At 50.4% G+C, this 142,107-nt stretch overlaps 1 protein-coding gene across 2 annotated transcripts; it reads left to right on the top strand.

Annotated features, from left to right (window-relative positions):
* The first annotated feature begins 27,304 nt into the window (after nt 1–27,304).
* On the top strand, nt 27,305–140,664 carry PPARGC1B (PPARG coactivator 1 beta). Of its 2 annotated transcripts, XM_046666681.1 has the most exons (12): nt 27,307–30,387; nt 107,342–107,515; nt 113,457–113,666; nt 116,919–117,035; nt 118,577–119,744; nt 120,644–120,680; nt 121,308–121,372; nt 122,538–123,327; nt 126,443–126,518; nt 128,624–128,745; nt 132,084–132,238; nt 133,135–140,664. In XM_046666681.1, exons 1-12 carry the CDS (start codon nt 29,677–29,679, stop codon nt 133,233–133,235), a joined length of 3,726 nt encoding a protein of 1,241 aa, XP_046522637.1. In that variant the 5' UTR covers nt 27,307–29,676; the 3' UTR covers nt 133,236–140,664. The 2 variants fall into 2 exon arrangements, with proteins under 2 accessions (XP_046522638.1, XP_046522637.1); XM_046666682.1 differs by lacking the exons at nt 126,443–126,518; nt 128,624–128,745; nt 132,084–132,238; nt 133,135–140,664 and adding an exon at nt 128,492–128,592 and having other exon boundaries at nt 27,305–30,387.
* Nucleotides 140,665–142,107: the final 1,443 nt, after the last annotated feature.

The following is a 142,107-nucleotide window of genomic DNA, read 5'->3' as shown; positions in this document are numbered from 1 at the left end:
GCCCCGTGCCCGAGTGGCTAGGTTTGCGCGCTCTGCTTTGGCGGCCCAGGGTTTTGCCAGTTCGAATCCTAGGCATGGACATGGCCACCACTCGTCAGGTCACGCTGAGGCAGCGTCCCATGTACCACAACTAGAAGGACCCACAACTAAAATATATACAATGGGGGGCTTTGGGGAGGAAAAAAAGGGAAAATGAAATCCTTAAAAAAAAAAAGTTGTGTGCACAGAAATTAGAACCCATGTGCACTGTTAGTGGGAACGTAAAATAGTACAGCCACGGTGGAAAACAGTATGACAGTTCCTTCAAAAATGAACTACCATACGATCCAGCAATCTCATTTCTGGGTATATACCCACCCCCCAGAATTAAAAACAGGGTCTCCAAGAGATATCTGTACACCTGTGTTCATAGAAGCATTATTCACAGTAGATATAACATGGGAGAAACCCAAGTGTCCATTGATGGATGAATGGATAAACAAAATGTGCTACATACATACAATGGAATATTATTTAGCCTTAAGAAGGAGAGAAATTCTGACATACACTGTAACATGGATGGACCTTGGGGACGTTGTTCTAAATGAAATGAGCCAATCACAAAAAGACAAATACCGTATGATTCCACTTATATGAGTCACTTAGAATAGTCAAAATCATAAAGACAGAAGGTAGAATGGTGGTTGCCAGGGGCTGGGGGAGTGGAGAATGGGGAGTTATCGTTTGATGGTTATAGAGTTTCAGTTTTACAAGATGAAAAGAGTTCTAGAGTTGGATGGTGGTGATGGGAGCACAACACTACGAGTGCATCCAATACCACTGAACCGTGTACTTAAGATAGTAAATTTTATGTTATGTATATTTTACCACAATAAAAAAAATTGTGGGGGCTTGCCCCATGGTGCAGTGGTTAAGTTTGGTGCACTCTACTTTGGCAGCCCGGGTTCGCGGGTTCAGATCCCTGGCGCAGACCTACACCACTCCTCAGCTACGCTGTCGCAATGACCCACATATAAAGTGGAGGAAGACTGGCACAGATGTTAGCTCAGGGCTAATCTTCCTCAAGCAAAAGAAAAAAGAGGAAAGTTGACAATAGGTGTTAGCTCAGGGCTAATCTTCCTCAGAAAGATAAAGGGTGGGGGGATTGTGTGCCATAGTATCAAAAAAGAATAAAATATTTAGAAATAAATTTAACCACAAAGATGTAAGACTTTCAGGCTGAAACTAAAAAACATTGCTGAAAGAAATTAAAGAAGAGCTAAATAAATGGACATCCACGTTTATGGGTTCAAGACTTAATGTTGTTAAGATGACAATACTCCCCAAAGCGATCTACAGATTCAATGCACTCCCTATCAAAACCCCACAAATTTCCTTTTTTCAAAAGTGGAAAAGCTGACTCTCAAATTCATATGGAATTGCAAGGAAGCTTAAATAGCCAAAACAATCTTGGAAAAGAAAAACAAAGTGTGAAGACTCATACTTCCCGATTTCAAAACTTACTACAAAGCTACAATAATCAAAATAGTGTGGGTACTTGCATAAAGATAGTCTTGTATATAGATCAATGAAATAGAATTGAAAGCCAAGAAATAAACCTATGTGTCTTTGGTCAGTTGGTTTTCAACCAGTGTGCTAAGACCATTCAACGGGAGAAAGAATGGTTTCTTCAGCAAATGGTGCCAGGACAACTGGGTATCCACTGAGGAAGAATGAAGCTGGACCCTTACCCCACACCATATAAAAAAGTTAACTCAGGGGCCGGCCCTGTGGCTGAGTGGTTAAGTTCACGCCTTCTGCTTTGGGGGCCCAGGGTTTCACCAGATTGGATCCTGGGTGTGGATGTACACAACGCTCATCAAGCCATGCTGTGGTGGCATCCCACATAGAAGAACTAGAATCACTTACAACTGGGATATACAACTATGTGCTGGGGCTTTGGGGAGAAAAAAAAAAAAATAACTCAAAATGTATAAAAGGCCTAAATATAAGAACTAAAACTATAAAACTCTTAGGAGAAAATAAAAGGGTAAGTCTTCATGACTTTGAGCACAAGCAACAAAAGAAAAAATAGGTAAATTGAACTTAATCAAAATTTAAAACTTTTATCCATCAAAGGACACTCTCCAAAAAGTGAAAAGAAGCCCGTGGAATGGAAGAAAATATTTGCAAATCATATATCTGATAAGGGTCTTGTATTCAGAATATCTAAAGAAATTGTACAACTAAACAACAAAAAGACAAACAACCCAATTTTTAAAATAGGCAAAGGACTTGAACAGATGTTTCTCCAAAGAATATATACGAAGGGTTAAGAAGCACATGAAAAGATGCTCAGTGTCCTTAGTCATTAGTTATTAAGGAAATGTAAATCAAAACCACAACGAGATACCACTTCATACCCACTATAACATCTATAATGAAAAAAAAAGGGGGGGGGAATAATAAGTGTTGGCAAGGATGTGGAGGAATTGGAACTTTCCCACATTGCTGGTGGGAATGTAAAATGGTGTAGCCACTGTAGAAAAACAGTTTGGTGTTTCCTCTATAAGTTAAACATAGAATGACCATTTGACCCAGCAATTCCGCTCTCAAGTATATACCCAAAAGAACTGAAAATAGGAGTTCTAACAAAAACTTATACACCTATGTTTGTAGCAGCACTATTCACAACAGCCAAAAGGTGGAAACAACTCAAACGTTCCTCAACTAATGAATGGATAAACAAAATATGGTGTATCCATACAATGGAATATTATGCGGCTATAAAAAGGGATGAAGTTCTGATAAATGCTACAACATGGATGAACCTTGAAAACATCATGCTAAATGAAAGAAGTGGAACACAAAAGGCCACATACTGTATAATTCCATTTATATGAAATACCCAGACTAGGCAAATCTGTAGAGACAGAAAGCAGAATAGTGGTTACCAGCGACTGGGAGAGGGGAACAGGGAGTGACTCCTTAATGTGTATGCAGTTTCCTTTTGGTGTGATGAAAATTTTCTAGAACTAGATAGTGGTGATGGTTATACAACATTGTGAATGTACTAAATGCCGCTGAATTGTGCACTTTAAAACGGTGAAAAAAATTGTACAAATTCCGGAAAAATAACTGGAAAGACAGATGCTAAAATGTTAATAGAGATTATTTTTGGGTAAGGGTAGGAGTGACTTTTCCCTCTGTCCTTTTTTTCTTTTTGTATGATATGATCATTTTACAATAAGCATGTTTTGTATTAATAATTAGAGTGAATAAAAGTCAAAATGAGCTGTTTTCGTTTTAGAAAGCAAGATGGAAAGGAAGAAAGGAAGGAGGGGGAGGGAGGGAGGAAGGACGGAGAGAGGGAGGGAGAGAAAGGAGAGATGGAAGGAGGAAGGGAGGACGGAAAAAAGGGAATCCTTGAACTATTCCTCTCCCTGTCTCTCCCATTTACTAAGGGCTGCAGGCTTTGCTGGAGGGGCTGAGAGCTGTAACGGTTTCTGGTTAGACACCAAGAAGGACCCTTTAGGTCATTAGGGGGGAGGTCACAGCGGACAGAATTCTTTACATGTCCTCTGGAAAGATCCGCAAGACACACTGTGTAAAAAGCCAGGTTCAGAACATAGTGCCTTGATAATTGTGAACACACACACACACACATTGCTAAAGAAAGTATATACTTACATTTGCAAATTCAAAGATCCTTTCTGCCAAAATGAATAAAAAACAGCAAAAATGATTTTCCCTGAGGAAAGGAGCTGGGCAGCTGGGGACATGAGAGGGAGGGAGGGGACTGGCTTGTCCCTGGATGTGCTCACCTCTGCATCTTTTGAATCTGGTAACACGTACTTTCAAAGATATATACTTTTTTCCTGAGTACCTGCTTTAGGTCATAAAAACAAAGTTTCTGAAACGTAAGATAAATGATGCTTAGGTAAAATATAACACTTTTTTTTGTTTCTGTCCTAATTTGCATTCATCAAATTAACAACAGCCACTGCTTAACATAAATAAGGCAGGTATTCCTTAAAATGTTCAAACAACACAGTAACGTTTAAGGGAAACACAGAATATTCCTCCTAGCTTACTTTCAAAGGGAAAATACATTTATAGTAAAATGTATTTGTAAATAAAATAAAGTTATCAGGGAAATGGTCTTTTGTTTGTTTACTTTTTTTCCTAAATTTTCTGTAATGACATCTATTATTTTATGTTCGAAAGGTCTGTAATTAACTGAGGTTTTCAGCATAAAGCCTGCCGATTTTAGGCAGCTGGTGAAGCAGTGCTGGCCTGACCTTGACCTCCAAGCGGCCCTGGACCCTTCCCTCTGGCCCTGTTCTCTGCAGCCTCCTTGGCCCAGACCCTGGGCCCTGCCTGTCCCGCTGCCCTCAGATGGCCTGCCCCGCCTGCCAAGCCGTTCAACCAGGCCCCATCTTAGGCCTCCTTAGCCCTCAGGACTCGCTGGTGGAACTAGGGCATGGCAGAGGGCAGGGAGCTTCCGGGTTCCTCTCTAGGAGGGGTGCGGGGACTGTTTTGAAGGTATGTTTGTCTAACAAGCACACTGTTTTTGCTTTAATAGTATGTAATAGACAAATTTTAAAAAGTTTCTAAAGAATGTTTAATTCATGTTAGGTTGAGCAAACATGAATTGTCCATCTTAAAGAAGGGGACACGCAGCTGTTGGGGGAGACTGATGGAGATGGAGAAGTGAGCCAGCCCCGGGCCCCTCCTCCCTGGTCCCCCTGGTGTGGCCACCATGGGGTGACTTTGATGCTTGGCTGCCAGTCCCCACCTTGCAGAGGGAAGAGAGAAACAAAGATGCCTCCAGCCTCCCTGTCCACATATGTCGTTGGAAAACCTCCCTGGGCTGCCCGCATGGTCTGGGACTGAAAGTTCTGGGGAGTTCTCTCCTGGGACTTGTTTTCTGAGCCCTTCTCCTTCTTGGCTTCTCTGCTGTTCCCTGCACACTTCTGAGGTGATGCTAGGTCAGCCCAAAGTGGGCCAGTCAGAAAATTCCAAGATCTGCTGGTGGCTGCTCCAGCAAGGTCCTTACCACCCCTGGCTGACTCTTCCATTGCCTAACATTCCTCCATTTGGGAACTATCCTTTTGCATTATCAATTCTAAATTCCTATTTAAAAACAAACCAAAAGTTCATTTGCTCCTCTGAATTATAAAAATATATAATTGTGTTAAGTAGCAAAAAGTAGAACCTTGTCCACCCCACCCCACCCCCAAGTCACAAAACATCTGTATATGCAGTACCTAAAGAGAACCACTGCAATATTCTGGAGTATTTCTTTTAAGTCTTTAAAAATAAATCTCTGAGTCATTATTATTATTATTATTATTATTATTATTACTTTATATGGTTGTGATCATTCCATATATCAATTTTGATGCTTTTTTTTTTTTGAGGAAGATTAGCCCTGAGCTAACTTCTGCCAATCCTCCTCTTTTGTTGCTGAGGAAGACTGGCCCTGAGCTAACATCCATGCCCATCTTCCTCTACTTTACATGTGGGATGCCTACCACAGCACGGCTTGCCGAGCGGTGCCATGTCCACACCGGGATCCCAGCAGGTGAACCCCAGGCCGCCAACGCAGAATGGGCAAACTTAACTACTGCACCACTGGGCCGGCCCCAATTTTGATCTTTTTTAATAGAAACCATTTCAGCAGAAGCACTTTTTCATGTTGCTGTAAATTCTGGCTCTTCTGTGCTATTAGCTATGTAACCTGGGGCATGTTACTTGACCTTTCTGTGCCTCAGTTTCCTTACCTGCAAAATGGGGATAATACCAGTATTTACCTTACAGGGCTCCCGAAAGGATTCAGTGAGATAATGCAGGTAAAATGCAACAGCCCGATGCCATAAATGTTAGTAATTCATCTACTGTTAGCATAGACATGGTTGATTTTGCTTTTCAGCTAACGTGAACAGTGTTACAATGAACACTTCTGCGTCTGGAACTTTGTCCATATTGAGGATTAATTCTTTAGGAGAAATTTCTGGAAATGGAATTACTGGACCAAAGGGTCTAAACCTTTTTAAAGTTCTTAATACAGATTGTTATTGACACTCCTGCCAGGAGAGGAAGAAGCCTGGTTTGGTTTACTGTTTATTTCTGGCATCATTGAGATATAACGTCATGTAAGTTTCAGGTGTACAATGTGATGATTTGATACACGTATATATTGCAAAATGTTTGCTTCAATAAGGTGAGTTAACACATCCTTTACCTCGCATAATTACCATTTCGTTGTTTTATGGTTTTGAGTGTAAATCTGTCCTCTGCAGGACAGGATGTTGAGGCCATCCTCCCCTACCCCAGCACACACGCCTTTAGTGGGCGTATGTTTAGAAGCCTTCAATCTCTGATCAAGCCTGCCTAGGAGTCTGATAAGACATCTTGGCATCCTACAGGGAACCTATTAGAATAACTGTAAGACCTCAGTTTCATTCTTTGTAAACCTGGGGCAAGGATTTCACCCAAGGTGTGGTGAGGCTTATCAATGACTAATGGCTGGAGCTGACTTTTGTCCTTATGTTCATAAAAGACCTTTGAATTGCCTGGCCACTTTTGAGTTTCTCAGGAAAAGTGATAACACTAGACCAAAGTTCGTGCCAGTTGGCCAGGCTGCCTTCCTCTAGCACCCACGAGGCTCGGGGGACAGAGGGGATGATCACAGTCCCATGAGCGTTGGGCCTGGTTCACCGGGGTTGGGGTCACTGGGGTAGGAGACGTTTCCCCATTGATCCTCCCACACAGCACACCACAGGAAACATCCCCACACTTTGTTAATCTACCACCCTACCCCTGACACAACCGAAAGATGTAGGTTTTGACACACAGTAGACAGAGGACTTACAATGAGGTGAGGTGAGGCTCTGAGACGACGGACTGATCAAGACCATACTTGTCCCTCCCCACATCACCACCCAGCCACCCACCAACACTTCCCAGAAAGACTGAATCAAAATCCCCTGTACCTGGCTCTGGGAATCTGCATTTTTCTCAAGCTCTCCAGAGGATTTTTATCATCTAGGAAGTATATGAAGGAAATATAGGGACCCATATATCCCAAGGATGTCTGCTCAGATCTTGCTGTGCTCAAAAACCTTCAAAGGCTGCCATCCTTCAGACCAAAGCCTCAGTTCTTGAGTGTGGCGTGCTAGACTTCACTTCACCTGCCCAGATCCTTCTACCACCTCTCCCCTCACTCACCACCCACTGTAGCTACTCAGGGCGGTTCCTGGTGCCTGAATTGCTGTGGGCCTTTCGGAGCATGCAACCTTGCTCTTGCTATGCTGTTAACTTGGTGAAGTCCTTCCCAACATTTAAGGCTCAGCTCCAATGCTCCTCCTCCAGGAGCCTCCCGTCATCCAGCCCCAGCCAGAGATGACTCCCTTTTTTCTGAGCTCCCGTAGATCCTTCTCATTTGCACCCTCATAAGGCTCTGGGCACATTCCACCTTACTTTATAGATGTTTGTTGGCCTCATCTCCCCCAAATAGTCTAGAAGCCTCTTAAGGGCAGTCCCCACATCTGGTTCATCTCTCTGTCCCCAGGGCCTGTGCAGGACTTCATGTCTCTTCAGGCAATTAGTTAAGTATGGCTGAAATGAATTAATGCCTGCCAACCAAGCCAAAGAGATATTGGTAGAAAAAATGAATTAAATAGAGATCGCTTTACTTCTTTCTTTCCAATCTGAGTGCCTTTTATTTCATTTTCTTGCTTAATTGTCCGGGCAAGAACCTCAACACAATGTTGAATAGAAACGGTGAGAGAAGACATACTTACGTTCTTCCTGTTTTGCGGGAAATCATTTGGTCTTACGTTATTAAGTATGATTCAGCTGTGGGTCTTTTGTACATGTGCATTATCAGCTGGAAGACATTCTCTTCTATTCCTGGTTTGTTGAGTATTTTTATCATGAAAGGATTTTTAATTTTGTCAAATTCTTTTTCCATATCCATCAAGATGATCATGTGGGTTTTGTCCATTATTCTATCAATATGGCATTTTACATTACTTGTTAATCCAACATTGCATTCCTAGGATAAATCCCATATGGTCATGGTATCTAATTCTTTTCATGTATTACTGGATTCTGTTTGCTACTATTTTGTTGAGGATTTTTACATCTGTATTAGTGAGAGATACTGGTCTGTAGTTTTCCTGTGATGCTTTGGTTTGGTTTGGAGATCAGAGTAAGACCAGATGAGATGAGAAGTATTCCTTCCTCTTCTATTTTTTGGAAGAAGTTTGTGAAGAAATGGTATTAATTCTTTGTTAAATGTTTGGTAAAATTCATCGGTGAAGCCATCTGGGTCTGGGCTTTTCTTAGTAGTTTTTTTTAGTCAATAATTCAATTTCTTTATTTGTTATAGATTTATTCAGATGTTCTATTTCTTCTTGAATCAGTTTTGATAGTTTGTGTCTTTCTAGGAATCTGTCCATTTCATGTATAGTATTATTCCCTTATAATCCTTTTTATTTCTGTAAGGATTATATTTATCTCTATAAAATTTACTATTATTATATTTATTTCTGTAAAATCATTATATTTCTGTAAGATCTGTAGTAATGTCCTCTTTTTCATTCCTGATTTTCATAGTTGGAGTCCTCTCTCTTTTTTTCTTGCTCAATCTAGCTAAAAGTTTGTTAATTTTGTTGATCTTTTCAAAGAACCAATTTTTTATTTTCTTGATTTTCTCTATTGTTTTCTGTTCTCTATTTCATGAATTTTAGCTCCAATATTTATTATTTCCTCTCTTTCACTTGCTTTAGGTTTAGTATGCTCTTCTTTTTCCAGCATATTAAGGTAGAAGTTTAGGTTATTGATCAGAGTTCTTTCTTCTTTTTTAATGTAGGTGTTTATAGCTATAAATTATCCTCTAAGCACTGCTTTAGCTGTAGCTCATAAATTTGGGTATGTTGTGTCTCATTTTCATTCATCTTAAAATGTTTCCTAATTTCCAGTGGAATTTTTCTTAGCTCATTGGCTATATAGGAGTATTAATTTCCACATATTTGTGAGTTCCCCAAATTTCCTACTGTCATTGATTCCTAATTTCACTCCATTGTGATCAGAGAACACACTTCGTATGATTTCAATACTTTTAAATTTACTGAAGTTTGTGTTATGTCCTAGCAAATGGTCCGGGTGCCCTAGAATAGAACGTGTATTCTACTTTTGTTGAGTGGAGTGTTCCACAGATACTTATTGGGTCTAGTGCTTCACTGCATTGTTCAAGACTTCTGTTACCTTGGTGATCGTCTGGGCTTTGTATAACTTTGTCTCTTCGATGGATTGGAAAACAAATGCTTCTGTAAAGATTGATTTCATTATCCTTTAGAGATTAGCTTTGGAATCCCAAATATCCAGTTTGACTGTCTACATGAACCTAATTCCTTATCATAAAACAAACTACACTTCTCTGAGCCCTTGGCTAATCTAGCATAGGAAATATTGGTTAAGGCCTGGAATGCAATTCTCAGTGAAGAAGGCCTCCCATACCTGATCCTCCTAGAAGCATGTGATTTCCAGAATAAGGTTCTAGACAAATCGTCCCTGGATCTCCTTTTCAACCAAGTTAATGTTTCCTTTCTTCCCTTTCTCCCTCCCTCCCTCCATTCCTCTTTCCCTCCCTTCCTTCCTTCTTCTTTCTTTTCCTTTCTTCTTTCTTCCTCCTTCTCATACTTCCACATACTTCCAACCATATATTTATATTTCTTTCTCCCCTTCATTCCATTTATCCATTTATCCTTTCTTCCTTCCTTTCTGCTTTCATTCAACTATTCATTCTACTTTCCATCCAAACATCCATCTATCCATCCTTCTTTATCTCTACCTATCTACTCACCTTTCCTTACCTTCTTCCTTCTCTCACTGCCTCTCTTCACTTCTTCCTCCCTCCCATATATCTACTCATCCATTCACTTTTAGCATCTTAGCACCAGACGGGGCTCAAACTACCTGAAATGGCTGAGCTCAAAGCAAGTCTTGTAGGAAAAATTTTGTGGTGAGGAATTGGAGTGAAGAACCCTGATTTCTAATGCTCATTTCTCTTCTAGGAACCTAGTGTGAGCAATGGTGCTCGCAAACTTTTATAGAGTGCCTGTTGTGAGCCAGGCATAGTGCCTGCAACAGGGGGTGAAATAGATTAGGTCACCACTCTCAAGGATAGAGAATAACAATACAGCCTGAAAGAATCACAGTATAGTGGACCATAAGGCCGAGGAGGGGGACTTTCCCAGTTGGAGGCGGTTGGAGAGGGTTTCCTGGAAAAGTAGATACTTGGTTGGGCCTTGAAGGATGAGTACTTCTTGTGAGGATCAAATGAGATAGTAGCATGTGAGATTGTTTGTAAAATGTAAAAATGTTACAGAGAGAGAGAGTGATCTTTATTATTAAGATATTATGATGCCAAAAACCATTTAGACTGATAACAACTAGCCAGCCTAGGAAAGGTGTTTGTCAGAAACGCTAGCAAATTCCCATGCAGGTTTTTCTTTTTTTAAAGATTTTATTTTTCCTTTTTCTCCCCAAAGCTCCCTGGTACATAGTTGTGTATTTTTAGTTGTGAGTCCTTCTAGTTGTGGCATGCAGGACGCCACCTCAGCATGGCTTGATGAGCGGTGCCATGTCCGTCCCCAGGATCTGAACTGGCAAAAGCCTGGGCCGCCAAAGCAGAGTGCGGGAACTTAACCACTCGGCCACAGGGCCGGCCCCTCCCGTGCAGTTTTTAAGACTTTAAGACAAGTTTGCTAGGGTTGGACTCAGTCATTCACGGAGTAGTGAGGCAGGTACAGGAGTATTTCAGAGCTTGGGCTTTGGTATCAGACCCACCTGGGGCCAAGCCCTGCCACTTGCTATCCATGTGCCCATCTGTGGAACAGGGATGATAAGATAAGAAGACTAAGTGAAATGTTTGTGTTGGGGTTGGTGGCTCATGTTGAGTGCTCTATAAATGCCAGCTACCCATGCTTAAGGGGAAAGGACTCAAAGGTCCTCTGGCTCAAGCTGTTGTGAATTCATGTTTTCCTCCTGAAAAGGTGTTTTTCATTTTTGTTCTTATGGCTGTTGTTTTTTATCTGTCACCAAATAACCAAATATGTAACCTGGGAGAATTTAGCTGGTTTTTCTTGGCCCTTACCTTCCTTTTCAGCAAAATCTCTTCAGGTTGTCGTGACAAAAGCAAGATCTATCAAGGGAAAGATCTTTGAAAATTGTGACATCCAAGCCTAAACCACAAGGATGTTTGCTTCAGTATTGTTTACCACGGGGAGGTGGAGAACTGGAAATAGCAGAGATGTCCCAGAAGAGTGACTGTTGAAATAAATCATGAGACTTCCTTCAGTAGGATTGTAAACAATGAAGAACATAGGTCCATGAGAACCAAGATCTTTTCCTCCTGTTGAATGATAAATCCCTCAGCACCCAAAACAATGTCCGTCATATAAAAGCGTTTGGTATTTATTGAAGTTATGAATGAATAAATGTTGTAAATTAATTTCCAAGGAGCATCCTTGAGGAAGGCCATCGGACTATGGGTTTGCTACATGGTCTATACCCGTGGAGAAGAAGAGCTAGTGGTGGTTTTTGAGAGGTTGTGTAGGGGGAGCTGGAAAGTCAGAGTATAGAGAGAATAAAGCCATCAAGAGGGACGTTTGAGGATGTTTGCTGGATGGTGAGCAAGATAACTCTCTCCTCCATGGCCCACAAAGTCTTCAGTAAAATATACAGTGCGTGGCAGTGCTTTGGGCATTGGACGTGTTTTTGAAGGGTGGAATGAAATAGAGAGTGGCCTCAATCAGAGAATACCAGTGGGTCTCCAGTCACATCTGAGTATCATAATATAGAAGAAAATGTAATGACGTGGAAGGATGTTCACCATATATTGTTAAAGAAAGCATTTGGGTGCAGGAGGGAATGTGCAATTGCAATCCCATTTTGGTTACAATAGTGAAACGTCTGCTCGTGTCAGAATGGTGAGATTAGAAATATATTTTTTCTTTTTGATTATTCACACTTTATATTTTCTTGAACGAACATGTCCTGCTTGTGAAATTGAAAATAACGTGATATGTTCAGTGAGCTTGAGCTGTCTTGACTGTGTTTCAGGTTGTCGTGACAAAAGCAAGATCTATCAAGGGAAAGATCTTTGAAAATTGTGACATCCAAGCCTAAACCACAAGGATGTTTGCTTCCTGGCTGGTAAATAAACTGAGCTGGAGGTGAAGTGACACTGTCAAGGTCAAGCAAGACTGAGTGGCCCCTCGATTCCTGGCCAGTTCAGTGACCTTTCCACTTGACTGGAAGGAACTGCCTCCCTCGTAGTGTTTTGAGTGCTTTGATACACAGCGCCTGAAAGATCTGATAGACCAGATCACGCCCTTTCCCATTCACGCCCTTTTGCTAGATACCAGGAAAAATCATTGTCCAGAAGACTGTCAGAGCTATAAGTGCATTCCTTCTTCTCCCATTTCAAAGCACACTCACCAGGGGGTTTTTTGCACTTCAGGTCAGTAACATGACCCTCGAGTTCCTCTGGGCAGAGAATCACGTCAGCAGGATGGGCTGTGAAGCCTCCCGCAGATTAAGCCGCTTATAATCTGTGACTCATATCTGCAGATAACCATTTTCTATAAAGGTGTTTGTTGAGTGAGAGGGACACACAGAGACGGAGACATACGGGCAACCAGGAAACGTACCTGGAAGCATAAACTTACAACCCTGGAAATGAAAGGGCCCTTCGAGGTCACCTGGTCATCGCTGGATGATCGGGAAACTGAGGCTTGAGTTGCATAGGCTGACAGTACAGCCAGGGCCAGAAGCCAGAAGGTTTTTGCTTCCTAAACATCTCTCCATGCCATCCTTTCCTGCTCCTCCTCCCTCCCCAGTCCACAGGGATACCTCAGCTCCTCCCCAGCTGAACTTCCTCTGACCCAGGCTCTGTCACAGAGGGCCCTGTGAACCATGCTGAGGAATTTGGACTTTAATCTGAGGCAATAGGATACATGGAAGAATTTGAGTCAGGAGAGCAATGAGGTCAGATCTGGATCTCAGGAGGCCGCTGAAACCCTCTGACTGCTATGTATAGAATGGACCCAAGCAGGTTAGAGTGGACGCACAGAGACCAGTGAGGAGGCTGCTGCAGCTCCAGGTGAGAGGCGATGGCAGCCTGGACCAAAGCCGGGCCCATGGAGGTGGAGAAAAGTGGGTGGTCTCCCTGACTCCTTCAAGCCCTCACTGATCGCCTCCTTTGGCATTCATAGTCAGTATCACCCAATTTCATACCTGGTGATGGGCTTATATCTGTTAGGATTCTTTTAGGTGTGATTGCACAGAAACCTGGCTCAAACTAGCTCAAGCTCAACCCTGTTGAGCAGTGTCAGGCTCGTGGTAGGTGTTCAGTAAACGATGAATGAATAAATGAAGACGTGAATTGCTCCCGACTCCTGGACCATTGTTCCTTCTACTGCACATTAGGCAATACTGACTTAAGCCTCAATTCCATAACCCGAAATACTGGAAAGGCCGTCTATTCTGGACTTGGACCCAACTCGGGAATCCCTTCCACAGCATGCCTGACAGATATCCATTTGGCCTGGCTTTGGAATTCTTCTGGGACAGGATTCTCACCACTTCAAAAACCAATCAATATTTTTTTAAAAACCAACCAAATAGGTAATGCATTTTTAAAATCAGCTTTATTGAAGTATAATTTACATACAATAAATGCACCAACTTCAGTATAAAATTCAGTGACTTTGAGAAGCATGTACAGTTATGCAACCACCGCCACAATACAGTTTAGAACATTCCCATCATGCCAGAAAAGTGTGTTTGTCCGCCCTTGTACTCAACCTGCCCTCCCCACCCCTGGTCTCCACTTCCTGTCACTATAATTTTGTCTTTTCTAGAATTTTGTTTCAATGGAATTTAAACACTGTTCAGTCTTTTGAGTCTGGCGTATTTCTCTTAGCATGATGCATTTGAGATTCATCTATGTTGTTTCCTCTGTCACTAGTCTGTTCCTTTTTATTGCTGAATAGTATTCCATTGAATGGATATTACCACAGTTTGTTTATTCATTCACCATTTGTTTATTTGTTCAATTTGTTTATTAAACCCAACATTTGGGGGTTTTTTTTTTCCAGTTTTCGGCTATTGTTAACAAAGCTACTATGATAAATCAAAAATGCATCGTTGTATGGACATATTTTTAAAATTTCTTTTGTATATATTCCTAGAATGGAATTTCTGGATCATATGGAAAGTGTATGTTTAACTTTTTAAAAAACTGCCAAACTCTTTTCCAAAGTGTTATCATTTTGTATTTGTATCATCCTGCATTCCTGTCAATATCGTATGAGAGTTCCGGGTGCTCCACATTGCCACGAACACTTGGTATGGTCAGTTTTTAAATTTTAGACACATAGGAAATGTGTAGTGGCATTACATTGTGACTGTCATTTCTGTTTCCCTAATGACTAATGATACAGAGCATGTTCCATGTGCATATTCACTATTTATATAAAATAGATATCATTTTAAAGCAATACTTTCTGCTGTTAGAAATCTCCAAGCTCTATTGGTTCAAATGAATTTAACAAATATTTATTGATCATTTCTTCTGTGTCATTTACTGTGAAGTCTGATGTACCTAAGATTAAGACCCAGTCCCTGGCCTTGATTTGCTTAGTTTCATGGTGAGACAAGGATACTTAGAAGAGAAAAATTTCTCACGCAAGGTGTCAGTGCATTAATAGAGGTAAGCCCAGGATACAGAGAAGACATTCTCTCCAGCCAGGGGTGATGGTGGGGTGGGGGAGTGAGGGTGTGGAGCGGGGGGGTCAAAGGAACTTCCACCCTAGCTCTGAACTCTATCATCACAGAGATACAGGCATATTGTCATTCATTCATCACACACTCCTTGAGCACCTCTGTGGACCAGACACTGTGCTGGCTCAGGGGATGGCCATGAACCAGACAGACATGGTCCCTGTCTCAAGGATCTTACAGAGTGAGGGAGTAAGTTTACTTCCTTTCCTCATGGCAACTTATATCAAAAATATATATCTACCTATCAAAGAATTGCTAAGTGATTAGAAAACATCAAAACAGATAGATTTACTCTAGTTGTATATGTTATATAACTTTACATTGATGCTTCATTAAGAGGTCTTTCATTTAAGGTACATATATCTATTGAGCATTTGGTTCTTTCACATGGGTTACCTCCCTGGGTCCACATGATCAACGAGAGAGATTAGGATTGCTACTATCTTTGAAACTAAGAGACAGAGAGCTGGAAAACTGGCCCAAAGTCACTCAAAAAGTAGAACAAGTCTTTGAACCCAAATCTTGGGACTTTAAATCCAAATACTGTTTTGAATAGTATCTGAGAACTTGGCACATTTTTAGAAGAATTTCAGGACTAGTGTACTAACTATAATGAGTTGAAATTAAGGTCCAAGGGATTATGGTTTGGGTTATTTTCCAGAATTTTCCAAATATCTATCCAAATCCCACATTTAGCCCGGGAGGTCACTGAGATGCAGAGGGAATGGCCACATAGTGAGTCAGAACCCAGGTCCACGCTGTTGTTTTGTGAGAGTGCTGCCTCTCGCTGCTCCCTAACGCGCATGGTCCGTCTCCATTTATTTAGTCCACAAACATCTGGTGCAGTCTGCACCGCTGTGGGCAAAGGAGTGAGCGATGATGGGGAGAGAGACTCCAGAGACCTGGGTTCAAATCACAGCTCTGCCACTTCCAAGCTGAATGACTCTGGAAAGTAACAGCCTCTCCAGTCTCGGTTTTCTCATCTGGGAAACGGGGATCACGACAGCACTGACATCGCAGAGTTGCTGAGAAGTGTCAAAGAGCAAAAGCACGGAAAGCCCCCATCTTGAGTTCTGGATTTTGCTATTTGTTGAATAAATGGAGGAATGTAAATAGCTCCCGGCTGGGCTCATAATAGCACTGGATAAATTACACCATGGCCAGTTTTTCTACTTACTAATTGCACTAAAGCTATTTTTTATGAAAATCGAATTAAAGGAAATTTTAGTAGAGAACATCATCACTAAAATCAAAACACAAATACACTGTTTCATTTCTCCATGTTTTCTTCAAAACTTCATCCCCATTTTTATTGCATTAAAGTGATATATTATTAAGAAGCTGACAACACTAAAGAAATCCTAAAAGTATATTTTTATATAAAACCTGCCACCCAAATACACTAACAGTTTTCATTTTTTCACATTGCTTTTCAACTTTTATTCAGAAATTTTTACTTCATTGGAATCAGAATGGCTCTTTTTGTGTCACTGTTTTTTTTTTAACATTGCATTATTTAATTTTTACTTTGTGGTTTTTTTCTTTTTTTTGAGGAAGATTGGCCCTGAGTTAACATTTGTGCCCATCTTCCTCTATTTTATATGTGGGGTGCTGCCACAGCATGGCTTGACAAGGAGTGTGTTAGGTCCACACCGGGGATCTGAACCAGGGAACCCCCGGCCAAAACAGAGCCCAGGAACTTAACCACTAGGCACCAGGCCCACCCCTCAAATTTTTTAATAAATAAAGTTGTTCATGAATTTATGCTTGTGATTGGTAATGGTTCCATGCTATTCTACCCAGTAGAGTCCTTCCAGTAACTTACAGAAACTCCATCCCTGCAGGAAATTATATCATATTATCATATTGTATCTTCTTATATTCCACAAAATCACTAAATGTTTAATGTGTAATATGTGAGCATCACCACAATTCTATAGGGTAAGTATTAAAGTTATCCCACTTTACAGATGAGGAAACTGAGGTTCAGATTATTTTAAAAATTTGCCAAAATTCATACAGCTAGTGTTTCAGTTATCTCTTGCTGTGTAACAAATTGCCCCCAAATGTAAAGGCTTAAGGCAACCAGCACCACTTATTTGTTCATGATTCTGCAATATGGTCGGGGCCTGGTGCATTTGGCTCATCTCTGCTCCACATGGTGCTGACCAAGGCAGCTTCAAGGGGGCTGGAAGTTCCAAGATGGGTTTATTCAGACACGTGGTGCCTCAGCAGGGGAGGCTGAAATAGCTGGAGCCAGCTGGTTACTCTCTTTGCAGTCTTGCATCCTCCAGGGCCTCCTTCTTTCCACGTGGTCTATGTAGCAGGTTAGCTGGTCTTCACGTGGTGGCTGGCTTCCTAGAGAGCGAAAGCAGAAGCTCCCAGCTGTCCCAAGCCCTAGCCCAGAACAGGCACGGCGTCCTTCCGGTTGCATTCTCTTGGTCAAAGCAAGTCACAAGGCCAGTCTGGAGTCAAGGGGAGGCAAACAGATCCCACCCTTGATGCTCGGGGGAGCAGCACACACGAGGCTGGGCGGGACTGCCGCCGCCATCTTGATAGTGACAGCGCTGAGCTTCGAGCCTGGCTCCAGGCTCCAGCCCCATTCCACCGCAATCAATGTTCTGCCTGGCTAGCTTTTTCTCTTCCTTTCACTCATTTTTAGGTTGAATTCCCAGGAACAGGGAGACCCAGTCAAAGGGCAGGCACATTGCTGGGCTCTATGCTGAGACTAGGCGCGCCTGCAGAGCAAACGGATCTCGTGAGTTTCTTAAGCACATTGCTTCAGCCTCCTCCTTCTCTTCACAAAGGAGACCCAGGTTTAATTTTGTTCATGCTATTGTTGCACCCACTTTAACGGAGGAAATCTTGGCTCCTGCTATGGAGAACCTCCTCGGGACTCCTGGGCCACAGTAAAGTCAGCAGAGTCGTGATCAGCTGCTCCCAAGCTCTGCAGGATAGTGTTCCCCTGGGGCAGGGGCATGTGGGGAAAGTAATTTGCTGACCTTGACTCTTTAAAGAACTTGGGGTGTAGCGGAAAGAACATGGCTTATCCTTGTCAGAGTTTACTCCCCCTTCTGAAGGGTGACCAGGTGTCCTTGTTTGCTGTGTCCCATGTTCTGTCCAGTTTAGAATTTGTCTGGGGAAAAACCCTCCCAATTTGGATAGTAAGTTATATGCTTACCCTACCTGCCACAGAAACTTGGCTAAGTCCTTTCTCCTCCCTGAGCCTCTGCTTCATCTGTACAACAGGCCTGTCTACCACGTCACAGAGATGTGGATCACTGTTCATTTAATAGCATCCTTCCTTGTGGCAGGAACCATCCTAGATTCTGGGGGACACTGTGAGTAATAGGACAGTTCCTGCTCTCCTGCCTTGCTTGTCTTACAAGTAAACAAGGAAGATAATTACAGAGATTTAATTTAGATCAGATAGTCAGGGAGGGCCTCTCTGAGAAGGTGAGATTTGGGCTAAGGCATGAAGAAGGAGAGTAGGGCACAGGGGGAGCTGAGGGAAGAACATTCCTGGTCAAGGGAACAGCAAATGCAAAGGCCCTGAGGCAGGAGCTAACTCATTACAAGGAATAGAAGGGAGCTTATGAGTTGGGCCATGCTCTGTAAACTGTGAATAGTCCCAACAGTAATTATTCTACTAGAGCATTTTAAAATACTGTCACATCCTTTATCTTAAATGATCCTCATAATATTTAAGAGGTTGGAGAGGTGGGGCAGAGGAATATTAATCATGCTTTATGGAACAAAATATTCTTATGAATTGTCTTTGCATATTTTTCCGAAATGATCCCACTATACTTCTATGTTCAAATTTAATTTCATGTATTACCGTTATCTTTTTTTTTTTTTTTTAGAGATTGGCACCTGAGCTAACAACTGTTGCCAATCTTCTTCTTTTTTTTTTTTTTTAATTGCTTTTTCTCTCTACTTCCCCCCAGTACGTAGCTGTATATTTTAGTTGTGGGTCCTTCTAGTTGTGGCATGTGGGATGCTGCCTCAGCATGGCCTGATGAGCCGTGCCATGTCCGCGCCCAGGATCCGAACCAGCAAAACCCTGGGCCGCCAAGGCAGAGTGCGTGAACTTAACCACTCAGCCATGGGGCTGGCCCCATCACTGTTATCTTTTATTGCTTTTGATGATGGGAATCTTTTGGGAACCAGAGACATCTTTATACATCTCTTTCCTTTATGATACTTAATTCTATGTTGAGTCCTCAGTGCGCAGCTTTGGCAACTATATGCGTAAGAAGTATTGGTCTGTAGCTTTCTTTTCTTGTGTTGTCTTTGTTCGGTTTTGGTATCAGAGTAACACAGCCCTCACAGAATTAGTTGAGAAGTGCTCCTTCCTGTCCTATATTTTGGAAGACTTTGTGAAGAGTTGGTATGGATTCCTCTTTGGTAGAATCACCAAGGGAACCATCTGGGCCAAGGCTTTTCTGTGTGGGTAACTTTCTGCTTACTAATTCAATTTCTTTACTTGCTTCGGGTCTACTCAGATGTTCTATTTCTTGAATTGATTTGGTTTGAATAGTTTGTGTCTTTCCAGGAAATGGGCTGTTTCACCAGAGTTGTCTCATCTGTTGGCATGCAGTTCATAGTCTGCCCTTATAATCCTTTTTGTTTCTGTAAGTTTGGAAGTAATGTCCCCTCTTTCATTTCTTATCTTAGTAATTTGAATCTTCTCTCTTTCTTTCTTGGTCAGTCTAGCTAAAGGTTTGTCCATTTTGTTGATCTTTTCAGAGAACCAACTGTTGGTTTTGTTGATTTTCTCTATTGTTCTTCTATTTTGTTAATTTTGGCTCTGATCTTTGGTATTTCCTTTCTGCTGCTTGCTTTAGGCTGAGTTTGCTCTTTTTCCAGTGCCTTAAGGTGGAGGGTTAGATTATTGATTTGAGATCTTCTTTTTTATTATAGGCATTTAGCGCTATAAATTTCCCTCTCCCATGTGTACTGTTGTTTAACTGCGGGAGTCTGGGGTGCCATCGCACCCTCCCCACCCACCCTGAAGAGGCTGGAGTGAAATAACCAGGCCTGGAGTCATGGAGCCTTCACTTGCTGGGTGAGCTTGGCTAAGTCCCTGCCCCTCTTGGGTCTTAGTTGTTTCTTATATTTAAAATGAAGGGACTTGGGGCCAGCCCAGTGGCGCAGCAGTTAAATGCGCACGTTCCGCTTCGGTGGCTGAGGGTTCACTGGTTTGGATCCTGGGTGCTGACATGGCACCACTTGGCAAGCCATGCTGTGGTAGGCGTCCCACATATAAGGTGGAGGAAGATGGGCACAGATGTTAGCTCAGGGCCAGTCTTCCTCAGCAAAAAGAGGAGGAAGAGGAGGATTGACAGATATTAGCTCAGGGCTAATCTTCCTAAAAGAAAAATTAATAAAATAAAATGAAGGGGCTGGACCACAGCACAGGCTCACATCTGACTCGTCTCTGTATCCCTTTGGACTGGATGTAGTTTGTTTCTGCTGCTCAGCATCTCTTCCTCTCCCTCTGGCAAACTTACCTGATTTCCATTTGTGGAGAGACCTCTCCCTCATATTATATCTAGACCGTTTTTTTGTGCCGTGGACCCCTCTGGCAGTCTGTAGAAGCCTATGGACCCCTCTCAGATCAATGTATTTTAAATGCATAATATCAAATATATATGACTTAAGAGAAGTCAGTTATATTTAAATAGTCATCAAATGATTAGACAAATTTATGCTATAGTAATGTATATATACTTCTTTATTAACATATTAAATAACAAGATCCAGTTGGTCAAATAACTACCATAATTTCAAAATAGTGATGAACATAAATGATATTTTAAGATATCTGTGACAACTGTGATGTGATATTGAAATATCTGTGATTTCTGTTGGTGACAAAGTTCTGGGTTTTTTTTAATACTACTATGCCTTGTTTGCTACATTCACCATAGAAGGAAATGCTAAATGTCAGTTGGAAGTTAGTGAAAAGAGAGATATAATTGTTTCCCATTCAAATTAATGATCTCTTGTTGAGAAACCTTGGTTTTGGGGGTTTCTATGAAACAGCTTGACTCCTGGATTCAGAGGTGGGCGTGTAACCCAGTACTGGCCATCAGAGCAGGCACTGGCCCAGGGATGGGCACGTGAGCCAAACTGATCCGATCAGCGAATCCTGGACTTTTATTGGACACGCGGCACCATTCTCCCTGCTGGACTTGCTGAGTGGATCGGGTTTAGACGCTGTGTATACTACCTTGCCATCACCAGGAGAGAACCTGCCTCAGAATGGAGCTGACACAGAGGAAAGCAGAGCTGAGAAATGAACATCCGCACCTTCCTCGCAACATTCCTCCTTTTAGTGTGTCAATTATGGAAGCCAATACATTATCTGTTTAAGCCAGTTTGAGTAGGGTTTTCTGTTCATTGCAACCAAAGCAGTCACAACTAATATAGTCCCACACAGCTTAGCAGAATGCCTGACACAAAATAGTTTGCTCCTGAAGGAATGATGAATGAATTTCAAACAATGGGGAACATGATTAATATTATTTACTAAACTCACATATGCAGATGTGGCTTGATTGGGTATTAAAAGATGAAGGGTATACCTAAAGTAAGCATTCCATAGGCTTTTGTTGGTTGAATGAATAAAGGAGCTCATCCACTGTCATGATTTTCTATCCCCAGCTTTGCACACTCTTCAGTGATAAAACCAGGACCATATAACCACCTGGAGAGCACATGTCTAGAATCATGATGTACCAACAGTTACAAATCAAGTCCATGGCACACTTACACCAGGAAGATGGTGCAGCAATTTAAAGGAATAAGGTAGAGCCATATGCACTGGTATGGAAAGACCTCCAAGACACGTTAAGTAGGAAACTACAAAACAGCAATTACAGGAAGATTCCATTTTCATTAAAAACAAAGTCTCCAAAATAAAACTTTGAGTTTCTCTATGAACATAATGAGTATGTAGATCAAAGAAAAAAGTCTGGAAGGCCACTCATGCAACACTGACAGTGGGCACCTCTGGGGAGGGAGTGGTATTGCATAGTGGTGGGCACAGAAACTTGTCCTTTCTCTATATTGTTTACTTTTTTTTTTTTGGTGAGGAAGATTTGCCCTGAGGTAACATCCATTGCTAATCTTCCTCTTTTTTTTCTTTTTTCTTGAGGAAGATTAGCCCTGAGCTAACATCTGTGTTAATCCTCCTCTATTTCGTATGTGGGATGCCTCCACAGCATGGCTGATGAGTGGAGTAAGTCCACACCTGGGATCTGAACCCACAAACCCGGGCTGCTGAAGTGGAGCATGTGGAACTTTAACCACTCAGCCATTTTTTATACAAGGATAAAATAATTATGTGTCACTTGTGTAATTTAAAATAATTTATAATGAGGGCCTGGCCCTGTGGCCAAGTGGTTAAAGTTCTGCACGCTCCACTTTGGTGGCCTGGGTTTGTGGGTTCGGATCCTGGGTGCGGACCTACTCGACTCACCAACCACACTGTGGAGGTGTCTCACATACAAAAAACAGAGGCAGATTGGCACAGATGTTAGCTCAGAGCTAATCTTCCTCAAGCAGAGAAAGAAATAAAAAGAAGAGGCTTGGCAATGGATGTTAGCTCAGGGCGAATCTTCCTCAGCACACACACACAAATTTATAATGAAAAAATAATAAAACAACTCCGACAGAAGGGCAAGCATTCCTTTCAACCTGTATTTTCTTCCCCTGAGGTGCCTGTCAATATTCTCAGGGAAGCTGAAGAGGGCTACGTCCATGATGCTGTGCCCATGATGCCATGCTGTGCCCCTGATGCTGTGCCTGTGATGCTGTGCCTGTGACACTGTGTTGCGCCCATGATGCTGTGCCCATGATGCCGTGTTGTGCCCATGATGCTGTGCTCATGATGCCATGCTGCGCCTGTGATGCTGTGCCCATGATGCTGTGTTGCGTCCATGATGCTGTGCCTGTGATGCTGTGCCCATGATGCCATGCTGCGCCCATGATGCCATGCTGTGCCCTCTATACCTTGCCGTGCCTGAGAGGCCATGCCCTTTCCCTGAGATTCTGCAGTTCTGGCTGCTCCAGGAGCCAAGGAGATTCCACCCCATATAAAATGCTCCTGGGGTGGCCTACTGACCTGGATTCTCGTCTCCGTATCCTGACTCCAACTGCCTCTGCTGCCAAACTACACATGGCCCAGATGATTTCTCCCGCAAATGGAAGAGGGAATCAGAGCATCTCACAGTCAGGGCAGAGGCCCCGGGGGAGACGCCCATCCGAGGCATGTTTGGGATGACTGATCCCGTCCAAGCCCATGGTTGCGCAGACTGGAAATCTGACTCTCAGAGTGGAGAAGAGATTTGTCCGAATGTGAGTTCAGTGCCAGAGTGAGACTCCAACTTGATTCCCAGTTTAGAGCTCACTTTAGGAGGGAGTTCCCAAAAGTTCCTTCATCTTAGCTACCCCTTTATGTTGAGATCCTGGGTCTCCAAAATGTCCCGATTACAACGCATATCTATTACTTAAATAACACCCAGCAACGTAGTTTAGCGCCCAGTAACACAGTTTATCAGAGGAGCTGGTTTTTAGTATAGAAAGCAGATAGCAAGTTACACTTTATTTTATTTATTACAAAAACAGAATTTTAGGGCCTGGCTCCTTGGCCAAGTGGTTAAAGTTCTGCGCACTCCGCATCGGTGGCCCAGGTTCGCTGGTTGGGATCCCGGGTGTGAAACCTACTCCACTCATTAGCCAGGTTTGGAGGTGTCCCACATACAAAATAGAGGAAGATTGGCACAGATGTTAGCTCAGGGCTGGTCTTCCTCAAGCAAAAAAAGAGAGGAGGATTGGCAATGGAGGATAGCTCAGGGCAAAACTTCCTCAGCAAAAAAAAAAAATTGTAACAACTCCGATGAAAATATTAAAACAAATTATTTCTGCCATCCTAATTGTGTTTCTTTTGTTCACATTTCTTATGTCGCTCTAACATACATACTTTACATGTACATTTGTGCATAAGCTATAATCATTTTGTAAACATTTTTATAACCTTGTTTCATTTAATATCATACATGTTTCCCTGGACATTTTCCATGTAGCCTTCTACTTTCTGCAGAGTATTTCATCAAGAAAGTAAACCATTATTTACATAACTACATCTTCATTGTTCTTAAATTATAAAATGTTTCAAACATACAGAAAAGCTCAGGGAAAAATACACTACACAGATTTAACAAATCCTGATAATTTAAAAATATTTTTGAGATTAAGAAATAAATAAAACATTACAGGTACAGTGGGAGCTCTCTTCTCTACAATGTGCTCTAACCTCCGCAGGACAAGCTGCATAACTTGCAAGCCCCAGTGCAAAATGAAAATGCAGGCACCCTTATTCAAAAATCATTATGAATTTCAAGATGGCGACAGCAGAGCATTCAACCAAGTGTGGGGCCCAGTGTAGCTGCACAGGTCACACACCCATGAAGCCAGCCCTGGATCCCCCTCCCCTCTCATTCACCTAAAATTGATCTGTGTCTTTGCCATCCCATGTTTATGCTTTTACTTCACATACATGTAATAACCACCATTATGGAGTGTTATTGTAGATATTTTTAAATAATACATAAATGGCATGATACTGTATGTATCCTCGAGGTGCTTGCTTGTCTTGCTTCTTGTTTTTATGATTCATCTGTGTGGATTCATGTCGATGTTTATTGATTTTCACTGTTGGCTAATATTCCATTGTGTGATCTCACCATAGTTTGTTTTTCCAGTACCGTCTATTTTTTACCACCAACAATGCCACAGTGAACGTCTTTGGACACTGCTCTGTGCATATGTGTGAGCTTTTGTCTACTCTCTGTAACTGGGTGTGGAGTTGAACTGTTCCGTCTTACTAGACGTTGAGGTTATTTCCAGTTTTTGGCTTGGCGTTGATGTGCTCTCCTTGCATGCCTCCACTCGGATATCCCACAGGCATGTGAAACCCCACTGTAGTTGCCTCCCCTCTGAGACCCATCATCCACTGAAGCCAGAACCTGAGTGTTCTAACCCTTCCCACCACTTCTTACCTCTGACCAAGCCCATTGATTCTCACTCTAAAATATGGTTTTAACCCATTCCTTCTCCATATTCCTCCTGCTACTTTCATTGTCTTGGCTCAGGACCCCACCCCTACCCTGGACTCTTTTCCCAGCTCCTAACTGGTCCTTCATTCCTTCTAGTCTCCAGCCCCCCAGCTTCCTCCACAGAAGAACTATTATACCCTAGCAACCTGCATGTTGACTGGTCTCTCCCCAGCATGTGGTGATCAGAGCTGTGAGTTGCACAAGAGGAAAGATGGTATCATGGTTACCACTTGTGGGCCTGTAGCTCAGTGACTGGCACCCAGGAGAGTCTAAAAATATTTGTCGAATCAAAGTATATATAAACATCTTGTGGTAATTTTCCTATCTTTCAGATCAGACCCTTAGGATAAATTCCCAGAAGGAGCATTATTGACGACTTAGGATAATGAATGTAAACTTCAAAGTCTTTTGTAGGTGAACTTGATCCACACAAGACTCTAGGTCAGGCAGGCAGATAGAATGATCCTCACTGAGGAGTCACCTTCCCAAGGTCCCAAAGCCAGTAAGGGACAGAGTGTAAGGAACAACAGATACTCGGGTATTCTTGCCATCTGCTGGCCTTATTTGATAGGGACACTAAATTTAGATGTTGTCTTTAATGTCAACTGTCTCTTTAAATGTTGCTGTCCTGGTATACATAGACAGATCTAGCTTGATCTATCTATCTATCTGTCTGTCTATCTCTCTCTCTCCTGGTAGTATTTACATCTCTCAACAAAAACACAATTCACAACCCTGGGCCTTTATTTCTCCATCTATCAAATGGGCATAAGGAGGACTCTGTCTAGAATCTCTTTGTTCTGTGGGCAGATGTTTCTATCCCTACTCTGCTTCATCATTCCCATGCTTTATGCACAGTCATTTATGAGGCTGAGGAGGTTGAATTAGAAAAACTGCGCTTGCAAAACTGAGAGACAGTAATATCTGAATTAATAGCGATTGAATGCCCCTCACCTGCTGATTTGGAAGCCCTTTAATCATTTGTAGCATACGAAAGAGAAAGGGAACTGCTAAATGTACCCCCAAAATGTACTGGTGAGTTCACAGGTTAGCCCTAGAGGAAGAAGAGGGCATTGGTTAAATGCAAAGAAGTGTCTTGCTTATGGTTGACTCTCAAGTGCCAAAGGGCCCCATCCCCATCTCTGAGATCCTCGAATGACACCACCTAGGTAATGTCCTCCTAGGTTTGTCTTTCCAAAGGCTCAGTGCCGATGAGGAGGTGATCCTGTGGAGGCCGCCTGAGCACTACACACACAGTCTGGAGCTCTGGCTTCTAGTCCCGGCTCTGCCACTGAAGGGCCGTGTGGCCTCAGCCATGTTCTTCTACCTGCACAGGGAAGCGGGTGAATAACACAACCTCCACTGCCTTCCACGGTTCTGAAGTTTCCAAAGCTCTGTCACTCAGTGTAAGGTGGAAATGGCTCTCAGAATTAACAATGCAAAGCAGGTGACTTTTCAGTTCCTCTTGGCTTGAGTCCCTGCCTCTGGGATGGAAGCTGGGAAATAGGTATGTGTCTGGCTCCCTGGCCTGGACCATAGAATCACAGAGTTGTGGGTGGCTGGCAGGAAACCTCAGTGATTATCAGGACCCGTGTCCCATTTCCCTCACTCATTCAACAAAAATTTACTAAGCAGTTGTGTTGAATAGAATGTGGGCAGGGATGGCAGCTGTTGTGGTCGCTGATTGATCCAAGGCATTTAGCACGATGACGGGCACAGAGTAGGTGCTCATTAAACATCTGTTGCATGATGGGCGGTTTCCTGTAGCAGAGTCATCTAGGGGAGCCCATTAAATGTAGGTTCCCGGGCCCATGGCAGACCAACTGAAACGTAATCTCTGGTGATATGGCTCAGGTGACCTCACACCCTCTAGAGTTTGAGAACCACGTCTTTAGTGTCTGAATAAAGCATTCTCCTATTATCAGAAGGGAGCAAATGCTGATGGTTTTACTTTTGAGCATTTGTTGATAGTGACTAAAATATTCAAGTTAAATAGGTTCATTGCGCTGGAGCCATTTCCGTGGAGACTGGAGGAGTCTGGGCTTTGCCCAGGGCATGCGCAGAACAAACTTTCACTAATCTCGGGAGAGGCAAGGCCAATAAAAGGGCCAAGAAGATAGAAGTCAACACACGGAGTCCAAGTTTGGCGTTATTATTGCCTTCCACTTGAAAGTCATAAAATAAGAAAGGTGCCACCATTCCAGCTTCCTGGTTGCTGGTGTGAGGTCTTTTCAATCCCTTTCAAGGGTCTGTGGCTTGGTCTGTCACAGACCTGGTTTGAATCTCAGCTGTGTCTTTTAACAGCTTGGTCTTTAGCTAATCACCGTTTTAAGCTTTGCTTTCCTCAGTCATAAAATGGACATCACAATGCCGATGACTCAGGTTGTTGCAACCTGAGATGCTATAAACTCAGGTGTTTGGCACATGCTCAGTACAGAAAAGCTGCTACGTTTTGCTGATAGTTATAAAGTGCCATCATATCTCTGGCGGGTTCCGGAGAGGTTCATTGAGCCCAGCCCTTTCGCTTTACAGGTGCGGAAACAGCCTCAGAGACGGAAGCAAACCACATGATTGCACAAGATCATCTAGCACCTTACGTTTCTTGAGGGCTTCTAATTTCAGGGGAGAAGTTCCAATTCCTGCAGGGACTAGAGAAGGTGAGGAGGCTGACTCTACAGGTGTCTGTGACGAAGGAATTCCTGGGATAAGATGCTTTTGAAAAGGAAGCTAGATATCTCAGGGGAGGTGCCTTCTCACCTGGGTTTATTGCCAGCCAGAAGCCCATCCTGAGGACACAATGATCAGTGAGACAGTCCCTGAAGCTGGGCAATTTGAGACTTTTCTATCAACGCTGGAGTTTTAAAGACAAAAGCCTTTGGTGAGCATTGTTGAGGCCTTTCCTGGGAGGCCCTGTCCGGTCCTGCAGCTCTGCAGGAGATGACTGTTCTTGGGGACCCTCCCTCTGAGACTGGCCTCTAGGCTCTAAGGGGCATAACACCAGTCAGAGGCCAGGCTGGATCTGGTAGCGACACCTCTGGAAGCTGTCCCACAGGCCTCTGCCTCTGGTGTCCAAGGGAAGCAGCTGAAAAGTGGGGCCTTAGGGGAGCTCAAGTCTTTAGTGCTGGTGGTGATGACAAGAGTGAGGATCAGCACTTCCTCTCTGCCAGGTGCAGGGCCATGCCATTCATTTTACATGCATTGCTTCATTCAGTCTTTACCAGATCCCTGTGTGGAGGAAACTGAGGCTCGGAGGTTAAATAAATGACCAAGGGCACATGGCTAGTGAGTACCACAATTCACAACCAGATCTCCTGGAGTATAAGATAGCCAGCAGCCTGCAAGTGCCAGAAGAAAGGAAAGTAACATTGGCTTTCAAGGGGTATGTATTTTATCCTCATTTTTACAGATGTGGAAAGAGAGGACCAGAGTTTAGCATTTTCCCTATGAGGCCAGGCACTGTGCCAAACACTTTGCATATATTATCTCCTCAATCATCCTATCAATCATAACATCCTTATGAAGTAAGTCATTCTGTGATCTCAATTTGTGGAGATGAGGAAATCGAGGCCCGAGACTAAATGACTTGCTGGGGTTCCAAAACCAGGCAGTCTGACCAGAGGGCCCAGGCTCTCAACTTCTCCAGTTGCCCAGCACTGGAACAAGATGTGGCAGGGCTGGACCAGAAGCCAGGACTGCTGACTCCCAGCCTCGAGCTCCAAGGCTAGATGTAGGCTCTCTGTTAGAATACCTCGCTCCTTAAAAGCGCACCTGTAGCCCAAAGGGTGAATTCACGCCCTGCAGTTCCGGGAAACTCAGACTGGAGAAGAAGGAAGCTTTTGCTCAGGTGTTCAAGTCTGAGCAGTTGTACTGTCCTGGGGACTCTCTTTGTTTCCTCCACCGGCTGGGAGGGAGCCCTGGGCAGGGCAGGCAGGGTGGGGCAGCCCTTGTGAGTACAGGGTGGGAGGAGGGCAGGAGGCAGGCATGCCCAATCAATGGGCCTAAATCTTCCCGCCTTCATCCAGGTGGTGCCCTCATCTCCTGGCGGGCAAATAGCAGGGCACGATGAGGGCAGTTCAAGATTGGAGTTGGGATGCCTGAGTTCTGGTTCTGGCTCAGGCACTCACTCCCTGTGGGCAGTTTCCTTGTCCATAGGATGTGTGATGGTGGTGGTCGGGATCGAAACCTTCTAGGTTTTTCAGTTAACGCATTATTTATTAAACACCTACTATGTGCCAGGCACTGGAGACACAGCAGGTGCAAAAGCAGATTCAGGCCCTGCATTCAGGTGTCTTAGAGTCTAGTAAGGAGAGACACGAAGATCAAATCTTCACTGAAACAAAGGTAAAATGGCAACTGTGACCAGCGTTTTAAAAGAAAGGTCTGCAGGGCTAAGGATGCCCATGACGGTGGGGGTGGGCAGAGAGAACGGGTTGACAGTCTGAGTGGCAATGGGGAAGGAGGCCCTGAAGATGTGGTTACCACGTGAATGGCCACTGGGCAGGAGACAGCATTCTGTGTGTAGAGGCCCTTTGTGAAATGGTTCATCAGAGGAAGTGGGAGAAGGCCAGTGGGCCTGGGGAAGCCGGCAGGAGCTTGGCCACTTCAAGGCATTGTGGGCCAGAGTAAGAGAAGTCATTGAAGTTTTCTTGGCGGGGGCGGGGCGTGAGGGGAGACATGAGAGCGAGAGAGAGGTGGTCAAACTCAACAGAAGATGGGTCAATGCATCTTTCAAGGAAAAGATAATGTTACCCCCTCCAAGGAGCCTTCCCTGATTTCCCCACCTTTGACCTACGGCAGCCAAGGCAGAGCAACTCGAGCCTCCAGCCCGGGTAGGGAAATTCAAACCTCCTGGCCAGTCAGGCCTGGGCTTTGTCTTCCTGCTATTGAAGCGCCTTGCGGCTTCAAAAGAGGCCTTCCCGGGCCTCAGTTTCCCCGGCTGTGCAGAAGCAGGTTGTCTCGAAGGACCCGCCCAGCGCTAACGCAACGTGATTCGCTCTGGCAGGAGCGGGGGGCTGCCCGCATTGCTGCGCAGGCATCGGGCTGGGGCTGGGGCACCAGCACCCAGCTGGGGGCGCTTTCCTCCCGGCTCGGGGCTGCGGGAGAGGATCGCGGCGCCAGGCGTTGGGCAGGAAAGTGGGGGCGCGACCCCCGGCTCCGGCTCGCGCGGGCCCGCTCGGCCCCGCCCCCGCAGCCAGCGGCCCTGCGGCAGCCCGGGCCTGAGCTCCGCCCTCCGCCTCCCGCCGGCCTCGCTGCCTCCTCCCGCCTCCCTCGCTCGCTTGTTGGCTCCCTCCCCCGCGGCCGGCTCGGCGCTGACTCCGCCGCACGCTGCAGCCGCGGCTGGAAGATGGCGGGGAACGACTGCGGCGCGCTGCTGGACGAAGAGCTCTCCTCCTTCTTCCTCAACTATCTTGCCGACACCCAGGTACGGCCAGCAGGGGCCGCGGGCCCGGGGCCAGAGGTGCTGAGCTGCGGGGGCTGCCATCGCAGCCGCGGAGGCCGGGAGGCAGCGGTGGGCGCACTGGGGGGACCCGGGGTTCCAGGCTGCAGAACCCCCATTCCATGCGCCCCGCGATGCGCCCCGTTACGGGGGCAGGGAGCTGGAGGTCCCCCCGCGCATGCCAGAACGCTGGCGCCGCGGCAGCTGGGGAGGGTCTAGCCTCAGTCCCTTGGAGTCCGCCCCCCGCCGACAGGGCTGGGGGGGTACCGCACTTCCTTGGGGAGGTGGAGCCACGCCAAGATGTGGGGGACCCTCAGCCTGGCTCTGGGTGCTGAAGGCGCGCCCTCAGGCTCCCAGCACTTGCTGCCGTACTTTCACGTGGACTTGTGGCCCCGACACAGGCGCCTGCTCCGGTCCCCGGAGTCCCCTGGTTCTCCGGTCTCCAGCCCCCCGCGTGCTGCTGCTGGCCCCCCGCGGTTCCCTTTGGGCGCCCGCAGCGCGGAGTTTCCTGCCAGTTGCCTGCTAAGGGCATAGGGGTCTGCGGGGCACGTGGACATGCGAACGGGCAGAGCACCTTCCTGGTTTCGCTACCCAGCGGAGCCCCCCGGGGGAAAAGCACGGCAGGATGGGGGCGGAAGGACTGTCTGGGGGCGCCTGGGTCCCCTTGTGGCGCGCGGCCCCGTGTGCGCTCGGAGATGCTGGGGGAAGGGAAGGCGAGGCGGCGTCCCGGGCTGACTGCTCCTGGGAGCCCCACCGGCGACACGCGCGTGACAGGAGAGGGTGCTCTGGTGTGCAGGGGGGGTTGGCGAGGAAGCTGGTGACTTGGAGACGGATGGGGGTGGGTGCTGCTGGGACTAGCAGCCACCGAAAATGCCTGCACAGGCGTGCGCGCCCCCAACCCCTTCCCCGGTTTCCCCCACCCCATGCCTGTTGCAAGCATAAAGTTTGGCCCCATAGTTAGGGTTTTTTTTTCTCTGGGCGCCCGGCTGCGGGTAGCCAGGAGGTTGGGGATGCGGTGGAGCCGAGAATGAGACCCCGGATGCGGGCGCACGCCCGGGAGCGGAGAGGGGCCGCCGGGCGGAACCGGGCGCGGCTCGCTAGGGCTGGTTTGGTACCTGGAGTCGGAGCGCCGGTGCCGGCTCGTTTTGCATAACACTGGAAGGGAGGGGGAAGGCGGCGCCCGGGGGGGGGGCGAGGAGGGAGGGCAGAGAGGGAAACTTTGCTTCTTGTTATAATCTGCCTGTCTTTGGGCGGCAGCAGCTGTCATGGGACCGGGTGGGCGGGGAGAGGCTTGCAAGCTGACTCCTTGCCGTGAGACGCGACTTGGAGCGGACGCAGCAGCCGAGACGTGCAGCTCCTGGCGGACTCCGGGTGGCGGCTCCCGGCTGGCGGCTCCCGGCTGGCGGCTGGGACGGCGCGGCGTGGCGGGGTGTCGCCGAGAGGAAGCCCGCCACGCGCGGGGGAAGGCCGGCCCTCGCTCGCTGCGGACGGCCATGCGCCAGGGAGCCGCGGGGCCGCGTGGTCGGTGGCGGGCGCGCTCGGGTGGGCTCGGGGCAGGGGCCGATGGGGCTGGTGGCGTGTGATCGCGCTTCTCCAGGCCGAGGGAGAGTGTGATGAGCGGTCTGCGCGCGCGGGGGTGTGTGTTTGTGTGCACACGCCGCGCGCGCCCGGCGCGTACCTTTACCTCTGACGAAACTGCAGTGTAGCTCCCGCGGCGGTCACCGGAGCCGTCACAAGTCCCGCGCCCCTGTCTGCGCGGAAGGTCGACCCCCTCCCCCGTCCCGGCCAACAGCCTGGGGCTCGGGGGACTGGGTGCGGGCGGGGCAGAGTTGCCACTGGGAAAGTTACGTCCTCAGCCCTCGCAGCGTCTCCAAACCTCTGGACTGAGATGCGGGTGAAGGAGGCCTGAAATAGCCGCAGCGACCGGTAGCAAGAACTGTCTGTTCTGGACCCGACTCCAGGTTTTAACTCCATCTTCAGTGTTCTTTGGCTCCCCAATAATTAATTATTTTCCCTTTTAGCCGCCTAGGGGGCCTACCCAGCAGGCATATTTCACCCAACGAAACTAGAAAATTGGGTAATCAAGTGTCAGCACAAGCAGTGCAGTGAAAGTTAATCTGGGACGTTTGCTCTTTTTATTGAACCACGTGACGGGCTGGAGATCTTCTGGTGATCCTTGCCGGCCCAACTTGGGAAATGTAATTGATAGGGGGAGCTTTGCAGCCACCCCTAGAAGGCTCACAGAGCCCAGCGGGGAGAGGACCTGGGCGGACCATCGGGTGCCTCCTCATTTTGCAGTTGGGGATAGAGGCTGTGAGGGGTGAGCGGCTTGTACAGGACCACGCAGCCAGTGAGTGACAGAGCCACCCAGGGCTCCTGACTCCAGGTCCTGTGTGTTACCTCGAAATAGCACTGGACTTGGAGTCAGAAGGCCTGAGTGGAGTCGCCTTCCCCACTCTCTGGCTGGGTGACCCCGGAGCAAGCCATTTTAACTCTCTGAGCCTCCTTTCCTCCATCTGTCAAATGGGGCTGGTAGTGCCGGCAAGAGAAGCCAGTGGCCAGGTGGTGGGGGTGAGCACTGTTTGCATGTGAGATGTCTGGTTGTTCCTGCAACTCCCTCTCCATCTCCCTTTGGAAGGGGTAGGGAAAGTGAATAAAAAGGTATTGGTTGTCTTTATCCAAAAACTTGTGTTGTCTTTCCTGGCTAGTCCAGGATCAGACAGAGGGAGGATGCCTGTGTAGGACACTTAACTTTGACTTATTTGGGCCAAAGTTCAGAAATTCAGCAGCCCGGGGATTATGCAAGTTCCTTGGAAAGGTTTGGGACATGGATCCCAAAGGACTTGGGGTTGGCCTCACCTTCGCTTAGCCTGTGCCCCTTGCCTGCGGTGCCCTCACCCGCCCATTCTGCATGGCCTTCTCCTCTAGCAGCCCTTCCCAGCCCCGCTTGCCCAGCTTTCCCTCTCCTCTGGTTTTCTTAGTCAACCATTTTGTGTGTGAGTCCCGTGTCCCAGGAGGTTTCTAGAACTAGAGTGGTACCTTTCATATCTTTGTGCCCCCGTGGCACCTGTCCCCATGCTGAGTTCCTTTGCTCAGCTCTTGGCTAGGCACATGAAGTACAGACATGGGCCTGGGCTGTACCCGGGCCCTGCCCTGCCGAAGCTCCCAGGCTGGCCAGGGAGACAGCTGGGCAGCGAGTAGCAGGAGAGAGGAATGCAGAGGGCTGCAGCTGTGGGCAATGACTTAGGCTCCAAAGGCCACACAGTAAGCCCACGCTAAATATGGGTTGTTTGAAGTCACTTGGGACATCAATCATAGATGCCCAAAATGTCAGAGTTGGCAGGAACTTTATAAATCATCTGGTCCACCCCCTTATTTAAAAATATTTAGTTATAGAATTGTTAGAAAATACTGACAAGCCTGAAGAAGAAAATTGAAACATGGAATCTTACCCAAAGATAGCCACTATTAATTTTTATATATCTTTCCAGACTTTTTTCTTTCCTGTTGATTCCTATCAATTATATCTTTTGTACAGAAATGGAATCATCCTCTAAATACTAATTGTAACTTGGAATCACACTGTTGTAACTTGCTTTTATCCCCCCTCCAAACAATTTGCTGTGACTGTCTTTACACATCAGTAAACATTCTACTTAATATCTTAATATCCTAATGGTTATAAAGTATTTCATGGAGATTGAACTAAAATGTATTTAATCCGTTCTTTATTGTTAGTCATTTAAGTTGTTTATAATTCTTTTTTTTTTTTTTTGCTCTTGTAAGCCATGCTGAAATGAATATCTTTGCATATGTCTTCTTTCCTTCATTTAAATTCCTAGAAGTGAAATTACTGTGTCAAAGGAACTATGCAGGCGTTCAGTAAACACATTTCTGGATTGCCTTCTAGAAAGATTGTGCTGCTTACACACTTACCAGCTTTGTGTGGGATCGCCTTGTTCCTCATCCCCAGATAACACTTGGTATTTTCATTGTTTTTCTTTTTTACCAGCCTGTTCGTCAATAAAGTCTGTCACCTTGTTGTTTTAATGTGCATTTCTTTGATTACTTGTGATGCTGGACCTTCTCCCCATGTGATTATGGGCCATTTGTGGTTTTGTTCTGTGAACTGTCCTATTTGTGAACTTGGCCCATTTTTCAGTTGGTACCCTATCCCCTCATTGTTGTGAAACTGGATCTGAGCACCAGGAAGGGGTCTCTCCCACGTGAAGAATTGGGAAAATGGCTTGAGGTCCTAGTCTTCCCTTGCTGGGTCTGGAATACTGCTGTCCCACAGTCCCCAAAGACAGGGCTAACTCCTTTTCCAGGTCAAAGTTCTGGCCATGTGTAGGGGCAGATGGAAGTGCAGTCTTTGCCCCCGATTCACCTGTGTGAGACCAGGAGGAGTAACTTCTTCACCTGAGCCCAGAAGGGCCATGTTTGCTGGCTTCGTTTACCAGAGGCCCAGGCTCCACTTTCACTGGGGCCGCCTGGCTGGTGCTAATGATCAGGATGCCTGTGAAACCCAGGAAAGGCAGTGGCCCAGCAACTGGGCCCCGGGGGCTCATATTTCCCCTTCACCTTGGGGCCCTCCTCTCCCTAGCTGGTGAAGGCCAGCCAGAAGCTCCATCATTGCCAAGATGTGAATCACTCCTTTCCTCTTCTCCCTGGAATAATAGAAGGAAGACTGGTTTGAGTCAGAGCAGCCTTGCAAATAGGGGCTTGGGCTTGGAAGTGAGGTCATAACACGAGCATTGCAGTGTTAATCGCTGTTTCCTCCTTTGTCATTGTCATCATCACCACCACATTATGAGCATCCTCTAGATGCCATGCACTCTGCGTTTTTACGTTTCATTCTCATAAAGATTCTGCAAAGTCTAGTGCTATTATGATTCCCATTTTACAGATGAGGACTTTCCAATTTCAGAGAACTCACTGATTTGCTGAAGACAACCTAATTATACTACCTTCGAGTAGGTGGAAGAGCCAGGATCAGCGGGCACGGTTCCCAGACCCCAAGCTCCATGAAGACAGGGACCATTCTCTGTTTCCGTTCCTTATATTTCCAGCAGCTTGAGCAAATGAAGGCATGTTGTATAGAGAGAAGACAGAACTCATAAGTCGTCTACTTCTCTAGGCCTCAGTTTCTCAGTCTGTGAAATGGGGATAGCAGGCCTTAACTCTCAGGGTTGGGAATTAAATAATATAATGTGTATAAAATGAGCGTCAGCTTGCTACTCACAAAACTTGGAATTCTCTCTGAAGCGCTTTAGAAGCGCAGGATCAAGTATAGTGTGAACTCCCGTCCCTGCAACCTTTTTCATGCAGAAGAGAGAAGCATAATTCTTGCTATGTGAGGGTAAAGGGAACACCACTAGTCATTTGGAGGAGATTGAGCGGGCTCATTTCCTGTTTGTCCTGTCCTCAGAGAGGTGAGGTGACCCACCAAAGGTCTCAGCCATCCTGTGGACTCAGCTGATTGGATTGCCCATTCTGTTCCTCCTCCCTCTTCTGGTCTCGGTCCTTGTCCATTCACAACTGGATTCCTGCAGTCACTAGAGAGCGTGTCTAATGTCACTCCCTTGCTTGCACATCACCCATGGCTCCCCAGTACTTTTAAATTAAAGCCTGAAGTATAACCAATGTTCAAGGACCTTCAAGTATTTGAAGTTGGAGACTTGGGCCCCAGACGGTCCTGGGTGGTCTGCTTCCCCTTTGGGATCCTGGCCCACCCTGCAGTGTGTCATGAGTCCTCTTCCTGAAAGTGCGGGCTTGTGCTGCTGTTTTCTGTCTCCGCTGTCTCCATTTCCATCACTCATCCTACAAAACCCAGCTCCCGCGTTTGAGTGACGCCTTCCTTCTCACCTTCAGGCACAGCTGCTCCAGCCCATGCGTGGCAGCGTGCACCCATTTCAAAGTCAGCCTGTCTAGTTTGAGTCCCGGTTCTGCTGTTTGCCGGCTGTGCGACCTTTGGTGGGTCACCTCACCTCTCTCAGCTTCCATTTCCTCATGTGTAAAGATAATGATGAATAGTACTTCCCTTAAAAGTTGTTTTGAGGAGTCAGTAAAAATCAAATGACAAGATGGATTTAGAGCATCTAACGCAACGTGTGGCGTATAATAAGCACCAAATAGTAGGTAGATCTCTTCTAGGATAGCTCACGTGAAGTGTTAACATGTAGGAAATCGCTCCAGATTGTTAAGCTCCCTGAGGGCAAGGATTTTTGTTTGATTTGTTCAGCCCTTTTTCCCCACAGCGAAGAGACAAGTGTCTGGAACACAGTCCCCATCCGGAACCCTCACCGAGAGAACGAATATGCTAGACTGTGAGCCTCTTCAGGGCACACACTGCTTCCTGTTGTGTCTCTTCGGTCCGTGTATTCCTGAGAAGGGACAGACTAATAAATGCTCCTGGAATGCCCTGAGCCGCCCTCCCCACACCTTCACCCCCACCCTTTTACCGTCGGCATCGCCCACCTGCACATTGGGACCCGCTCACACCTGTCCCCTCTGGGAAACCTTTTTGGTCACCTGTTCTTCTGCCTCTGCCCGCCGTGAGGAGGGGGCAGCTGACTCTTAGCCCTACAACTAGGTTGGCAGCTCTGGGAGGGCAAGAAATAATATTTTTATCCTGGACGGGCATTGTGGTTACCCATGAAGTAGACGAGTTTTTGAGCAAAAGAATGTTTTATATGATTAGGTGTCAGGTTCTCTGAAAAGAACTTTGTATTTTAAACATTTCACTGTGGAAAATGTCAGACACAAGGAGCCAGTGGTGGGAACGGAATAGTGAATGCCCGTGCCCCCGTGACCCGGCTTCGACTCGTGGCCACTCTTCGTTCCTCCACCCACACACTGCCTCGTGTCATCCGTGCCTGTTTTCAGTGTGTATCTGTGAAGGGACCTTTGAGGACTATTGCCTGGGTATCTTACAATCATTGTGAGGTTGGTTCTGTCTCCCCCATTTTGTAAGTGATGACACTGAAGCACAGAGGGTTATGTGAGTCATTCAGGGTCTTGGCAGCTAGTGAGTGCCAAGGGTTTAAATCAGAGGTCTACCACTTACTAGCTGTGTGACCTTGAGCAAGTGTCTTAACTTCTCTGATCCCAGTTACCTCATAGGCAAAACTGGAGATAATAGTAGTATGTTCTTCTTAGGATAACTGCAGAGGATAAACAATGCTTGCAGCGTTGCCTGACATATAGTAAGTGCTCAATAAATGGTAGCCACTATGATAATGACGATGTAAATACACTAATGTAAATTTGAGCTTTCGGGAAGTTGGGAGTGCATTAGAGACCGTCTTGCTCAATGCCCTTACCTTGAAGTGAGGAAACAGACTGGGAACAGACAGGGGATGCCTTCAGATCACCCAGGAGAAGCAGGACAGGACCCCTGGCTGCTGTCTGCTTGGGCAGGGCGGCTCTGCATGGCAGGGACTCAGCTGTCTGGGACCCACTGTCTGGGGACTCAGCCGGGCGAGCCCTGCTTGGCTGAGATGAGATGGATGCTCCCCGGCTGCGCTGCAGCCGTGTTTTTGCCTTGTGCTTGCCTGGCAGAACACAGTCATTTAGCAGAGGGAGAGCGAGGAGACGGTAGGAACCAGGCCCTGAGCAGTTGCAGCAGCCGGCCCACGAGTGGCTCCCTGATGTTGCCATGGCAAACAGCCTTGGCAACGTGGCTGCTTGAGCCTTTATTTCTGCTCAGGCTCCTCAAGGGGAAGTGTGGTACCCAGGACACTGGGGAGGGCCCTGCCCTGGCTCCTTGGCACCGAGGAGGACCCGGCTTCCGTGCTGCTAACCATTCTAGGCCACAGCAGCCCCTGCTCAGAACATCTGCAGGCCCACCCTGCACAACCTGCAGAGCAGACTCCTGGGTATGACATTCGAGGCCTCAAATGCTTATCCATCCACCTATTCATCAAATACTGTGTGACCATGCGACCTTGCACCACTGCTGTGAGAGCAGAACATCGTATTCTTAACATGGACCCTGGTGTTAGGTGTTCCCAGTCTGGCTTCATCTTCAGCCGTATCTTTCAAGAATCACAGTGATGAGAACAGTCAACAGCTGCTAACCCTTTCAAGCAATCACTCTGCTGAGCCCTGTGCTAAATTATTCACATGTGCAATCACGTTTAATCTCAGAGGAGCCCCATGAAGTAGTCCCCACTGTTAGCCCATTTTACAGTCGAGCAGACTGAGGCTGACCCAGAGTTGGTGGTACTGGTGTTGTTCTGCAGTCCCTTCCCTGTACCAGGCAGCCCCAAGACCCCTGCCACGGTATCTGTCTCCCCCACCTCCAACTGCATCCTGGAGGCCCAGCTCGAGTGCCACCTCCCTAATTCCCCCTTTCTGAAGTGGCCTCTTTTGCTCTGTGATCCCACAGTCTCTTACAGACACCTCGTGTGTCCTGCCTGCATTACCCTGTTCCCCGGAGAGTTTATATCCGTCCTCCAGCTGCCCCCAAACAAAGCAGATGGAGAGACTGACTGAAGGAGAGCTCTGAGTGTCCTGGTGAGGAGTTCGGACCTGGCAGGCAGCGATGAGTCAGCCGAGGGTGCATTAGGGTTGTTATTAACAGCAGCAATCATAGAAAATAGCTAATACTTAGTGACCACTTGGTATGTGCCAAGTACGAAGCTAGGACCTCTAGGAGCATTATCTTGTTTCATCCTCAGCCTCCTGGTGAGGTCGGTACCGTGGTGCTCTGACGCTGCAGGAAGTTCAATGACTTGCCCAGAGGACCCAGGCAGGAAGTGGAAATGCTGGGATTTGAACCCGGGGCTGCCCCAGTTCAGAGCAATCACTAGAGTGTGGCTAATCTGGCTGAGCAGCAGGTAGAAAGAGCCGGAATGGGGGTCACGGGCGGCAGGAAGGGAGCATCTGCAGTCGGCCTCAGCAGGGGTGCCCGGTGGAAGCGAGAGGGATGTGGGAGAGAAGGCCCAGAGTGCAGGGGCTTAGTGGCATCTCTCCGGCCGAGATGGGGTGCAGAAGAGGGTTGGCTTTGAGGAGGATTGGTATGGGGAGGGACTATCCGTTTGCTCAGGGCCCGCTTTGTGCCAGGTTCGTCCCCATCCCTGGCTTTCCCTGGAGCCTTGTTAAATGCAGAACTCCGGGCCCAGCCTGTGATAGCTCTTGTTTATGAGTTTATTCTTCACTCCTCTCTCTTCTCTCCCCAGTCAGGACTGGAGCTCCCTAAGGAAAGGGATCTTGTCAGTCCCCCAGTGCCTTAAGAGTTCCTGGCACTCTGTAGGCCCCCAGTAACTATTTTTTGAGTGACTGAATGAGTGAGCAAATGCTGTTAGATCTTTCAGAAAATTCATCATGCCTTTGCCTGGCCCCAGAGGCCCCTTCTCTGTGCTTGGAGCTGTGCTAGGATGTGTGGTGAGGGGATTGTCCCCGTCCCCACAAGGAGCCTGCTGCCCTTATCTCCAAGATGGCCTGGCACCCAAAGGAATCAAAGGCAAGCACTTTCTGAAGCTTCTGGAACCCCCTATGAGAACACCCCTCCAGTGGGCAGGTCTTCGTGGACTGTTAACCCGCTGTCAGGAGTCCAGCCTGTCACAGGGCATTGCTCTGGCCCAACTAGGGCAGGGCTCCAGCTTCAGGAGTCTCTGTATCTGCGGGTAGGTGTCTGGTCGAATGTGCCGGCACCTTCCAGGGAGGGTGAACCCAGTGCCTTACACTGGGCTTCATGTCTGTTGCCTGGCTGCCTATTCCAGAGGGCCTGGGCAGGCCGGCCTCCGCTCTGCAGGAAGAAAGGGAGTTCCAGGGAGGGAAAGGGGCGAGGGAGCGCTCGGGGACCAGTGGCCGCATCCTCCAGCCCGAGAGGGTTAACTCCACGCCATATCGATCTTTCTTTCCTTCCTCGGAATCCTCTCAAGACTCAGTCTGTCCCACGTCTGATCACCCGTCACCTTAGGGCTACTTAGGGCCAATCTGCCTTTAGTTTACGCACACTTCTCAAAGATCCACAGTCCTGTCCAGCCTCATCCCATCAGAAGCAGCAAGTCGGCTCTGTTAGTGTGTGTCTGTGTAGGCATGGGGCAGGGGTGTGGTTCCGCCAGAGGCAGAAACATGTGGACTGTGGCCCTGCAGGCAACTTGGGGCCTTTTTATTTTTATTTCTTAAAGAGAAGACAGGGTCAAGGCTGACTTCTTTTTCTTTTAAAGACTGGCACCTGAGCTAACATCTGTTGCCAATCTTCTTTTTTTTTTCTTCTTCTTCTCCCCAAAGCCCCCTAGTACATAGCTGTACATTCTAATTGTTGGTCCCTCTAGTTCTGCTATGTGGGATGCCGCCTCAGCATGGCCTGATGAGCGGTGCCATGTCCGCGCCCAGGATCCAAGCTGGAGAAACCCTGGGCTGCCGAAGCAGACACCAACTTAACCACTCGGCCTTGGGGCCGGCCAACTTGGGGCCTTTCAGTGAAGGGACAAGAAGGTGCCTTGTTCCTGAAGTACAAAGCTGGTGCGTCATAGAGACAGTGGGTCATCCCCGAGGAAAGGCATCTTCTGTTCCGTGTTGCCTGTTCGAGGAAGCAAGGAAGAGGGAAATGCACTTGGACCTTACCATCTAAAATAGGAAGTCTGACGAAAGCAGGAAAAGTTTCACAGCCACCTGTAAACTTAGCTTCTTGTGAGCACCCTTCTTCCTCCATGATGTCGGGGGAATAAGGAGTCAGTCTAGCTGTAAAAGCTGTGAAAGCTAAGGCAGCCTCCTAACGTGAGATGTTGTCTTTGTATTTCCAGGGCTGCACGGGATGTAGAGAGTGTGTGGCAAATGCTGATTGGCCTCAAGAAACCGTATGGCTTAGTGACCGACGAGAGCAAACTGTCTGGTTCAAATCTTAGCTTTAGAACTTATTAGCTGTGTGATCCAAGGAGTGAGACAGCTACTCTGTGCTCTAGATAGCCAGCGCCCACATGGGAATAATAATAGGCCTTACTTCCCGGGGTTGGTAGGACTAATCAGTGGCTCTCAGTCATGAGTGCATGTCCGAATCAACTGTGTAGTTAAAAAAATAATAATTATACGTCTGGGGCCATCCCAGTCTTATTGAATGAGAATCTTTGAGAGAGAGCCGGCCCTTAAGCTTCCATGTTTTTAAAAAGCTTCCTCTCATGGCACCCCTGCTCTGGTTCTAAACAATCAGATACTGTTTGTAGAGTGTCTGGCATTAAGTGGGTGTCTCCTGCCCTCTCTGTCCTTCCTGCCTTAGTCTGGAGCACAAGGTGGCACTGAGGATACAGGTGACCGAGGAGGGGATGGAGGGCCACTTTTTGATGCCCGTGTAGAGCAGGGCGGCCTCCTCATCTGGTGTTTCCATTTGATCTTCACGTCAATTCTGCGTCGCAGGCAAGAGGAGAGGAGTGTTCCCACTTTACAGCTGGGAAAATGGAGGCCCAGAGAGGGATGTGATAGGATCCTGCAGCAAATCAGTTTTCAAGTATTTGTCTTCATCGCTGTATCTGACCTCCTTGAGCCTCAGCCGCAAACCAGCTTATTGGACAATTCAGGAGGGGGCATCACAGTTACTGTAAGAGGTGGGTAGGTTGGCAGCAGGGGAAGGGAGGGAGCCTGAGGGAATGCAAGCCATCTACGGACCCTCAGACCAGTGATCATTTGATTTATCAGGACCCTTAATGATCAGAGAGTGCTGGTCATGGTCCCAGGCCACACTGCAGTTTAGGAGAAGCAACAGGACTAGAACCCACTTCTCCTGATGCCCAGTTCACTGTCCTCCCAGGTATGTGTGCTGCTTCTACAGAGTGGGCAGGGCATAGCTCAAATGATAATGGAAGTAGTCTTCGAGCTAATGTAGTGAGGCCTTTGCACATGCTGTTCCCTCTGCCTAGCATGCTCTTCCCAGGCATTGCCATAGCCTGCTGCTCCCTCACCTCCTCCAGATCTGAGACATCACCTCCTCAGAGAAGCCTGTCCTGATCATCTTCTCTCCGCTTTCTTTTCCAGTACTGTGTTCTCTTTTCCTTAAGGCGTGTACCACTCCTAGGTACTTTCTTGTTTATTAATTTGTACCTCATTGATTGCCTGTTGGCATTGTGGAAATGGAAGCTCCACAAAGACTGGACATTGCCTCTCTGGCTCCCACTGTATCCCCAGTACCTAGCCTAGGGCCTGGCACATGGCTGGCACTCACCAAATGTTTCTTGAATGAATGAATGAATTAATTAATTAATTCAGTGTGTGCTGAGCCCTTAATCTGTACTGGCCACGGTGTTGAGCTCACTTAACTCTCCCAACAACCCAGGAGATAAATACTCCTAGCCCCATTCTTTAGATGAAGGACCTGAGGCTCAGAGGGTGAGTGGTGGGGCTGGGGGATATAGATCCTTTGCTGACTGAGCCACTCAGAGGCCCCCAGGGGCCCAGCAGGCAGGTGTGACCAGAGCCCTGCCCCCAGGGAGTCATGCCCCAGTGCCCCAGTGACCTCACACCACTTTCTCCCTAGGTTGGGCAAGAGCTCTTCCCTGTCCTGTGGGTGCAGCCACAGGACCTGCTCAGCAGCACCCTGGGCCTCCAGCCTTTTCCAGCACTTGCCCTTTGTCCTGGTGACTGAGGGAGTGGCTGCCTGGCTTGCACTTTGTGGACCGGCCTCCAGCAGGAATGTGGCAATCTCCCACCTCTGGGGGTGGGTGGGAGTGGGTGGGGGTGGGTGGGGGTGGGTGGGCCGGGCACAGCATAGTAGCAGGCCAACCTGGAGGACAATGGTGGTATCTTGCCAGAGGCCCTTCTCCCTAGAGCCAAAGTAGGCCCAGATTAATGGATCGAGTCTTCGGGGAGAGCAGACTAGGCTCGAGGATGATGGGAAAAGCCTGCGAGGCAGGAGGGAAATCTGGAATCTACCCCAGAATGAGAAGAAAGACCTCCTTTGCTCAGATGACCTCACAGTAAATTTTCAATAATCCAGTTGCGGGACAGCCAGACGAAGCGGTGTCAGCTGGTTCCAGTTGTGGACTCAGCCTGGGGTCTGGATTTTGAGGGTCAGCGGAGGGCAGACTAGAACGGTGGTCAAGACCCGAGCTCTGAGGCAGGGTCTGAGTCCAGAGTCCGTCATTTAGCAGCTGAGTGACTTAAGGCGTGTTTCTTAATCTGCATGGGTTCAGTTTCCTCCCCTGTGAAATGGGATAATAGTAAGTCTCTCAGCGGGTGGTTGAATCGATGAGAAGATAAAACATCTGAAGAACCTGGTGCAGTGCCTTCTTGTTACCGTGATAACGGTAGCCAGTGACTGGTTGCTTTGATGACAGATTGGTGGAGGAAACTGGTGGACCCCGTGAGTTATACAACATGGATTATCATTCGATACCCCTTCCTTTTTCTGTCCATGCAGCCATCCCTCCCTCTGTGCGGGAAGCCGGGACTGCAGATCTGACAAGCCCTGCTCCTTGTCCTGGGAAGCACAGATCCGCAGATGGCCGTGGAAGGTGGCCAGTGCAGAGGGAGTGTCCAGACAGCATGTGTAGCAGAAAGAGTATTGAGGGATGAGCGGGAGCTGGCTGATACGGTGGAGAGGGGCGTCCTAGGGACAGACCAGCCTGTCCTAAGGCCCTGCACAGCCCTGCAGTGAGTGACTTGGGGAGACGTGAGCTCCCTCCCCATTCGTGGAGGATTTGAGCTGGCTGGAGGACTCCCGGGAGGGTGAAGAACATGAGGATGACCTCAGTGTCTGGAAGAATCACAAGTAGGAGCACCAAGATTTCCAGCCCGAGAAACCAGCTGGAGGCTGCTCTGGGGCGTGGGGAGGTCTTGGGGGGGGTGACTCGGTTTTCCCCGGGCCTCACAGGCAGGACGGAATGAATGATATGACCCTGTGGTCTGGAGTGGAGGCATAAGCCTGGGGCACAGTCTCTCCCCTGCAGTTTTGGCCAAAGTCCTTTGCCCAGTAAAGCAACACTCTCCAGCGTGGTGGGGCCGGGCCCCCACAACCACGAGGTACTTGATGGGCAGGGATAAGGTTTGTAGCTTTACAGGATAAGCCTTCAATAAATTTAATGATGATAATGATAATTATTGCCATAATAATCATAATTATGACTCCTGTTCCCACCGCTGTTACCCCTTTTAGCATATTACTGTGAAATCCACATGGCGTTTTCACATCCATGATTCACATCCTCATGAGGATTTTCATTTCCATTTTACAGATGAAGCACCTAAGGCCCAGGGATGTTGAAACGACTTGCCCAATAAGGTCACTCTGTAGGAACTCAACAGAAATAGAGGACTTGTGGCCCCTGAGGCTGCCTGGTCGAGAAGGAATGGTTTTGTAAGGGGCCCCTCAGCTGTTCATGTCAGAGCCTTGTCTAGGTTGAGTTCCTAGGATTGTCTGGTTTTTTTGCTTGAGTAAGATTGTGGCTGAGCTAACATCTGTGCCAGTCTTCCTCTATTTTCTGTGTGGGATGCCGCCACAGCATGGCTTGATGAGTGGTGTATAGATCTGTGCCCGGGATCTGAACCCATAAACCCTGGGCTGCTGAAGCAGAGCTTGTGAACTTAACCACTACACCACCAGACCACCTCCCCAGGGTTGTCTTGAATCCTCCTTGGAGCAATGATCCCCAGTCTTTTTGGAGTTCCATTGTGTGATTTTTGCAATAGTTGCAAATCCCCCCAAAAAAGAGGGGATTTCCATTGATTGCTCTTTGACTTCCATTGATTCCTCTTTAAATTAGAGTTAGGAAAGAGAAAATCTTGTTAAGAGAATTTCTTAGCTGCCCTGGAGATTAGAGTGCTATGGTGAGACCATTGTCTCTGGGAGTCTTGAAGAAGGCCTGGGTTCAGGTCCTGCCTGTCCCTCATTGCTGTGTGACCTTGGACAAATCTGGCTCCCTCTCTGGGCCTGAGTTACCCCACTTCTCCCATCTCTGCCACGCTGTAACTCATTCTTTTTCTATCATGGGGTTGTGTTGATTTTGTAAATTCTGCTTGGGGTGGAACTGCCAGGTACTGGATAGAGAAGGGAGAATGTTAGAGTCTGGAGACAGATGGAGCTGGGAACTGTCGCATCTCAGACCAGCAGTGTGATTTCTGGGCACAGCCAGTTGCAGGTTCTTAATTCCCCAGTTATGTCCCTTTTCCTGGCGACAGGTGCTGACTTCTCTTTGAACTGCAAGTTGGAAGAAATTTGTCATGGGATCATGTGCCTTAAACGAGTGGGTTTGGAAGGAGGAGAAGGCGGAGGAGGTCCTCCAGGCAAGAGAATCCCCGACTTCCAGCCCTCTCAGTGAATCACGGAACATTTGGATAAGTCACTCACGGGGGTGGAAAGATTGGGTGAAAATCAGGAACTTCGGGCCAGATTTTTTTAAAGGAGCAAATTATTCAAAATCTTCTACTGATAGATTATATCTAAAAATTGATTTCTTCCCTTTTTTCACAGTACTGTTTTATCCATCTTGAGTCATTTTTTTATCTTTAAAACTGCCTTTTAGTTCTCTCTGTTTCAGTTATAAAATATTTTAATGAGGGAGGGAAGGTGTCAGCGAATTCTCAGAGGCCCCGGGGGTCGGCAGACTTGGCTGTGGGCGCTCCTTGAGGCTCAGGATGGCTGCTCTTGGCCCCGGGCCCCCAGTGTCTTTCAGGCAGAGCTGCTACCAGCTCAACCATGAGGTCTGCATTATTTAAAGAAAGCTCGCATCCACTGGAAAAAGAGCGACCGCACTTACTGTACCGTGTGGCCAATAGGCAATTCAACACCAGAGCTCCCCAGCTCCCTCCCGCCCTCTCCAGCTGCCAGACTTTGCAACCAGCCGCCAGGATTAGGTGACAGCGGGACTGATGGGCAGGTCCATGTGCACACAGTGGGTGCCCGTGTGGGCGGCCCGGCCCCACTTCAGCCTTGACAACGGGATCTGCCTTGGTCTAGGGCAAGCTCTGCTCTGAGCCTTACAGAACAAGTTAAAACCACTTTTTTATTTTTTTAATTTTTAATTTTTTTTTTTTTTTGAGGAAGATTGGCTCTGAGCTAACTACCGCCAATCCTCCTCTTTTTGCTGAGGAAGACTGGCCCTGAGCTAACATCCGTGCCCACCTTCCTCTACTTTATATGTGGGACACCTACCACAGCATGGCTTTCCAAGCGGTGCCATATCCACACTCGGGATCTGAACTGGCAAGCCCCGGGCCGCCGAGAAGCGGAATGTGCCAACTTAACCAGTGCACCACCAGGCCGGCCCCTAAAAGCACTTTTGTTCAGTAGTAAAAGAAGCTAAAAATTATGTAATTTAAAGCAAAAAATTTATATTGCTGTAACTCAGACATTTGTTTAATTGCTCCTTAATTCACCATCATCCCCAAAGTGTTTTGGAGAAATAACTTATTGCCTTAAATTCCTTTTTTCATTTTATATTTTGGTTGTTTGTTCAACAAATGTAATATATATATATTTAAAATTAATATTCATTTTTAAAAAATTTTTTAATAAAATTAAAAAAAAATTTCAAGAGTTAGGAACTAACTTGTCAGAGAAAGTGAGACCGCCCATGTCCTGTAATCTCTTCCCCTCAAGAAACAACCACTCTGGTGTGTTTAAAGGCCTTTCAACTGAATATATGATTACCTGTTTTCTTTAATTTCTGTATAAATTGTATTTTCTTGTTACAAAAGTGGCAGGTGTTCATTTATTGAAATTTGAGAGAGTACAAATAGGCAAGAGGAAAGAAAAAATCCTAGCGCCCAGAAATAACCAGTCAAAAGCAGTGCTTTTTTTTTTTTTTTTTTTTTTTTAAAGTACTGTTGTAGGTTCCACCTCCAGCCGAGCTTCCCTCCTTGGGCGCACTTCTCCTGCCTCCCAGCTGTCATTTATGGGCTGGTGTCTGCCTGTGACCTTGAGAGGGAGAGAACCTAGACAGGCTTCATGTTTAACTGTGGCTCCTGGTGTGGCCTCGTTCAGCCTCTCTCCTTTGTAAAATGGGAGCAGTCCCTGCATTGCTGCGACAACGCATGTATCGTGGAGTCCAAGCTAATTGCACGTTGTAGAGTCATAAATAGATGTAAGGCAGTGTTGTTACTCCACCAGCCTGCGCGTACCACAGCGGCGGCTGTTGTTTTAACACAGACAATATCTGATCACCTCCAAGAATTTCACATGACCTGAGGCCATTCTACCCCAGGATTAAATCACCCCGGGGGGTTGGGCTTTTATTCCACGCACTGTGTATCTCATCTGTCTATACATAAGTTTGTTAATGTGTACAGAGCAAGATAAACACCCTTGCTGGTAGAGAAAGCATTCAAACCCAGGTTTCCTGATTTAGAATCGATTACTCAGCCGGGCCCTTTGAAGTGTTAGCTGATCCACCTTGTGATTCAGCTGCATTTGGAGCCAGCCCAGGGGGAAGAGATTGGTGGGGGTCACGCGGAGCAGGCCCTGGAAGATCCAGCTACCAAACATTAATTTTCATACTGGTTTTGACATACAGCCTTGTTGAATGGGAAGAGGACAATAGACTGGCTTTTGTATTTGTTTTGAAAACGTAACATGTGATCCTGCTTGAAAAAATTGTAAAAGTTACAAATGGAAGTCCTTTCTCCCATTCTTGTGCTCCTATCCCCAGGGGCACCCTGCTACCAATTTCTAACATGTTCTTCCAGAGATAGCATGCAGACACCAGCATATGGAGGGTCTGACCTCCTGCCTCCATTTTTTGCACAAATGGTAGCAAGCTGAGAGCATGGCCGTACAACTTGCTTTCTTCCACTTCATAATATATCTTAAAGATCTGCTTCATTTTCTAGCTTGACTGTCGTTTGTTTAACGGTTTTCCATTAGGCATTTAGGTTATTCCTAATTTAGTGCTGCTATGAGTCTGTAGGGACTGTCTTTGTCTAAGTGTCATTTTGCTTGGGAGTGGATGTGTAGGATAGATCCTCCGAGGGGAATGGCCCAGTTAAAGAGCGTGTGCATTTCAAATTTTGGTAAATATCGCCACATTTCCCCTTCGTGAAATTATATTAGTTTTACATTCCCACAGAAATGAATAAGAAATGATCGCTTCCTCACGCCTTCACCCATACAGCATGGTGTTAAACCTTTTTGATCGTTGTCAGTCCCGCCTCTCTGGAGTTTAAATTTGCAGTCTTCCCCTCATGGTGAAGTGTCACTTGTGATTCCTCTCCAGTGAGCGGCCCGTTGTGCTGTTGATTCTTTCTCATTGGTTTATAGGGATGTACTTATTTTCCCCACAGTTTCCCTCACAAAACCCTGGGACCTTTTTGGGCTCCCTCCTCCCCTCTGGCAGTGCCGGTTGGAGGAGAAAGCCCGCTGGACTAGGGTGGGGATCCAGCTCCTGGTCCTGCCACCTGCCGGCTGTGGGACCTGGATGAAGTCTCTTAAACTCTGAGCCACTGTTTCTTTCCCACTCTGTGAGGCGAGGATGTTAGCCCAACAGCAGGGTTTTGGGGTAGGTGAGATAATCAATGTGAAAGTGTTTTATAAACTGTAGAAAGCTGTAAAAACTGAATATCACATTCATATTTACATAGTTTCAAGTGAGTGAGAGAGTTTAGATGTCTAAAACTTGAGAGTCGGGTCAGCTCGTTAAACAGGTGGGCCAGGTGAGGCCTCGAGACAGTGGACCTGCCGGAGTCCTGTGTCAGAGGCTGGCCTGACCGGGAACGGGGGCCCGAGTCGTCCTGCTGTAGTGGGAGCCATGGGTGACATGCAGTTTCTTTCAGAGCATCCTGATTTTTATAGTAAATTTTCCCAGCTGCCATGACAGCCTTTCCCTTTCAAGGGGAGTGCTCTGTGGCTGAACCCCAAGAGCCTGTCCTTTAGAGCTGGAGAATACATCAGTTGGAATCTCAGTTCTGCCAGCTGTTGGCGGCAGAGCCTACACCAGGTGACTTCACCTTTTGGGGCCACGGTAGCCTTCTTTGTGGAGCCCAGAGGGCTGTTGAAAGGATTACTGAGACCACGGTGGTGGAGCCCAGCCCGTCTGGCACATGATGCGGCTTGGTTGATGGTGTCATTATTACTGGTTGGCATTGCAGGAGGCGTGGTGGCTGCATAGTCACGGGGCCAGGCTGCGGCCGATGACACCCTGGGTTCAAGGCCTCACTCTGCCTTCCCTTGCTGGTTGGGCATCTTACATCACCTCTCTGAGGTAATGGTGGGAGCCCTGGCTGGACAGGCTTGATTTGAAGAATCGGTAGACTTTATATTTATATACAAAGTGCTTACCATGTAGGTGGTACTTCATAAATAAGTTATTTAAAAAGTACTTACTGGTGTGCCTGTTAGGTGCCAGCACTTATCCAGATGTTGGGGATTTTGAGCAGAAAAGTAGCAGCATCCCTGGCCTTGGGGAGCTTACATGGCCCTAGTTCATTGTTCATTATTGTTTTACTTTTATTGCTGTTCTCGGTCGCGTGGTCTGGCCAGTGTCAGTAGGTTCCGCTTGGCCCCTGCTGAGCAGCTCTAGGACACACACTCAGGGGATTTGGGATTTTTCCTGCCCTTGTAGACTGCAGGTCACTTCCTGTGAGGTGCTCTTTTCCCATAACCTCAGGAACTTGACTCAGCCTGCCTCCCTCCTCCCCCGACAGGGGTGGGGGCCTCACCTGTGACCTGTGAGCAGAGGGGATCAGAGCCTCCTTGACCGGGGGCCACAGCCTTATGGTCCAGTGCCTTGTCTGACATCCCACTGAGACTAGACCTGGCTTCCTGACCTCTTGACCTGGGTCATTCATTGTTCTGCCAAGGGGCGCTTCTCTCACCTAACCCATGTTTAATGCCCATTTCCTGGATGCCACCATTGTACTCGGACCTGGGGAAACAGGTATGAGCTAGACCCAGTCATGCCCATGGGGAGCTGGCCTAGGGAGGCAGAAAATAAACAAGATGATAACAGCTAGTGATAGGCCCTGCGAAGAGAATCAATACAACAAGGACATGTGATGGCGGCCAGTAAGCTACATTACAAAGGGTGGTCTGGAAGCCCCTCTGAGATGCTATTTGTGCTGAGGCCTGAGAAATCAAAAAGGAAGTAACGTTTTGGGGGAAAAGTGTTCTTGGCAGTGGGGACAGCAAGAGGAGAGGCCTTGAGCAGCTGGGCTTGTCATTCTTCACGAAATACTCCAACTACCCATGAAAACAGGACCCAGGGGGGGCTGTGAAGAGACCAGGTGTGTTTGAGCATCTTTTCAGAGCAGGTGAGGAGCTAGTTATAAATCAGAGCAGGGCCCCGCCCGAGGGGATCGCTGAGTCAGCCTCGGGGAGGTGAGTGAATAAATGCAGTTTAGGCCATTGCTTGAGCTACAGTATTTATTTGAAATGAGTAAAACCCACAAGGCCTTTATAAGTTGCCGAGTCGAGGCCTTCCTAATTCAGAGTGGCTGTGGCAGGCTGTCCTAACAGATGAGGGCTTCCTCGCTGCCTCTCCATCTAATGATATCAGCGTGCACAGCCACCGTCGACACAAAGTCAATTTCCACTCTTGGATCTGCGATTTAACGCCCGGCTGCTCAGAGGGCTGCAGAGAGTTGGGGTCACTGGGGCTAATTGGGTTGCTTAATAAGAGGGAGGTTCTTAGAATTGGAATAGCTGGGCCTGGGGGCAGGGTCATGATGTGGAGAAATCAGCAGGGCTGGACCAGGGGGCCAGGCTGGAGGAGGAAGGGAGGCCCGGCCAGAGGGAGCCGCTGGTCACAGAGCTGGAATGACTCGGATTAATGTGGAGGCGTGGACTCCCGTGGACACTGCTGCCTTGGGAGGGAGTCCTGTTGCCCTAGGAGTCTGTGTTCTAGAAAAAGGACAGGTGGGCAGCTTGGGGCATTTTCTGGCCTTGATTAATCTTTCCTAGCAACAGTCTGGGTGGTGGGGACCTTTTCTCCCTCACTCTCCTTCTACCACGACCCTCGCCCCTATCCCACACAAAGCACGTCTCTGGTCAGCGCTAGCTGGTGCTGGGGACAGGTCTACTGCATGATGGCCGTGTGAGGGTGCTGCTCAAAGCAGTAAGGCTAAAGGTCATTTGGCCAACTCACATCCCACCATGGGGTGTACTCTGGCTGGCTAACTTGTGCCCTTGGGGAAGTCTGGCCTCTCACCTTGTTCTAGGTCACAATTTACTTACTCATCCATTCACTCATTTACCTAGTCAATCATACATTCTTTTGTTTATTCATTTATTCAACAAATACTTGTTGAGCCATAGTCCATGCCAGGCTCTGTGTTGGGTGCTAGGAGCACAGTCTTCACAGGATGGACTGAGCCCGCTCTCTTAGGGTCTGTGGGCGAGGGAAGAAGAGGACCTGTGCATTGCACACATCGTCATGATTCTACTTGTCATTGACGCTGTACGTCACTTCCTGTTGTGAGACCTACCTCGAAAGACAAGTCCTGGGACCTGGCTGCGGGGCCGAATCCACGTGGGATCTCCTGTGTGGACCTGTGCTGGGGCAGGTGCCACCTTTTGGGAGTAGGGGTCCTATCTGGGAGCTCCTTACCATGGGGACTCACAGACGTCTGCAGGCCAGTGCTGCCCAGGCACTTGAGCCTCCCTCCCAGGCTCCACGGCGTCTTGTGTCTCAACTGGAGTCATAGCCTGCTTTTTTTTTAAAAATTCAACAAATATTTAATAAATATAAATTTTTTGCATTTTCCTTCCAGCTTTAAAGCAGATTTAATTAATTAAAGAATTGGCCATTAATTTTATACATTCATAATGCCTCTGGTTCACGTAAGAGTAACTTCCGCTTTGTTTTTAAATGTAAAATAAAAATTTATTTTAAAGTTTTTATTATTAAAGAATTAAATGTTTATTGAAGAAAATTAAAGAAAGAGATAGACCCTCCAAAAGAAAATAAAAGCCACCCGTAATTTTGTTATCTAGAGGTGACCACCGTGAACATTTCTTTCGTCTTTCTTCCCATATACATTTTTCCTTTTAAAAAAAGTAGATCATATTGACTTTGTGACTTTTTCACTTGGCATTATACTGGATAATGCATCTTTATTAAGGTCTCATTTATCTTTATTAAGGTTTATGGAAGGTCTTTAATTTTTGGCTTTAAATTTTTAACTCACTGTTTTGATGACAGCAGGCCCATGTTCCTCATGGATGTAGCTCGAGATTCTGTTTTGCGGTTTGATGTCTCTCCTTGAGAGCCAATTATGTTTTACTCATGACCTCAGGCAAGTAATTGACTCCTGTTTGCCTCTTTATTTATTTGTAAAAGGGGGAAATTACTGTCCCTCCCTCTTGGAGTGGATTTGTGGGGTGAACGAGTACATGGGCCTGGTGCCATAACAAGAGCTGCCACTGAGGAGCAGGAGGGGTGGGTGGGGTGCCCCCATTCCTGATTTGGTGGCCAGGAGCCGGAGCCCCTGAGGTTAAGTCACCTGCCTCAGTGGCTGTTGACCAGAGTCAAACTGGAGCAGCATATAAATGAAAGTTGGGCTGCGCCCGGGGCAGGGGCGGGCCGCTTCAGTGGGAAGATGGACCTCCTGCTCCTCGCCTCATCCTCACAAACCAGAGGAAGTGCATTTGGTTAAGAATGACCCACATCCGGCCCCAGGCATGCTTCCAGCAGCAGAGTGGGGCAGCTGCACGGCTGCTCCTGGAGGGTTGGTGAGTGGCTTGGCTGCCAAGAGCCCCTCCCAGACCGGAGGCCACTCACACCTGCCCTGGATATTGAGGCTCAGAGAGACTGAACTCTGGGCCCAAGTCAGGCAGTGTGTTCGTGGGCAGAGCTAGGATTTAAACCCAGGGCTTTCCTACCACCTCTTAAATGTTAGACTCCTTTGCCTGGTGGGATGGAGCACGTATTGTGTGCGAGAGGAGCCGCTAGGGGGACAGACAAAAAAGGAGGGTGGTCCTTGCTGAAATGGTGCGTACACATAATAAAAGAGATGCTGCAAGGGCCAAGGATGCAGCAGTGACTGCCACTGATGCATTCCTTCAGCCTGCGCCAGGCCGGGCCCTGTGCTCAGCTCCGTGAGCAAGCAGACTGCATCAACCAGCAAAGAGCAAACTGTGTCAGCGGCAGAGGGCTCTGGGTGGCAGTTCCTGGGAAGGATTGCTGGGGTGGGACCTGAGGTTGAGCTACCCCAGCTGCAGTGACCCCAAAGCCGGGGACAGGGCCTTGGCATTGAATGGTAGCTAAGGGCAGGGCTTTTGACTCAGACCAGCCTTAGTGCTGAGTCTGAGGATCCTGCCATTTAACATGCAGTGTGATCTTGGTCAAGTTCCTTGGCTTTTCTGAGCCTCCTGCTCTGTTTAAAAGGGTGCAAGAATGAAATGAGAATAAATGAACATAATGTATCTACAGCAGCCAGGTGGTTATCATGTCAACTTCTCCATGTCATTGTCCCTCACGGTGGCGGCAGCAGGTGTGCAGCAGTCCAGGACGTGCTTGGGATTGGCATTGCTTGTACATTGTGGAGTGAAATATAAGTGGAACCCAAATGCTATGCAAATATGACAGACACTGTCCTGCTAACGATCTTCTGCACCTGCCACACAAATAAGAGGGACCGAGGCCTGCTGGGCCTGGCTGGGCCTTGAGTTGGGGAGGAGCGGAGTCATTTCTGGAATTTGCCCCAGGGTGTAGCAGTCTCCCCTTTGGCCTGGTCCCACAGTGCGCACCCAGGCCCACTGAGCATTCAGGAAGAGCCTCCCATCCCTGAAGTAAAGGTAAAAGAAAAAGCCTGTGCCTCAAACCAGGGGACAGGGTGGGAGGCGCAGGCAGGTGTCTGGAATTGGAGCATATCCCCCACCGCTCTGATTATTAAAGCAGCACGGGGTGTCCGCGGGAACTTGCTCAGTGGCTGGTGCTGGCTCAGCCTCCGGCCCCTTCTCACACTCCACAGGACTGTTTTGGTTTTGGTTTTGAGGGCCCTGGAGGCACTGCTCGGGTCTGATCCTGCCTCTGTGGCTTATTAACTTGACAGGCTGCGGGTCCCTGCTGTCCTTGGTCCCCTCATCCATAACAAGGGAGCATGAGTTATCCTGGGGACGCATGCCAGCAGCACCTGCCTCCTCGTGGTCCTGGGTGAAACGAGATGGTGCCTGCCTGAAGAGCTTGGGACGGTGCCCGTCACCGCGAGCCCTCACATTTGTGTTCTCGACTGGGATAAACTCCCTCCATAGTTTAGTTGTACTCCCTGCTCCTGTTTTCTGGCCAGATCCTTGTCCTCCCTGGGTCCCTGCGAGGACTTCTGGGAGGTGATGGGCGTAAAATGCAAGGGCGTAAAATGCAAGGGCAGTGATAAGCAGAGGGGCATCTGTGGTGACTGAGGTCAGGAGTCCCCTGCGGTGGTGGCCACATGCCTCCCTGCAGATCCTGGCCTGACTCACCGGCTCAGGCCTCTTTCTAGCCGGCATTCCGGCCTTCCCAGGCCCCAGCCTTCTCTTTTATCCTGAGGGAGGATTCCAGGGCTATCAAGAGTAGAAGAGATTTTAGAGGGCATCTCACCCAGCATCCTCCCGGGCAGGGCCTGGATGTTCTAGCTGCTGCTTGCACACAGGGCAGGACAGGGTGCTCACTCTCTGGAGGCCCCCTTTTTTGTTTGGGAGACAGTGTTAGCAACAAGTGGGTGTTGAGCTGAATCTGTAACTTCTGTCCTCTGGCTGTCCCTGTGGGCTCTCCCTTGAGCACCTCAGGTCCCTTCAGGAAGGTGAACTCTCCCCCGCTCCCTCCCTCTCCCCTCCCCTGGCCCTGGAGCCTCCCTCCCTGGGGCCTTTGGCCCTGGTCCTGCAGTTCCCATTCTGCATTCCTGGGAGAGCCACAGTGGTGCTGAGAGCTCCCCCATGGCCCCAAGTCCTAGGGTGACACGAACTTTTCTCTTTCTCTCCTATTAAAGTTACAGCTCACTTTGGTTCTGAAGTTGAATAAAGGCTTCAAACTCTTGGTGTGTTTCCCTTTCTTGTCTTCTGGGGATGTTGGTCATGAGGGTGGAGTTCAGAGGGAAGGGAGGCTGTTTTAAATCTCTCATTGACGCCCATTGTCTGGTCCGGGTGTGGCCAAGTGGAATGTGTGTGTCCTGAGTGTATAGAGCAGGAGAACTGGGAGCTGGAAGGCCCTCACAGACCTTTTGCTCCTGGGGCTTTTAGTCTTTTTTTGATTAGAGCCCCTATTAGGGACTGTGAAGACTGTGTGGACTCTCTTTATATAAGAAGTCGAAGCAGCGGCTGGCCTGGTGGTGCAGTGGTTAAGTTCTCATGTTCTGCTTCAGCAGCCCTGGCTTTGCTGGTTCGTATCCCGGGTGCAGACATGGCACCGCTTGTCAAGCCAGGCTGTGGCAGGCGTCCCACATATAAAGTAGAGGAAGATGGGCATGGATGTTAGCTCAGGGCCTGTCTTCCTCAGCAAAAAGGATTGGCGGCAGATGTTAGCTCAGGGCTAATCTTCCTCCCAAAAAAAAAAAAAAATCAAAACAAAAAAATTTGCATGTGATTTCATAGACTCTGAAAACTGGGCCCAGGCCCCAAGAACTTCAATTTGAGACAGAGAAATTGAGTTCCTGAGAAGTACCCCCATGCCTCACCATTGTTGATAGGAGGGCAAGGGGGGGCTAGAGGCCAAGAGAGTGGGGATCGGGGCAGAAGTGGGGGGGGGGGTGGCCCAGCCAGATGCAGGGCTAGCCGGGTGTGCGTGGGAGCAGGGTCAGTGGAAAGATGAACAAGGAAGACCCAGGGGGGTGTAGGCCCAGGGCATAATGGCCTCCAGCCTTGCAGAGGAGCCTGGGTCCAAACATGGAGGCTGGAGAGGGGTGATGGGAGTTGGTTAAAGATATGGAACCTGTGAATTCGTGGTAGAATCAAGACAGGCTCCAGTACAAGGATGATGTGGTCCTTGGCCAGTGAAGGTGCCAGACCCAGGGAGACCAGGCATTGGGTTGGAAAGACCTCAGATGCTACTGTTCCAGAACCTTCCCGGGGAGGAACTGAGGCCAGCAAAGAAAAGCAGCTGGGATAAAGTCAGTGTGTGGATGAGTGAGCTCAGAGTCTCAAAGTGTGGCATGGACGGGCTGTTTGTAGATTTGGGGTGGCAGGTGAATCAGGTAATTTCATTTTAATAGCTAAGTATTTATTTATTTAAGTGTACATTTGGGAAAATAGAGCTGGGACACATAACTTGTTGCTAAGGATAAGTCTAAGGAGAAAAAAATGAATGGATCTAAGAACAGATATTAAGTAAAAAATAGTAGAGGATACAAAGATAAGGTAAAACTCAGGCAGCTGGCATGGAACCCCAGCACCTGAGGCCCCTCTGTACTGATGACTGACAGACTGGACCAGGCTGAGCCCTGAGGATGGGCTTCCCTTGGGGCAGAGGGCAGGACCCAAACACCCAGGCCCCCTATTTACGTCTCCTGGGGTGGGCTTCCTCCCAAGAATGCTGTAGAGAGGGAGGGGCCCGGGGAGGCTGGGGCTACTTAGGGCTTCTCTCCAAGATCTGAGCGTAGGCCTCTTCCACCTGATGGGGCAGAACGGGTTCTGACCTGAGGCCCAGAGACTTGGCGCTGGGGTCTAGTCTGGGTTTCTCCTAGCTCTGTGACTGGACACAGGACGGACAGTGCCACAGCCCCTGCTGATCTGTGAGATATGCTGGTTGGAAGAGCCACCTTGGGCCCGTCCAGTGATGGGCTCAGTTAGGTCTCCCAGGATGTGGAGTGTGCAGGCTCAGTCGGCGTGGTGGCCGCGGCACCTGGCCTGCCAGTATAGAGGTGGGAAAAGATGGAGCTGCCCCGCCCCGGGAGGTCTGGCTGGTCAGATCCAAGTCTGAAGAATCTGCTCTGATGCCCCCCAGGGAGGCCTTCCCAGGCCATCCCTGCCCGCCTCTGCTTCAGTCACATTACTTGGCCTATTTCCTTCCCTTCACTGACTGCCATCAGGATGATGCCTGATTCACTGATGTGTGGACGACTTCTTGTCTCTCCTCCCACCAGAAGGTCAGCTTCATCAGGGTGCTGGAGGGGTGGGGAGAAGAGAAAATGCAGGTGGAAAGCACTGGATAATGGAGTTATAGTTGCCCATAGCCAAAATGCAAGAAAGGGAATTTCCCTTAGAATGAGATAGAAGAAATCAAGTGAAACCTCTATTCAGATGGTAGGGAGGTGTTCTGGGCGGCCCGCCAGAGGTAATTCAGAACTTTCGTTTTAAGGCGGACTCATCCCGTGGACCGAAAGGAGGGAAGAGCCCTCTTCATCTCTCTTCATTAAGGGAAGAAAAGACCTCCTTTAGATTAGGGATGGACAGACCCTGGAGACCCCACAGCAGCCTGGTTTATGTCACTTCCCTTCTGAGAGGCACCGAGGCAGTCAGCTGGTGTCTTGTTCATAACACCAAGGCCACCAGGGCTGGAGGAGCCACTGCCTGGGGCATCTGGGACAGGAGCCACTCAGAGCTGAGGGCAAACATTCAGGGCAGAAAGGGGAGAGGTGCTTTTTCTTAACTGACATCCTCCTTCCTTTAAGAGATACAGGCTGTGTGGCCTTGGGCATGTCAACGCTCCTCTCTGAGCCTTCCGTTCATTATTTCCAAAAGTGGGGGTCATAACGCCAGCCTCTATGGGTTAGTTTTTAAAATTAAATAAGATTAAGCACTTGACCACACCCAGCAATTAATTCAATTTATTTAAGGTTGCTATTTTAGTAAAGAGATTTTTTTTTAATGAATACGTGTAAAAATTTGTTGATTACTAATCTGTGTCTCGGGAGCAGAGGTATTACCACTGAATCCTCAGGCAAAACCTGACCTTACAAGAGACCTTGCGGTTGAGAAGTCTGCCACCTTGCGGCCGCTTACCCAAATTGCAGGTTCAGTTTTGGTTTTTTATTAATTCTTGTTTTTTTATTTGTTATTGTATTTTATTTTTGGCTTGAGTGGGGTGGTCTGAAAGGAGATCACTTAGAAAATCTAACTTCATGTGGTTGCAGGGTAACCGGGAAGGACAGGCTGAAGTATCTTGACCAGGTTAACTACAGAATGCCAGGCCTGGCAGAGCCTCAATGGTCCACTAATCTATATATTTAAAGGTGTCACTTATTAAGCTTTCTTAGCAGGCTGGGCAATTTGAGTAGCACTTTGCATACATCCTTTGTAGTCCATTCTGTCTAGCAGGATCGATATTACTGGTGCCATATTTCACAAGGGAAAACAGGCTCAGAAGTACCTGAGTGGCTTGCCTGACAGCACACAGCTCGCGTAGGGCAGAGCTGGCATTTGAACAGGCAGCATGATTCCAAAGCTGCTGGGTGGTCTTAAGCTTTTTTTAAAAAGTTATTTTAAAAATTTCAAATATGCAATACAGTATTACTAACTATAGTTACCATGCTGTGTGTTACGTTCCCAGGAGTTATTTGTACCTCTTGACTACTGTCTCTGATGCCCCCCGCCTCTGGCAACCACCAGTCTGTTCTCTGTATCTCTGAGTGTTTTTTTTTTCCCCAGATTCCATGTGTAAGTTAAATCATGTGACTTTGTCTTTCTCAAACTTATTGCACTTAGCATTATGCTCTCAAGGTCCATCTGTGTTGTTGCAAATGGCAGCATTTCTTTCTTTTTTAGGGTCAAGTAATATTCCATTATATATTTATATATACACCCCATAACTTCTTTCTGCATCGTTCCTCCGATGGGCACTTAGGTTGTTTCCATGTCTTGGCTGTTGTGAATAACGCTGCAGTGAGCTTGGGATGCAGATGTCTTTTTGAGTGAGCATCTTTGTTTCCTTCAGACAAATACTGGGAAGTATTAACCTTTTTACTGCCTCTCAGCCGAGGCCAGGCCAAATATCTGTCCAGTTCTTGGATCCCAGAGGGTTTAATGGGCTGCGCTCTTGGTCTCTGCCTGCAGCCCTGGAGAAGCAGCGCATCACCCCAGGCCTGGGTTAATGCCTTGTAATCTTGCCTGTGTCCTTTGCAGAGCATAGGCACCCTTCATGGTTTCATTGGATCCCACTGAAGGCAAATGTGAAATGATGGAATGATTTTTTTCTCCCACTTCCCCCCCCCCACACTCCACCCCCGAGAGTCAGGGGGCTGGCCTCTTTGGGGAAGGTGGGTGTTCTCTGAGTGGCTCTGAGAGAGAAGCAAGTTTCCTGCTTGCACTTTGAGAACCTGAGTGTGGAACCAGCCCAGGGGGTGGGAGGGGAGGTGGCAGGGGTGTGAGGAGGGAACAAAACCAGTGTGTCCTTTCCAAGTCAGTTTGGCTGGCAGAGTGGGCCTGGCGTGGCTGGCGTGGACATGAGGGAGGAGCGGGTCCCGGCATCGAGCTGGTGGAGAGCTGCCCGAGCAACTCCCTGGCCCCCGGCAAGGACATCCAGTGCACCAGGGGAGGAAGTCTGCCCTGCGCTGGAAAACAACAGCCCTCTTTCTGTAACGTTAGACGTCTCGGCCCATTTCCCACGCTGGCTTGGCTGAGGTGGAAGAGTATGGGCTGGGGTGTAAAGTTCACAGAGGTGGGCTCTGTCTGCGGTACAAGGGCCCACAGATGCATTCCTGAGCCTCCAGCCTTTTCCCCTGCTCTAGGAGATGTGGTCTGGGTGAGGCTGGCTGGAAAGATTCCTTGATAATAAAAGAATTGTTTAGAAATGATAGTTTATTCAGGGCTCCCGGGGGAAGAGTCTTCTTCCTGCGTTTTCCTCTGAGTCCGTGCAAACATCAGGAAGCTTTGAGGATGTGCGGAGAGATGGCATTAAGATGCCTCACAGGCGTAAGGTCTCAGACTTTATGGAAGGGTAGGGTCAGATCTAGAACTGCAGGGGCATCCAGAGGTTCGTTCTCACTGTGGCAGAATTCTAGAAATCTGGAAGCCTCTCATCATGAATTCATGGCTATCCTTTGCTCTAACTTTGCAAAGTAAGAAAGCTTCTCTTAGCATCCCTGGAAAATGCTGTACCCATTCAGCTGTCACCTCCGGGGACAGAACATCCATTCCCACGGTGGGGGGCTCATTCCCCTTGGACATCTGACAGCGCAGGTGTTCCTTTCATTGAGCTGAACTCTGCTCCCCTGGAACTTTCTAGCATGAGTTTGTATTCTTCTACGTAACTTCTTATGTTTCCCCCTTACAAATGATAATCAAGATGGCGAAATGATAAACCGCAGGAGAGGTGGGTTCTCCCTGGGACTGGAAGCCCATTGAGGGTGAAGAAAGGAGCCTTGCCTCTCCTTGGGTCTTTCCCCACAGATGAGGGACCCCTGGGCACTTCCTCCTCTCTGGGCTCGGTTCTTCACTTACGCATTGAATCGGGGTTGTATGAGCTTCCTATGGTGTAACAAATTACCACAAACTCAGTGGCTTGAAGCAACACATATTTATTATCTTAGAGTTCTGGAGGTCACAAGTCCAAAATGGGTCTCTCTGGGCTTAAATCAGTGGCAAGGCTGCATTCCTTCCTGGACGGTCTAGGACAGAATCCATTTTCTTGCCTTTTCCAGCTTCTAGAGGCTGTGCACATTCCTTGGCTTGTGGTCACATTGCTCTGACATCTGCTTCCATCATCATATCTCCTTTTTTGACTCTGACCCTCCTGCTTCCCTCTTATAAAGACCCTTGGGATTACTCATTACATCGAACCCACCCGGATAATCCAGGATCCTCTATCTCCCCATCTGAAGATCCTTAACTTAATCACACCTGCAGAATCTCTTTCGCCTTGTAAACGCATTCACAGGGTCGGGCATTAGGACGTGGACATCTTTGGGGGGTGTTACTCCCTCTCCAGAGCGCCCTCAGCTCTGGGACAGCTCAGCTCTCCCCGCAGCTGTGCTGGGTCCCCCCTCCTCCCTCAGGGTTGCAGGAACCCCCTGCCTCCTGGCTGGATTTGGCTTCCTAATGGGGAGAAATGCTGAAGACCTGAAGTTACCTGCTCCAACTGTCAAATTCTATTCAATTTCTTATAATTCAAGTAAAAAAAAAAAGAGAGGGACCTAATTTTTACCCTTCCAGGAACTGTATCTTTATTGCCTTGTAGCCCCTCAAGGGATAAAGAAATACAACACATTATTCCTGCCCGCAAAAGAGTTGATGATCCAGTTAAGGGAAGAGGTAGGCACCCATGCAGAGTCAAGACTTTTTCCCTCAAGGGAGCGATTAGCTGTGTGACCTTGGGAAATAACTTAATACCTCTAAGTCTCAGTTTTTTCATCTGTTAACTGGGAATAGTAGCACCATCCTTGTCCCCCAAGGGTTGGTTAAGAATAAAAATCAGAGAACATTATGGAAATACAAGGGTTTACTGGAACGGCATCAGGTACCTTGAGAATCACCAAAGCTGTCATAAGGACTTGCATGATTAAATGTGATACCAAATTATTATAGGGGTAGGGCTGGCTATGCTTTATGTTGATGGGGGCCACTCTGGAAGAGATGAGGACCTGGGCTTTGAAGGGTCATCATCATCCTTGCCAAATTGCCTGGTCTAGAACCTTGAAAGTTCACGTTCTGGAACCACGTTCTAGAACCTAGAACAGACAGGAAATGGGCTCAGAGAGGATGGCCGGATTGTTGAGGCTAGGACGAGAGCACAAATGGAGGTCCCTAGCTGCATGTTGGGGGGCCTCGTGCACACAGATGTGGATGCCCCCAGCTGTGTGCCCAAGCTCCGTCCACTATTTCCACTACAGACTGCCATGCTGGGTCACCCCATGGGCCTGGGAGCATGCACACACACTGTGCAGCTGTCCCGTGGATGATGGACCCTGGGGAGAGGCCTGCACGGGCCCTGGAGGCGAGCTCAGGACCACTTAGGGAGGGCATCTGGGGTCCACAGGGGGCTGCTGTTTCCAGGTGGGGTGGGAACTGCTAGGAGGAGGGCCAGAGCGATGCACTCTAAGATGTAGACCCCAGAGCGGGGCCCTGATTGCCAGGTGTGAAGGGCTCTGGGGACACCACAGGGACACTGTAGGCAGGGGTGTGGGCGAGAGCGTGCAGGTGGGGAGCAGCTGGGGGTGGTCTTGACTCTACCAGGTCAGATTTTGGGGGTGGGGAAGAATCAGGACAAAGGTGTAGAGTCACGGGAACCACCTATTATGTTGCAGTGTGGCTACATCCATTACAGCAAGAGTGTTTTCCTTTCCTCTGCCAGTTTTGCAGAGAAAGATACAGCGAGGTGTCCTCCTTTTCCCTTGTTCTGTCTGTCTGCCTGTCTGGCAGCCCCGAGTGGAAAGCGCTGTGCTTACTCTGCCTTGCATTCAGTGATGTGCTGATAAATGGGTAAATACTGGCTCTGGGGTGGGGGTGGGGGGGGCCCTGACTTTTAAGGTTTGCCAGTTTCCGTGATGTAAATTTCCTCACTGGGCCAATTTCATGCTACGCATATGATGTCACTGAACGATTCCTCCAAGCTGGCTCCAGCTTTCTATCTGCTTTACATTCTCGTTTTAATCCTCAGACAACCCTGTGAATTGGGTGCCGTCATCCCAGATTTAGAGACAAGGAACAGGCTCAGAGAGGTGAAGGTTTCCAACCCAAAGGTGTGGGTGCGACACTGAGCCTTTCCCCCTGTTATGGACTGAATTGCTCCCCCCCCCCCGCCCCCCCAATTCGTATGTTAAAGTCTTGACTCCCAATGTGACTGTGTTTGGAGATAAGGCCTATAGGCAGGTTATTAAGGTTAAATGAGGTCATAGAGTGGGCCCTCATCCTGTAGAACTGGTGTCCTTACAAGAAGAGGAAGAGACACCAGAGATCTCTTTCCACGCTCAGAGAAGAGGCCATGTGCAGACACAATGAGAAGGTGGCCGTCTGTAAGCCAAGAAGAGAGGTCTCACCAGAAACCAACCCTGCTGGCACCTTGATCTTGGGCTTCCAGCCTCTAGAACTGTGAGAAAATAAAATCTGTTGTTTAAGCCACCCCGTCTGCGGTGTTTTGTTATGGCGGCCCTAGCAGACTATACCATTCTGATAACATGGCCCTAAAGCCCCAGGGCCGTAGCTGGTGTCCTGTCAGCTTTTGCAGGAAGGTGCTGAGGAGCATCTGCTCAGCAGGGACCAGGAGGCTGGCAAGATGGGGTGGTTGTCCCCATTCTGCACACAGAGGGACTGAAGTGGTCACCCCCAAGGTCTCCTTCCACTGCCAGACCTCAGGCCTTCTCTCCTCTGGCCATAGCAGGGTCAGTGAGGGCTGGATATTGTCTCAAAGGCGTGGAGGGATGGAGGGTTGAAGGGGCATTTCTCTACCCCAAGCACTGGTGTTGGGCTCTCTTACTGGGATTCTCAGGGGGTTGGCCTCTGTCAGGGGGTTTTTAAAACTAGAACCCTTCTGGTCTCCTGGAACCTCTTAGTGAGAGTCAGCGAGGGAAACGGATGGGAGCACAGATCTGGTGGAAAGAGGCCGGGGACATCAGGGTGGGGGTGGGGTGGAGTGGAGAAGGTAAGTCCCAAAGGGACCAAGAGGAGTGTTGAGAGGGAAACTACTTTGTGCAGCTCCTGATCTGCTGTGGCCGTGGGGTGTGGTCAGTGTTGACGTCATACAGCATGGGGTCAGGAACAGGTGGGGTCAAGCACCAGATCGGGCCTGGTGTAGTCCCAGTGTGCTAGGATGGAGAGCCCCTGTGGGGCCTGCTCTGATCTGCTCTGGGTTGGGGTCACCCTGTGACCCTTGGATGAGCAGGCACAAGGGCAATGCTAGATGTTGGGTCCGAGTTTTAGTAGCTTTGGTGGTGAAGGCCTTTGCTGTGAGTTTGCTGGGCTGGCGACCGTGACATGTTGTTGTGAGTGTGTTTGTCAGGGACATTGTTGTCATGTGTCGATGCTGGGTTAGGGTGTGTTGCTGTTTGTGTCATGCTGGCTGTTGTGGGATATGGGCTTTGTACTAATGATGTGTCCTGTCGCGCTGCTTGGTGTAATGCATTTGGGTGGGGGTTTGTGTGGTATTGCTGTGGCATTCATTGTTCTCTGTAACTGCTGAGTGACGGAGGTGCTGGCATTGTGGTTAGGTTTGGGGTGACATCGCTTGTGACCTGGTGAAGGTACTGTGGTTTAGTGTGATGGCATCCATGTTGATGGAGTTGAAGGTGATGGCACCGGCTGTCATGGTGGTGTAGACTGGTGTTTTCTACCAGTGCACGGTGCTCGGTGTTTTTGGTTGACGGTACTGGCTGGGCTGGTGCTTTCACTCTGTACCTTGTTGGTGTTGGGGTGGCCACACGGGTTGGGTGGCGGTTGGGGGACAAGGATTACTGTGGTGTTGGCTTGTGCAACCAAATGAGATCTATGTGCCTTTTATTAATCAGAACAGCCTCCAGAGGGATCACAGCTGGGCCTCCCAAGGCCTGACACACCCTGCACCCCCTGGGATCCTGTCAGTGTTTCTGCCCAGGGTTTTGTGGGGGCCAGTACGTGACTGAACCTGGCAGTTGACCTTTCTAAGCCGTTGCTGCCCACAGGACAGAAGACACCTCTAGCTCCTTCTCTGGCTGGTGGGCAGGAGTGGGGCGAGGCAGCCTCTGCTCTCAGTGGTTGTGTCTCAGCCTGGTCCCTGCCCAGCTGCTCTCCTCCGTCTGACCCCCCTCCTCGTCCCCTTCCCGCAGAGGGCAGCCCCACCTCTGCCTTTGAGATTCCACTCTCTTGAAGTGACTTTTGAACTATTCACCCTTCAAAACCTAACTCTTCTTCCAGGAAATCCTCCCTGACTGATTACCTCTCCCCTACCTTCCCCAACCCTGAGTGATCTCTGCCCATTTGGGGTTCTGTCAGCCCTGGCTATTGGGACCACTCACTCTCAATTTTGCATTTGCCTCCCACTGGATTTACTCCTTTCTTTCTTTCTTTTCTTTTTTTTTTTGCTGAGGAAGATTCACCCTGAGCAAACATCTGTTGCCAATCTTCCTCCTCTTTTATGTGAGCTGCCACCACAGCATGGTCAGTGATAGACAAGTGGCATGGTTCTGTGCCTGGGAACCGAACCCAGGTCGCCAAAGTGGAACACGCTGAACTTTAAGCACTAGGCTGTCAGGGCTGGCCCTCTCCTTTCTGGAATAAGCATTTATTGAGTGGCCACCATTTGCCAGCACTGGGCAAGTGAACAAGACAGACAGCATCCCTGCCTTCACGGAAAGTGATGGAGTAGGGAGAAGAGAGACAGTAATTAGGTATCTAACTCAGTGTGCAGTTATGCACTGAGCAAGTGCTGTGAAGCTAACAGGTGTGGTGGGGGGAGGCTGAACAGCCAGGGAGATCAAGCAAGGCGGGGCGGGCAGAGTGGCTGAGAGCCTGTGAGCTGGCGACTGCAGTGGTGGAAGAGTGGGAACAGGCCTTTTGGGGAGGGAGCCGAGTGTGAACTTCTGAAGGAAGGGAACCCAATTGCCCGGCTTGATGGTGACTCCTGGGACTGGGTGAGAGCGGACAGGGCCCAGTGTGCCAACCCCTCCAGCCAGGCCCCCTGCTGGTGTTTCTCTGGGATGTCGGTGCTCTGTCCCCAGGATCGCACTTCGCCCTGGGCCCTCTGGCAGCCTGCAAATCCAGCAATCACAGGAGGTGTCGGCAGGTGTGCCTCAGGGCTGCAGCCCCAGCCCCGCCTGTTTGGGCCATTTTAGCACTGGTCAGGAGGGCAAATGAGGTGCTTGTCCTAGGTTCCCCTTTCAGCTCTGACTTGAATGCCCTTTGGGTAGAGGCCAGGAGATATGGGCTTCTGGGCCCCAGCAGCGGAAGTCCAGGGGTTGGTGCCTTGTAGCAGCTGTGAGGCACAGAGCCTGGTGGAGCCCCCAACCCCTCTGGTGGGAGGACACCAGAGTAGAGAAGTTCGAAGAAGGGACTTGGAGCCCTGGGTTGCTGCTTCCTGGGTGCTCTGGGCCCAATTTCCTCACCAGGAAAATGGGGCTAAAAATCTTACACACCCCTGGGGGTTGTCAAGTGTGAATGAGGTGATGCAGGTAAGCACTCAGCGGTGGGCCTGCGCTGGATCAGGACTCAGGAAAGATTTGCTGCTGCTGCCATCCTTCTGGGTCTGGTCCCACGGTGACCGGCCTGACCGCTTAGCACGTATGAGCATTTAGGGGGGTTAGGATGATCTCTAAGACTCCCAGCTTTGACATCCATTCATTCAGCATGCAGACTGCACCCCTTAGGAGCTGGGCGCTTTTGGGGTACCAGATGTTCAGGGATGACTGTGGCCCTGCCCCATGAGTGATCTGTCTGCTAAGCAAAGTCTGAGGCTCACCCCCCTCCCTCCTGCCTCTACCCTGCCCTGATTGTGGACATCCTCCCCCCACCCTTTGTCAGCCTGCTCTGAAAATGGCTGTGATTCTCCAGAACCTGTTCAAGGGCATCATGGAGCTGAGGGTTGGGAGCTGAGGCCTTTTGCCTGGGGTTGGGTTCTGTCCCTGGATCTCCGAGCCCTTTGGGGAACTGGTTCCCAGTGTCGATTCCAGGGCCCAGCTGTGTGCTTGGGATTGGGATTGCAAGTGGCCCGTGTGTGTTCACAAGCCTGGTGCTTGGGTGGCTCTGAGGCGGCTGGTCCAGAGACTGGCATTAGGAGGCCATGAATCTTCATTGAACAGAGAGGACACTGAGGCTCAGGGTGGGGTGGGGACCTGGCCGCGGCCGCAGAGTGGGTGAGTGGCAGAGCCAAAGCCTTAGGGTGCTAAGACTCTGGACTCCAGGTTCAGTGCTTCTCACTGTTGGGCATGACCTTTCGGGGTGGCGACTCAGCATTTCCAGGGTCTAGTCTAGATGGGCTCATCTGAGACTGGAGGCCATGACCCCCTGAGTGACATGTCCCACAGTCAGAGAGCAGGGAGAGCTGCACCGGTGCTGGCAGGTGCTGAGTAGGTGCTGGCAGTTGGGACTGGTTACACAGCTTCTCCTGGACTTGCCCCCACTTCCTCCTTTGGTGGGTGTGTTTATGGGCAGCTAAGGGTGTGCGAGGGGTGTGTAGGTGCCCGGTGGGGCAGCTCCCTGCCAGGGAGGCCTCTAGCAGCCTCACATGGCTGAACTCTCATCCCTCCTCAGGATTTTACTGCAGAAGCCATCACTACAGTCCCCTGGGGGCAGAGGCAGCTGAGAATGCACTTCTGTGGGTCCCCAGGGGGCAGGGGCCATAGCATAGTAATAGGAGGAGAGATGGCGTCCCAGGTGCTTGTCCCCATTATCCTCTCTAACCTATGTGACCTTGGGCAGTTCCCCTGGCCCGAAGGCCATCAGTTTCCTTCCCTTCAAAGGACTCATCATTCTTGTCCTGCTCGCTGCCCAGGTTGCCCGGAGGATGCAGTAGAGTGGGGCATGCAGAGGCTTCCTGGAAGGGAGATCATGACTGAGATGGAACATGAGCTGAAACTCCCCTTTCAGCACCCATGGCAGACAGAACTAATCAATCACCACATTTTTTCCCTGAAGCCGGACAGGCCTCAGAATTCTTTTCAAAACACTGCTTCAGGCGGTCCTCCCAATCAATTGGAACTGGCACTTGAGATAAACATTTTCTAAGAGATCTAGAAAGGGATGCTGAGTCTGCAGCTGGGCATGGCTTGTGTTGAAAGCTTCAGCTAATGATACTCACTCCTCTTCCTCTGTCCTCGGATGGGAGCCAGGAAGTACTCAGGGCTCTGGATCTCTGTGGCTTTTGTGGTCTGGGTCTCCTCTTAACAGTCTTCCAACACAACCAAGCTGTCTGAGGCCAACATTGCCCCCTGGTGGTTGGCATCAAGAGAGTTGACTGACTACCCCTCCTCTTCCCACCACCTTTCTTCTCTGTCTAGCCACGACCCCACCCCTTTTCCTCCTCTCTGTTGTTAGTATACTTCTACAAGTATACTTCTTTTTGACCCCTTCTGCACTCTGTTCTAACTCTAACAAGTATCGTAGAAAAGACAGCAGATTGTAGGTGGTGAAGGCAATGAAAGAGGCGCAGGACCGGGAGTAGAAAGAGCTGGACTATAGCCTCTTTTCCATTGCTAGCTAGGCTGCTGTGAATTCATCCAGGGGCCCTGGGGGTGCCCACCCGGAGACCAGCACCGTGGAGTAACAGAAGGGCCGTAGCCTCAGCAGTTAGACCTGAGCTCATGTCCCCACTCAGCCGCTCGCCAGCTCTGGCAGGTTTGAACAGGACCGTGTGTGGTTCCCGGCTGAGGATGGAGACAGCCCAGTAACCTTTTCCCTTTGGCAGTGGGCAGGGTGAGACTCTCCCAGGCTACTTGTACTCTGCACACACGTGTGTGCACACCCTCACTCTCCTGCCTGTTCCTGCCCTGAGTCCCAGTCCCACCCTCCGCCCAGCTCTTCCACGATAGGAGCACACGTTTCCCGGTGTGCTGCACTTTGCAGTTCACAAGAGGGAGGGTATTGTTTCCACTTTGAAGATGCAGGGTCTGAGGCTCAGAGAGCTGATGAGTCTTATCTTAATTAAGCAGCAAGTCCGGGGCTGGATCTCAGTGTGAATCCACTGGTGGTGGTGTCATTATAGCCGAGGCCGTTTTGCGGTTTGTTTCATCTGCTATTTATCGAGCACTTAGTATGTGCCAGGGCTGTAAGGTAATTTTGTCAATCATCTCAGACCACACACATGCACTCTGCCCACTTTACAGATGTGGAAACTTCTCTTCCTGAGGATGTTCGTAAACACATGCCAAGACTGTCCAAGGTTGGCACAGCCGGGATCCGAGGCCCTTCTGTCTCAGAGCCTGTTCCCCTCGCCCCCATACTCTCCTCCCTTCCTCCCACAGCCCACCGCCCCCCAGGCCATTGCCAGCCCCTGCTCAGTAGCGGGGCCTGGCCTGAGTTGTGCTGACAGCCAGGAGTGGGAGGGGGCCTCGCCGGGCTCAGCGCCCAGGAATGTGTTGGGAAATTCCACTGCCCTCCCACGCTGGGAGGAAAGAGTTAAGCGGCTGCCTCGTCCCACATGGATCACGGAGGCCTCTTTACTCCTTTTACAGCCTAGGTCTCCTTGGGAAACTGCCTGTGGCCTGCCGCCTCCCCCCACGTCCTCGCTTCTTGCCTTCTTTGGTCCTCTCTCCCCATGAGGGCCGCACAGCCCCATCCTCCTCCCAGAGCTCTAGCTTCCCAAGAGGGGAACACTTGGAAGTGCAGATTTAAACTTTAAAACACACACGTACATACATAACGCACAGTATCCAGTTGCTCATGTGCATGGACCAGCATCAACTGGATCTCGGCAGATGCCTTATGCTTATGGGGGATGGCATAGGGAGGCAGCCCCTCGAACCAAGAGCGGCGGGGAGGCCCATGTTCCTGGCAGGGAGACTAGTTCATCTGTCTCTTGCCCCCAGCCTACATCTTGGTGGGAGCGGAAGAAGTCTGTGAGGCTTCCTGAGTCTGCCCAGATCATCAGTGGCCAGAGAGACCCTGGAGGCAGGGAGAAGAGGCTCAGGGCAGGGCTCTGGGGGTCTCTGGGTCAAGGGGACTTTCAAGGCTGTCTCATCAAGGCCACTCAGCATGTCGTGCTTGCATCCCCTGCCATCCCACCAAGTAGCCCCTTTTTGCACACACCCAGTCACAGAGCCCTCACTACCTCACAAGGCTGCCTGTGACCATCTTTGGGCAGTTCTGACTGTCACAAGTGCTTCCTTAGGATAAATGAGCTGCAGCCTCAGCTCCCACCTGTGGCCTTGGCTTCGCTCCATGGGACCTCACAGAGTGAAGCCCACCCTTCCTGCACCCTTCATGCCCCTTTGCTCCCAGGCTCCCCCACCAATACTCCCAGCCTTAGATCCTGGATCTATAACTGCCTGGCTGTGGCTGGGTGATCTTGGGCAAGACCTGGCACTTGTAGCCTCAGTTCCTTGTTAGAAAAAAGGGAAGTGTGACTGAGTGCATGATCTCAGAACCGTCGCCCAAGTTTCGAGGATTCCATGGAAAGAGATCATCCGGAAGTTTCTAGAAACATCTCACAAGGGAGAGGACCTGTGCCCAGTGTCTGTTGGACAGGGACTTTACTCGCGGTAAAGAGTAGACTTTAGTAAGAGTAGACGCAGTAAGAGACTTTACCAGTCTCTTAGGGAGTAGGTACCCTAGAAGGCTTTACTCCCAACAAGGTCTGGCTGCTGGATGTCACAGATCGCAGGGCCCACGTCGGTCCCTCCTCCAAAGGGTCTTTCCTGGATTTCCGTTGGCTACTAGATAAAGTCCAGACTCCTCTTCACCATGCTGCGTGCCCCTTGTGCCCTGATCCTAGCCAGGCTCCCAGTCGTTGCGTGGCTTGTGGAAGAGTCCTGGATTTTGAAGGCTGTCTCTGTGCTGCTTTTTTTTTTAAATTTTATTTTTATTTATTTATTTTTTTGATTTATTTATTTATTTATTTTTTTGAGGAAGATTTGCCCTGAGCTAACTGCTGCCAATCCTCCTCTTTTTGCTGAGGAAGACTGGCCCTGAGCTAACATCCATGCCCATCTTCCTCTACTTTATACGTGGGACGCCTACCACAACATGGCTTGCCAATCAGTGCTGTGTCTGCACCCAGGATCCGAACTGGCGAACCCCGGGCCGCCAAAGCGGTAAGTGCGAATTTAACCGCTGCGCCACCGGGCCAGCCCCTCTGCCGCTTCTTGGGTGCACATCACAGACAGATCCTGGATCCTCCTGAACTTGAGTCTCCCGTCTTTTAGACAGGGTGGGGTTGCTAGATTTCCCCAGGATGAATGCAAGTACCTGGCACGTGGTAAGTGCTGGGTGCCTGGAAAACAGCAGGCGCTCCTGTGGCTGGGAGAGGGGCTGCCTCTTCTGCCCTCGAGGTCAAGTTTTGGTACCCTCTTCCCCCAAAGTGTTGCTGGATCACCTCAGGCGCTACACAACAGTCATGCCTTCAGGTTTTTATTGAGCATTTACTGTATACCAGATACTGAGGCTGCAGTGATGAAAAGACTGGCAGACTTCTGCATCCACGGAGCTCTCTGGAGACACAGAAACAAGGAGACCAGTTAGGAGACGAAATGTCGACAAGCCGTGGGACAATGAGGGGTGCACGAGGAGGAAAATATGGGAGATGGGGCCATCAGAGAAGGCTTGTTCCAGGATTGACTTTTGAGATTTCTGGAAAGAAATAGCATTTGAAAGGACCAGGAGGGATCCTGAGAAGAGGCTGGTGTGGTGGGAACAAGGGTGTGCAGGGCAGGGAGCTATGGGAGGGCTCCCAGAGGTGGCGAGGTCATGGCATGTACTGAGCCCCCGTGGTGCTGGGTCCTGGTACCTTGGCCCTTGGGCGCTCTGTGCTCCATGTTGTGGGATAAAGGAGCAGAAGGACCCCACTCCTATAGCCCCTCCACGCAGGAGCTCTCCCGTTTCAGTTGGCATTTACTAACAGCCTCTGGCTGGCCGCAAGTGAGTGACCGTTCCCCTGTTCCCCAAAGCTAAAAGGAGATCTGGGTGAAAGGGCCTTCCAGTCCTGGGCCGGTGGAGGGAGAGGAGTCTGCCGTGAACTCCTGGGTGCAGGTGGAGGGCCTGTGCCCACGGCAGAGTTTGGGGGCGGGCAGGAGTGGGAGAGCAGAGCCACGTGAGGTTGGAGCCTCGTCAGCCCACACACCTGGGAGGGCGAAGTCCCCAGCATGGGTTCTAACGTCGGGGTGAGCCCTGCGTGGAGGGCCGTGGGAGCCACGTGTACCCCAGGCCTGTCTGCAGTCCTCGGTATGAACCCGGGATGACTTGCCTGACCTTGAACTGGGTGCAGGATTTCAAGTGAAACATTACCTAGTATTTGGTTGGCAGAGTCCCAGCCTGGGAGGAGGATATCTGGGTTCTGGTCCACCTGTCCATGGTCTTGCCATTGAAGCCGAGACAGGGTCCTTCTCCCTCATCTGTGCAGTGAGGGGTTTGAACCAGGAGTCTCTAAGAGCCTTCTTGCTCTGAAAGTCTGTTATTCTGGTTTATTCTAGTTTTTAAGATCATTGGCAGAGGAGGGGTATTTGGGGAGGGGGGGTGTATAGTGTGAAGCATAATGAATCTCAAAAAGTTATTAATAGTTCTGCACATTTGGCTATATTAATAGAAATCTGGGGTCTAGAACTAGAGAGGAGATGGTTCTGTCACCAAAGTTGGCAAACAGATATGATCAGAGAAAGAGGAACAAAACACAAGATGACCCTAAGCCAGGTGTTCTTCCAAATGGCAGAGGCTGTGGCAGTGTGCAACCCAAGGAGACAAGATTCCCGGGAGGGCATGAGAGCTGCCTGCAAATATTTGAGATAGGAGAGGGGTGGCACGGGCAAATGGAGGTCATAAGGAGAGGTTCCAGCTCAGGCTAAGAAGGAGCTTTCCAAATGCTCAGAACTGCCCCAGATGGAATGAGCTGGCCTGCCTGGGACGGTAGGGCGTTTCCTGTGATGAGGGGTATGAGAGGGCAGGTGGGATGCCTCTGGCATATTGGCTGTCCTTTGTCCTTTGGGGCACCGGACTGGATGATTCCTGCCGGTTCTGGATGGTTACCATTCAGTGACCTTGGTTCAGGTTTGAGGCTGCCAAGTCCTGTAGCATGACCTTGGGGCAGTCACTTAACGTCTGTGTACCTCAGTTTCCTCATGTGAAAAGGAGAGAGAATACCTGTCTGCTTCTGAGGATTATTGCCCAGGTTAGTTGGGGCGATGACTGTGGAGTCCTTTGTGTGGTGCAACCACGGACATGAGCCAGGGATAATTATCATGTTTTCCCCTCCACATTGTCTGCCTGCCGCCATGCTGACATTTAGGTGGCAGGCAGGGAGGGGGGGGGAATCCCTGTTCTCACAGCTCAAGCTGACTGATCTGTGTAGCTGAGCTTCTGCCCTAAGGAATTTAGTTTTCGGGGGCAGCAGAGTGAAGAGTAAATACTAAAGCAGTTAGAGCAAAACCTGGCATGAGTGCCAGCACCTTCTGTGGCCAAGGCAGACATCACTAATCAATCAGCACATTCTTTTCTGCAGATCTTGGATGTGGCCTCGTAATCCTTACCCACATGATGACAGCTACTACTAACTGTTAGGATTTGACCTGTGAGATAGACTCTACTTGTTACTCGTAAATAAAGGAAAATAATTAGTAATGCCGTTTTTGGTCAGCGCCAAGCAAGTGACTCAGGAAATGCATTAAGGGGAGTATATATGTTGGCAGGGAGCAGGAGTTGGGACAGCTGTGAGCTAAATTATATTAGATTGGGATGGCTTCTTCTCTCTCTCGCTCTCTCTCTCTTTTTTTTGTGAAGAGGATTGGCTCTGAGCTAACATCTCTTGCCAATCTTCCTCTTTTTGCTTGAGGAAGATTGTCGCTGAGCTAAGATCTGTGCCAACCTTCCTTCACTTTATGTGGGATACCGCCACAGCGTGGCTTGATGAGCAGTGTGTAGGTCCACGCCCAGGATCCAAACCTGGGAACGCTGGGCTGCTAAAGCAGAGTGTGCGAATTAACCACTACACCACCGGGCCAGCCCCTGGTGTGGCTTCTTGTTGGAGATGATAATGGGCTAAGCCCAAGAATTGGGGAGGTTAAGAGAAGAGAGAAGCAAGACAGGCACTCCAGGTCATAGGCACAGCAAGAGTAAAAACCCAGGTGGTGCTGGGCTGGGAGTAGGGCTCGTGGTCAGCTTGGGGCTGGGGTGAGCACTGGCCCAGGAGTCTGGCTCCTCCTCTGCCACTCATTTACTGTCTGACCTTGGGTAAGACCCATTCCATTTGATAAAATAGGGGGCGAGGGTTGGTCTAATATCTTTAGAGCTCTAAAAAAAAAAAAAACCCATTTCTCCAAAGACCAGCATCCCCCGTGCGCATCCACACACACACATGCACACACTCATGCACCCTTCTCCCCACACGGTGAGTTCTTAATGAATGCCTTGTTGGCGGCAGCAGGTTAAAATGTGATGCAAATGACTCAGAAATCTGGGGCCTGGAAGCAGTAGCTACACCAGGGTAGTAGTTATTGGGGAAAGAAGCAAGATGTGGGCTAACTGGGGCCTGAACTTGACAGATGCCTGGATCTCCTGAGGATGGAGTGTTTTCCTGAGGTCAGCAGAAGGTTTGGGTCCAGAGCAGCTGAGCCGGGTGTCTGGGCCTCTGCACCATTTCAAGGCGCCCTTTCATTCTTGGCCAAGAGGGAGGGGAGGCTGGGTATGGGCAGGGGGGCTGACAGGTTCTCATCTATTTATAGCTGGGATTTGGGGTCACGCGGCCCTGGGTGCTGAGATGGCCCGATGCCTGGCCTTGCCAGCCAATCACAGGGCGGCTGGCCCCGGGGTCCTGCCCATTAGCAGGTGCCCTAACGTGAACCCACAGGGCTGGCCTGGGCTCTGGCCAGATGCTCACCATTCCCTCCTGATTCCCAGCGGGCCTCTGGGGGGCTGCCAAGTGCCTACTGGGACAGAGGTGGGGAGGGGGCCAGAAGAGAGGAAGGGAAGAAAGGGCTTGTGTGAAGGCAGCTGGTGGGGCTGTCCCCGCCAATGGTTCCGAGCTTGCTGGGTGGACAGAAGGTCAGGGTGCCCAGGGCAGAGTTTCCAGATCGAGCACCGGAACTCCTGGGTCCTGGTATCACCGTCAACACTGGAATAAGAGAGCGAGGCCATTGGCCCACTCAGGTCTTTCTCACCCTTGGGGCACATCTCTTCCTCTCCTACCACACTCAGCACCCCAGAAGCCAGTTAGTTAACTTCCACTGAGACTCGCAGCCACCAACAGGATTAGGGAAGTCGTCTTGTCCGACTAGCACATCTGCCCCATTTTGGCCTGTCGGACACTCAGTTGAGGCTGTGCAGAAAGAGAGTGGAAGAGGAAAAGGGATCAGTGGCCTTGATGATGACACCGTGGGGCCTGGGAGACAGAAAACATGAGCTAGTGTCATGACCTTGGGGAGCTCATCTAACCTCTTTGGGTCTTAGGTTCCTCATCTGTGAAATGAGGAGAACTCACTGATGCTTTGAGGACGGGATAAGAGAGCGTGTGAGTCTGCTCTGGAGCATTATACAAATGGGAGCATGGCAACAGCCATCTTCATCCCCCCTGCCCATGCACACATGCACACACGCAGGTGCCCGGCCCAGCCCAGGCAGGGTGGGTGTGGGAGCCTGAGGCTGACTGCACTGCTCCCCTGGTCTCAAGCACCCCCAGCTCAGCAGGTCCAGCGGGGAGCCCCTCATTGCATTTCGCCCCTACCTCCAGCCCCGTGTCCCTTCCCTCTTCCCCTCGGGTTGCTCCAGTCCTGATCCATGGAGCCCTCCTTAATTTCCCTTCTTCTTCACTCTCCGCAGCTGAGCCATCACCAGATCTTTTCAGTCCTCCCCCAGATATAGATCACAATTCATCCAATCCGTCTGCTTCTCTTCATTTTACTTCCTTCCACTAAGAGGCCACTATGTCACACTGGCCTATGGGACAGCCACCTAATTGGGCCTCCTGCTGCCATTTTCTTTTTTTTCTTTTTGGATGAGGAAAATTGGCCCTGAGCTAACATCTGTGCCAATCTTCGTCTATTTTGTATGTGAGACACTACCACAGCATGGCTTGATGAGCAGTGTATAGGCCCATGCCTGGGATCCAACCCTCGAACCCCGGGCTGCCAAAATGGAGCGTGCAAACTTAACCACTACACCACCGGGCTGGCCCCTCCTCCTGCCATTTTTGTCCCCATCTTCACATGGCAGCCAGAGCATAGATGTGTCATGGCACTGACCTACAGAAACCCCCTCCGGGGAGCCCCATGATCTTAGGGCAAAGGCCAGGCTTACCACTGTGACTGCTCACCCTTCACCCTCCTCCTTCCTGCGTCCCCTGGCCCTCAGTCCTGCCACGTGAGCTTCTCTCAGTTCCTTCTCTTTGTGTTGTGGTCACCTGGGTGCTGGTCTGGGGGCTCCCCCATCTGCCTGGATGGTGGGGACCCCATATTTCTATCACTGCTGTGTCTCCCCAGTGGAAGGGAGGTGCCTGGCACAGGTTAGCACTGAAATAACGGTTTGGGAAAGAGGAGAGTGTTTACGTTGTCTTGGGGTGATGGGGTTCTCCAGACTGATATCCAGGGTTCGGGAGGTCTGCCGAGAAGCCCCTCCCAGGGCGTCAGGAAGCCCGGGTCCCAGGCCAGCCTCTTCCTTTGTGGCCTCAGCCTCCCATCTGTTTGCATTGGACCAGATGCCCTCATCTAAGGGCTCTTCGAGTTCTAAAGTGAGGGCAGAAAAATAAGTAAGTGAAGTTAGGTCAGAAAAAAGATAAAGAGGCCAACAGCAGGGACTTTGCAGCCAGACAGACCCCAGTTTAAATCTTGGCTTTCATCCCTTGTTGGCCAGGTCATCTTGGGCCTCTCTGAACCTTGGTTTCTTCATCCGTGGAAGGGGTGGAGATAATCATTTTTGCTGTCTCAGATGAGACAGCCCAGTGCCGGACACTCAGCAAGCCCACAATCAGGGGGCCACCTCCTTTTTAGTGTACAATCTGACGATGGAACTTGGCAGTTCAAGTGACTCATAAACCTTTATTATTAGCAAAAATTCTTTTCTCCCCCTTATCTTTCAGTGCCAGGTATTTGTAGGAAGCCTGCTGTGCACTTGTTCTTGCCCTCTGGGCTCTGCCTCTCCTTAGATCCCAGCCTCCCTTCTTCATGTACAGGCGAAGACTTCTTGGTCTCCTGGTGGTGCCACATGAGCCGTCCAGGTGTGTCTGTGGAGCCTGCTGTGGGTTAGTGCTGTGACTGTCGGCAACCAGGGGCACCCCAACCCAGGCTGGCACTGAATGAGGCCAGAGAATGGAATCGTTCGCTGACCCGCCCCACGACAACTACAAGGTTAGCTGCCCACGGGTCTGGGCCAGGCTTGGCTCAGAGTGAAGGCAAGGCGAGGACGGAGCCTGACACCCATTCTTGATGGGAAGATGCCCTAGGGGAGGAGCCAAGATCCAGAGGCAGGTATCTATGCAGATGACTTCCCAGACACCTTGTCACAGGGACAGCCTTAGGTCTAACCCTGGCTGCATGCATGCTGCAGACTGCAGAAACCACAATTTGAGATGGTCAGGGGAGGAACGTCTTAGGTAGTAGAAAAGGTGGAGAAAAATTCAGAGGGTCAGAGTGGAGACCATCAGTCAGCAGTAAATGTCAGTAAAATGAATAAGGGAGTAAAAGAACAAAACAATGAATTGAGGTCTTCTCTTGCCAGTAAAGCCGAATCCTCTCAGGCCTCAGAAGCAGAGCGTTAACTGCCTTGGTTCAAGCTGTATCAATTTTATTAGGTGCCTAGGGTAGAAAAAAAGACATCAGAAGAACCATGGGGTTAAGCTCAGTGATCCTCACACTTTTTTTTATTCTACCCCAACATGCGTGTTAGAGAACACAGACTCACTCCCCTCTGTGTGCCCAGCTTACCAGCTGTGGCATGGATAAGAGAAACTGTAAGGGCCCTGGGCCTCCTGCATTTTTTTCCACCCACATCAGAATGTGAGTATTTAACAGTCAGTATTGTTTTGGTTATAAGTGACACAGAGCTGACTCAAAGTCACACCCCAAAAAGGAATTTATTGCATCCCATAAATTGTGGGGTTCGGGTTCAGTTGGATCCAGGAGCTCTCCCTCTCAGCTCTGCTTTCCTTTGTGGAGGCTCCATTTTCACACAGGCTCTTCCCAGTCAATGGAAAAAATGGCCACAAGGCCTCTCGTGGATCAGCTTAGCAACTGCAGTAGGAGGAGAGTATTTCTTTTCCAGTGGCCCCAGCTAATGTCCTGGGGCTGACTCTCATTGTCTGAGTTGGGGACATGTGTTCAGTCCTGAGCCAGTCATGTCTGGGAGATGTGGCTCTCTGATTGCCCAGGCCTGGGTCATGGGCCCATCTCGGGAGCAAGAGTGTGTGTGGGGGTTCAGCATCACTGACCTGTGAGATCTAGAATGGAAAGGTGGTGTTCTCCTGAGAGATGGTGGAGGGGTGAACACCCCTTGTGCCCATTGGACTGCTCCACTCGACCTTAAAAACAAAGTCATTCTCCATGTTGGGATTTTAAAATGTACTTAGTAACTAATGACCTTGCACGCCTTTCACCAGTGTCACCTGCTACACAGAGGAGACCTGTGATGTCAAATGCTAAGAACATCTTCTTCCCCGAATAGCCAGTCTCAAAGGTGTGGCTGTGGGGCCAGCTCTAAGCTAGAAACAGCTGAGCAGTTTCTTGGACGTAGGAAAAGATGGATGCTGCTGTGACCACATTCTGTACACAGGGACACTATAATCTATGAAGGGATCTGCAGGGAGGTTGACATAGGTAGTGATGTGACTGGGCTGTGGGCACCCCTGTCTCCCAGTCATAGCTAGATTTGGAAATAATCCAAGTTTGGACAGAAGATTCTGCCTATACAATGGAAGTGTTGGGTTTGATGGCCTGCCATCTGTGATCAATTGGTAATGACTGTCAAGGGGGCTGTGTTGGAGAGTCCAGAGCTATGCTCTCTAGCTCAGCAGGAGAGAGGCCTGTGATTGATTAGCAGTGTCTGCAGTGGGCCAAGGCATTGAAGGTGGTGGTATGTTTGTTGAGTAGAAGCCATTCCTGTACTTTTTTTTTAGCTCTCTCACTCTAGATATGAATCAACAGAACAAATGGGGGCTTGCCTGGGAAGTACCTTGAGAATTCAGAGACTTAGGCTGCTGGCTGTGTGTCCTTAGGGAAGTCATTTGCCCTGCTGAAGCTCACTTTTCTCATCTGCACCTTGGGACAAATGATCCAGTCCTGCGAACCACGCAGGGTTGTTATGAGGATCAAATGAAATAATAAGTGTGAAGTCGTTTTGTCATACTTAGAATCACAGCAGGCAGTTAAATGACACTTTTTATTGCCGGGCCCTGATCGGAGTGCCTGACTTATATCCTCATTAAATCCTCAAATAAGCCTGTGAAGCAGTTACTATCATTATCCTCATTTTGTGGGAAACGACATAGGCACAGATGTTCAGTGACCTGCCCAGGATCACACAGCCGTGGGAGCAGGTTCAAACCCAGCAGCCTGGTGCTGGTGTCACTGCTTTCAGTTCCTTCGTTACAGTGCTTCTCACTGTAACCGTAAAGGTCCATGCCCCTGGAAGGGAGTGCCTAATGCCCCGCCTCGAATGCCTTTCTTGCTCGGGACATGCTTCACTAATCCATTCCCGTATTATCACCCCTGGAGGTGAAATTGGTCTGCAGCGGTCTGTGTGTCAACCTTTCAGGGCTCAAGGACAACTCTCTGAGACCTTGTGGGAGGTAAGGAAGGGGAAGCAGTGTGAACCTAAGGGTCTGTCCCTGATCTTCTGTCAGACCGCCTGGGTTCACCTCCTGGTTCTACCACTTTCTAGCTGGGCAACCCTGGGCAAGTTACCCAACCTCTCTGAGCCATGGTTTCCTCATATCATATAGAGGTGATAATCATGCCTACTGTGTAGGATTGTTGTGGGGAGTAAATGGGATAATGTAAGGGATGTGGTTGGTAACTTATTGAATACTCAGTATGGGAGGGGGAGTGAGAGGTTAAAGGGACCTGAAATGGTGGGCACGGGCTGCCCCTCTCAGGACTAGGCAAAGGTCTAGGGCCCTTCTGCAGTACCATCGACTATGATGCCCTGGTCAGCTCTGAGCAGATTCTCCCCTCCCAGCTGGAAGCTACTGCCCCACCTCCCCAGACTCCAAACTTGGGACTCAGTAACCCCTCTGGGGTGTGCCTCTGCCCTCGCCCCTGCCTGCCTCTGCTGGCTCTCCCCGCTGCAGGCAGCCGCACTCCCTGTCCATGTTCTCACAGCCCCAAATCAGCCAAATCCGGAGTGAGCTGGTCTGCAGCCTGCGTTTCCTGGGGGCTGTTGAGGCTTAAAAATCATAATAAAAGGAGCACAGTCAGAAGAGACTCTGATTCTAGGGTGAGGCATCTGAGTGTGTACCAGTGCCCTTGTTCTGGGACCTGATCAAATAAGCAAAGAAATGAATGACAGGAGCCAGCCCCGTGGCATAGTGGTTAAGTCCAGCACGCTCTGCTTAGGGGGCCCAGGTTTGCAGGTTTGGATCCTGGGCGCAGACCTACACCACTCATCAAGCCATGCTGTGGTGGTGATCCACATACAAAATAGAGGAAGACTGGCACAGATGTTAGCTCAGGGCCAATCTTCCTTACCAAAAAAAGAAAAAGAAATGAATGACAAAGCTCACTGATGATTTGCTTTCCTGTCAGTCACTCTGTGTATATTCCCTTCTGTTAGGACTGGGTCTCAGTGACCCCACCTGTGAAATGGGACCTGGCAATCCATGGGGAATGTGTGGAATATAGAGATTCCTGGCTGGGGCAGGATCTGGTCAGTGGACGTAATGGTTGCTTCATCACTTGAGAGCTTGTTTAACTTGTAGATTCCTGGTTCTCCCCAGAGGTGGATTCAGCCCCCGGGGGTGGGGCCCAGGAAACTGCATTTTTACAAGCTTTCCCAGGAGATTTTACAGCAGGTGGTCAGTGAACCAAATCTCGAGAAGTACTGAGTCTCCTGAGAATATCCTTTGATTCTGTTAGGTTTGCTTTTGGCTCCCCTCTCTGAGCCACCCCACCCTCAGCTCTTGGGGGCGCAGAAAGACCCTGCAGGAGTTTCTAGAGATGACCCTCTGCTTCTTCATGAGCTTCCCCTCCCTCGAGGTATTACTGCAAGGAGCTTGCAGTGTGTCTGCTCCAGGTTGGGGCTAGTGGGCCATCCAAGCGCACAGCCTCCTTTGGGGCCGTGATTCTGTGATTTTGTCGCCTGGAGAGGCCAGTCTTTATGGCAGAGGTCAGTTTCTGCAGAACGGGTGGTAATTGGAGAACTTTCTCGTTAGAGCTGGAAGGGAGATTTTCACTGTCAGACTCCTTTTCTCCCCTCTGCAGACAGAATCTTACCTAAAGGCCCAATGAGTGAGGGGACAAGGAGAGCTGCTCTGATGGGGACTGGCATGTGGCAGCCCACTGCCCCTTTTTACAGTCTTTTACAGATTATGATAATGAGGGCCCATCTGCCAGTGTCTTGTGGCATTTCTGTTCAAGTATAAAAGGGTACATCTATAAAAGTTTCATTCATTCAACAAACATGGGATGAGTGAGCTCCTGCTGGGCCCAGGGGACCCCAGGACACACACCATAATCCCCTGGCCTTGGGTCCTTGGGTTCGAAGCCTTCCACAGGGAAGTGATGCTAAAGCCACAGAGGGGCATAAGTGGGGCAGAGGGCGTCCTGGGGCGAGACTTGGAAGGGCAGGGCCTTGAAGACCTGGTGCAGAGAACAGAGAACAAAGCCAGCTTAGCAGGGGAGGCGGGAGCAGGGCGGAGTGCTGGAATTGGAACTGTATGTCCAAAGGTGCCGAGGTGGGACCGTTTCGTGGGACCGTTTCGGGTGTTTGGAGTAAAGGGTGGGGAGGGCAGGACAGGAGCCTGTAAAATGGGGTTAGCAAATAGGCCTTGCGTGGAGTCCCTCAGGAGCCAGCCGGGCTCATCCCGCCTCCCAGGGGAGACTTCTGGTCCTTCAGGGACAGGATGGGGCAGGGGGTGAGGGGAGAAGTCTTTCCTCTTTGGGGAATCTGAGATGGGGGCTCCCCCACCCCCTCACTCCTCAAAGCAGCTCCCCAGAGGCAGGAGAGGGTCAAAGAAACGCCAGCCTCCGTGAATGAGTTCACAGCACTCTGGGATGGAGCGGGGATGGGACTCGATCCTAAGTGTCATTAAGGAATGTGACTTTATGGAGACAGCGGCCCTAGGCCCTGGGGTCTCATCCTGGCTGGCTGCACTGCTATTACCTCTGGTTTACGAGCTTTTGGGGCCTGAGTTTTCCCTTCGGCAAAGTGGGGTAATGTTAGTTTCTACCTCAAGGATTGTCGTGAGGCGTAAAGAAGATGCTGATGAAGGGTAGGCACCCGAGTAGAAGACAGACTCAATTGGGAGTCGTATTGACTAAGGAAAGCAGGCTGCGTTCTTGGGTGCTGGGGTCCCCTTTGCAGTTTGCCCTGCCAGCTCCTGTGTAACTCTCAGCAAAGAGGAAATCGCCGTGGTCATTGGAACCTTCTTCCTTGTATGGAAGAAATGTGAGTTCCACCCATTAATGTCTTGGATCTGACCTGGGGGTCCCACAAAAGCAGCTCATCTCTTTTCCTTGAAGACCTTCGGAGATGTGCAGATAAAACCACAGTGACCGGCTACTTGATCCGGACCGAGGAGGTGGAGCCCAGGTCACCGGCTTTGTGGTAGGTGTGCCCTCCAGCCCTTTGGACCTCCCTGCCCTCGGGGTTGCTGGTCCGGTGCATCCCCCTCACACAGCCCGTGGGGGAAGCTGCTGTTGCTGCTCTTTCCTCCTAGCCGCCCTAAGAACAAAGCGTGGAAGCTGTGGGAAAGCTCCTCTCGGGCAGGGGTGTGGTTTCTGCCTGCCAGGCGGAGCCCCTGACTCATTGAAGATGTTTTCCTGTCTGAAGGGAGAAATGGTTCTATCGACAAGTCCCGGGGGAAAGACAGAAGGAAGTTGGATCATCAGAGCATCCTCTGCCTTCCAGAAATCCCAGTGCGCTGTTAATAATAGCATCTGCAGCCCCTCGTTTCAAAGAATGCCCTTGCACTGCCTCACTTGGCATCCATGCAGCAGATGTTTGTGGGAGAGAGAGATCACACCCCGGTTTCCTCATGCCTTCAGACGCATCTCATCCAGCAGCCTCCGCCTTCTGGAATCCAACGCGGAGCCTGTAGTAGCCAAAAACCATTTTCACAGACACCAGGCACTGTTGCTCCCGGAATGATTCTTGTGTTAGACGGAGCCTTCAGCTTGGAGATCTGGTTGACCCGTCCCCTGCAGCTCAGCTGCCTGTTTTTGTCAATAAAGTTTTATTGGAACCCGCCATGCCCATTATTAACGCATTGTGTGTGGCTGCTTTTACACTCCAGCCGCAGAGCTGAGCAGTTCACTTGATGGCTCGAAAGCCTAACATATTTACTATCTAGCCCTTTGCAGGAGAAGTTTGCCAACCTCTGATGGTTTGAGCTCTCAAGAAAGGGTTAAAATTCAGCCCGTGTTGGAGCAAGACCAGGAGGTGTGGTGTCTCCTGGGAAGGACTTCCAGACAGCCTGGCTGATGGTGTCGGTGCTTTCATGAGTGGAAGAGGTTTCAGGTCGTCTGGATTTCATAGAATTATCAAATATTAAGGCCAAGGAGGATGTTGGTGTCTAGTTTGACTCTTGCATATCCATATGGGGGAAACTGAGGCCTCGGGAGGGAAGAGGACTTGCTTAGGAGCGTATGATGGCAGCTCTCGGTCTCAGACCCAGGCTAGAGCGCTTTGTGCCGATTTGCTGGTTTATTGCGCATGCGCGCGCGCGCACGGGCAAAACTCTCTGAGGAGGAGAACGGCAGAGACGCGTTTGCCTCTAAAGGGCAGTTGCTTATTTTGTCTTTTCTGTGTCCGCTGCCTTTGCGTTAGGAGAAGGGGGGAAGGATTCCTGCTTTGCCCTATATAAGGAGGCTGTTGTCCCGGCCAGGCCCATCCCATGGCAACAGGGCTAAAATGGAAACGGGGAGTTCTGTTTAAGGCAGGCTCCCGCACGGCAGCTGCCTCGCGCCCGCCGCCGATGGAGCGCGGTCTGCCCAGCACCTGCCCTGCCTGCTGTAACCAGATTGGAATTCAGGCACCAGGGCTGCGCGGCCCCGGAGTGGGTCCTTTGTAGGCCCCCCCCCCCGATGCGTGCCACCTGTGCATGCTGCCTTGTGCCCGGGGCCATGGAAGTTCACCGGAGGCCGCTTGGTACGGTCCGAGGGTCAATCAGAGACTTTCCCGCTCTGAGCCTCTGTTTCCTCCCGTGGAAAATAGGAGATTCAGAGCCAGTTCTGTCTAGGGGCTCCTTTCACTCTCTTGGTCTGTAATTCTGGCACCTGTGCCTCCCAAAACAAAAGGGGTTTTGTTCTTCGTCTAGCACAGAGGTGAAATGTCACGGCTTAAGGAGTCAGATTTCCTGGGTTCCCATCCCAGCTCAACGACTTATTTAGCTGGATGTCTCCAAGGAGAGTGGGCAAACCTCTCTGGGCCTCAGGTTTCCTCATCTGTAAGAATGGAGATAAAACGGGAGCCGGCCCTGGGGGGTACCTGCAGCCATTCTTTGGTTAAAGTAGAAGGAAGAGGTTTGGACCAAATGGCTGTCAGGGTCTTCCTACCTGGGGTTCTAAATTCCAGATGTCCGGCCTGTCAGGCGGGTCTTCCCTCCTCTCCCGTGTTGACTGGGGAATTTCCCAGCAGAGGACACTCCACCGCTCTGGAAACCTGATCTGGAGATTAGAGGCCTGGAAAAGGCAGTTGACGAGAAAGGAGCCGTGGGGAGTTTCCAGGGTGCTGGAGGCAAATGTGAGTCCACGTGTGGGTGCCACATCCTTGCCAGCCAGCTCCCCTAGGCAGAGCGGTCCGGGGGGGAGCAACTTCTGAGCAGGATGAGGTCCCAGCATCCTGAGGCCTGGGATACCATCACTTCAGCACCCCCCCTCCGCATTTTTCTGTAGCATCGTCCTCCCTTTGTCTTCTGTGTGGGGAGGACTGGTGGAGGGACTGGGGCAGAGGGAAGGGGTTGTTCTTTTTAAGCAGTATAATGCAGTGATTAAAAACCTGACTTTGGAGTCAGACAGCCCTCAACCAGCTGTGGAACCTCATTGGGCCTCCTCAGTTTCCTTCTCTGTAGAATGGAAATAACAGCAGCTGTGAGGATTCAATGACATAATGCATGTCAAGAACCCAGCTCATTCTCCTGCACAAAATAAGCTCACTCAGTGAAATCTGAAGAGTGCCTACTATGTGCCGAATCATATAGTGGAAGCAAGACAAACTAGTTCCCAGCAATCCAGGAGATTCCATTCAAGTCGTGGTGGACAGATAACAAACACGTGAACAGAGTGGACAAGATCATTTCAGACAGTGATGTGGGTCATGAAGAAAATAAGGCACAGCCATGTGATGGAGAGTGCCAGAGTGGGGAGGAGTGGCCACTTTATAGTGAGTGCTCAGGGAGGGCCTCTCTGAAGAGGTGACATTTGGTCTAAGTGTCAGGATGCAAAAATGGCTTGTGCAAAGGCCCTGGGGTGGTGACCAGTTTTTGAGCTCAGATGTAAAGAAAGCCAAGATGCCAGGGGCATAGCTTTCTTTGTGAGGCAAAAAGTGAGGCAGCAAGTGGCCAGGAAGGATGCTGGCAAGGTAGGCAAGGGCTTTAAAAGCCATGGATGTTTGGATTTCATTCTAAGTACAAGAGGAGAGTCTTTGGAGAGTTTTGAGGAGGGAGTGGGGTCATGTGGTCTGATTTACATTTTTTAAAAATTATTTTGGCTACTGTGGGAGAGATCAACTTAGGGTGGGATGGGCAACTATGGGAATAGGAGACCTGTAGGCGGCACTGTAAGAGTCTAGGTAAGATGATGATTGCACGGGCTGGGATGGTGACGGCAGAGACGGAGAGAAGAGTATTTTATTTTGGAGAGGAAGTGGACAGGACTGGCCGATGGATTGAATGTGAGGGCGAGGGAAAGCGGAATCCTAAGTTTTGCTTCTGAGCAGCTGGGTGAAGGGTTTGCCATTTCCTGATGTGGGGAAGACTGAAGGAGAAACTAGCTTGGGTGGAAGTACAATTCCATTGGGACCTAAGGTTGAGATGCCAATAAACCACCCAAGTGGAGATGTCAAGGAGGCAGGATTTGAAAGGGCTCCTTTGTGTCGCAGCCGAGGACACAGCTGATTCGTGGAAGGACACAGCCGGTTTTGAGCTGAGACGGCCTGAGTGCATATCTAACTGGGGCTTAACCCTCTTCCAGTCCTAAGCTTCTGGATTAGCTCTAAGGGCCTCCCTCACTCACCCAACAGCCTTGCATGACCCACAGCCCTCCCTGCACCCCTGATGGGCTCCAGGCTGCTCAGACCACTCCACTAGAGGACCCCCAGTGGCACGCAGGTGGAACCCTGGGCGCGGTTGTGTCTGGGGGGCGGAGCCTGGCGTAGCTTGAACCCGCCAGCCCTGAAGAACATTTTCAGAGTGAGCCAGGCAGCGTGTGAAATGCTTTACAACTGAGCTTCTTAGCCTCGTGTCCACCGACCCCCAGGGACAGAATTCAGGGGCTCTGTGAACTCGGGTGGAAAAAAAGTCACATCTTTATTTTCACTCCCCTCTAAGTGAAATTTGGCATTTCCTTTCATTATGAATATAGATGACAAACTGTAAAAGTGTTAGTGGTGCCTGTGACTTTGTCCCCAATGGAAATCATAGATATTTTCATATCACGTCACCCAGTTATTTCAGATATCTAGAAACATTTATGCTCATCACTACTTTGAAAATACGGGTGGTGGTTACACTTGCTACTAGATCTTATCATTTAATATAGTAATAAGGAAGCATGTTCTATTACTGCAATATAAAGGTACTCTTTAATTTATAAAGGTATTTTGGTATTATAGGTTTCCTTTATAATCCTATATTTTATTTTATGTGTTTAAAAACATTTTATTTGTTTTATTTTATGCATTCATAAACATTCTGAGAAGTTTATAGGCTTCACCAGATTGCCAGTGGGATCCATGGCTCAGAAAAGGTTAAGGACTCCTGCTTTACAAGCATGATCTTATCATTCCCATTTTACAGATAAAGAAGCTAAGGCTCAGAGAGTTTGGGCGTCTTGGCCAGGGTCACACAGCTTGGTTGAATGACTCAGCCCAAATTAATGCAGATCTTTCTGATTCCAAAGTCAATGTTCTTAACAGTCTTTTGCTGCATCTCAAGCAGCTCTGTCAGCTAAACCTACGGCCGATTTAAACAGAATCCACAGCATGAAAACCATTCATATTTTATCTGAAAAAATGAATACAGCTTTTGCATTCTAGTCCCTTGTCTTTTATAATCGAAGAAAGCTTTCCTTACCTGTGAAATGGGTTGATTTTCCATTATGCCAAATCTTGGAGGGAAAGGGAGTTCTGAGGGAAGGGCCCATGTGGGTTCCAGCCCCCCACTGCGCCCCGGGGGATGTGATCAGAGAAGCATGGCCTCCGCTGGGTAATTCTCATGCTGCCTTGTGGGCAGGCAGCCCACTGAGCACATGAGGAAACCGAGGCCTCGGCTGGCGGTGGCTTGTGCCTAGCCCGTCAGTGGAGTTCTGGTTCAGGGTCTCCCTCGCTGCAGCCTCGGTCCACTTCCCGTATCACTAACTTGGCTGCGTGATCTCAAGCACAGTCCTTTCCATCCCTGGGACTCAGTTTCCTCGTCTGCAAATTGGACTGGACAGGGTCTTTATTTGGTCGGACAGTACAAACGAGATGTCTGTAAAGTGCGTGGCACAGGAGAGAAGCCCAACAAATTGGGTAGTGATTGTCATGGGCCAAACGTGACCAGCTTCTCAGAGGTCCTCGGCAGGGGCTGGTGCTGGGGAGGACGGGGAGCCCCTTGCTGCCTGGCAGGTGCCACGGGACAAGCACCAAGCTCCTGCTAAGGCCAAGAGGCGTGCCTGACCTGGGGGTCCAGCCTCAGCCACAGCCCAGAGCTTCGTGGGTGGGCACTCAGGGCTCCCCGCCTCCCATCCCTGTCTGTCCCTTCCACAGAGCCCCAGACCAGAAGCGGTGGCTTTATTTCACGTGCCTCTCTATTTAATAAGCAGGACCATGACGAGGCTTGGTGACCTCAGGACCCAAATGGACTGTCTGCTGGCAGAAGTGGTGCCTGAGTCATTTCCCAGGGACGAGTGCTGGGCAGGCTTCCAGGAGCTGAATTTACCCCTGATTCTCTGCTTTCCTCTTCCCATCCCCACCCTCAAGCTCCATTTTAGAGGTTCCAGCTTCCTTGGCTTCAGGAGGCCATGGACCAAGATAGAAAGCAAAACAGTTCTTCATTTGCCAGGGCTCTCCACGTCCCCGCCTCAGCAGAGGTTCGGGTTCGGGGTTCGGGGAGACCCCAGGGCCCGAGAACCGGACCAAGCCCTGGGGCTTCTGCCTGGCTGGGGTATATATGCATGCGGAGGACACAGGCTCTGTGCCCTGAGTGCCCCGCGAGATGCAGGCAGAATGCAGTAGGGATTGAGAGGAGGGACAAGTCGGGGCAGTCAGGGCAGGCTCCATGGGGGAGTTGGCAAATGACCTGGATTTTGAAGGATGGGTTGAAGCATGTGTATGACTACATAAAAATGTCATACACTCTTTCCAAGAGTAAAGGAGGATATAAAATAGAAAGTAAATATTCTCTGATCTCCTCTTATCCCCAACCAACTCCTTATTCCTAGTCCTCCAAACTCTTGATCCTTTCCTCTGTGTCCTTCTAGCAGTAATCTGAATATATGAATCATCCATCTATCCTTCCATCCATCCATCATTTTTTTTAAAAGTACAAACAGAATCATATAATGTTAACTTCCCCTTTTGTCTTAACAGCCCAGCTTGGCGATCTTCCCTTAGCAGTGCTGTCTGGGTGGGTGGGGTGAGAACATTGGTGGTCCTTTCAGGCGGCTGGAAGGGCATGGGCGAGACAAGAAAACCCACTATGTCTGAGGATCTCGGGCAGGGAGTGACGGGAGCAGTATTGTCCAGTGGTTAGGAGCTGACCCTGACCTGTGGGTTGGGAAGATCTGGGGTCAAATCCCAATTGCAGCCCTTTCTAGCTGTGTGACCCTAGGCAAGTTTCTTCACCTCTCTGAGTTTCGATTTCCCTGTCTTTCAAATGGAACTAATAACACCTCCCTTTGGGAATGATGGGGACTTGCAGCGAAAGCACTTCACCACTCACAGAGGCACCCGCCAGGTGGGAACAGCCGCCGTTTTTGCTGCGGTCGTGGTCGTGTGTCGGAGGGGGCAGAGGGCAGCTCAGCCCGGACAGGTAGGGCCAGGTGCGTGGTGGGTGTTTCGGGAGCGATATGTGGAGAGGGGAGGGCCAGCAGATCGATCTGAAGCTTAAAATAGCCTAGAAGTGCAAGAACAACAATAAATAAATGGGTTCCGGATGCTTTTAAATCTTGGCGTTTCCTGATCTCAGCTCAGCTGGTCCAGACGGCTTCCTCAGCATTTACTGCGAGGCTGGCGGCGCACGCCTCCCTGGCCGGGGCCCAAAGCTACTTTCAAGAAAATCAGATCTAGAAACGTTTGGACCTTTGGCGTGGGGCCTGCGGGTCATGGGTGGAGGCTGCGGATCGGGTAGCACTGGGTTTGTCCCGTGTGTGTGGAGAGTTAAGGCCCAGGGGAGGAGGAGAGAGGGAAGGCGGCCCTCCTGAGAGGGTCAGAGCGAGGTTATTCATTCACACTGCAAGTGTTTATTAAGCACTTACTATGTGCTGGGTGCTGGGGTACAGTGGTGAGAATTAATAAAATGCTCGTGCAAATAAATGTTTAATTAGCAAGTGTGACAAGCTCTCTAAGGCTCAGGACCTCCAGGAGGCTGTGAGAGGGTGCAGCTGGGCTCCTCCTGCAGTCCATGGGGAAGCTCCCCACAGGAAGCAAAGAGTGGAGGACAGGAGATAACTAGGCACAGCAGATCCGTGTGTGGGGTGATGTTCCAGGCAGAGGGAACAGCACATGCAAAGGCCCTCTGTGGGCAGAGATCCCAGCAATTCCCAGGGGTGGAAGGAAGGCCAGTGGGGCTAAAAGTCAGGGGAGGGGGTGGGTTAATACTGTCAAATGATACAGAACAGGGGGGCAGAAGCCAGATGATGCAGGACCTTACAGGCCTTGGGGAGGGTTTTGGTCTTTATTTGAGAGGAATTGGGGTCAGGCAGGGTATTAAACAGGGGCCAGCGAAGTCAGATCTGCAGCTCTGTGTCCAGCAGTCTGGAGGGGGCTGGAGTGGGAGCAGGAGGCTATGACTGCCATTATTAGGGTGTGAGTTGATGATGGTGTGAACTGGATCAGTTAAAGCTTGAACGGTAAACCCAGTGACTGGGTGGTGAGGAAGCTCCAGGAGCCCAGAGGGGCTGCAGCTGTTCCAGCAGTTGCTTCAGAACTCCCGTGTAATAATCTCATTAATGGCCAGTGTCCTTTTTTGGGGGGGGAGGGGGGAGCGGTGAGGAAGATTGGTTCCAAGCTAACTAACATCTGTTGCCAATCTTCCTCTTTTTTTCTCCCCAAATCCCCAGTACATAGTTGTATATCCTAGTTGTAAGTCTTTCTAGTTCTTCTATGTGGGATGCCACCACAGCATGGCTTGATGAGTGGTGTGTAGGTCTGTGCCCAGGATCTGAACCGGTGAACCCCAAGCCGCCAGAGTGGAGCATATGAACTTAACCACTATGCCACCAGGTTGGCTCCACCCATTGTCTTTTGAGCACTTATTTTGCAGCAGACACTATGCAAAGCCTTTTTCTTTAAATCCTTATAAGAACCCTAAGGCAGTGGGTGGAGCTATTATTATCCCCCGTTTTACTGAGGCCCAGAGAGGTTAAATCACTGGGCCAAGAACACACTGCTCAGCCCCCCACTGTCCAGCTCCTCTAGGTTAACAGTCCCCGGGGTCGGTGTCCTCCAGTCAAGTGTGACCCTTCTCAGGGCTTGGCCCAGATTCCCAGCTTCTGTCTGGTTGCTCCAGTGACCCTCGGCATCGCGTCTGCCCTGGCCACAAGAACTGGATTAGACCCGGGCTGGAAAGGCATTGTCTCATGTGAGCTGAGGGGACACAGCCGTGTGGCCCGTGCTCCTCCAACCCGCCTGGTCTGCTGGCTGCTGGCAGTGCTTGATGGTGGCAGGTTAGGACGTGAGCTGAGCCGGCTGTGTCTCTGGGTTTTGCATGTCGCCTGCCTCCTGGGGATCCAGATGGTCTCTGCTGCTTGTTTTTATTTTGCGTCTATATTTCCTCTCTTCCCTTCCTTTCCCTCTGCTCCCACCCTGTCCCCATCTGTTGCTGCCCCTTGGGCGTCTTTTCCTCGCCTCCCAGATGTGTAGGCACAACTTGGAATGGCAGCAAGGCCATCTTCCCTCTGGCCTTTCAGGAAGGAAAGGAACTCGCCGTTTGGGCGGCTCTTACCTGCTGGGCCCTGGGTGTGTGATCTTACGTAACCCTCGCAGGGTCCCATGAAGTGTACACATCATTGTCTCTCCTCTATACATGGGGCTGTGGGCTCGAAGGACTTTGTGTCCCAAGGTCCCATGCTACGATGGACTCCTGATTTTAAAATTCTTGCTTCCCAAACTTGAATGTGCATGTGTGAATCACCTGGGGGTCTCGTTAAAATGCAGATTCTGATTGAGGAGGTCTGGGGTTCAGCATGAGAGTCTGCAGAATTTAACAAGCTCCAAGTGAAGCTGATGGTACTGGTCCGTGGACCACAGTTTGAGTAGCACAGCAAGGAGCTGGCAGACCTCCCACCTGCCCTCACTGACACCGCACACCATCCTCAACGCTCACCACCTCCACTGCCCATCACCCTGGTTAGGAATTGTTGATGGAGCACCTGACGCTTTCCCACCATGCCCAGGACATCACGGGCTGACCCTGCATGTCCCAAAGCCCCAGCTGATTGACCATGGTATCCAAGACTGGCCAGTGTTAGAATATGGGTAAACTGAGGCTCAGAGAAGTGGAGGGACTCTTTTCCAAGATCCCATGCTAGTATTGCAGAGAATTTGAGGTTGTGACTCCCGATCAGTGCTCTTTATTATCGCTTCTTCAACTAGGAGTCAGAGGTCTTGGGGTTCCAGCCTTGCTCCTCTCTCTAACTTGCTGTGTGACTTCAGGCAAGCTACTTCCCCTCTCTGAACCTCGGCGTTCCCATCAGAAAAATGGCTTAACCTCTGCCCTGTTGTGAGAATCAAATGAGAATGTTTAGTTTACAGCATAAAGGATTTTTATGAGCCTCGAGACCCCCCAATCCTACTAGGGCGGGAGAAACCTAGTAGGGCAGAAAAGTGGGTTCAGGTGGCACTAACTCACATTTGGGGTGGCGGGAACTTCGCTCCTGGAAAGATCTCACCATTCTGTATTTGAGAGCTCCCGTTCCTGCCCACTCCCTGTCGGGCTCGGCTGGTAATCAAGCCTCATCGGATGGTCGCCCCTGCATAGTTCAGGGGCCTGTCGTTCCACCACCAGTGCACAGTAAAGGGGCCCTAGCACTGGCAGGGGAGCCTGTGGCAATGCCATCCCGTGGGACATCCGTGTTCCTTGAGAAGCGGGGAATGGAAACGTGATGCGTTTGACGCAAATTCACTCTACGTGCCCAGTGAACACGCATCTCCATGATGCAGCGCAGCTTCACCGGTGGCTGCAGGAGCCGGTGCCTCGGCTCTTGGGACCTGGGTGAGAGGGGGTCTGCTCGGCGGGCCTCCCTGGGCTTGCTTCTCCTCTGGCCCTCACTGACCACATGACCAGGGAGGGCCTGCTGGGGCCAAAGAGAATCTGTTTCCCACCAGCTTTATCTGGGAGCCCGTGGGTCTGGGTTTCTCATCAGCCGACCACTGGGAAAGGCGAGGCAGGAGTTTCCATGAGGGAATAAATGGATGCGGAAGGAAGCCAGCCAGACCCCACCCCCAGTAAAGGGGGGTGCGTGAGAGAGACCTCGCAGACATCACAGTAATGTGGGGCGGAGATGCCCACACTGACCTGGGAAGTGGGGACTCCGAGCCCCCCACCTGCCCCCACCCATCCCATGAAGGGTCAGTGGGCACCTGTGCCGCGTGGGACACTGTTCCAGGCACTGCGATTCCACAGAGGACAAGCCCAGATGCTGCCCTCCTGCAGCTTACGTGCTGGAGGGGGACAGACGGTCCCTGGTTCACGCTGTGGGTAACACAGTGATTAATCCACAGCAACCGCCCGGGCTGGGGTGGGGGAAGGGCTCCCTCGCTGAGACCCAGTGCTGGGGAGGAGGCCTCGGACCTGGGGAGGTGTCCCAGGTGGAGAGCTCGAGCCGAGCGGGTTTTCTTCCAGAAGGCTACTGTGTCTGCGTGTGGGGAGGGCAGGAGAGTCCAGGAGGTGGCTGGAGACGAGGTGGACCCAGGCTGTGCCAGGCCTCGGCGGCCCGGGGAGGACTCAGGGTTTGTGTCTAGGGCAGTGAGGAGTCAGGGAAGGCTCTGAAGCAGGAGAGGGAGTGTCTACCACTGGTCTCAGCTCTGCCTCCGGCTCCCTGGTGAGGAGGGGCAAGCCCCGGCCCCTCGAGGATGGAGCTTTGACGCTGTCCTCCACGGTCTACACAGCAACTTGTTCCCTGGGCTTCCCGAACCCGTGAAGATGCTCAAAGGTACCAGCAGGGCCTTGAGAACTTTTTCCCTCTCCGTTATTTCAAAGTCTAGCAGATAAACTTGCACAGAGCAAGGAAGAGCACCCCCTGCCCCCCGCCACACACAGTGTTATTAACAGCTGAGGTTGGCCTGAGCAGGGGGCAGGAGGGCCTGGCAGCAGAGAACTTGGGGGTTAGGGCTGGATTCACATTCTGCTTAGCAAAGTCTCGCCTCCCTGAGCCTTAGCTGCTTCATCTGTAAAATGGGGGGATACCCACCCTGCTAATGTGCCACTAAGACACTCCGAGTGGTAGGTACCATCTCCTGGGGGAGTGGCTTCTTAGTCTGAGGATTCAAATTAACCTCCTAAAGCCCTTAAATTGCCCACAAAATAGTGTGTATGAATAATAGGTACGAGTGTGTGGGTATGGGAAAATAGAGAATTTATGTGCAAAATAGAATGTCATCATATTTCTAATATGTAAGAAAGAAATAGAAATTTGGCTCTTTATGTATTTGCTTGTTGCCAAGCTCATAGTGTTGAATTCACTCGGGTTAAATAGGAGTAAGATGAGCTGCCGCTGTATGGTTTTTAGTTGATAAAAATGGAAAACCTAATTAATTAACTCCCTCATAATCCCTCCCACTTCAAAGCCCAGGGCCCTGGCGGGCTGTGGGGGTGGAGAGCGTGCAGGGGGTTCCCCAGGGAGCCTAGCGTGGGAACCGCAGGGCCAGATGGGCTGTGAGGCCCTCTGGCTCCCACGCTGTGCAGCAGCCCCAGCAGGGGCAGTTGTGGATTGAGCGTTGCTGAGTCATCTCTCTCGGTGGGTTGTGTGCTGGCTGACAAGCTGAAGCCCGTGTGTCGGTGGCTGAGTCCTGGCCCACGTTCTTGGGGAGCTGACTTCAGCCCCTACCTGCTGGGCTTGGAGGGGATCCTCAGCTACCCACTGCCTCTCCACCTGGTCCCTCCCTGCACAGAACCCCTGGAAGCCGACCACCTCGGGGCTGCCCTTCCCTGGTGGGAGTCCTGCCCTGCGGGCTCCCAGGCACAACAGCAAGGCTGCAGGCACCTCTGGGCTGAAGATGTTAGCTGGCACCTTGCTGGCCCGTTGAGCGTGACATTTCCTCAAATGCCACGGAGGGGCTGCCTGACCTTCACTCTCCTGCCAACACCCCCTTTCTGCCTCTTTCTGTGTTATTTATAACAGTGTTAACAGGCGGAAGGGCTTCTCAGCTGAGCCCTGGCCCAGCTTCCATCAGTGTCTCCTGCCAGCCAGAGTAAGAAACATGTTAATAGAACCCAAGAATACAGATACTATGGGACCCCAGAGAACATCTCCTGATGGAGTGTGCCGGGCACTTTTTTTTTTTAGATCTCAGGCACTTTTTGTTTTGTTTTGTTTTGTTTGGTGAGGAAGATTGGCCTGGAGCTAACATCTGTTGCCAGTCTTCTTCTTTTTGTGTGAGGAAGATTGTCGCTGAGCTAACATCTGTGCCAATCTTCCTCTATTTTGTATGTGGGATGCTGCCACAACATGGTTGATGAGTGATGTCTCAGTCTGCGCCTGGGATCCGAATCTGTGAACTGAAGGCCATCGAAGCAGAGTGTGTGAACTTAACCACTATGCCACTGGGCCGGCCCCCAGGCACTTTTTAATATTTATTTTTATTTTATTGTGGTAAAATACACGTAACATAAAATTGCTCATTTCAACCATTTTTAAGTGTACAATTCAGTAGCATTGAGTACCTTCACAGGTTGTACCACCATCACCACTAGCCATTTCCGTCACTTTTTCATCATCCCAAAGCTGGGTCCTTTTTCTTTTTTTCTTTATATATATATATATATATATATTATTTTGTATGTGTGTGAGGAAGACTGGCCCTGAGCTATAATATCTGTGCCCATCTTCCTCTATTTTATGTGGGATACAACCACAATGTGTCTTGATGAGTGAAGCTAGGTCCATGCCCTGGATCCGAACCTGTGAACCCTGGGTGCTTCACTCCTTTCATTATAAATGAGGTAAGTGTTCTGCAACTTGCTTCAAAACTGAGTGCTACCCTCTCCTCTGTTAGACCATTCACTACCTTTGAGAAAAATGTAAAAACAGTTCCTCCCACACACACGGCACATTAGAATTTTCCCACTTTCCTGTCCAAAATACCTCATTGGGCAGGGCTAGGATAATTCCACAGCAACTGGAGTGTTGTGGGCCCCATTGTAGAGATGGGGAAACTGAGGCCCCACAAAGTGAAGTGATCTGATCTCATTTTTGTCCCCTGCACATACAGTAACTCTGTCACCATCTCCATGCAGACCGGGACTCCGGTGAGGCAAAGGAGACACTTGGCTCAGGCACAAGATTTAAGGAGGTGCCAAAAACCTCGGTAATCAAGATAAATCTTATTTTAATGCAACGTTTAAAAATAATAATAATTGATGCCAAAATATCCATGCTGGACAAAATACCAGATCTTTGAATAAAGGCAGGAGCAGTGGGAGTGCCTTGCAGAGCTATCCAGGTGCCCGCGGCAAAAGGAAAAGTCAGGACCACAGACCCTGTCTTTGTTTAGAATTGTGATATTTTGCTCACCATGGATTTTTTTGCATTAATTTTGATTTTTTCACAATGTGACAGTAAAACGTGATCTGTCTTGATGCCTGAGTTTTGTGGTGCCGAAGGCGGGTGCCTCCCTCCCCTGTCCCTCATCCTAGCCCTGATGCAACCTCCCCATCTCTGTGCACCACTATGACGGCGGACTCTGTCCCCGGGTCCCCAGGCCGCAGGTCCTCGTATGCCAAGGCCTTTCAACCATGCCTGAGTGTCCAGAGGGCAGCTGAGGGTGCCATTTGATCCCTACATCTATTTTTGTGCCTCCCCTTCAGCGACTGATAAAATGTGGCTCTCAGTGGAGCTGATGTGTTGAAACGGTGCGTGTCGATGTCAGGTGGTGTGTGTGATCGCGTATCTTCATTCTTGACCTCGCAGGGGGTCCTGGAACCAGGAAAGAGGAGGACTCTCGGCCGTTTTGTCCTCACCGAGTTGGGCAAAAACTCGAAATCGTTATCTGGTAACTGAGGCTGCTGGGCGATTTGGCCTTGTCTTCCATCCTGGGGCTGTATGGAAAAAATGTCCCTGTTGGCTTCTCTTGGTTTCGTGCACTGCCCTTTACAGTTTACAAGGCACTTCCACATTCATCTCATTTATTTATTGAGGACCTACTGTGTGCCAGGCATCGTGCTAGGGAACAAGACAGACATGGCCTCCACTCACGTGGAGCTACCAGCCAGGGGAGGAGACAACAGTACCCAAGGAGATGCACGAAAAATGGGGAGGCCTTCTGGAGAGGGGTGGTGGTGATGGTGGCACGACAGTGTGAATGTACTTCATGCCGCTGAACTGCACGTCAAAAATGGCTAAAATGGTAAATCTTATGTATATTTTACCACAATTTCGAAAAATCCTGGGGAAAAAGGGGAAAACATCAGAGAATGGCAAGTGCTAATTCAGCGAGTTGCAGAAGGATGATGGGTAAGAGAGAGGTGGGTGGCCACTTAGGAGGCCGTGGTCAGGAGGGCCCATCTGGGAGGGACACTTAATCTGGGATGGGGTGATGAGGGACAGCCACCCGGAGATGGCAGAGAGAGGAGGCCTCCAGGCTGAGGGAGCTGCCAGCGCAGAGGCCCTGGGTGGAAACTCAAGCCGCGCGGCAGTTCCATGAGGGAGCTCATCTCCGGGACGCGCCCTGTACCGGCAAGTGAGGAGCCAGGGCCAGCTCTGCCTCCATGGGCCTTAACAAGCGATGCGCACGTGCTTCGCAGTTTACGGAGCGGTTTTCCTGCCACTCTCCTTTGAATTCCAGAGGCCCTTGAATTGAAGTGTGTAAAATTGACTGTAGTTGCAGGCAAACACAGTGTGCGTCCAACCCTACCCCTAAGCACCTTCGCTGCTCGCTTGTGTTGTAGAATATACTTCAAACTTTTATTGTTTAAAAAAAGAAAAAATGTCGGGGCCGGCCCCGTGGCCAAGTGGTTAAAGTTACGCACGCTCCAGGTTCGTGGGTTTGGATCCTGGGTATGGATCTGCTCCACTCACCAGCCATGCTGTGGTGGCATCCCACATATGAAAAATAGAGGAAGGTTGGCAGCAGATGTGAGTTCAGGGTGAGTCTTCCTCAACAACAACAAAGAAAACCAAAACACACACCACCTTCCCAGACCTGGGCAGCCAGTGCCTGCTGAAAGGCACCCCTGCCAGGTGCCAGCGTCCCTGCGGCTGCAGTGGGGAGGGGAGAGAGCTGATGGCGCCCTCTGAGACCTCAGTGCCAGGGGAGGGGCGTCTGGGCTCTGCACAGCCACCTGCCAGGACATCCAGGTCACCTCACTGGGCCCAGCTGCAAGAGACTTGACAGATCTCCATTGGATAAGGGCCTGCTTGAAGGAGAGGCGACTGAGTAAGGTAACACCTGCCCCAGGAGTCCTTCTGTTCGCTCTTTCCTTTGCCTTTCAAAGGGGGAAGGATCTAACACGGAGGTTTTGGTGTATGGGCCACAGCTGTTGAGAAGGTGGCCTGTCATTTTGGGAAGAGTTGAACGGGGACCCCGGAGATCCCAGTTTGTGTCCTTACCCTGCCAGGAGCTGGCTCTGTGGACCTTGGGTGACTCCCCGTCCTTCTCTCTGAGCCTCTCACCCACGAGATAAGACATTAGTCTCTAGAAGTGTTTCCACACACTCCTCCAGGGCCCTCACCCCTGGCACTGTGTGGTGGTGGTCCGTCGGAACGCTTGATTTCCTGTTCGGTGGAGGTGGGAGTCCACGTCCCAGCGTCACCTTCTTAGCTGATGACAGTGGGCTCTGGAGCTGGGAGTGGAGGGCTGGAGAGGGGAATTCCTGGGAAAAAGTCAGTGAAAGCACAGAGCCGCAAAATATGACACCCAATGTTATTTTTTCATGGGGCCATGTACATGTAGGTTCCTGTTTGCCAGGCCTTGCCTGCAGAACTGCGGGGGTGCTGTCATCTCCCCTGCACGTCCGCGCCCGCATGCCAGGGCTCCTGTTTCAGGACTGGGGGGTCATTCAGTCAGATCAAGAATTTAGACTCTGGTCAAGCAACCTGAGTGCAGAATCCTTCCAGATTCTTGCCAGTTTCTCCCAATCCTTTACTATTCTCTCACCCACGCGTAGTTTGACAGCAGGATTTTGTTTTTTAGTAACTCAACTTTATTGAATCCTTCCACAGCCTTCAACTTAGTTTCCATTGAAATCTCTTCTTTTGTACTCACATTTCCTGTTTATGGACTGTTTAATTAAATTTTATAATTATAGTAACAGGTTTGGGAAAAAACACAACTGATTCCCAGGAAACAAACAACCTGGCTGGTGGGAGCGGAGCTGCGGGTGCCCTGGAGAGTCGTCTCTGAGGCTCGGGGGTACCTTGGCGTTAGTAAAGGGCCGTGTTACAGATGGAGAGTGTTGGTTAACCTGGCTGGTTGATTAGGTAGAGGCTGGTTAGGGGTGCTTCTGTTGTACCAAAGGCCTGAGAGGGCCTGGTTAGGATCAGGTTTGGCTGCAAGTGATAGGAAAACCCCCAAATGACCAAAAGTTCACGAAGCTCCAAGTTGAGTCCTCTCTCACTTGCTGAGGTAGGTGTCCCGGGGCGATTTGGCGCGTCACAGCGTCAGGGACCCCAGCTTCCTCCATCCTCTTGGCCTGCCCACCATGCAGAGCTGCCTTCCCCAGGCCACTGTTAGCTGGTCATCATCCCTGGTTGGCTGGGTCTGGCCTGGCCTTGTAGCCCAGTTCTGAGCCCTGGACCCTGTTTTGCTCTCTGGGCTGGAGAACCTACTCTCGCCAGACCTGGTGACCTCTGTCGGGTCACCTTACACTAAGCCCTGAGCGGGCAGCTGCGTGGCTGGGGCTTCTGACCCTGCTGTAAAGGGCTGGGCATCACTGGGTTTGTGCTGGGCAGGCCTCGGGCCAGATGCTTGCACGTGGAAAGGGCCTTGAATGACGGATTGGGATGCTTTGCCTTGAGTGGTTGGGAGATTCTTTCAATGGTCAGGTTTATCTCTAAGTTCACGGTGTTTTGTTCTTTCAGGCTGGGCTCAGAGCCCCTCCGTTTTCTACTTATTCTTTCTGAAGCTTAACTTTGTGTCTGTGGCTCCTGAGTCTTGTTTCAGGAGATGCTATAAGTATTTCTGTAGGGCCTAAGACCAATTGCTCTTCCTACTTATTCTCCTAGAAGCCTGTTTAGGAGTTCTGTACTAATTTGAAAGACAGTGGAAAGATTTGTTTTTTTTTTATGTAAGAGAGACAAATTAGTCATAACTTTTTCATTGATAGGTGACGGAAATGCCAACTGACACGTAATCTATAAAGGGAAGTTAATCATTCATGAAACTGTGGAAGGGGCTGGCCCCATGGCTGAGTGGTTAAGTTTGTGTGCTTCACTTCGGCAGCCTGGTGTTGGCTGGTTTGGATCCTGGGTGGGGACCTACACACCACTCATCAAGCCATGTTGTGGTGGCATCCCATATAGAAGAAGTAGAATGACCTACAGCTAGGATAACAATTATGTACTGGGGGCCTTTGGGGAGAAAAAGAAAAAAAGAGAAAGACTAGCAACAGATGTTAGCTCAGGGCCAATCTTCCTCACCAAAAACAAAAACAAAAACAAAAGCACACACACACAAAAGAAACTGCAAAGTACGGGGAATAGACTGGACTCAGGGACAGCTGGATCCAAATGTTTAAATTATTTTATCAGGAATCCGTCTCTTTCTGCTTCTTGGCTCTGGATCCCCCGTGCTGGCTTCATTCTCGGGCAAGCTCTTCCCAGGTGTGGCAAAGATGGCTGCCAGCCTCTCCAAAATAAGTTCAACCAGCTGAGCCCCCTTGTCCAAATGCTCCAGCAAATTCCTGGTGTTCACTCTGACCCACTCCTGAGCCAGTTGAGCCAGTTATTGTCACTGGATGAAGCACTTTTATTAGCCAGACTGTGGCCTCTGCTCTGGATCACCTGGGTGGAGGCAAGAGGCGGCTTCGCCAAGGAAAACTAGGGGGCTGCCGCCCTTAGGAAGGGGAATGGGTGGGAGGCTAGCCAAATAACAGGTGGAAGGGAGGAGAAGAAAACATTCGTATAATGAAATGGCTTTGTGGGATGAATACTTACCTTCCTTCCTTCCGAGAAGGCGAGTGGAGGCACAGAGTCATAGGTCCAGACTAGGCTGGGTCTGGGTCTCATTGATTAGTGCTGGCTGCTAAGGCTTCCTGTTGAGCAGTCTTGGGGCTCAGCAGGAAGTAGATCTGTGAGCAGTTAGTCGTATCCGCCATGGTTAGAGAGGTGGGAAACGTGATCCCAGTGCCGGGTACCTGCCACCCTAGCAGATCTCACTGCTGGTCTGGGCATTCCTGACAGCAATTTAAAAGGGAAAACTTCCTCCTCCTTTTTTTTTTTGGTGAGGAAGATTGGCACTGAGCTCACATCTGTTGCCAATCTTCCTCTTTTTGCTTGAGGAAGATTGTCTCTGAGCTAACATCTGTGCTAGTCTTCCTCTATTTTGTATGTGGGACAGCGCCACAGCATGGCTTGACCAGTGGTGTGTAGATCTGCACGCAGCATCCGAGCCTGCAAACCCCAGGCCGCCGAAGAGGGGTGTGCAAACTTAACCACTATGCCACCAGGCTGGCCCCCGAAAACTTGCTTCTGACCATCAAATGCAACTTCTTGTCAGTGGAGCAGGCTCCAACCTGGCAGTAGGGCAGTACCTAGGGTGTCCAAGATGGTGGTCAAGAAGTCTGTCAGGCCTGGGTGGGGCCACTTCCCCACCATCTCAGGCAGGCCCTGAGAGAGGCAGTGTGGTCTGGCTGGCAGAGCAAGACCATTCCTCCAACGGAAACCGTGAGCGATGATAACACGGATCAGGGGGCTGATGGAGGTTGAAGGAACACAGGATTAGGAGAGCCAGCAGGTGTAGGACTCGGGGATGGATCAGAAGACAAGTTCATGATGCATTGATCCTTCAAGAGCCCCAGTTTCCCATCAGTCAGGTGGGGACGCTGACCGCTGAACACCTCCTGCATCCTGTACCAGTGAGACCATAGCTATGAACGTCACTTGAATGTCAGCTGTAAGGGCTGCATTGGTGACCACCGTTCGTGGGATATCTGATGCATGCTAGGCTCCCGACCTATGTCACTTCATCTTTGTAGGAACCCTGGATTCCTTTTAGTATCCCTATTTTTGTCAACAGAAGCAGGTGGCAAAATTTGTGTCCTAACCTGAAAGGATTAGTGTGAGTAGCAAAGCCAGGCCTAGTCCTTTGCCCCCTTGTCTGCTTCATTCCCTGCTATTTCAAGACAGTCCTCTCTGCACCTTTGTCTCCCCCTCTATAAATTCATTCATTAATTTATTTATTAAATGCTGAGTTCTACCTAAATATTTCCCCAGAGCCTATGTAGATCTGAGAAACTAGAGAAGTACAAAATCGTATCAGATGCTTGAGCAAGAGGGGTCCATAGGGTCCATCCGGTTGATGTTCTCTTTTCTAGAGGGGTCAGTGAGAACCCGAGAGGGGTGACCACGCACTGAAGGATGCACTGTGAGTACGGACAGGCCCAGGACCCAAGCTCTGTCACTGTGGTCCCCCCCTCCTCGCCCTCCTGCTTCCTTCCACTCAGCGGCTCTGAGAATGTGCTCTGGGCCAGGCACTGAGCAAGGCAATTTGCTGATTGTTGTCAGGAAAGTGGAGCCACCAATTTTTCCTGAAGATGCATTCTTTCTTAAGCAGGGAATCGATTTCCAACAAGATACACAGGCTTCCAATGAAGCCACTTACGTGAATCTAGACAAAACACCATTAATCCACGGCCAGGGGCATTTATCTCCCTGGCTCGGGGCAGCCACGTGCCTTTCAGATCGGGCGTGTGGTGTTGCTGGAGGAATGGACTCACAAGGCTCAGCAACCAGAGGGTCCCACCCGGGAGTGCGTGCAGACCTGTGATGAGGGCACCATCCACGTGAGGCTGGTGCAGAGCACGGCACATTTGGCCTAGACCTGTCCCTGCTCGTGTGACTTGGGTCTTTTCCAGCCTGTCTGAAGCTCCGTCTCCCTGTCTGTCAGTGGGAATAAATGGTCTTGAATGTTCCTCCTCCCTTTCCGAAGCAGGATGTCAGATGATGGCACAGCCTTTGTAGGGAGCGAAGACACTTGGGTTTGAATCTCACCTTTCCGGGACCCTGGGTGCTATGGGTGGAGTTGTGTCCTCCCAAAAAAGGTGTGCTGGAGTCCTAACCCCCAGTACCTCAGAATGTGGCCTTATTTCTCTACAGAGGTCATCAAGTTAAAATGAGGGCATTAGGGTGGGCCCGAATCCCAGCGGACTGGTGTCCTTATCGAAGGGGAAATTTGGGCACAGAGACAGGCAGGCACAGAGGGAAGATGACGTGAAGAGCCAGGGAGAAGATGGCCACAGCCATCTCCACAACCAAGGAGAGAGGCCTTGACCAGATCCTTCCCTCACAGCCCTCAGAAGGAACCCACCCTGCTGACGCTTTGGTTTCAGACGTCCGGCCTCCGGCCTGTGAGGCAAGACCTTCCTGTTGGAGAAGCCGCAATCTGTGGTGCTTTGTTACTAAGGCAGCCGTGGTGAATGAACACAAGTGGTCTCTGAGTTTCCCGATTAGTAACATGAGGACAATGACACTTGCCTGCAGGGTTGTTTTAAGACTTGATGAGAGAATACATACGACGCACTTGGCATGGCCCTTGGCATAGAATAATCGCCTGATGAGACCAATGGCTGTTGGTCCTGTGTGGTGGAGCTGCTGGTGGGCCCCACAGAAGTCAGCCAGTACAGGACAAGAAGGGCTCAAGTCAGACCTTCCAAAGAGGACTGGATCACCTGGGGCACCCCTTCCAAAGCCTCTCCACATATGGAGCAGGCCGCAGCAGTCGCTGTTAACGCAGTGCTCAGTGGTTTCCAGGGAGAGTGGCCTCCGCTCTGATCGAATAGGCCGTGAAGCTGAGGTATCTTTATTTTTATGGCCCAGGTATGCTTTGAGTATGGTGAGCTGCTCTGATAATCGATGAGGGCAGTAGTCATGGCCATTTAATGGGCATTTTGTAAAGGAGGTGGCATGGTTTAGATGGGAAGGATACTCACTGGATGACCCTGAGCAGATCCATTTCCCTCCTTGGGCCTCAGTTTCCATATCTGCAAAGTGAAGCATATAGATCAACCAAGTCAGGCGTTCTTAAGCTGCATCTGTCAAGGCCTAGAAATTAAGTATAAATTTCATGCACACGCACACATTTTGGGGAACATGTCCACAGCTTTTACGTGGTTCTTGAAGAGGCGTTGGACTCCCAAATTGTCCACAACAACTCGCATGGAGAGCCTCTCAGGGCTGCTGGTTCCTGGCCGGTCTGGGATTCTGGATGCTGATTATGAAGTTGTTTCTAAGCCTCAAAAAGCAGGTCCTACAGAGCTGGCTGCTCTGAGTTACCGAGATGAGAGGGATCAGGAACATATAGAAGGAGCTCCCCAGAGAGCTTATCGCAGGGGGCTTTGCTGGCCAGGGAGGCCCCAGCTGCCCGGCACCTGTGTCTCTGCTTTTGGCCTTCCCTCCTGCTCCACAGGCCCTAGGTGCTGTCCGAGTGGTGCCTCCCAGCCTGACTGCCTGCCCCTCTTTTGGATGCTCCTCCAGCCTAATGCATTTGTCTGCTTCTGTGCTCGCCCCACTCCCGTCAAACTTGAAGTAAAATCCAATCCCTTACCATCCCTGCCTGATCCGGCCTCCACCTGCCTCTCTGAAGGCATCTTCCCCCACCCGCTCCCCCGGCTCACCGAGCTGCAGCCTCGTGGACCTCTTGTCAATGCCTCAGGCTCTAGGCTTGGTCTGCACTTGGGTTTTTCCTTTGCTGGCCCCTCTCCAGCAATGTTCTTCCCCGGCTCTTCCACTGCCTGGCTCCTCCATCAAGTCTCAACTCAGATGTCAGCTCCTCCAGGAAGCCTTTCCTGACCCCCCTATCTAAGATAGGTTCCCCTCCCTCTGCCATCCTCCATCGGTGCACTTTGTTTGTTTCCTTTGTAGCACTAACACAATCCGTAATGAAATATTTATGTGTTTTCTTCCCCCGCTAAGATATCAACTCGTGGAGGAAAGAACTTAGTCTTATATGTCACAGTGCCTGGCTCATAGCAGCATTTAATAAATCCTGGAATGCACCCACTAGCATGGCTCAAATTAAAATGATAGGGGGCCAGCCCCGTGGCCTAGTGGTTAAGTTTGGCACACTCGGCTTCAGTAGCCTGGGTTCCCTTCCTGGGCATGGGCATACACCACTCATCAGCAGCCTTACTGTGGCGGTGACCCACATACAAAATAGAGGAAGATTGGCGCAGTTGTTTGCTCAGTGCAAATCTTCCTCAAGCAAAAAGAGGAAGATTGGCAACAGATGTGAGCTCAGGGCCAGTCTTCCTCAGGAAAAAAAATAGAATGAATGACAATACCAAGTGGAACAATTGGAACTCTGATACAGCTGATGCGAGTGTACAATGGTACAAGCACTTTGGAGAATAATTTTGTAGTTTTTATAGTCACATGTACGTTTACCATATGACCCAGAAATTCTACTCCTAGTAGATATTTACCCAAGAGAAATCAAATAAGTAAAAACATATGTCCATGCAAAGACTTGTACACAAATATTGCAGACTTTTTCATAATAGCCAAAACCTAGAAACCAACCAACTGCCCGTCTAGAACAGGCAAGACTCCTGCATCCCCACAGTCTGTAGGGTCAGGAGGAGAGGGAAGCCCCCGAGAGACAACCGAGAATCTTCCTGTGTCCCCTGTGGCGGTGACAGTTGAGTGTTGGTGACTGGTAGTTGGGGTGTTGGGCAGGGCTGGGAACAGTTGGGGGCTTGGTTGGGGCTGGGGTCCCCTTGGTGACCCAGAGCTTAAAACAGCAGCGCCTGTGTCTCTCCTCTTCAGACTCCCCTGGTCGCATCCAGCTCTTTTGGATGGTCACAATTAGAATCACGTGTTTTATGTTTGTGATTATTTCTTCGGTGCCATGCACCCGCCTCCCCGGCAGCGTGTAAGCGCCAAGAGGACAAGAGTTTGCCCATTTTGGCCCTGGCTGCAGCCCGGCACCCAGCACAGCACCTGGCCCGGGATGACCCGGTGCTTGGTCCTCATGGTTGTTGAATGTGTGTGGGTTGGAGAAACTCCTAGCGCGTGGAGTACAGGGGTGGTTGTGGGTGTCTCTAGAGACAGAGCCTTGCTGGGCACCATGCTGCCTGGCCCGAGAGCAGGGGACCGGCCGCTTGAGAGAACCTCATGTGGCTGCCACCCGTGCGTGCAGGATTCTTGCAAAACGCCAATTAAGACATTTGACCCAAATTCGGCTAAAAGCCTTTTTCCTGTGTCAAGTTGAGCTAATAATATACATTTATTCATAATTTATGAGGTCTAGTAAGTGGGAACAATTAAGGAAAAGGCCTGGGCAAAACCTATTTCTCTTAAGTGTCACACAGGCCTTTTTCTGTTCTCTGAGGCAGTTCCACCCCCCTGCCTGCCATGAAGCGCTGTTGTTTTTATTATTATTTTTTGTTTGTTATCATGACTGTTAGCTGACATTTAGTGAGCGCTTATGGAGCCAGGCTCTAACGTGGCCTCGTGGCATCGTAGCCATGTGAGGCAGGTGGTGGTGTGGCGTTTTACTGGTAAGGCAGTGGAGCTTCAGAGGGGTGATGGCACTGGCGCAAGGCTTCACAGCTGGGGAGTGGGGATCATGATTCCGGGCTGCCACACCCAGGCCCACCCTCCTGATCACTACGGTGTTCTGTTTCTGTGTCCACCCCCCTACTTGGGCCATTTCTCAATCTGCACGGCAGGTCTTGTCTTGGTGCCTAGGGTTAGAGTCGGGACCAAGGTGAGAAGTGATCACCTTCTGATTCAGTTGGTCGTGGGTTGGGCCTGAGAATCTGCCTTATTTCTAACACAGTCCCAGGTGATGCTCACGCCGCCAGTCCTGGGTCCACACCCTGAGCGGCACTGGTCCAGTCAGTGCTGTTACCAGATCCTCCGTGACTCCCTTCTACCCCACCACCGTCATGTGGGTTTATGGCCTTCTAGACCTTTTCCTGTGCCTTTGCGTATGTATTATCGTATGTAGAGAAGCATGTAGCTTGATTTTGTTTAATTCTCTTTACACACGTGGGATAATACTGTACCTGCTGATACTCTGCAATTTAGCTTTTTATTTAACATATCTTAGAGAACATAGACATCCGCCTCATTCTTTTTCAACAGCACCATAGTATTCTATGATACACGTGATTATAGTTTTATGTATCTCTTGTCTACTGATGGGTGCTCCTCCATGTTTTAGACTTTACAGATATTCCTGTAAAATCCCTGGGAAGATAGGTGAGTGTTTGTCTAGAACATAGTAATCACTTAATAATGTCAGCCATTAGTGTTGCTGTTTTTAGTTGACTCATTATTAATATCGAGAGATTGTTGCCTTCAGAAATCCCCTTTCAGGTGGCAGCAGTTATGGAAAAGAGTAGCTCTCTATTTACAGGCTCTAATAGAGTTTCCAACAAAATGTTTCTGGTGAGAGAAAAGAAATGCTATGTGGGCAGGGCCTGGAGGGATGTGTAGGAGTGCAGAGGAGAAGGTGAGAGTAGCAGGCAGGGTTTGTACTGTCAGGGGTGGGGCTCAGCTCCCAGCAGATTCGACAGTGCGAGAGCGTGGAGCAGATCTTTACATTTCTCGGTCACCTGGCAAAATCAGGCCTTGGCCAAAGGCAGCCAAGGGTCCAGGCTGGCAGAGCGATGAGTAAGAGGGTCCCTGTTTAAGTCCAGCCAAGCTCAGCTCTGACATGTCTCCTTCCTTCCTGTCTCCTCAGGGTGGGGCATCTGGGGAGGAGCAACTCTGCGCTGACTTTCCCGAGCTCGACCTGTCCCAGCTGGATGCCAGTGACTTCGACTCGGCCACCTGCTTCGAGGAGCTGCAGTGGTGCCCGGAGAACCCCGAGACTGAACCCATCCAGTACAGCCCCGAAGACTCGGAGCTCTTCCAGGTATGTCGTCCCAAGCCTCGCCATGCCTCTGTCTGCCCCTGGAGGCGTGGTGCTGCCTTTGCTCGTGCACGGAAGTCTCCTCGCCCACCAGAGCTCTTGGGACCCTGTCTCTCCTCCCGAACCTGCACCTGATCTTGGGTCATGTGCCTAGGTTAAGTCATGTGCCTAGGGTGATTTACCTAGTCGGTAGCTGAACTGCATTCAAACCCCATCTGCTGCCTCTGAGCCCTAGGGCCTTATAACTATGACGACACTGTAATGGGAATGACTCACATTTACTGAGTGACTGCCATGTGGCAGGACTGTCCCTGTCTGTGTATATTAACTCACTTAATTCTCTTAACAACTCTCAGACAAAGGTACAGTTATCTCCATTTTTCAGTTGGGGCCCGGAGGTTATTTACAAAGAGGCAGGGCCGAGCAGCACAGTGCGTGCGTACGCCTCGCTCCCCCCCGTGTGTTCCGTTCCCGGCCTCGGAGGCGCGTGGTGGTTGACATTTCCTTTAAGATGGCCCCTACTGTGGACGAATATGATGTCAATGAAATAAGACTGGTCATGTTGAAGCTGGGGGATGGGTACATTCGGATTCATTATTCTTTCCTTACAATGTGCTCCCCCATAAAGATTGGGGGAAGAAGCCATAGCTCCCTGTGCCTGTCCGGCAATAATAATAATAACAACAACAACAACAATAACATACTGCGTGCGGAATGCCGTAGTGCTGCGCCATGAGCATCTTCTCAAATAGTCCTCCTGACGGATTGTATCGTTCCTTCTAGAAATGTTTACAGAGCTCCCTCTGTGTGTCAGGCCCTGTGTTCATCAACGGACTCTACAGAGGGGAGACTGACCCTAGATCAGTCAACACGTAGTGGTCATTATGACGTGGGTGCCAAAGGATAAAATGTGGGATGAGAAGAGCATCTGAAGACTGAGTGGTCAGGAAAGGCCTCTTGCAGGATGCTGCAGCTGAAGGACGAGGAGGGGCCACGCAAAGATCAAAGAGCAGGCCCAGAGCTTTCCAAGCAGAGGGAGCATTAAGCACGGAGCCAGGGAGCAGGAAAGGTTGCTGGGCTGGGGAACAGAAGGGCTGGAGGGTGGTAGGTGAGAAGGTGCTAGGAGATGAAGTCGGAGAGGTAGACAGGGTCTAGGTCTCATGCTTGGATTTTTCCCAAGCCTCTTGTAACCTGTAAGTAAAGGACTATTAATAACCCATTTTACAGGTGAGGGAAGTAAAGCTCAGAGAAGTTAAGTAACTTAGCTGAGGCCACCACAGTCAGGAAGGGTGGGGGTGAAGACTAACCCAGGAACCCATACCCCTCGCTGCTCCACCACCTCCCTGCCAACACTATGAGGATCAGCAGGGCTGGGCTCTTGTTCTGGCTCCATCCAGGAACCCCCATTCTTTATCTAAACAATGAGGAGGAGAGGTAGGCTATGCTGTGCCCTCCGTCTGAGGGGGCCAACTTCCAGAAAAGGCTTTCAGGTTGTGGAGAGCTGACGAGTGAGAGGGGGTTAGGTGCTGTGTGGCGACTGTCCCCACTGAGACTTACAGACCTCGCCTACGCAGAGACGGGTCAGACCCACTAGCAAGCTCCTGCCAGGGTCCTACTATGTGCATGAAATGGTCTCAGACACAAGTCAGCCTGGTGTGGCCCTTGGGCTCCCAGCCCCTCTCCCCTTCATGCGCTGCGCTCCCCACCTGCTCTCCCAAGACTAGGCCCGTTTCACCCATCACACACTGATGCACCTATGGGATCAGCGCCTCACACCCCAGCCCCATCGTAAGCCCCACGAGGGTGGAGGACATGACAGCATTGTGCATTGTTACATTCCCAGGGCAGAGCCTGGCACTTTCTCCGGGCTTAATAAATATTTATCAAATGAATACATCCTTCGATGCCTGGCTCTCATGTCAGCATCTCCTAAGGTGGTTGGTCAGTTACTTCCTCTCCTGGGCCCCCATCTCATTCTGTGTGTGTCCTTCAGACTTCAAGCTCCTTGAGGACAAACAGCACTTTACTCTTTTCTGGGGCCCTTGCACATTGTAAGACTCAACCGTATGTGTTGAATGAAGTAACAGATTGTAGTATTTTCTTTCCTGCCAAAGACCAGGCATGGCCCGTTCCAAAAACCTTGATGTGGGATTCAGGGGCCATAGGTTCTAATCCTCCCTCTGCCACTAGCTGGGGCAGTTTTCTCGTTTGACCGGTGGGAATCACAGAGCCGTGTCCTAACAGTCCAATGGCACCGTTGCTATGGAGACAGACGGGGAGAGTGGAGAACCAGCTACCGTTACAGAGTCGACAACTCCCCATGGGCAGGGACTTCCATTTCTCTGTGTGCCCAGAGTCCTAGGGCCAGGACCACAGCAGGCCCTTAGTATGTAGTTTTGGAGGAAGCAGACATTTGGTTGTTCTGGCACACTTTGCCGTGTGGCTTTGGGCGAGTAGCTCCCTTTGCTTGGGCCTCATTTCCCCACATGAGGAATGAGGAAGGAACATGGATTCCATCGTGGTTTCATAATCTGTTGAGGGGAGAGTCACTGGGTCCTTTTAGACACTGATGAAGTCTATGGACCTACGCCCAGAAAAAAGAGGGGGAAAAACTGATTTCCTGGACCTCCGTTAAGCCCCTTGGACAGCGGAGGATTTCTGAATGTCCTTCTGATGACCTAAATTCTGTTCTGTGTCATTCCTTCAAGCCACTCTAGGCCCTCAAAGTGCAGCATTTCCCCTCGGCTGTCTTGAAGACTCGTTTTCCTGCGGCTTGAGATCAGCTCAGAAAGGTTGGGGGTGGGACCGAGTCTATTAATAGCCCTTCCTCAGCTGATTAACTCTCCATTAATTTGCACTCCGTTACCAAGCGGAGCAGGGAGAGCCGAGCTAATGGGCCCGGGAAGAGGAGAGGGGTGGCGTGGCTCCTGTGATGGATTATCCTAGGGCCCTGACGCGACGATGCTCCAACCCTACCTGGCTGTTCCAGAGCAGAGCAGCCCAGGGAGGGCCGAGAAGAGAGGGGAACGCCTTCTTTTAGTCATTCTGTTTTTGCCCAACCTATCGGGTGCTTCTTGAGGTCTTTGCCATTTTGTGTTCATTTGGCACGGTGCCTGGCACACGCTAAGTCCTTGACAGCTGCACCTCACCCACCCCCACTACCGACTTGCTGTCAGACCTTGACGAGTCTCTTTCCTGGACCTTCACCCCAAAAAGAATGGCATGTGGATTTCCTCGTGAGTGCCAATTGTGATGGATAGGCAGTTGTTACCTGGAGGGTCATGTTAAGAAAGATGCTGGTGTAGGAGGAACTTAAGCCACAGTGAGTTTGTGATACGGGGAAGGGTCACACATAGGCCACATGTTTGACATTCCTGGTCACTATGTGATCCCTGAGGGCCCTTCCAGCTCTGATATCTGTGATAATGTGTAATGTCTCTGGGCCGTGTTACTCTCCCCATGAAAGAGGGATTTCTCATTCCATCCAGTGCTGATGACTGACTTCCCTCTAGAATATGTTCTTCGAGACGCTAATCTCAGTCTGTCCTTGTTTGGTTCATTCATCTTTCCATTCAGCAGATCTGCCTGGGTGCCTCCCCAGCCCCAGGCACTGAGCTAGGCCTGGGAGCACTTGAGGATCGTCATTGCTGCTTCCAGACTTGGCCTTCCTCCTAGTCCCGGGAAGGAGGTTGGCCAGGGATCATGTCCTCCCCTTTACAGAAAAACAGCAAGGCTCAGAAGAGGGAACAAGTTGCCCAAGATCACCTGCTGGTGGGAGAGCCCAGGTGGTCAGCCCCAAGAATGGTTGTTGAGCCCCAGGTCCCAAGATCCTAACTCCCCGTCAGGCTAGAAAGATGGCTCTGGGAACACAGGGTTGGGGGTCTGGCCTGAGCGTGGGGGTAGGGGCCAGCCAAGGGAACCCCATTACATTCTCAAGCCACAGTCCACTGGCCCCGATCTGCCCTTGGGCCCCCATCCCCGGGGCTGGGGTCAGACCCAATCAAAACCTTCTTTTGATTTTTCTTTTATTCTTAGCTCTGTTCCAAAAATTACAAACGTGTTTGTTCTCTTCTCCCCATGTCCCCCCTTCAAATCACTCAGCTGCTGCTCCGGCTGCAAGGCCTGGAACAGATTTAGTGCAGCCAAAAGGCTGTCACGAGATGTGTATTTCAGAGGAACTTCCTGAAGAAAGGATAAACAGCCTGACCTGGGATGGGAAAGAGTGCTGGGGGAGGCATCATGTGACAGAATGTGCCTCCTGCCAGAACAGGCCCAGCCGCCGGGGTTTACTAAATGAGGCACTCGGGCCGCACGTAGAAGCAGTGTGGTCCCTGGGCCTGGGGGCTGGTGGGCCCGGACTGTGCATGCTGACCCTCCTCATGTTATAGATCTTAGACATCAGAGAAGGAAGCGTCTTGGTCCGTCTCTGTGAGGTGTGCTCTGTGTTACGTCCTGCGTCTGCCTTGGATTGACTGTGTGACCCTGGACACGTCAGTCAATCTCCATGAGACTCAGTTTCCTCAAATGTAAAATGGAGATTAGACTAGTCCCCCCTTGTGGAGGTTATTGTGAGGGTTGCCTGAGGCGGTATTTACTAAGCCTTTGCATTCCTCTCATCAGCCAAATTCCTCGTCCTAGGCCTTTGCACTAGGATTCCCTCCGCCTGGCATCTTCTCTCCTCAGCCCTTTGCCTGGCTGGTGCCTTCTCATCTTTCAAGTCTAAGTTTAAGTATCAGCTGCCCAGAGCAGCCTTCTTTGACCACCCTAAATAGCCTGTAAATCTTCCCACGTTCTTACTCTCCGTCACAGCTTCCTTCTGTCTTCTTCCCAGCCTTTCTCACTCTCTGAAATGATCTTGCTTGTTCCCTTGTTTACCTCTCTTCTCCAATGGAGGGCGGCGGAAAACTCCATGAGGGCAGTCGCTGTCCCAGTCTTGGCATGCTGTGTCACCAATGCCTAGACAACGCAAAGCACAGAGTAGCCATTCAGTACACTTGTTTTAGGGGAAGGAAGGGAGGGAAGAAGAGGGGGAGGAGTTGCCACCATCACCACCATCATCATCATCATCATTGTCATCACCACCATCATCATCGCCATCATCGTAGCAGGAATCATCATAGTACTAGTAATAGTAATAGTGCTTATTATGTGGCAGGCACTATTTTCTAAGCATTTTACATACGTTAACTCATTTAGTCCTAAACAATAACCTTACGAAGTAGGTACTGTTGTTATCCCATTTGGCAGATGAAGAAACTAAGTAACTTGCCTAAGGACCTACAATTGATAAGGGTGGGATCTGGAATTCAACCCCACTCTGGAGCCCAAGCTCCTAACCACCTCCCTGTGAGTGGAGGAGGCGAGCGAGCCCCTGGAACCTTCAGGGAAACGGCAGCTGTTCTATTACTACTGCGGTTGTCACTGTCGTGGTCAAACCCTGAAGCTTCCAGGCTTTCTACCGCCTGCCTGGGCCGCAGGGTCAGAGGGCCTGGGACCTGCAATGGGATGCTGCCACCAGTGGCATAGACCAGCTTCAGGGCTGTGTCCCTGGGGTTGAATGCAAGAGGCTGTGATGTGGAGCTGCTGTCCTTGCTGGAGGGGACCGGTGTGTCTCAGGTGGACAGCCCTGTGCCTGAGGTCACACGCTGATGAGCAGCAGAGCCCAGCCTGGGACTCCCAGGGTAAGACCTTTTCTATTAGCACCTGCTGCCTGCTTATAAACTTCTGTGATTCTTGGAGTCTGTAATACATTTCTTGGGCCTCTGCTGTCCCAGCATACTGAGAGGATCTGATGGGGAGGATCTGAGAGGGGCTGGCAGGAGGGTGATGGTGATGCAGCCGTGTATGCAAAGCAGCTTTCTACCATGAAGATGGATGAGCCAAAGGCATTGACTAACCGTGTCCCCTCTCTGCCTCTCTGTCCCACCCACACTCCTCTCTTCAGATAATCGACAGTGAGAATGAAGCCCTCCTGGCAGCGCTCACCAAGACCCTGGATGACATCCCTGAAGATGACGTGGGTCTGGCTGCCTTCCCGGCCCTGGACGGTGGAGATGCACCGTCCTGTGCTTCACCTGCCCCCCTGTCTGCGCCCCCCAGTCCCTCCCTGGAGAAGCCCCCAGCCCCAGCCCCTGAGGTGGACGAGCTCTCACTGGTGAGAACTTATTTCCAGCTGAAGTGATGGTGGTGGTCTGGGCTGTGGTCTCTGGCTGTAGGGGTGGTGGGTGCGGGGAGACCAGCTCCAGCCCCTGCAGGGGTCTCCATGTAGCACCGGCCCCGGGGTTCACGGCAAACAGCCTGGACAGGGCATGGGAGGCCTCCCTTTGCCCACCTGTATAACTAGACTAGCCAGAGGCTTCGCCTCTACTCTCTAGGCCTTTGGGATTTCATGGATTGACCTTAACTGTGTGTTAAACCCTTGAAATTAGAGGCAGACATTTTCCTAAAGATTATACATGCACACAGACTAAAAATTCAAGCAGGAGACATGGACAGTTAAAAGCAAAACCTCCATACCAGTCACATAGTTGCTTTTTCCTTCCCCACACGTAACCATGGTTACTGATCTGTTATTTGACTTTCCTCTTCCACCTTCTTTTATTTTTTTACTACAAAAGGGAGCCTCCATTATCCTCTGCTCTGCACCTTGCTTTTCTCAGTCAACTGTGTGTCTTGGAAACTTCCAGGCAAGCACACGGAGCACTGTTTCATCCTTTGTGTTGGCTGCATAGTGTTCCTTTGTGAGGGTGTACCATCACTTACTTAACCAGCCCCCCGGTTGATGGGCATTTATGTTCTTTCAACTCCTCCCTTGTTCCAGTGCTGTGGTCGCTCTCCTGGTACAGGCCTTTGCATGCGTAAGTGGATAGATTCCTAGAAGTGGAATTCCTGGGTCTACAAGCGCGTGATTTTTCACTTTAGACAGATACCTCCAGACTGCCCTCCAGAGAGGTTTGACTGGTTCTACTCGCACCAGCAAGCTCAGTGCTGTCGGTGTGAGTCTGTGTGGAATGTGGAAACACACACACGGAACCACAGCTTTCTGGGGAGAAGGCCTCAGCTTTTATGAGATTCTCAAAGGGGTGTAGACCTCAAAAGTGGCTGGAACAGTTGCTCTTGACTCAGGCTGAGGGTGCCAGAAGCCAAGATGTCATGAGGTGTGAAGTCCATCTTCACACGACCTGTCTTGGGCTCCTCACCTTGGTTCTGTAGCTCCTAGGGGTTGATAAGACTCAGCTGGAGAATCAGAGTCTGTCGGAGCTGGGAGGGCTCTGAGGGGTCTTGGGTTGTGGAGAGCTTGAGCTGCAAAGGCCCTTGGTGATCATCAAGCCCAACTCTGGGGAAACTGAGGCCCAGAGTGGGGAGGGCCTCTCCCATGGTCACACAGTAAGTTGGTGTGCCTGCGAAGACTAGAACCCGGGTGTTCTCACTCCTTGGCCAGGACCCCTTTCCTTCTTTCCCGCTGCCTTCAGGTTCCCCAAAGCATTGTGAAATGACTAGTAAGCTCCTACTGTGTGCTGGGCACAAGAGGGTGTTCAGTCCCACATTGTGGCTCCTGCTGATAGGGGTCCTGCTTCCTTCCAGACTGGAATCAGACCACCTGGGTTTGAATCCCAGTTCCAACAATTAATGCTTTTGCGTCCCTTGGGCGCCTAACCTCTCTGACTCCACTTCTGGGTCTACAAGGCAGGGTTAATAGCGGTGCCCGTCTCAAAGGCTGTTAGGAGGAATATGGCAGGTAATACATGTGAAGCACTTATACTATGTCTGGCACATACAAGTTGCTCAATAAATGCTATCTAAGTCAGAGTTCTGACACGACCATTAGCGGTAGTTACAAGAGGAGTTCTCTGCCGTTTCTGTACGCGGCTCTGGAGCGGGATCAAACCTCTGAGAGGCAGAGAGCGACCCCTGCTGGTTCCTCGGTTTATTTGCTTGTTGTTAGTAACAGGTGTTATTGAGCACCTCTGTTAACAGGTGCTGTGCTGGGCACACAGAAAGGGCAGTCACGGTCTAGACTCCCAGCATACTGACAGACCTCTAGAAAGGCCCTGCGAAGTTATCGAGACACCTGGTTCTTAACCTGGAGTTGTGGATCCCAGAGAGTCCACCAATAGACTGATGGGGACCCAAGGACCTCTCTGCATCTGTGCGTGAGGTCAGCAGCTTCTCTCATATTCTTAGAGGGACTCCTGAGTCAAAAAATGTTCAGATCCAGTCATTTAGTCCACTTGCCCCCATTATAGCAATGGAGAAACCAAGGTCCAGAGAGGGAGAGGACTCACCCAAGGTCTCGGTGAGATGGACCTGAGCTGGGTTAGAACCAGGTCCCTTCCCTCCAGCCCAGGGATCTTTTCCTGTCCACGCCAGAGAATCACAGACATACGCCTGTTGGTGTGGGGTGGTGGGGATCCTCCAGCCCCTACTGGAGTGTGGAGTGACCTTTTCTCTGGTTCCGGGGCCTTTGGCACTTGTTGCTGGGGTGACCTGGTGAGCGTGTCCTCCAAGGAAACACTTAGTGCTGTAGCAGAAGCCCTTCATGCTTCCCGACTTGTCCTCAGCCCCGGCTGTGGTCGGATCCCTGGTGGAACTTCTGGGTGTGAAGTGTAAACAGTCTCAGCGATTTTTATAGAAAAATTAGAACAGCCAGACAGCCTTAAGCGTAGCATGCGTCCACTTGTGTAAAAACAGTTGGGTGGGTTGGAGGTGATATGTGCGTACATGTTGTTGTATGATCGAATCCCCCTCATCGTAGGGTCACATGAAGGTGGTTAATAATAGTTGCCTCTGGGAGGGAGAAAGGGGACCTCGGGCAGAAGGGAAACTGGCTTCTACTTGTCCACCTGTTAGTATTGTGGTGTATATTTTTTTCACCATTTACAAGTATTACTTGTTTAAGAAATTAATTTTTTTAAAAGAAATATGAATAAGCCAAAAAACCAAAAGAGAAATCTGCTGGAATCCCACACTGAAGGATCACTGTGGTGTTCTCCCAGATTGTGTGTGTGTGTGTGTGTGTGTGTGTGTGTACTCCAGGTGTATGCAGAGTGCCCCAATAAAGTGTATACATCCTATTTTAACAGTAGAGTAGACAGACATTACCCGAGATCTGTTTGGGTTTCTCAAAGTCATAGATATTCTTCTTGGATTATCAACTCTGAAAGGATTGACATTTTTTTGGCATTCTTCTGTGTGTTTGGGATTGTTTGACAATCTGCTTCTGTACTGCCCATGTTGGGAACATATTCGAGGTCATTAACGCCGTGGTCCTGTGATGACCCGGGGTCGGGGAGTGGTCAATCCTGGGGGGCGAGCTCTGGGCTTGGGCCTCTCTCTGCCGTGCCCTTCTCCATGTCCTCCGGCTGCAGCTCAGCCTCGGCCCCTCTCCCCTCTGCTTCTCCTGCAGCTGCAGAAGCTCCTCCTGGCCACATCCTCCCCGACATCAAGCTCCGACATCCAGAAAGAAGGGACCGCCTGGCGCCAGGCGGGCCTCAGGTCCAGAAGTCAGAGGCCTTGTGTCAAGGTATTTCTGCACATGCCCCAAAACCCTCCCAGGCCCCCAGGTGGCCTCTGGGGCATGCCAGCCTCAGCTCTTGCTAGGGGGTGTCAAATGCAGTCAACTCCCAGTTTCCCTCCTTGCTCCTCACACAGCCTTGCAGCTGGTGTGCTGGGCACTTCTTGAGACCCAGGCCAGTTCAGGGTTCTAGAAAGAGCACGGGACTTTCTCACACACTTCGGTGTTGCAGGCACTGTGTTAGACGATGAGTGAGAGCAGGGACAGGGAAGATGTGGCTACCCTCAGGGGCTCCTTCTAATGGGGTGACAGCGAAACGTAAGATCCTCACCTGTTGTGGAGACCACAGGCAGGAGCTTGGGTTTCTTTTGAGGGAAGCCATCAGAGAGTTGAAAGCTCCATCATGAACACCCAGGAGTGAAGTATGTCCCTTTTCCTCCTTGGGCTGCATCTTCTGAGACTTCTAGGAGAGGCTTAATAGGTGATTTCCCAGCGTTCCTGTTACTCAAAGCCTGCACCAACCCTTGCCATCTTGTCCCTGGGCACTTCTGCAGGGGGCTGTTCATACCATCCCACACCCTCTGGGCAGAAGCGGGATGGCATCTGTCTCAGAGAGTAGCTCAGTGTAGGAGCCTCTCGCCTGCCTGGGCTCCCCTGGGGGGTGGCCCTTGTCCCTGTGTCCCTTCCCTATTTGTTCTGGCTGACCTCCCAAAACAAAGGTTCCCCCCCTCATGTTCCATTCTGTCAGGGGGCAGCAGCTAAGCTCCATTGTAAGCCAGCTCTCTGTCCCCTGGGAGGCTAAGAAGCCCCAGGGAACTGAGACACACCTGACAGCCATTCTAGTCCCAGCAAAGAGACCGTTGCACTGGGAGGAAAGGCCCTGTGTGGACAAGTGGTGACAGAGAAGGCTGGAGAGAGTGGTCACCTGGGGCCAGATTGCAGAGGGCCCCAAATACCTCGCCAAGGGGCCTGCCTTTTATCCTATGGGCACTGGGAAGCTGCTGAATTTTTCTATTCCTTATTTTTTTTTAACAGCTTTATGGAGGTGCCACTTGCATATCCTAAAAGGCACCTGTTTTAAAGGTCCAATTCAATGATTTTTAGTAAATTGACACAGCTGTGCGGCTATGACCACAATCCAGTTTTAGAATATTTCCAGCATCCCAGAAGGATCCCCATGCCCCCACTTACAGTTAATCCCTGTGCCCACACCCAGCCCCACGCAACCACTAATGTACTTCCTGGCGTGACTGCTGGAGGCTGGAGTTCAGGGGACAGGATGGGTGGGGCGGGGCTGTGGCAGCGAATCTGGAAGGGGTGAAATCCTTGCTGGGCACTCTGTTAGGAGGCTGGTCATTCCTTCGTTCCATCACCCAAGCACTGCCAGGTGCCAGGCTCTGTGCTGGCAGCTGGGGATAAAGTGGATGAAACCTGGCAGGTCCAACGATCCAGGTGAGACACACTGGGCCTGGCCAGTGGCTGCAGGGGTGGGGCTGAGGGCAGGAGCAGTATGGGCCTGCCCCCTCACTCTGGCCTCTTTCCCTCTCTAGATGGACAGCACCCAAGACAAGAAGGGCCCCATGACTCAGTCTCAGAGCCGGAGTTGCACGGAACTGCATAAGCACCTCACCTCGCTGCCATCCTGCCCCCAGGCTACAGCCCGCTCCTCAGACATGAGCCTGCAGCCGCCACGCCCCCTTAGTCCCCGGCTCCCTGCCAAGGAGGATGAGGAGCTGGGTGAGGACTGCCCGAGCCTCCAGGCAGCTCCAGCCTCTCCCCGGGACTACTCAGCGCCAGGCAGAGCAGGCCCTGGTGCCCAGGTCTCCCAGGAGGACATGCAGGCGATGGTGCAGCTCATTCGCTACATGCACACCTACTGTCTCCCTCAGAGGAAGCTGCCCCCACAGGCCTCAGAGCCAGCCCCGCAGCCCTGCAGCAGCCCCTCCAAGCAGATCAGACCCCGGCCCCTGTCCCAGCACCCTTCCAAAGCCGCTTGGGCTGAGTTCTCCATCCTGAGGGAACTTCTGGCTCAAGATGTCCTCTGTGATGTCAGCAAACCCTACCGGCTGGCCACGCCTGTCTACGCCTCCCTCACGCCCAGGCCCAGGCCCAGGCCCAGGCCCAAAGACAGCCAGGCCTCCCCTGGCCACCAATCCCCCGTGGAGGAGGTGAGGGTCGCACCTTCTCCCAAGAGCACCGGGCCCAGACCCAGCCTGCGCCCACTGCGCCTGCAGGTGAAAGGGCACGTCAGCCGGTCGGCCAGGCTGCGGCAGGAGGAGGAAGATGAGGAGGAAGGAGAGGAGGAGGAGGAAGAAGAAAAAGCAGAAGAGGAGGAGGATGAGGAGGACGAAGAGGAGTGGGGCCGGAAAAGGCCCGGCCGAGGCCTGCCGTGGACCACGCTGGGGAAGAAGCTGGAGAGCTCGGTGTGCCCCGTGCGGCGCTCCAGGAGACTCAACCCCGAGCTGGGACCCTGGCTGACGTTCACCGACGAGTCTGAGTCGCTGGTGCCTGGGGAGCCCCAAGGAGCTCTGCCCTCACTGCGCTTGGCTCCTGGGGCCTACGACATGGAGCGGGAGCTGGGCAGCCCCACGGACGAGGACAGTGGACAAAACCAGCAGCTCCTACGGGGACCCCAGATTACAGCTCTGGAGAGCCCCTGTGAGAGTGGGTGTGGGGACACGGATGAGGACCCCAGCTGCCCGCGGCTCTCTTCCAGAGGTAGTTGGAGTCAGTGGTCTGCAAGAGGGGGGGCAGGGATGGGGTGTGGCATATCCCCCTGCGCTGTTGGGCAAGTCCCTTCCCCTCTCTGGCTCTCAACTTCCCCCTCCCGTACACTGGGCTAGCTGGGCAGATCTTCAAGAATTACCCACACATCTCTGAGTTTTTCATCACGCCTGGGTCAGACGCTACTTAAACGAGGAATGAGATGCCTGCCTTCATGGGGCTTGTGTTTCACGGGGGGAGACAGGCAATCAAAAAGTAAATAAGAAAAGAAGATCATTGCAAATTGTGAAAGGTGCCCTAGAGACATCCTGGGCGATGATGTAACCGAAGGTGTGAGTATATTAAGCTCCACAGTGAAGTTGAATTGTAAATGGTGACAACAGGGGTGATGGTAATGCCACAGTTATCTGTTGTGTGCCTGGGCCAGCCCTGGTCTAAGACTTAACACAGATTACCCCTCATAGGAATCCTGTGGGGTAAGTACTGTTATAATCCCCATTTTAAGACACAGAGATGGGAGTCACAGAGATACGTAGTCATCAGTTCAGCTGGGCAGTCCTGCGTCCATCCCAGGCAGAGCCCACAGCACTGGTCTTGGGAGCTGGGAGCTCTGTGCCACCGTGCTACACCATTTGGCCAGAAGGGGTCGCCCTTGGTACCCATCTGCTGTTTCTGCAAAATCACCTCGATCCAACCAGCCATTAATGTTGCTGAGACCCCGGGAATGAAGGTGGATTCCGGTTGTTGCTGCCCTTCCCTAAAAATGGCAGGGGCTTTTGGGTCACGTGCCTGAAGGGAGCTGTGCTTGATACCACTGAAGTTCGGGGTCTCCTAAACATCCATTAATGATGCCATGTTGGGGAATCTTATTTTTTTCTTTTTTGTCTTTTCAGACTCTCCCAGGTGCCTCATGCTGGCCTTGTCACAAAGGTAGATTTTTGGAATTATTGGTTTATTATTCCATGAGACTTTGTCCTGTTGGGTGTGTACATTGGGGTGGGCAGCTGGGGATCTCTGGGTGGTTCATCAGTCCCTGAGCCTGGCCCTGTCCCCATGCCCCTACCCTGATGGCCATGTGGGGCCCTCAGGAGCTAAGTTCCCTTGGGAGGGAGTTTGTTTGTAGAAGCTGGTCTCTGCAGGCCCTGGGAGAGATGGGGAATCAAGACCTCAGGCCATTTCATAGGCTGTCCTGTCCAGGACCCAGGAAAGAGTTCATTTCTCCACGGGGAAAAAGCTGATAATGCTGTGTGGCTTTGGGCAAGTCTCTTGCCCGCTCTGGGCCTCAGGAGCTCCATCTGTAAAATAAGGAGGTTGATGATGCTTGTCCTCCCCTCACCCTCCAGCAGATCTTTCTCACATCTCCCAGGAGAGCTATGCAGCTTTGAATTCCTCTGACAGCCAGGGTTGGGGTTCCCAGCAAGTTGTTCCCAGGCCTCACTTTGTGAGCAGCAGGACCAGGGTCTGTCACTGTGTCCCCTTGCCCTCCTTGTGTCCTCTGGGAGGTGGGGCCTGCTGCTGACGGGCCTCTTGTCTTTCTGTCCTCCCTGCCCCCACCAGTGACCCTCCTTTCGACAAGAAGAGTTTTGAGCAGAACCTGACGGTGGAGCTCTGTGGCACAGCAGGTGAGCCGGGCGCTCAGCTGGTGGGGTGCCCTCGGCAGAGCTGGCAAGAGCCCCAGCAACAGGTCCCCCACACTGAGCAGCCCCTGGCCAGTGAGGGGGTACCCCATGGAGCCCTCCCTGCTGCCACTGCCCAGGCTGCACCGGGTCTTGAGATGCATAATGAGGGCGTTATAAGGAGGAGGGTCAGGGCCTGGGCTCAGCCATTCGGCTGCCAGCAACCAGCACATGAGCTGATGGGAAGAGAAAGAGACACACATCTTCCCCCAAAGGAGTCCGCAGTCCCCTGTGGGCGGCAGACTCATACCATGGCAAGTACTGTTCGTTATGTGCTAATTCCAGAGAATGTGCAAGAGCTCCGGAGCACTGAGGAAGGGGCAGGCAGGGTGGGAGTGTGGCCTGGGAAGGTTCGCAGGGCACCCAAGGCAGGGCTACTTGCAGGGTGAGTAGAAGCTGGAGAGACGGGGAAGGGCAGGGCGTCCCTGGCAGCAGAATCGGCAGGAGCAAATGCATGGAGGAGCAAAGGTACAGGTGCATCTGAGGAGACTGTCACCTGGTGCAGGGAGGTGGAAGAACTGGGAGCTCAGGAAAGAGCAATCAGGAAAGGCCGAGAAGAATGCCAGACTGAGGGCTTTGATCTGGATCTTGTAGACTCAGGAACCCCAGGGAGGGAGAGGGCTCAGGCATTTCGCGAGTTCCCTCTGGTGCATGAGGGAGGATGGAGGCCAAGGTCAGGTGCAGGAGCATAAAGGGCATTATGGTGGTCACATCCAGGTGGGAGGTTTTAGCCATGGTGCCTGCCCCCTCTCCACTCTGGGAGACATCTGAGACAGTTGGGAGGGCTTGTTGAGTGACTAGATGTGGAACTGGAAAAGCTATCTCGGATGACCTGGAGGCTTCGGCTAATTGCCAGGCTACAGAAGGGATGGTAAGTGGATTTCATCACATGCCAGCTCCGAAGAATTGAGGATGGGCTGTGTGAGAAAGAGTCCCAGGCCACATCCAGGCTCAGCCAGCAGCGCTGTGATTGATTAGTGATGCCTGCCATCCACTGGGTTGGGGAAGCAGGGGCATGTATGCCACTTCTTTGCCATCCCAAACTAGGGTCTCGGTGTCCCTTGGGGAAGTGATCTGTCTTCACCTTGCATTTCTCCTCTTGCTTGGGTAGGACTCACCCCGCCCACCACGCCTCCGTACAAGCCCACAGAGGAGGACCCCTTCAAACCGGACATCAAGCACAGCCCAGGCAAGGACATGGCTCCCAGCCTCCCCTGCCCCAAGGGCCTCCAGCTTGGGGCCACCACAGGGGCTGCCCACAAGCTGCCAAAGAAGCGCCCCGAGCGGAGTGAGCTCTTGTCGCACCTGCGGCATGCCACAGCCCAGCCAGCCTCCCAGGCTGGTCAGAAGCGCCCCTTCTCCTGTTCCTTTGGAGACCACGACTACTGCCAGGTGCTCAAGCCAGAGGGCACCCTGCAGAGGAAGGTGCTGAGGTCCTGGGAGCCGTCTGGGGTGCACCTTGAGGACTGGCCCCCGCGAGGTACCCCGCAGGCTGAGGCTCAGGCCTCCGGCAGGGAGGAAGACAAAAGCCGTGATGCCGGCTCCTCCCCGAAGGACAGCATGCTCTTGAGAGACCACGAGATCCGCGCCAGCCTCACCAAGCACTTTGGTCTCCTGGAGACTGCCCTGGAGGACGAAGACCTGGCCTCCTGCAAGAGCCCCGAATACGACACTGTCTTTGAGGACAGCAGCAGCAGCAGTGGCGAGAGCAGCTTCCTCCTGGAAGAGGAGGAGGAGGACGATGAAGATGAGGACTCAGGGGTCAGCCCCCCTTGCTCTGACCACTGCCCCTATCAGAGCCCGCCGGGCAAGGCCAGTCGGCAGCTCTGTTCCCGCAGCCGCTCCAGCTCCGGCTCCTCATCCTGCTGCTCCCGCTCACCCGCCACCCGAAGGACCTTCAGGTACAGATGGGTGGCCTCCAGAGGGACGGTGGGCAGCTGAGGACCCCAGTTGCCAGGGTATCCGGGGAGAGAGGAGCTCTGAACCTGGGGCCGTGTCACCCTGTGTGCCTGTGTCCTGATCAGAGGCTCTGGAGGTGGTCTCCTCAGGGGTTATGGGCAAGTCCTGGAGGCAAGTGAAGCTTGCTGTGTGATGTTAGGAGTGGCCCAATCTCCTGGCCTCAGGGGAGGGAGAAAACCCACTTCCTGGTCATTGGTGGCCTCAGGTCTAAATGAACGTGCCCCTTATTCATCTGTTTTCTGCTTTTCTATTTGTAAAATGGGTAGGTTTTTGTGTAAACGTATATATACTCATACAGTTAATAACCTATGTGACATTTACATGTAAAAGAAAGATTAACATGATTCTAATCTGGGCTCTGGAAAATGCCTGGATTAAAGCAATGATAAGGTTTCTTCCCATTTCTCGATCCTGCTGAGTGACCTCCAGCAGCCAGCCATCCCCTGGGATCTCCTTTCCACAGGGATGATGTGTCGTGAGCCTGTTTGCTCAGACCATCTTGGCTCACTGAGCCAGACTGCAAGAAGGAGCTAGTCCAAAAGTCCTCGGGGAGCGGGAGCAGAAAGGATGGAGGTTTGGCTTGTTTTGGTGGAGACAGGTTGCTTCTCTGCCTGATCACAGCAGCACCTGCCTCTTGCTAGGAGAGTCCTGACGAGGATTGGTGCAGGTCCCAAATCTTATGCCTGCGATGCACCCAAGTGACCACTAGATGGTGCTCCTGGGCCTAGCACAGTGCTACAGTCACCTGGATGGCCTGTTACCAGCCAACGGCTGGGCCCCACCTGCTGAGGATCTGATTCTTTAGGTCTAGAGGTGGTGGTGGAGAATTTGCATTTCTAACAAGTTCCCATTTGATGATGATGTCGCTGGAGTGCCATACTCTGAGAACCAGAATTCAGGCAATAGAAAGGTAGCTTTTCCAAGGAAACTTCAGCTTTATATTTACACCAACAGCTCCTACCTGTTTGGAAACCTGATTAGAGCAAAAGCTCCTGTCCCCATTAAAATGTGCAAAGAGGGGCCGGCCCCGTGGCTGAGTGGTTAAGTTCGCGTGCTCTGCTTTGGCGGCCCAGGGTTTCACCAGTTCGAATCCTGGGTGTGGACATGGCACCGCTCATCAAGCCATGCTGAGGCAGCATCCCACATGCCACAACTAGAAGGACCCACAACTAAAAATACACAACTATGTACCAGGAGGCTTTGGGGAAGAAAAAGGAAAAATAAAATCTTAAAAAAAAAAAGTGCAAATACATCTAACTGAATGTTCAGTTTTAGGGGGTTTGTGGACACCCCAGAACCTAATGTTAAGAAGCCCTGAACTGTCTGTGACTCAAAGTGAGTTCCCCAGTGACTTCTCTAAAAGCCCTTCCTTCTCTATATAAGGCAGGTCTTCCATCAGACCTCTCCGAGCCCTCTTTTCGGCTCCATTCTGTTCCCAGGGGTCACTGTGAGCTAGATGGCTCGGTGTCCCCCTTCGACAGTTTTCTCTGCAGTGCCTGCTCAGAAGCTCCTAAGGCTCTCTTCCTGTTGAGGCGCGTGCCCTGCCTCCTTCCCCTCCTGACCAGCGCTGGGGTGTTGGGGTGGGCATGCACTTGCTGCGAATATTTGGGAGCCTCTCTAGAAACCCCCATAGGTTCTCCTTTTCCTCTTCCTGCTTTTGGGCCAATTCAGGGCTGGCTTTCCCTGCTCCCTGGAGAAAGTTAATTGGTCAACTCAGGTCCTGCTCAGCTGCCTGGTGGGGCTCAGCACCTCGTCCACTAGGCATCAGCCTTGTCCAGACTCACACTTCTTCACCTGTGTTTCTGCTACCAAACATCGGGCAACAGGTGGGGTTTTGAGTGGGTTTAACGACATAAACCTCAAACCCCACGGTACCTTCCAGTCACTCTCAGCTCAGGAAACTAGCCTTTCTGTTGCAAATGGATGATGATACTATGGTTGTATAGCCCTTATATTCGCAAGTCGCATCCCCTTCTCTCACCCTATTTGAGCTCCAGAGATGCCCTTGGAGGGTGTGTCTGCTTCTTTATCCCCATTTTATAGATGAGGAAGCTGAGGCTCAAAGAGGTTCAAGAGGAAAGCATAGCGAGCAGTGATTGAGCAGTTCCTGGGCTGAGCACTCCTGTGCATTTTCTGATTTGATGCTCACCAATGGGCGAGGAGGCGGCTACAATGGATTCTCCCTATTTGACAGAAGACCTGAAGCTGAGAGGGTTTGAGGAACTGGCCCAGGGTCACCCAGCAGGGAGGTGGTAGAGCCAGGATCCCAGTGCAGGCTGTCGGACTCAAGGTCTCACACTCTTGTCCTCTGAGCTGTCTTCCCAAGGAGGCAGACGGTGCGTGGCTGAGCCGGACTCGCCCACGCCTCCCACGCTGTGCTCCTTGCACTGCAGCCGCCGGGCGCTGGCGCTCCGGGGAGAGGGCGGTGTGCAGACAGGCAGGAAGGCGCAGGCGTGCAGCTCCCGGGAGCCTCCTTGGCTTGCGTATCCAGACGGATTCACCTGTTAGCCACACCGGACGTGGGGGCCACGATGCCAGGGGTTGCTTCTTTGCCAGGCACCAACCCCTGTAGAGCGCTGGGTCTAGGATCAGCAGACTTCCCTCTAGCTCTGGCTTCCCCACCTTCTAGCTTTAGGCGAATCCCATATTGAACCTGAGCCTCAGGGTTTTCATCTGGAAAATGGAGCAACATCAGACCTCATAGGTTTGGTTTTTTTCATCAGATCAAATACGATGATGAAGTGAAAGGGTCTTTCTACCCCTAATGGTGTAAGAGAGCAAGGTTCAGAGGGTTGTGATGAGCAACGCGGTGGTTCCCAGCGATCTGGTCCCAGAAGCTGGCAGGGAGGCGTGTGTCAGAGTGTTCAGACCCACACACAGCCCTGGCTGTCGAGGCCGAGGGGGCAGGCTGGGCTTCTGCAGGAGGGAGATCTCCTAGTCCTGCCCTCGTGAACCAGTCCTAAAGGAGCATCCCTTGCCTCCTGGAGCCTCCCCGCCCCCCGCCCGGCCTGGTCCCTCCCGAGAGTGAGTGCCTCTGCTTTGCTTGTTCACTGACAGATGTGAGAGCAGAGGGCCGTGTTCAGACGGAACGCCAAGCGTCCGGCATGCCAGGAAGCAGCGGGAAAAGGCCATTGTAAGTGACCTGGGGCCCGGGAGCCCAGAGCGATGGGGATGAGCAGGGGCGTCAGGAAGTGCTGGGCTGTGTAGACCTGAAGTCCTTTGAGGCCGGTGGTGGCCTGCAGAAGAGAATCATGTTTCTCTCATTTAAGAAAGCTCAAGGGTCACCAAAGGGCATCTAAGGTGGCACCGTGCAAAGTGTGGCCGAGGGCCTGGCCGTGTGGCCTGCAGTCGGTGGTGGTTGAGGCTTCCGCATCAGGGGCTCGGCAGGGCTGAGAGGGCAGGCTGTGGGGGAGGAGGGAGCAGGACCACCAGGCAACAAACCGCCCTGCCACCACCTTCTGTGTGACCTTGGACAGGTCCCCCAGCTTCCCTGAGCCTTGGTTTACTCGTCTGTACAAAAGGGAGTTGGACCTTGAGCTTCCTGAGGGTCCGCCAGCTTGACCAGGCCTAAGGGACCAAGAGAGCCTGTCCCTTGCTCCTCACCCACCTCCCTGCTCCTCCCCAGAGTTAGTCCACAGGCCCAGGCCATCCTGATGATCCTGCTGCAAAGCACCCCACAGGGAAGATTCCTCAGGAAGCTGCAGTGGGGGGCTGGAGCTAGCCCCTTCATGCACTAGGAAGGAAGGAAGGGAAACTAAGAAAGTACAGAAAACCAGACTCCACTTAATTGCTTGCCCCCTGACGGGTGCTTCAGGGTGGGGGGACACATGAGGTATGCATACCCCAGAGGTACACAGCTGTCGGCAAGCAGGTACCTAAAACCACAGGCCGTGGCTGAGTGTCTTCTTGGAATCCATGTGTGACCGTTCAGGAGTTGTGACATGCCTGGCAGTGTCCCAGGCCCTGGACAACAACCGTGAACCAGACATACGAGGTCCCCACTCCCATGGTGGGGACAGAAAGGGGAAAAAGACAACAGACTCATAAACAAGGAATAACAGTATAATTACAGATTGGGAAAGTGCTCTGAAATTAATCACGTCACGACTGAAACAGTTGAAATAAACAGTCGTGTTTTGACTGTTGGGAAGGATGTATTTACATGGTGGTCTGGGAGGGGCATCTTCAAAGACCTGGGCCCCGAGGGGTGAAAAGGAGCCAACCAAGCAAAGATTCGGGGAGAACAGTGGAGCGGAGGCAGGAAAGGGCACTGTGAATTCAGGGAGCTGCGAGAAGGTCGCAGAGGGCATTTGTGTATTGAGCTGAACCTGGACGGTCCTAGTGTGGGATGCACAGTTCCTGTGAATGCTGTGGCCCCGAGGCCTGGGCTTTCTTCTTTGCCATCTGGGCTGTGAGAATGAGATGGCTCCAGAATCACTGACTTAACTCGTTCCCAGAGAAAGCCTGTCCAAACCAGAGCCTGTGGGTTTTGCCCGCAGGAGCACGGGTTTCCAGGAACGCGGCTGGAGTTTCTCCAGCAGGTCAAAGCGATTCTTCCAATGGCGGTGGCTCTAACTGGATCCAGTTGCAGATTGGAGAGGAGAGACGGGGAGGGTCCAGCGCTGTTTCCCCCACCCCTTCCCTCTGCTGGGTTTCCAGGGGCCCTTGGGCGTGGCACTGAGCTTACCTGAAGGTGACCTCGTGGTCAGTGTCAACACACTCCTCTGGCAAAACCAAAGATAATGGTGCCTCCAGTAGCTCTACCCGCCCCACTCCGTCCCATTGCCTTCCTCCCAGCCTCCTCTGACGCGAGCAACCTGGCTCCTGGCGCTCACCCCTTGCCTTCCTTGGTAACTTGCCTTTCCATCCCAACACCTGCCCTATCACCAAAAAAAACTCAGACTCAAATACAGAAACTACTGAGTATGCAGTTCTGTTGACAGTGATGAATCCCTCTCCTTTCTCTGCCCAGCCTCTGCTCTTTTCCTTCAAGTAAGCAATTGCTTCCTTTAGGGGCCACTTCCCCATCCAACACTCGGCAGCCCCCCTCCTCCAACAAGGCAGGTCCCCTGGGATAGTGACTGTGATTGTCCTCTCTGACTCCAGCCCCAGCTGCTATCACTTGCTCGGCCAGGAGCCATGGACTGTTCACTTGGACTCCATGGGAGCCCGCCACCAAGGGGACCCCAGGAAACCAGAAAAATGACGCCGTCCCTCTGTGTCCCTCTTCCTGAGCAGGGCGAAGGCCGCGTGGTGTACATTCGAAATCTCTCCAGCGACATGAGCTCCCGTGAGCTGAAGAGGCGCTTTGAAGTGTTTGGCGAGATTGTAGAGTGCCAGGTGCTGACGAGAAGCAAGCGGTGAGTGGAGTCAGTGCTATCGCAGAGGAGGGGCATGGGGGGGCAGAGGTCCTGATCCAGAGCTGGCCACACAGAAGACGCCCGAGGGGATTTTTGGAACATATTTGACAAAATCCACAGCGAAGTCCTAGAGAGCAAGGCCCAGGAGAAGGACCAGTAATGATTGTACAGCCCAGCAACACGTGCTGATGGTTTGCTGAATGCCAGGCAGTTTCCATGCGTTCTCTTGCTTAAATTTTCCAGCACGCTTGTGACATATGCATGCTTATTCTCTCTGTTGCTCCCCTTTCTAGAGGAGGTGAGACAAGTTAAGTGAGCAGCTAGTTAGTGGCAGGGTCAGATCTGCAGCCCACACCCTGGAGCTTGTGCAGGGCAGCAGACAGCCCCTGGGACTTGAAGGCACACTTACATCGGGACCTCACTGTGCTGCAAGCCCCACACTGCTCACATCCCTCCGTTCCTCTGCAGCAGCCAGTCTTGACTTTTCCTTCTGCTGGGCAGCCCTGGTGTTTCCTCACTCACCTGAGGAAGCAGTGTTTTATCTGTCAGGGTGTCTGCAAGAATATGCTGCAGATAAATGCACCAATGAGATGTCAAAACTTTGTCAGTTTTGAAATAATTCTGAAGTATCTCCCGTCATACTTGCAAACTAAGTTATTAAGGTTTTAAAATTCTAATTTAATAATAATTTTCAAAAGCTTCAACAAGAAAAGAGTTTCTGCATAAGAATAGTCACACACCTCACATCTATTAGGGTGGCTACAAAAAATAAGAATTGTTGTTGAGGATGTGGAGAAATTGGAAGCCCTATTGGTCAGAATGTAAAATGGTGCAGCTGCTGTAGAAAACAGTATGGTGGTTCCGCAAAAAATTAAACATAGAGGGCCAGCCCCAGTGGCCTAGTGGTTAAAGTTTGGCACACTCTGCTTCGATGGCCCAGGTTCAGTTCCCGGGTGTGGACCTACAACACTCGTCTGTCAGAGGCCATGCTGTGGCGGCGGCTCACGTAGAAAGAGGAAGATTGACAAACAGATGTTAGCTGGGGTGAATCTTCTCCACCAAAAAAAAAAAAAAAATTCAATATAAAATTATCATATGGCAATTCCACTCCTGGATATTTACTCAAAAGGCTTGAAAGCAAGATCTAGAAGAGAGGAGCTGGCCCCGTGGCCAAGTGGTTAAGTTCATGCTTTGGCGGCACAGGATTTCGCCGGTTCGAATCCTGGCCGCAGACGTGGCACCACTCATCAAACCACGCTGAGGCGGCATCCCACATGCTGCAACTAGAAAGACCTACAACTGAAAAATACACAGTTATGTACTGGGGGGCTTTGGGAGAAAAAGGAAAAAAAATAAAATCTTAAAAAAAAAAAAGATCTAGAAGAGATATTTTCACACTCGTGTTCAAAGCACCATTATTCGGAAAAGCTAAGAGGTCGAAACAACCCAAGTGTCTGTCAACAGATGAATGCATAAAGAAAATATGGTATATGCGTGTGATGGAATATTATTCAACATTAAAGAGGAAGGGGATCCTGTCACATGCTACAACACAGATGAACCTTGAGGACATTATGTTAATTGAAATAAGCCAGTCACACAAAGACATGTTGTGTGATTCTACTCACATGACGTATTTTAAAGTAGTCAAATTCATAGAAATGGAAAGTAGAATGGCGGTTGCCAGGGGCTGGAGTCGGGGGTGGGAATTGCTCTTTAATGGGGACAGAATTTCAGGTTTACAAGATGAGAAAGTTCTGAACTGTACACTTAAAAATGGTAAAGATGGTAAATTTTACATTCTGTGTTTTTCCCACAATATACTTTTTTTAAAAAAGAGTCCTTGCACAAATGGAACTGTTCTAAGTTCTGTGCAGCCTGCAGGATATCAAATGAAGAGAACATGCAGAAACAAAGCAAACAAATTAATCTCTAAAGAGAAGGGTCAGTGGGTTAAGATTTAAAAAATACACGTATCTTGGGGCCAGCCCGGTGGTGCAGTGGTTAAGTTCACACGTTCTGCTTCCACAGCCTGGGGTTCGCCAGTTTGGATCCCAGGTGCGGACAGGGCACCTCTTGGCAGGCCATGCTGTGGTAAGCGTCCCACATATAAAGTAGAAGAAGATGGGCATGGATGTTCGCTCAGGGCCAGTCTTCCTCAGCAAAAAGAGGAGTATTGGCAGCAGATGTTAGCTCAGGGCTAATCTTCCTCAACAACAAAAAAAACACATATCTCAGACACACTACCAGTCTCACATTTAAAGAGGCAGAAGCATTCCCACTTTGGCCTGGTTCAGAGAGGTGTCAGGAAATGTGGTCCAGTTGAGTGTTTATTAAGCACCTATTGTTGGTAAGCCTGTCCTGAGTGGTAGGAGAAGGCCACATTGTCTCTGCCCTTGAGGAGTCTACAGAGTGGATGGATGGATGGATGTATCAGTCAGGATTCTTTCTCATTGTTCATGGAACTGAAGAGTCAGAGGGTAGAAGTGACTTACACCCCCCTCGCCTTGACATCCTTCTCAGGCGTGCTTCCCTCGTGGTCACCAAGTAGCTGCCTACAGCTCTAAGCTTATCTCCTACCAAGGGAATCAGGAGTCTCCCTCAAGGTTCCAACAAAGACCTGGGATGGATTCGTTGGGGTTCCACTTTGGGTGATATCCTTGAACAAATCACTGAGGCCAGGGAGGGCCAGCATCATGTGACTTACCCTGGCACCCTGAGCCTGGCTGAGCTCATGGTGATGTTGTCAGAGGAAGGAGAGTGGATGCTGAGCAGGCAGGCGTAACCGATGTCCACCACAAAGGATGAGATGTATATAGAATGCCAGCGATGTTAGGGAAGTGGGAAGGCCAAGTTAGCAGCCAGGGAAGTAAAGGACGCGGGAGAGAGGGATGGGGGCGTGGGCATGGCAAACCCAGGCAAGTGGCGATTGTGAAGGAGATCCAGGGGAGTGTGGAGAGCGTGGGCTTTCAGAGCAGGAGGCCTGAGTTTGAATCCCTGCTCTGCCACTTGCCTTTGGGCAAATTCTGAACTCCGCTGAGCCCATTTCCTCATCCCTGAGGTGGAGATAAGAGCAGCATCCATTCAAAGGGCCATCTGGAGTGTGGAGGTAGTGTGGTGGCACACATTCAGTAACTCACCTGCTATTATCATCATCATCATTATTATTATTACTACGTTGCAGAGGTCAGCCCAGCGACTGTCGTCATCTCTATCTGGGAGCCAGGCAACATGGTTACCGAATTATTGTGGCTTTCTGCTCCTCACCTAGTAATGGGTGGTCTGACAGTGTCAACCAAGCTGGCCCTGTGACATGGTCCCCTGTCCTCTCCCCACAGGGGCGAGAAGTACGGCTTCATCACCTACCGGCGTTCTGAGCACGCCGCACTCTCGCTGAGGAATGGCGCTGCCCTGCGGAAGCGCAACGAGCCCTCGCTCCAGCTGAGCCTCGGAGGGCTGCGGCAGTTCTGCTGGCCCAGACACACTGACTACGGTAAGTGCACGGGCCCTGCCACGGTCCAGGAAGACCCAAAGCACGAGGGGCAGTGACTCCTTTACTGAAACTGAGACCAAAGCCCCCTCTGGACACAGCTCCCAAGCCCCAGCTCCAACGTGCTGCTTGGCATAACTTTGCAGCCACTTTGCCTGGAGGCCACCATCTTGTTCTTGTGGTCTCTGGTCCATCTCGTCCCATCCCAGGACTGGTACCAAAGAGATGAAGCCTCCCATGGTCTCTTGGAAGATCCAGTCTTGTGCTCACAGGGCTGGTGGTTGCCCTGCCCCCTGGAGAGGCGTTCCATGGTGGCCCTGACAGGCACCAGCCTTGTCCATTAATGGGCCACAATGAAACAATATTATCACTCTGCTCTTGCCATTTGGGGACAAGTTGGTGAACAAGGACGAAGAAGTACAATTTAGGAAAGAATTATTGGTAGGGCAGAGTCCATTGCAGCTTCCCTATTACAGGGCTGAGTGACAGGAGGCTTAGGATGGTTCCAAGCCCGGCATCGCTCCACCTGTCTCCATGTCCACTCATGGGACCCAGTTCCATGTCTGTACAATGAAGGCATCCTCGTTTGTTGGCCCCCTCATGTGACTTCTGCAACATTTCCTAATGGGCAAGACGCTGGGTGGGGAAGTAGTATTATAGGATATCGGAGCTGGAAAGGAGCTCTGGGGTGCTCGAATTCAGACCCCCCATTCTACAAACAGGGTGGCCAAGGCCCTGAGATGTTGCTGTCACAGCAGAGTGGCAGAGCCGATGCTCACTGTCCAGTGCTCTCTGAAGCCTTGGGCCACATCTCCTCCACCGGGCTCACCCTGGTGGTTGATTTTCCGATGGTCAGGCCTTTCTAAGTTGCTCACTGACTCCTCCACCCCCCTGCCCAGATTCCAATTCAGAAGAGGCCCTTCCTGCGTCAGTGAAAAACAAGTATGAAGCCATGGATTTTGACAGCTTGCTGAAGGAGGCCCAGCGGAGCCTGCATTGATAACAGCCTTAACCTTCGAGGATATACCTCAATACCTCAGACAAGGCCCTTCCAATATGTTTACGTTTTCAAAGAAATTAAGTATATGAGAAGGCGAGAGAGCGAGCGCGTGAGAGAACACACGTAAGAGAGAGAGAGAGAGAGACTTGAAACTGCTGTCCTTTTAAAAAAAAATCAATGTTTACATTGAACAAAGCTGCTTCTGTCTGTGAGTTTCCATGGTGTTGACGTCCCACTGCCACATTAGTGTCCTCGCTCCTGACGGGTTGTCCCGGGTGCGTCTCCAGTGCTGGGTCGGTCACCCATCTCCCCTTCCTTCCCGACCGACTTCCCCTCGTAGACATGCAGCCATGTTCACCATGACATTTCTTGTCTGTAGTGTGTGATGATGAAATTGTTACTCGTGAATAGAATCAGGATTATAAACTCATTTTTAATTGAAGAAAAAAAAGTATATCCTTAAAATAATGTATTTATGGCTCAGACGTTCTGTGCCTGGGATTATTGTATCGCTTCCTTGGTTTTTAACTATGCACTGTCATGAGGTGTTTGCCACTGGGCTGCTGTGCTCCCTTTGCCAGAACGCCCCCGAGGTGCTGGGTGGCCAGCAGGCTGGTCCCCGGGGAGGCACGGCCTGCAGCCACGACTAGGAGCCATGGAGACAGGTTTCTGGGCCTCTTCTGCCAAGCCCTGCCCTTCTCTCATCCAGCAGCTTTGGGTCTGGTTACAATCAGAGCCCTCATCTGGTGCCCAGCTCGTGCTAGAGTTTGTGCCTGGCCATGAGTGCTCAGATCCTCACGGGCTTGTAAGGGAGGCATGTGAGCTGCATTATTTCATTTTTTCCAGGGGAGGCAGGTAGTGCCCCGAGAGGCAAAATGACTTGCCCACGGTCTCACGGCCAGGGAGAGGGCAGAGCAGCGACCCAGCCCAGGCCTCCTGTTTCCTGCAGGACTTATGCTCCTGCAGTCACTGGGGTAAAGATGCGGAGTTTCAGGGGCTGGTGGAAGTGAATTCAGCTAAATTGGGCAACAGGCTAGATGCCTAGGGGCTCATTTTGGGAGTTAAGTCAACAGCTAACTCGCCAGCCTTAGGCGAGTTCAGGCTCTGGCACGTGTCTTGATCCAAGGGGTCCTGTGGTTTGCCTACACCTGTGGACACACCATCAGAACTTTAGTGACACACCTAGAGTGGCATGGGCAGGTGATCTGGGAGCAGTCATCCTTTCTGGGCCAGCCACCAACCCATCCTACTCCCTTCAGCTTGTGTTTCCCTTTCCCTCGCCTGAGAAGTTGTTTTGGTGGCGGGGGCCACAGAAGGGAATGGGAGGGGTGGAGGCGGGGTAAGACAATCTCCAAGCTCCTTTTCAACTTAGAGCACATTCTAATCAGGCTTCACTTTAAAGTTTGTGTTCTTGAGTGATGGCAAAGCCACGTCCAGCTTGGATGTTCTGCGGGTGCCTTGGAGGCTGTTCAGGAGGGAGGGCGTGGCCAGCAGGGTGTGGGCACATTGCTTCTGCGTCAGACAAATCAAGCACCTCCAACTTGATCTCTTTCAGACATCAGGGTTCCCTGGGAAGTTTTTGTATTTAAAAGAAAAAAGGCCCTGCTGCTTTAAAAGCGTTTGAAACTGACTTATTAAACTAAACAAGCTAATTTAATATATTCCTAGTGCCAGGCCTAGTCCTCTGAGAATTGGTAGTTGATTTTTTTTTTTTTTAAGATAATCAAATACCTCAGTAGGTAAACTGGGCTGATGAACTTGTCCTAGGCGATAAGTATACTTCAAGCCCATGGAGAAGGGTGGAGGAGACAGGCTTTAGAAGGAATAGAGAATTTGAGCACCTGTGTGTCAAGTCATTGACTTCTCTGGGTCCCAATTTTCTTTTCTGTGAAATGGACTGAGGGAGAGAATGAGGCAAGTTGATCTGCAAAGTCCCTGCCAGCTCTAACAGTCTTAGTTTCTATGAAGGCATGGTCTAGCTCAAGATGGCAGATACATGGCATGTGCACCACTACTCCTACATCCTTGGCCAGTGGCAGGCATAACTAATTGACCACAGCACTCATGTTCTTTGAGCTCAGTCATGCTATTGAAATCCTCAACACAGTGGTCTGGGCAGCCATTACTAATTGATCAGAGTTTAACCTATTCGACATCCTGGCCTATCTTTGAAAGGTTTCCATCACACAGAAACATGGTGGCTGGGTTTCATGCTGGCCCATCCCCGTCTGTCATACCCTGATCTATGAGAAAAAAGTCCCCTAAAGCCATTCCCTGGCACAGGACTCCCAATACTACTGTGACACACAGTCCCATTTGGGACCTGGGGTGGGGGTGGGGAGGGGAATAGTGGACATGAACGTGTTTGGGAAAGGCAGGGTTTATGAGGATGGACACCAAAAAAGGGACTTTCCACAGCACAGACCTGAACATTCTAAATTCCTTTTCTAGCTGTTCACTGCCTAGCACACAGTAGGCACACAGTACGTGGTTATGGAATACAATGGAATCAAATCGAATTTAAATCCATCTGCTGCCTCCCCTAAGGCCTCGTTTGCACCGAGGAGTAACCTGAGTTCACTGCGCGGAAGCCGGTGGGAAAGCACTCTCTGGATTCAGAGTTGGACTCGGTCCCCTCTAAGCCCCTCCTCTGGGCTTCTTCCTCCATTGCACTAGGCCAGAGGCTCTCCCGTGGGCAGGTGGTACTTTAGGGTAAAGAAATGCAGATTTTTAGGGAAGGACAAGTTTCTCCCTCCCCTCTTCTGGGTCAGCTGAAGCTGCCCTTTCACTTCAGATTAGTGCAGGACACTTATTTCTTAGACATTGGCCCTTGAGCAGAGCAGAGATCTGAGTGTGGCGTTGGGACATAAGGTCAGAGCTGGGGGCCGGTGATGGGAGAGGTTGCCTTCCAAGAGCATCAAGCAGTTTCTGCTTACCATCCAGTATGTAAAAGGCTACAGGTTCTAAAACTGGCTGACCCTGCAGACAACCTCAATCCGGAAGACTCATTCGGTGCTGTGTATTATTTATCAAGGAGACTCCAAGGTCTCTCCAGGAAAACTAGTCAACCTTGGTCTCTTTCCCACCAAATTAAGGAGTAACCCAGAGGGAGCAGCTGCCATTGGCAACCATCTCGTTGTAGCTCTGTCCTAGTGTTTGCTCTCGATGATGTTTACATGTGACTGCCATAAAAGCTTACTGTAGACTGTGTCGATAGCCGCCCACACAGGGCAGGTTGTACTGTCTGTCTCTGTGCCGTGCTGGTGTCTCCCAAAATGTCTGATCCAACCGCTAAGTGGAATTCTTCCATCTCCTTCCTCAGTCTACAAGACTGAATCAGAATCCTCATTCTCGGGGGCTCTGGTTACCGAAGGAAAATGCATCAAAGAGGTAAAGGATATGAGTGGATGGAGTGCAGCTAAGCCCCACCCCCAGTCCTGCTTACCCCATCACAGCTTGCCCCCCCAACCTGAGAACTGCTTGGAGTCAAAAAGCACCAGTCAGGTGTCTGCATCTGCCATGAGATCTCACAGCATTGCGTGTGGAATGTGCTCAGCAGAGAGGCAGGGCTCCGGGGGGCTTTGGGGCTGGGAAGAGGGAAGAAGGAATGCTCTGAGCTTCGAAGACTCAGTACCCGAGTCCTGATGTGGGAAGAGATGCAACAGGAAGTCTTTCATTGCCTAAAGCCTATGCTTGTTGATGTTCTGAGAGAGATTTCTTCTAGGCGTGTGCAACACGCATGCCGAGGCCACTGGGCAGGTGGTGAGTGGAGGGGGCAGGAGGCACTGACGTGTGATCCTTCTGCGTGAACAGGTGGGAAACCCATCCCAGGCCTCGGGTTCAGTTGAAGTCACAGCTGAGCCTGCAGCTTGAGAGCTGGGTCATCCCAACGGTGAAGCAGAATCAGCCCCAGAGGATTTGTGATATGACCAAGGAAAGACATTGGATGGACAGTAGCAGATAAAGTGAACCTAATAGTTTCATTGGCCAAAGAAAGGGGACCCGCTCACCCTTCCCACTGGGGCAGAAGGAGACCCATTAGTACTTCTGTGCAACATGTGTAAGCTGGCCCCCAAGTCCCTGAGGCATTTGCACACACGAGTGGGCTCCAGGGCTACTTGCCGAGTCCAGAGGTACAGGGTGAATGGAGGGAGAGCTTGGGAGCTGGGAACCCACTTGCACAGGGATGCCCTTGACCCAAAACAGGCACGGGGTCAGGGGAGCCCCTGGGAGCCAGCTGCAGGACGTCCAGGAGGTAGCCAGAAGCTAACTTTGCATTGAACCAATAAAAGCACTTTGAGAAAACCACAACACTGCAGCCTGGCTCCATGTCTCTACGCTGGCAAACGTAGGTCTCCTTTGGCTGTGTGAGGTCCTCTCCTAGGGACTGGGACACAGGGTCGGCAGGGGGGCTGGTGCGAGGGAGGAGAGAGCTGAGAGGCCTTCCTAGATACTAGCAGCAGGAGAACCAATCCTAGGTGGCCCTTTGCTGGCCTCTTTGTTGGAGGCCCTAGAAACAGGAAATGGTGAGTTTCAATCTTGGTACCTACTTTTGTAAAAAAAAACCAAACAAAACAAATTAAAACAGCCCGACTGATTGATTGAAATGTGTTTGTGGAGCAAGTCATTTAACTGTAAGCCATCTCGGAGTGAGAAACCCAGTGTTTCTTACTTGCCATGTCATCTTGGGCTCTTGTTTCCTCATCTAGCAAAATGAGAATATTGGATGGGATGAGCACTAAGGCCCTTTCACCTCTGACGGGCTCAGATTCCCATGCTGGAGCATCGGGCATCCATCACCAACCGGCGAAACCAATTCCCTTCTCTGGCTGAGCTGAGCTCGTGTTCAGGGGGAGACTGCTCGCTCGGCAAGGTCACCCAGCAGCAACAGACTCAAACGCACACAGTCCTGGCCGAGTTACCTTATTCCAGGAGGCCCACTCCCCAGGGCAGATCTAAGCCATAGTTTCTGGTGGGGACGGTGAGAAGTTAACCCCCAGCGCGGCTAGGTGGCGATGTCAAATCTCACATTAGCCTTGTCAGCGTCCCCACCGAACAGCTTTTAATCCGAATGTTGTGACCACTTGGCTGTTTCTCTCTTGCTCTCAGACAATACTAGCAATACACTTGTGTTTTCAAAACAGCTTAACTTAGGGCACTTTTCGCACATTTCTTTCAAATGATTGTAAAACATATGGGACAACAGGAGGCACTGATCCCACTGAATGTGTTTAGGGCAGCTTTTGTTTTCTGTTTCTTTAATGGTATAGCAGCGGGGACTGAGGCTTCGAGATTGAGGGGGGGACAGATTCTCCCATATTCCGTTGCATCCGAATGCCTTGCACGTGCAGAAGCAGCACAGAAATCCAACTGCCCGAACTGGGGGCTTAGAAAAAATGGTTTTGCTGACGGTCACTGTCTGGGCCGTGCACCCCCTCCCAAAGAGCTGTTTCTATAGCTAGAAACTGCTCTGTGCTGTATCTTCCGTCGAAGGATCCTCCAGGGAAGCCTGATAAAGCCTCCTCTTCCACTCTGCCAGCCTTGCTCCCGGGTGACTTGGAAAGGGACCGGTTGGTCAGCCTCCACCTCAGCACTTTGCCTTATCAATGTCTAGTCGCCATCTAGTGGCCAAAGACTGTATCCACCAGCTACCCAGATGGAAGGCAAATGAATCCTTTCTGCCACCTTGCTGTCCAGCACCAACTTTGGGAAGGAAATGTAATGTCATGAGCAAACTGTCCATATGTTTAGAGCCCAGTGTCACACCAGTCAGAAGACTCCAGAAGCAGCCACTTAGTAGATGCTCACGCAGATGCAAGTGCACCAGCTGTCCTGTGGGCAGAGGAGACAGGAGTGGACCCTGTGTCCGGGTGCCCGGGAGGGGTTTACTGTAACTGCAATACTGGCAGCCCAGCTGCTGTCCTTGTTAAGTGAACCTCTGCTAGGTGGCCCGCACTGTACCCTCGGGACAAGCCAAGAGGGTGGGTGTGAGGATTCTGTGCGGGGGCTGGCCATGGCCTTTGATATGGTCCACCAAATAGCCAAACAGGTTATTCTTTTGTTGTTAGTTTGTGTTTGTTTTCGTATTTTGTACTTAAAAATCTTGTCAAGTGTTTTTGTGTTAGGAATAAAAAGTCATAAACTCTTCCCAACTTTGTTTCTTGATGGATGTTCTGATTCCAAGAGAAACAGGTTGGAAATCTCAAGGGGCGTGTGGTCAGTGGAACAGAGAAGTGGACCACTTGGGTTTCCAGACGGTTTCTGGGGGAGATGACCACCCGGAAGTCTGGCTTGGTGCATTCTGCTCTGGAATTTGTACCCACCCCTTCACCTCCTTGTGCCAAGGTATTAGCATCGGCTTTGAGCATCTGCCTCTATCAGAGGCAGCTGCTAATGTTGAAACCAACACAAGATCCCTCTCCCCAACCCCAGGTTTCTAAAGAGACAGTGTCTGTAGCTAGCCTTAATCGACTGGGCAAGGTGGTCCCTATGGTCCCTTCCAGCGGTTCCAGATCTTGGACTCAAATCCTTTTCTCTTGGTGTGACCATGCAGCCTAGAGAATTCTGAGCAATAGGGAGTCAGGGCTTTCCCTGGCTCTGTGACAGGGTCAAACCAGGGAATGGCTAAACTTGTGAGTTTGGGCATCCCCAGGGGTACTACCATAGGGGGCATTATTTATTAGGAAGCTCAACAAGGTAACTACAGCCTGGGGTGCATGAGCGCAAGGCTGTGTGTGTGTGTGTGTGCGCGTGTGTGTGTGTGTGCGTGTGTGTGTGTCTGCGTGTGCACGCCTGTTTGTGTGTATGTGTGGAATTACATTGATGCATTTCTTGAGAAAGGTGCAAGAATTTCACCTACACAGAGGGACACATCTGCTTTGTTATTTATAATAGAAAGCTAAATTTTAATTTTTTAAAGGACACTGCTACTGATTGAGAATCGAGTTTTTAGTTTTGCTATTTTTTTTAATTGGTAGAGGATTTTTATATATTTTTTCCATTTTGTTGGGTTGTGTCCTTATTTATATAAATACTTTATCTGTAAGAGGCAAGGAAGAAACCTTCCTTGCTTTTAATTATTGTGGTCGTCATCCCCCCCCCCCTATTTTATTTCTGGTGTGATTTATCTGTCTTACCTTCTAAATGAGAAAATGTTTTCCTGTATTTGTACATTGTCAGATTCTATAGTTTCATAGATAATTTAACCAAATTGCTCTATGTATTATTATTCCGTGAGTATAAAGTTCTATTTTAACGTCTGTAAATACTCCAGAACTGGCTTCTTTTCTCAAACTCCTGCTGTGGAGTTACTGTTTACATCACAAAAACTGTAGAATCTCTATGCTCATGTACTGTAAATAGTGAAGTGATCTGCTTATAAATAAACTTAACAAATACACTATGGAGATTAAAGAAAATACCACCCACAGCCCTGCCCAGGTGTGTCTTTATTAGTCCTGCGTGTTCGTTGAGGGACACTCTGGCCATGACATGGGGAAGGATTCTGGTTTCAGTGTCACCTTCTCAGAGAAAACCCCGGTCAAGGGATGCTGCCCACCCCCCCAACCCCGAGACTCTCCTTCCTTTTTCCTCCCTCACAGCACTTTTCATGGATCCTAAGGGGCCATTCAGACTTCTCTCCCGTAACCGATGTCCCTGTACCGGCTTTGCCACGACTTTATAAAGGGAGACCCTTTCCCAACAGGGTCTCCCTTGTCTTGGGGTACCAGCTGTTTCACACAAGCACACTCAACGCTAAATACATGTGCTCAAAGAGATACTTTGACATGGTTTCAGGCAAAAACTCACCAGTTGACAACTACAAAACGGTTTCTGGTCAGAGGATGTGGAGAACAGGTTGGAACTGTGCACCGTGTTTGGGTGAATCGAGACATTTTGCTCACTTCTCCGACGAGAGCAGTGAAGAAGTGGCGCCTTCCAACACTCAGGCTTGGGGGTGTGTGTGTAATTTCCTCAGTTTCAAAGTACTCTTGGATTTAGCCTTTATTTGGCACTAAAACTACTTTAGTTTTATTTTTAAGTGCAGTCGGAATGCACGATCCCCCTGTGCCCCCAAAGGGTGGAAACGTTAGTGAAGAAAGTTATACGCAAACAAGAACAGGTACAGTAAGCCATTCCATTTCATGTTATATGCAAACTATTTTCAAGTAGTTGTTTATTACCTACATAAACTAGTTCTTGTGCAGGTGATTTATTTCCTCAACCAGGAAACTGTTTGGATTTCTTTGGTTGGAAGGGAGCACATCGTGATTTTCCCTTTAAAGTGAATGGAGGGGTTTCCACATTGCAGCAGGTTCGCTGCCATGGATGAGAGTGATTGATTGCTCAGTGTCTGTCACCCCCTCGCCAGGCGTCAGCCCCAGGAAGGCATGGCTGCTTCTCCATTCACTGCAGGGTGCCCAGGCCCACTGATCAGGAATTCCTGGATGGGCGAGTGAGCGGCTCCTATCCATGGCCTGTTGACTATACACACACAGCTGGGGAGGCAGCCCAGCCGCAGAGTCACAGGAAATAATCCCTTCAAAGATGCAGTCAATGGTGCAAGGACCCCAAGACCTGCGTTTGAGACCCAACTCTGCCGCTTCTGTATTGTACCAACTTGGACAAATCACCTCTTTGGCCCCTGGTTTCCCCAACTATGAAACAAGATGATTTGCTTAGATGAACTCAGAGGTCCTTTATGTTCTAAAAAAGCTGATTCTCTGACGCAGTATAGTGCAGGGGAACTGGTTACAAGCTGGAAGTCTGGTGTCAGGCTGCTTGGCTTTGAGTCCTGACTCCACCACTTATCAGCTGGATGTCCTTGGGCAGCTTTCTTAACCTCTCTGAATCTCCACATCGTCATGTGAGA

The sequence above is a fragment of the Equus quagga genome, chromosome 7 (assembly GCF_021613505.1).
Source record: "Equus quagga isolate Etosha38 chromosome 7, UCLA_HA_Equagga_1.0, whole genome shotgun sequence".
NCBI lineage: Eukaryota > Metazoa > Chordata > Mammalia > Perissodactyla > Equidae > Equus > Equus quagga.
The sequence above is the reverse complement of the archived record's forward strand: the minus strand, read 5'-3'. Positions and strand labels throughout refer to the sequence as shown.

What these genes read in the sequence shown, in the direction of transcription:
- PPARGC1B (XM_046666681.1), top strand. Translation starts at nt 29,677, where the DNA reads ATGGGTCAATGCATCTTTCAAGGAAAAGATAATGTTACCCCCTCCAAG. An exon ending in AGGTGGACGAGCTCTCACTG is followed by an intron (nt 113,667 to 116,918) that starts GTGAGAACTTAT and finishes CTTCTCCTGCAG; the next exon opens with CTGCAGAAGCTCCTCCTGGC. An exon ending in GGAGCTCTGTGGCACAGCAG is followed by an intron (nt 121,373 to 122,537) that starts GTGAGCCGGGCG and finishes TTGCTTGGGTAG; the next exon opens with GACTCACCCCGCCCACCACG.